Source organism: Battus philenor, unplaced genomic scaffold, assembly GCF_028537555.1.
Source record: "Battus philenor isolate CCGP_79_NKW_IND1 unplaced genomic scaffold, ilBatPhil1.0.hap1 SCAF_2, whole genome shotgun sequence".
Lineage (NCBI taxonomy): Eukaryota > Metazoa > Arthropoda > Insecta > Lepidoptera > Papilionidae > Battus > Battus philenor.
Genome location: NW_027181682.1, coordinates 6,847,473 through 6,991,651, shown reverse-complemented (window position 1 = coordinate 6,991,651; position 144,179 = coordinate 6,847,473). Strand labels below are relative to the sequence as shown.

Sequence of the window (144,179 nt, the reverse complement as noted above, 5' to 3'; positions counted from 1 at the left end):
TATGTCCCCGCGTTTAATATAAAGGCCAAAGATCATAGGCTGATTTACTACTAAAAATAAAAGGTTCTCTTCATTAAGTTACAAATAAATAGCAGTCTATAAATAACATTATACACAATAAATAAATAAGCATTAACATCCTTATTTAAAAACAACTAAAATAGCTGTAATTACGTTGTTAATGCTACTATCTTTATAAAAGTTTAAATTGCAACCAAGTGTTCTATTCACAAGGGTGTGGCCTGACAGAATATTCTCGAAATACAAATTATTTATTTAAATTAATTCAATTATTTACGTCCTAATATTCTCAAAAGAGAAATAACTTAAAAATTCAATTAATTAACGCAGTTGATAAAGGAACTTTGAAAATGTTGTTTTGTAACTCCACTTTTTTCTTTTATAATATATAAAACTTACTTAAATTTTGATTAATTAATAACGTATTAATAAATAATATATAAAGAAGATGATAGATTCACTTGGTGTACCAAAAAAATTGCATAACTTTGACTAAACGAGTAGCATTTATATATTTTATCAAAGTAATATTATTAGAGTAGTATTTGAAAGACTTTTGATTAAAAAATAAAATTTGTTTCAATCAAGCTACGGTTATTTATACAAGCGAGAAAAGAGAGACTCTCTGGCATCGTGAGGCGATTCTTTAGCAAGTTGCCGCGGTAATTGAAAACGATCCAGGTATATTTAAATTTGATATAAATTTTCACTGCAAGATTAACGCGTTACTGTAAGACGTGAAGTTGTTTAAGCTTTAAATTGCTTCTAGCTTTTATAGGATTAACAAAATAATGTTAAAAGGCGCTGTCTACTGTAACTTATCTTAATAGGAACGTATCGGGTAACCACGTATTATTTGCATAAAAATATGTAAGACTATAGTCTGTTCCGCCATCAACCAACAACGACTCGTTTCTTGCTCGGAGCGCATTAGTGTTTACAAAATATTCGACATTTTGTTGCCGCATGCCACGCTTCTGTTAGCAGAATTGTTTAAAGTACAAATCTATAAAACAAAAGTTATAGAAGATTTAAACTAAACTTGTAATATCTGACTAGCATTAAATAGTTGCAGACATTGTAAAGTATCGAGGAAAAAAAGATGTAGCGAATAGTGTAGCCGAAAAATGACTTATTTTTTTAATCATCTTGTACCTTTTATCAAAATTAATTGTATCTTGTTAATTATGATCATTATCTTCATCAACAACAACATCATCATCATAATCTAAACTGTACGATGTCCACTTCTAGACCCCCCCCTCCTCATAAATGTCCAATAGGACCAGAGGCCATCTGTAAACCTTGTGGCTGAGTTTGCCAGTCAATGGTTTCCACTTACACGAATCAGGAATGAGAAGAACTGTGGACGAACGAAAGAGGCCGACTTAGTGTAGCGAATATATAACATGTATCCATTATAGTAACTAGAAATATGGATAAAAAGCCGTTTCACTTAGTAAATAACAAAGACAGTGGTTTGTTACAAAACGATGCCAAGTTCAAGTGTTCAAAGAAGAGAAGTATCCAATTGAAGGATAAACATATTTAGTAAAAATTTAGTTTAAATCAATATCTGACTCAGGATATTATAATCATATGTACAATCACAATACAAACACAAGCAGCGGCTTTCGACGTAAAATCAGTCGCGTTGTTTATTTCACGTCATGTATCGACAGCAAATTAATAAAGCTTCGTGCCATATGTCAATTAACGAATCTACGATATCAAAATCGAGAAGCCTTTCAATGTTAGTGACACGTGACGATACAACGCGACGAATAGCTCTACGGCTGTGTACTTAATTTAGCATTAACACTACAAGCGCTTTATATTTTTAAGAATATGCAGAATGTGCTGAAGGTCACTGCTATAGCATCTTACAGTATTGAGAATGTTTTGACTTGGTTATTTCTTTTGCCGCATATAGTGAAAGAAAGTATATTAAAAGTTAAAACAAAAGTACTTTTTATGTCTGTTGAATTATTGACGTTAGAGTTTTTGATATAGTTAACGCTTAGTACAATAATATAAACCCTTTTATATTCTTGGAAAGAAAAGTTTTGCACCAAAAAACGCCTTTTTGAACAGTAAATGAGGCAATAATTATTGGTAAATATTTTAACAAAGTTTCAGGTGACAGAGCGCAAAGGACATATGGCCGTTTGGATTCTGAAGTATACTCCACGGATCGGCAAGCCAAACGGAGGACGTCTATACAAGAGTTTCTAAATACGTTGGAATTCGCTGGAACAATTGGTCAGGCTGCTCCAAACGGTCGTATTAGACATCTTCAAGCGAAGCCAATGTCACTCAGTGGACATTTTATGGCTGAAGTAATGTAGAGTTGTTCTGTTAGGAACCGCATCGAGAACGTTTTGACATGGCTTCTTTGATTTTTCAGTTAGGTCGCACAAACATTATTCTTTATCGGCGACCTTACAGCCTTTTTAACTTTCACTTAAGCAATTTTAAAGATGTACTCAAATATGATAAGAAATCAAAACTTGTATAACATAACATAAACTTGTATACTGTAGGTTATTATCTATTGATGCTCTATAGTCGCACTTTGATGGTGTACTTGTAAAATGTTTCAGTGCATATTTCTTTTAACCTGTATGTATTAGGATAGAGGATAAGTTAGAGGCGATATTTTCACCACCATGATTTTTATTTTTTTACCATCGAAATTTCGTCCACCAGCCGTATTTTTTCACTCAGGCAACTTTTATGACTGTAAATAGACAGTTTGACAATGAAAGGTTCGGCAGTTGACATAAATGTTTCTTTCGAGGGGGCCCAGAGAACTTATAAAAGTGTACTTTTTTCTTCGACGAGCTTAAAGCAGGTAATGTAGAAGATAGGCGCATTTTATAATGGAATTCTTTTGTTAACGGTTTATGTGTTCTTGTTCTTAGAAAAAATTTAAATATTTTCAAGTCTGCTATTGGCAGTTTTGAGCAATCTTGTTTTTTTTGTGGTGGGTTGTATATTCTCTCTGCCTGTCTTACTGTACATTTTATAGTGGCTTGAATATTTCCGCTGTCTGTGTGTCGCTTGGTATCACTTGCGATTATGCTTGATTTCAGAAATGAATCGGCACTTGAAAGACTTTGACGTAGAGGAGGCTCTTCAAGACATGTTTAGCTTACGCAACGACCCTGATCAATTGGAAGATAATTTAGAATATGACGACGAATGCCCCAATTCTAGTACAATTCGCTCTCAGCAAATTCTGGAAGATTTAGATGAACCTCGCCCCGTAAATTTATTACTAGATAACATAACAATGCCTAGTCCGTCGTCAGTTAAGCGTCCCGACTGTAATACAATTTCAATAAGTAGATCCATTTTTGTTACTTTGATTTAGACGAGATTCGCATTTAAAACAGTTTTTAAATTTAGTTATTAAATTAAAAAAATAATTTATCAGAATTTATAATAGACCTGAATCAATATTTTGTGAGTTTAAGTCCTGTTATTTTCAAAGATTAAAAATATCGAAATTTTAAAGTTGGGCCATAAGCTCTTGACCATTGATAGCTGCAGCGATATTCCTTCAGTTACACGTTATGCCAAATAAATAAATAAAAAGAATTCATGTATTGTTAATTGAAACACAAAATATTACTATAATTTTATTATTGCCTCCAAATAGTATCCTAAAAAAAATAAATAATACCTTGGTGTATGTAAATCAGATATTGCGTAATTAAAATTAGGTCATATCAAGACTTTTTCGTTACGATTATTTAACTATTCTATTATAAGTTAGATGTTGCCATTGTGAAACACAGATCCACTATCGAACATAATATGGAGCCTCTATTCGTCAAGTAGGTGGAATGCAGTTACTAAGATATACATTACAAATTTTTGTTCTGAATATGCCTTGTCCCTGTACCATATGTTTGCTTCGTTAACCATATGTGAACAGTTTTTATAAATAAATTATTAACGGTTATTTAAACCTTTATATTTTCATTTCTAATTTCGTTTTTAAACCAATTTTTTGACTTCGATTCATTATTTCTACATTTATTTCAACATCGAAAACATTCTTTTGGAAGCATTCACGGAAGCCAATTCTAACATAAATCTTCTATGGATTTAGATCCGATATTATTCTAGAAGTTTCGGAAGTAGTCGGAATAGTACTTTCAAAGTCGTTTTTTATTGTAACAGTCGTCTAAGAATACGTTTATTTATGAAGATATATATGTTAAGATAATATATGTTTATGCATGTGTTCAACAGCCATATATAGCGGTTCATAACTTCAATTATTGAATGAATATTTGAAAATCTCATGTCGTATTCATTAAAATGGTAGAATGATAAGATTTTACACAGCAGAAAAGTATTTTTAACGATAATAACATTTTTACGAGATCATAATGCGGTCGTTTATGCTAATACACAGGCATTAAACACATTCGCTTGTAATTAATCACTCGTGCTTAGCTAACGTGATTATCTGCCGTTAGCGTATGTACAATTACTTAAATGAATCTATACGGTATCACTAATCATGCTAATGGAATGTTTATTTCTTTTGCCGCATAAAGTGAAAGAAAATATATTATTAGATAAAACAAAAGTACCCTTTATGTCTATTGAATTATTGACGTTGGATTTTTTGATATAGATTAACGCTTAATACAATAATATAAACCCTTTTATATTCCTGGAAAGAAAAGTTTTGCAACGAAAAACACATTTTTAAACTGTAAACGGAGCAAAAATTATTGGTAGATATTTTAACAAAGATGCAAGTGACAGAACGCAAAGAACATATGGCCGTTGGAATTCTGAAGTGTACACCACGGATCAGCAAGCCAAATGAAGGACATCTATACAGGAGGTGGACAGCTGACTTTGTTAAATACGTTGAAAGTTGCTGGAACAATTAGTAAGGCTGCTCCAATCGTATTACCTTCAAGTCCTCTTGTCCAGCATGTCCATGTCCAGAAGTGGACGGACATCTTACGGCTGAAATGATGTAAAGTTGTGCTGTTATAGACGGGTCAAATCATATGAAAGTAACTTTTTACGAGTGTACGCTGTGCATGTGTGGTATGTGTGCATATGGAAACTTCTAGAACAATAATAAATTGTTTAATTTTGGTTTTATTCCAGTTTACTGTAAAAATAGAACAATAAAAGCGTTTGCGTTAGTCAAACCGACCGTAACGAGCCTGGTTATTACATCGCCCTCGTAAAACATTTCGTGTAAACATTATTACTTCTTTTATTACAAACGTTTAGTGTACATATGGCAGTCAATTAACTAGCTATTCCTCGCCAACTACATTAACTATGACGTCACTTGTAACATTCTGGAATCCACTCTGATGCGATAAAGGTATTTTAATTAACCTGTTATTAATTAAAAATATTATACAATAGTGAAATTAATTACTTTATTAGTCTAGTTTTTTCAGTGCTAGAAAACCGAAGTCTATCCAGATTTATTCGAGGGCTGGGTACATGATGGCATATTTTAGCCATAATATACTTATCATTATTTTATTGACTACTGTTGTTGATATAATTTGAATGACCATGGTAGAGTACTAAAGGAAAAAATACATGTTGAGAGTTACTAATATTGTAATTGTTTTGTGTTGTTAATTAAACAATAGAACATTCCAAAATTGACAATATGTTACGAACACATTTCTTACTAAAATATGTTAAAAATAGAATTCAAATTAATTTAAACAATTCGCTGGCGCAGCGAGATTTAAACATATTAAAATGAAGCAATCAATCCAGGAAGCGCCGCAAATTTGAAATTTTACGTAAATGGCGATTGTGAGCCTCCATTTGCCGCAAAATGATTCTCAACTTCTGAAATTACTTTGATGAACAAGCGTACATTACGTTTTATCTTTAATTCTGACTCCCTTTCTTATCTTTAATGTAAAATACCATCGCTTCGATACGGTTTCTCTAATTTAATCATATTAAGCGCTTTGCTAAAATTTTCTCAAATAATCGAACATTTATAAAATTTGTTGCTTAAGTTCTAATTGCAATTATAATAAGCAGAATTTTTACATCTTTAACTATATTTGAGACATCAAATATTTTACTTGAGAAAAATGTAAGTTAAAATATGAATGTATATATTAGGAATTATACGGTTGATGTTAAAAGATTGCATATTTAAAATTTCTTTTAACATATTTTTGCTTTTCTTGTTAAATGATTATAAGCAAAGTTACCCACTTACTCGCATGTTACTTGTTGCTACTTCCCGCAATTATTTCATTTTTAGTAGTCTTTGGTTTTAATAAATAAAAAAACATCCGGGTCTATAAGTTCAAGTTTATTTAAAGCTAATAAAACAATAAATTCACAAAGTATTGCTTTCATTTTCCGCCAACGAAAGTTAAAGGAAAAACAGAGTTGAAGTACTGTAGTAGTTTGCGAACGTTTTTAAAATCAATTTGCATATGCTATATTGCGACATTTCTTTTAAGCGTTGTTCATGAGACACTTTCTTGTCTTTTTGTGACTAGACCGGTTTTACTACCGTTTTAGGTAAATAGGGATGTAGATTATATTATTAGACCACAACCTTGCGTTAATTTACTTTCAATAAATTTCCTTATAACGTTTACTACTAGTAATGATTAAAATGTCTTTTTGCTAATGCTCTTTTATCGTTTTCTCCTGACTCCTACCTGAGAAGTAAAAATGAAAAAACCTAAGAAAAGTTAAACGACGATTTCACTATAACAGAAGACACAAAATGTAAAATCAATGATTTGATCCCGTTGTTGAACCCGTTTCTGCTTTGAATATTTGAATGTAGTATAAAGGGTTACATTATATATTAGTATAAAGCTTGGCATATCTTCGTCCACATTTTTATACTCCAAGTACTTGTTTTTTTTTTAAAGTTAAGCATGGACAAGTTATTAGAATGGTAATCCCACCTTTAAAGAGGCTACGTAACCTTGGTATAGAGCATAGATCTTAGATACATAAAAAAAGTAATCTTAAAAAACAATAGCCTTGTTTTATAAGAAATTCCAGTAATTGTGATTTTTAGACTTTAATTACATTTGTTAAAAAACTAACAATAAATTCTTAAAAATATTCAACTTATATAACTAGGACTTCCGAGAAAACGTAGAAAAGGTCTCGGTGTTTATTGAGTCGTATTTTATTGAAGAAAAATATTGTTACATTGTTACGTAAACAATAAGCTAATGAAACAAAATTTAAAATCTTTTTAATTAATCTCAGGGTATTAATGAAACGAGTTACCTTCCGCATCAGAGTGATTAAATTTATTTCAACAAGTCATAAACAGTTGATCGCGAGTTTTAATTTGTCATAAACCCAGTTTGAAAAATCTTTAGTTGTCTATTAAACTTGCATAATAAAAACTACTTCTGAAGTTTTACAACATGAGGTCTCTTGATTTATTGCAATACATAAAAATTAATTCTTCTAATATAATGGTGGCTAACGTATTAAATGAGAGCAATCCGTTCTAACTGGGCACTGGAAGTCGAATCACATTATTTTTATTTTCCATTCAAAAATAATGAAATATCCGAACATCTCGTATAATTGTTTGCTACTAAATAATGTTAAATAAAGTAAATGGCTCAACCATTTCACAGTGTTTGTTGATGTCTCTTGTAAGAGTCAAACTAGGTAGAATAATCAGCTAATATATGCCGTATTACATCCATTGATTGTCAGGCTAATAACTAACATCCATTCTCCCGGTTAAGCAATAAGCTATAGTATTTTTTAAGATTTTTTAGTATAATTCCATAGCAACAAGCTTTTATACGCCCGAAATATCCTTTATTATATGAATATTAGTTTAAATTCGTTCATAAATAAACTTATATTGTTTGTTTATTAATGGTATATTTAAAATAAAAATAATTGTAAGATTGGCGTAGCAGAAACTAACTGTTTCATTTTCTTAAAAACCCTATGCATCAATCGAATATGTGATTTCTTTGATATCGGCAAGGGTACTTTATTCTCGATTGCTCTCGTACTTTGAAAGGTCATTAATATCAGTCGCTCGGTCACTGAAAAACGCTCTGAAGTCCATCGGGTCACTTGAAAACTGTAACTTTTCTTTTCTCCTCTACGTTTCGAATGCAATTTGTACTTAACGTCGAGTGTGTACTGTGTTGGGTTAACCGTTACGGACTACACAAATGAGGATGGCCTGTTTCGAGACGAAACACGTGTCGTGGTTACGATGTTGTTATTTATCGTTTGTCGCATATGTAATTTTGGTTCTTTAGTAACTTCGGCGGCTATCCTTATCAATTGCTTCATTATTATATTCTATTTAATATTACAGACTATGCAGCTCCTTATCACTAAGTTTTGCTTTTGGTTTTGGTACTGCATTACGATTTGGAACCCGCTATCATTAGCATCACCAATACTGTCTTTATCTAATAAGACGTATCTATCAAAGGTTAATAGGTAATAGACAAGAGTATAACATTTGAAACTTTGACACAACTTTGCACGGGATTGCCACATTAAAATGCCTATTATATTCTGTCGTAGAATAGTCATGAAATAAAAGTATAATAATATGGAAAATAGTAAATTAATAATAATCTAATTCATATTTTATAGCGATTTGATTTTCAATTTACAAATTCACTGTGACTCACTTCAAAATGTGTATTTCGCATGAATATGCACTGTAAAACGTCAACAGCGTTCATTTTATAAAATTATCAGTAAACATCCAAGCATAACTCTGATTAATGACTTTACAGTAAATTTAAAATGATGAATATATTTACCACACAAACTTTACACGCCATAAATCAAACAGATCGTCCGTCGTAAATTATTTATAAATGACACGCATATCACTGAAAATTAAAAAAAAAGATTATAACTAAGTATAATCAAAATAATAATATTTCATTTTAAAATGTTAAAATTATCTAGTACGTAAAAATATCGTAAGCTCGTTTATATTCAGAAGGTAAATAGATTTTATGATCTAGTGGTTCATTTCATGTTTGTTTTTACAAGTACAACTATATTTAGCAGAATAATCATTTTGTGAGTTGTCCCGCATAAAATTGAAACACAAATTATGAGTGGATAGTTTTATTATGAAATAAATCGAGGATCTGCAAATGGTTTCATCGGCATACAATCTCTAAAATATAAAATATTTTATCTTCCTGATATCATGATAATAACTAAAATTATGTCTATTTACATAATCTGTATAATATAAAAAGTTTGATATTTTTATGAATTAGGTTTCAATTTATAAGTTTAAGCTCAAAAATTAATTTCAGTACAAAGGTACGTAATAAAAGAGATAATAAAAGAGAGTCAAGAGATTTTCATAACAAAAACCCGTGGTAGTGTTAACAGTCAATTTTTAATTTTTACATATATTGATCATGTCGAATTATAACATTATTTTCGAACATTATCGAGCAGTGGTAGAGGACTGAAACATGCGATCATCGATTCCAAGAATACAATCTTAAATTCACACTCTGTACATTACTTATATGGGATTGCTACTATTTACAAACAAGTTTCCAGAAGATAGGTAGCAGCTTCCTCGTTGTACTATAATGACGCGATTATAGTATATTCCCCCATACATATTTTTGGGAGAGGCCTATTCCTAGCATGTTGATTAATTACTTCATCAACTTAAAAACATTGTTATCGCAATTTGTTATTTGTTTTGGATATTATTTTATTATATATTACGTTTTTCTAAATTCCTAAAATTAGATATTTTCTTAAAGAAATTTAATATTTATACTTGATAAGTATAGACTACTTTTTGGTTTATGTGTTATAGAACTGAATCCTCTTCATTGTTATTATTAATTTATTAAGTTTAAAAGTCATTTATTTTTATAAGACATAAGTTATAGCATTCTTAATAGTTATAATTTCATTTAATATTTATGTATATATATATATATATATATATACATAAATATTAAATGAATATATATATATATATATATATATATATATATATATATATATATATATATATATATAGTAGGTTTGAGTTAAATGCTAAGATATAATGCCATGTTACTCTAACAACTCAATAGATCCTTGTCTGTATATTGCTGTTCGCGAATACTTATAAAATGCATTACACTGCTTCGAATATCGTTAGCTAAAGACGATACGATAACAATTCGTGTCGATTAATATTTGCTTAGAGCTCCACACCGCCATTTTCTGGCGTGAAACCTAGCGTACAATGTAAAGGTAAACCTCGAAGTGTTATTTCAGGTGATATTTGAATGACCCTAGTCGCCGTCAACGTGTATGTTAATGCACTCGGAATTGCAGAAAACGGACGGTAGAATGCTCTTTCGAGTTTCCTTTTATAAGTTTATTTGTTTAATGCTGCAAATGTTGGAAATCGTGAAATTTTATATGTTTCGGATTAAGAAGTTGGCACAGTTATGGTTTCTTACTTAATCGCAGGCACTTTTTTGCAAAAGACCTTAGAATTTCATTTAAACCATTTGTTATTAATAATTATTTTTATTTTACAAAGAGAAGTACATTTAGAAAGTAATAAAAGAAGGCGTTAAGTAGATACAAAAGGAAATTTAGTGTAAAATTGTAATAAACAACAACATCCTGTTTCGAAGATTTACTGTATGTTCTATGAAATGCTTAATTGCAAACTTTATAGCAGTCTAGACATGAAATTAATATCGTAAATCAGCTATTATGTCACCGAGCTCATGTGTGCACGTAAATGTTGTCGGTAAACCGGGTCGTAAGTGTAATATCATGCATGCATAGCATGCAGGCCATTGCCGTGCTTTGTTCGTCAAAATTGTACACGGCAAGCTACTTTGTACTGAAATTGCGAATTCAAAACAGTCATAGTAATATTAATAGAACAGTTATGAAGAGTCGCCTTGAAACGAACATTCTTTGCCATTAAAATAATAACGATTTGGAATTTTTTGACATTTAAAGGGGTAAAGAGTTTTAAGGACAGCGCAAGATACGTAACCGTGGCGATCTATGTGAGAGGTTTAAGTCTTGCAGTGGGCCTGATGATGATGATAAAGAATTTTATAATTTCTCTTGTTGCACGCAGAAAAAAAGATGCCAAGGAAGCAGTTATCATAAATAACTCTGGAAACGCAGTTATAATATTTCTTTAATTTAAACAAATTTGCATCAAAGTTCATAAGTCGTATCTTGTCTATGTCTGTGTGTATCTATAATAATATTTATTCTTTCTACTTTAATAATTGTTACTTTTTAATTGTTGCATGAAATTTTTATTAGGAAAATTCACGCACAATTCAATTAGGAGACTTCTTTATTAAACGATACCTTTTTTATTTGATAAAACGTTATGTAACTAAAGCATAGAGTTTTATTAAGAAGTTTAGATTGGTCATTGTGGCGGTCACAGAAATGAGGAGATCTACAGAAGAACGAAAATATCCGAGGTAACTTGAAGAATTGCCGAAGGAACAGTGGGGGGATACATTGTTCGTGCATCCAATGGCCGTGAGGGTCGAAAGGTTCTCGAGCAACGACCACGAGGCGAGATCCGACATAGATAGGCCCCTACTAGGTGAGTCGACAAAATAATTAAGGTTGCGGGAAGTCACTGTATAAGGTCAGTGTAAGACCGGTCATCGTGGCTATTTTTGGGGAAAGACCGATGCCTTGCAGTGGGTATCTATCCGCTGAAAAAAGAAGAAAAAGTTATGATAACCAGTCTTACTAAAATTTTGTATTTACGTTATACATTAAGGATTTATAAATGTAAATATTTTAGCATTTCATTGACATACATTACGAAATGAAAATGATTTCTTGGGATTTTTTATTTAAGTACCGTGGAAGGTAAAACATTTTGGCTTGTTAAATCGGAAATATACAACAGATTTAGTTAATTTTATTATTTTATTCCTTATCACAGTATTTGAAGCTTATGTCAAATTTTTAGCGGCGGAAAGCTACCTAGATAGTTCGATTAAAGGTTATATACTATATTTCAATGAATTATTCAAGAACATGTTTACTTATAATGAAATCATTTTTGTCTTGAATAGTGAAATGTTAAATAATTAGCTTCAACTGTACCAGCTTGGTTATTTGAACGTAAAACAACGATTTCAAATAAATGGGCAGCGAAAATAATGACAGGCGTAGGCATCGTTCAGTGCGATGCTATCGGAAACGTTACAAATATGTTAAAGCAACACACCTGCCAATGCGGGTTGCAATTCAAAGCGAATATTTGCATCGGTAATTTTTTACGCAACGTTTGTTTTCTTATATCTTTGACGTTGTTATTATTTCTTATGTAATAATTTGAAAATATTATCGTTTATATACTACTATTCCGTAAAACATTGATGATGGTCCGCTGTGGCCACCTCTTATATCTAATAAATCAGACCTATAATGTAGTATTATAATATACAGCGCCTAACCTAACAATAAAAGATATTTATTCTGGAACTTAATTGAATTAGAAGTGATTGTGAGTTGGTCTTGACAGGTTTAATCAGATTAGGGTATACCACAATGCTCTTTATAGCAGCGTATAAGTGGATTGATGCAAATAAAACGTTGCGTATCATAATGAGCTTAAGACTAATATAGACTAGGAATGTACTTTGAAAATATACCTGTATTTAAAAACTATTAAATGTACTTATTTGTGTTGCTGTCACCCGTTTGTCTCGCGTGGACGCTCTGCCTTTTATGGTTGTAATTTCACAAAATCTATTCTTGGTAATTTTTAACAATTTAAAAAATTCAAGTCAGGTTGTATTTACAATTTTTATAACAATTTTTTAATGAATGTTTTCTCCTCTTGTGGGGGTAAATTTCGTGATCTCTGTTCGTAGCTGATCTTGGCCTAATATACTATTATTACCAAAATAAATGTCACTACCGACTTTAAGTTTCTGAGCCTTATGGTTCTAGAGCAGGGCTTCTTAAACTATGGGTCGCGACCCCAAATGGGGTCGCGTGACAAAATTCTGGGGTCGAGGGATTTCAATGTCAAATATTTATATATACCATTTTATAACACTATTTCACTAGAATTGGCGAAATGCAGTGGACTTGACGACTTTTTGCACTTGACTTGACTGAATATGTATTTATACATAGTATTATTGATTATAATTTTTCCTCATACTACTGCTAGGGACGGAATGTTGATTCTGGCAAGAAGAACCTGGTAAAAAACTCGTATTTTTAAGAATGTAGTATGTATTGCGAATGTAGTGTGTATGTATACATAAAAGTGGATGAATTTTATGCGCCCCAGTTGATATATTTTTTCTATTACTATAAAAAATCTTCACTTTTCTAACTTCTTTCACTTTTCCTTCTTTAACTTAATTAGAAATAATTTTATTTCATGTTTTTAATACGTGATATAGATGTTTTTGATTAATATTCGGAGGGTAATCACTACCTGACCTATCACCCGTTTTCGGCCTGAACTTGCGTCTAAGAAATAATTCCAAACGCAGTAATACTTTCGATTAATAACACCACGGACGTTCCAACTAACCAATCTCCTATAAGTAAGATCTATTATTATCTATTTCGAAGTCACAAAAAAAGGCTTGCCTTATAAGCTATGCACTGAAATAAAATCTCAAATAACTTAAGTAATATTACACTTTCAGCTTCATATCAATGTAGTTAAGAAAAATAAATTTGTAGCTCCGATTTAACAGTCATCAACATTATCATCGTTTCAACCGTAGAACGTTCACTATTGGGCATAAGGCTCCCGGCGTCTTTAAAAAGATTGTCTGCCCGCTTTTTAGAAGCAAGTACCACGTTGCGCTTGCCGATCCGTGGTCTCTACTCCAGAAACTTAAGGCGCTTGGGGCTATCTGATATCTGATCAGAGCCTTAAGTGGACTGAATCGATCTCGTAATATTTCACGATATTTTTTTATAAATATTTACACAAACGTACGAATATATATTTAAAGCTTAATTGTAATTTACAGAGCCACATTTCAATTAAAATATACATATCCAGTGTACTATAAATAAGGTAATTAATAAAGGATATTTCTCATCGAATTGACTACATTTACTGTAAATTTAAATACCAAGTAAATTATTATCGAATGTACAAATAAATTGTAGTAGATGAACACATCAGAAACGTTTAGAGGGCCAATTTTCATCGGTCTATAAAACATCTATTACATTTCGTAGATATGATCATAAGCATAAAGCATAGAAATGTACGGGCGTGTGTGGTTCCGAATCGCGTAATTCCAAAAGCGGTCCCATTTCATAATGCATTTCAACGTTGTCAATCCATATTTCAAATGGAAATCGTATGTGATATTTATCAATATTAGTTTCTCGCTCGGATAAATTTCGGGTTCACGTACGTAATATGATTAAATCATGAAATGAGTTTTATTGTAAAAAAAAATTCCTCTTAACCCTGCTATTAATTACAATGAAAAAAATGAACTCATTCGCCGTGACTTGTAAAGTGATAACGTTATAAGATTTTTGGTCTTACCTTAACATCAGAATTATTTTAGTTATAACTAAACCTATAAACCTTTCCTGGTAAATAAATAAATAATTGAAATGCGAACAACATACATGAAACTTTACTCATAAACATTTCATTAATATTTGGGGAAATACTGAACAAATGGTGAATGTTTCATTGATGTTCAGATTGGAAGTTTAATACAGCTTTATTTGGTTTCTAAAACTGATAATGACAATTGAGCTATGAATATTTTAAATAAAAATTACATAGTTTTTATTGTTTTTATAACAAAACTAGCCTCTTCGAAAGACTTTGTACGTTGTGTGTAAAAAGTTATTGACCTCTCGCATTCCAAACATAATTCAATACTATCACTTTATTTATATTAATATACTTATGTTTTAATTATAATTTTTTATGATTCATGAAGAGATAAGTGTTCTAATTTACCGGTCTTTCGTTTGTATGGGGAAAGAAAAGCGCGTTTTTTCTTCACAATTTTTCTATTTTTTACTTTCCTCGCGCCTTGAGGAGAATATGAAACAAAAAATTTGGCAGAATTGGATGCCGTTCTCGAGTTTTTTCGCTTAACAATGAATTCGGCGATTTATTTTTATTTATACACGTACATATATATTTTTAATGTTAAAAGTACCAAAAAATATTGTTGTTTTAATCACTACTTGATGAGAAGTTTAAAATACTTATAAGATATAAATATATACAGTAAACATTAAAGACCCGAATATATGACTGACGATTGATTGGTGTTCACCGGCATTAAAACATTTTGCATACCCAATAAGAAAGCGAAACACTGTATTTGAAATATAATAGATTTTTGTAATGACATGCAATTAACAGCGCCGTAATTATATTAGATAGATATACTAGACTAATAAAACTTGTATGTGGTATCTAGTATTTAAAAAAAAAAAAATTAATATCATGATCTGGCTAACATTTGGCGTAACTCATGCGGACTAGGTTGCCAAGTTTTCCGAGATCGATCTTCGTAATAATAGGAAACGCGTCGTCTTATCTGCAGTCGCGCACGTACGTCAAGTTCAATGTATTATAAAACGTGTCTTCCATCTTAAATTTGGAACAACATTGCATTGAAAATATTATTTTGTTAATAAAAAGCAAATGGATTGACCGGTAAAATTTTACTATTTTTCATTGTACAAAAAGACTATTCTCAAAAAAATTGAGATGATGTGATGGCTTTCCCCCGTCATACATTGAAATTATTAATTATAGTGATAAATCAAATAAGAACAAAAATCAAATTTGTTTTTTAATATATTTATTAAATATACTTATTTATATTAATATACTTATTTTAATTTATTTGTTTTTTATTTAATTTTTCTGAGTATTTCCTCTAATTCTAATAATAATTGTTACACGCTTATATGTCCCAATGCTAGGAAATAAGAAAATATGTGAATTTATATTTACTACTATCAATTACATTATCTAACTCTCAGGCAACCGGTTATTTATTTTCAGATTTTTAAAAGATTTCAAATAAACTATAAAAATGTTTTTATTTATTGAGATGGAAATGTCTGGTTTACATTTGCAACATATGCTAATCAGGGCAATTCGATTTGGAAATTTAGCTAGTGTGTTGAATTAGTACGGAACGTTCATTCAACAAGCGAAGTCAGAATAACGACAGACGTGGCTTAATATTAGTTAAACAAACAGACAAATGACTATGATTTAATAGAACAGTTGCATCGTTTGATAATGGATTTATATTTCGTGGAACGATGACTTTTCTCTACTAATATAACAAATCATCCGTTCGTTTATTTTAAAAATCACATCCGGATCTTTTAAATAAGATAATATTAGTTTAACTAATGCATATATTTCTAATATTTTGTTGGCATTAGTTGAGGTTATGTTATAAATTTTAAAATATTAATAATGCTAGCCAAAGAACAGACCGGAACTAGTAGTCACCACGAGCTATTATAAATAATATACAAACGGACAAGAAAAACAAACTACATATAATATGTGTAATAACAAGACAAATTTATCAACATCATCATCATGTCAGTCGATGGACACCCACTGGAAGGTATGGGTCTCCCCGGAAGATCGCCATCATAACTGGTCTTGCACAGCCCGCATCCAGCTATTCCTAACCTTAATTACGTCGCTAATAAATTCAGGCGTTACTTTGCGGAGGTCCATCCTAAGTAAGAAAAGGACTAAAATATAGATGCAATAAAGTGCAACGCCCGCCAACCTGCGGTGCATTTTATTGTATGACTATTGCTACATAGCGGAATTAGCTATATATTAGTCCTTTTCTTACTTAATTACGTCGCTGGTTCACATAATGGGGACCCACCCACGCCACGTTAACCAGCTCGTGGTTGCCGCTCTAGAACCGTTCGGCCCCAACGTTTTTCGGTCGTACCAGCGATGTACCCGCTTACACACAATTCTTATAAGCAAATCTTCAAGATATGTCGGTGACTTTAGTTCTTCTAAAGATTTCCTTATTTTAAACCAATTTTAAAAATAAAATAAACAGTGATAGAAACCCTTTAAGCGCACTATTCTATCACGAATGTCATGATACTGCGGTTATTTTAAAAGTGGCATAAGTTATTTTTAGCCCCTTTTAATGAAAACAACATATCGTCATGTAAATGGTTAAAGCTCGTTTTGTTTACAGCGGTGCCTTGATCTGTAACGCGCGCTGTTGATCGGGAACGCCGCGTTAATTAACCTTGTCATTTACCATGCCTGTTGCGGTGCGAGCAAGGTCTCTTACCTCCTGAACAGAACAATTCATGAAACGATACTGAATGTAATCCGTTTCAAAATCCACCATTAATATAAACCACTGCTACGACTGTAAATTTTATTTTTAAGTAAAATATTGTAATTTATAATAGATATACTGTATATCTCTATCTGAATAATTAAGTATAGCTTTATTTATAATAGTGAAAAAGTTTACGAAAATAATTTTGGCATGTAAATAAATTATTTATTCGTGTCTAGTTTCATTATAATACAAAGTTGCTTTTCTGTTTCATTCAGTCATAAATGTTTAGATATAAGCCAGCGTTTAAGGCCAGGGCTGTGTATGCCTACAGCAAGTAAAACTTATTTAATTTTGTACTTTGTGAAATGTAACTAAAGTAAACTTAAATTATGTAATGGTTTTGTATTATAATTATATTGTTTGGTTCAGAGTGCGAGAAGCTTCGACCAAAAAGTAATCGCGGGGCGCTGAAAAAGGTTCTCACCACCACCAGCACTCAGCCGAGACCAAATGACTAAGTTATATCAGTCGAGTTGGCATCACCGCATTATATAAGTATTTCTATGGTTCTAATTTAGATGCTCATTGCAGCATATATCCTGTTACGAAAATAATTTGTTTTTTATGGATATATAGTGATAAAATAAAACATTTACTCAGTTTCCGCTATCTTTATCGATAATCTATTTACACTAAACCACCGCAGATGAGTTTAAGCAAAAATTAATTAACGCAAACTCATCCTGCGCTTGCAGACCGGATGTTATCAATTTCCAACAGTTCTCAGGTGCTCCGAGAAGACGTGAGCGGATTTAGAATGATTGATAGTCCCTCTCGGGATATCAAATGTGTACATAGTCTATTTACACTCAAAGTAATTTTAACTTAGTAGAAGAATTTCAATAAGGTTCATATTTTAGCATAATTTTCCTCAAAAACGTAAATTTTTACTTAACCGTTAACATTAAACTTTTAATTATTAAAGTATTTAATGAAGACGAAAAATATTTCAGCTTTATGTTAATTAAGGAAATGTCATTCAATCATTTTATAATTTAATAATTTTTATCAATATTATAGAATGTACGTTTCGTGTACACCCTTCATTATTTAATATACATGAAAAATCTATTATTTTCAATATAAACGATAAATCTTATTTTAAGTTTCATTAGTAAAAATATTATTTATGTTTTAGCTGTGACCACCGCCGTTTAGCTTATCCCATTACAGATTGATAAAACAAACAAAAGAAACGTATTAATGAATCGTCCTCTTACAGCGTGACACTGTGTCCGATGTGACGTAAGAGCCGCACCCCTGACTAATCACCTCACGTCGTATGTACCTCGCCCTTCCTTTATACTGATACGGAACTTTGTTAATAATCTCTGTGTGTAAGGGATAGTAACACAAAATAACCAAGCCACTTTGATTTTATTGCTAAAAGTTAATAAAAAAATTAATCATTTCGTGCATAAATTTGAAACTGATCAGTTAATCTGGTTGAATGGTTATATATTTCTCATATATTTTCAATATTCGGTAACGATTTACTAATCTTGCACGCCCACAGCAATGCATGGGCCGCCTTACATAGATACGAGAATCTAGTATGGGGAGATGTACGAGTACCATAATGGGCATCCTTAGCGGGCGTTAGGCGATCGGAGTGTTTTGTACTCGGGGGTCTCTGTTGCCCACATTCTTGAAATTTGTTTGTGAGCACTGGCAATCCTATATAATTAACGCACAAAAAGTGATTTATTTAAGATTCAATCCTGGGAATCAAACCCGCGACCTACGAGGACAGGTCTGAGTCCACTACCACTTCTCAATAATGACTCCCAAAATAACATTTGTCTTGTGTTTCTAAATAACGATTGTAAATATTTATCACAATCTCACTGACCACAGACACAAATTGTAACAAATTAATTTTTATTATATAAATTTCCATCAAGAGTTATAAACCAAAAAAATCGTATAATACATATTACAGGATTTATTGGTTATAAATGTGAAAACGTTAAAAGGGTGAATGTACAGCTCATTTGTTAGCAAAAGCTTCAAAGCTTTAACTATTATTATTATTTCCAACCACTATGAATAAAGTGATCACTATGAAATATGTTACATTAATTTAATATTTCGATTTGAATTCGAAGTACCAATAACTTCTGGTAGTATAAAGTCTGCAGGTACATACCGTAAACAATGATTAACTTTAATATATCCGACATTTGAAAACCCCTTTTCTAATTGTTATCGTTTCGTTTTTTATTATTTCCGCAAACCCTCATTTTTACAGGATGTACCATAAATTAATTAAAAACAAATGAGTTATACATTCACCCCTTTAAACCCAAAAATTAATCATCATACGTATAAATATTAACATTAGTTTTATTGCCTTGCAATGTTGCGAAAGTAATATGGTTTAAGCTACTAATGTGTTCATTATACGTTCATTAGTTTTATTATTGTTGCTTGTAGTTTGTGTGACGTCTAATGCAATAAGCATGAATCCTGTAGGAGAATCCGGGTTTTATGTTTGCGCACGACTAAAATTAATGAGTTGCGTAATTGAAAATGTAGTATTTTGAATCCAAGAGATTTAAATTCATATTATTAGCTGATACACCGTATGGTCTTTTTTTTCGTACCACTGTATCATATAATCAGGCTAGTGTCTGCCTTTGTTTATCAAGACTTTTAGCGCTATTAGATCACTATCATAGCTACGTTTTTTTATAATGATATTTCTTGCTTAATACAGTCTAATCATCTTTGCTTATTGCTTTTACTCCTATACTTATTATCATCATCATTTCAACGTTAGGACGTCCACTGCCATACATAGGCAGAAGCCTAGGAGAGCCTAGGAGAACCTAAGGATTTACATTATGAATCAGTAAGAAGCGGCCTCCATACAGCATCTATCGATGGCCTTTACTAAGTCGTCTACTAATCTGGTGGATGAAGGTCTTACACTGCGCATGCCGATCTACGGTCTCCATTCCAGAAACTGAAAATTATCTGTTCTGCGCTCTGTGTGGCCTATCTTTTAACTTCCCTATACGCTGAGCTATATTGGTTACATTCATTAGTCTGTGGATTGATACTGAAATGGTACATTTTATTAATTTAGTTATTGTACTCGTTATAGGCTCGTTTATCTAAACATAATAAATATTACTCTATAGTTTAAAGCACCAGTTTTTTTATAAAGGTGTGAAAGTTTATTATAATCACGTGCTAATTTTATTCTTTTTTAGCTAATGGGAATACTTAACCTTATTCGCTTCGAGACAACTGATAGATTTGATTTCGTATGAAATATTTCAAACTCACAAATTAGAAAGATACAAAACGGTTGTGGTAACTGTCAGATGAGTTTACAACGATATAAACAATATGTAGTTTGTTTTGTTGTCTTTAATGATTTCTATTACTTCAACCTCAACTACAAATTCACTGTAAACGTTTGCCAAGTGCAAGTAAAACCACAGAAATGCCGCGTAGTTTAGCATGTGACACAGGCGGGCTGAATGCCATGAGCCGGTAAAATACTCCTTTGTGGACTCGAGTGCGCCCGAGCGTGAGATTTTAAACAAAGACTCACGCTGCTTGCTGCTCTAATGGAAGATATTATGCATTTTTAACAGACCTCTAAAACTAAAAAAAATGTCTTTATTAAATACCTTTACATTAAATTCGACACCATACTGGATTTTTGTATATGATTGGTTATAGGACAAAAGCTTTAAAGGGTTAAATGTATATAATCCAAAAATTCAGGGTTTCATAGATATATAATAAATTATTCAATAATAATAAAATAAGAAAGAGCGTTTCCAAAATTAGGATTACTATATATTAAAATTAAATATTGTTTACTGTTTGTCCCTGCAATCTTTGTACGGCCAGTAGTTAATAACCTAACAAGAAAAAAAAATTTCAAGGCGATCACTTCATGCAGGATGATTAGAAATAGGTGTAAGAAAAAAAAAATTTATAGGGCTGAACTATACATTATAAATACAGTGTAAAATTATAAAATAAATTCCGGGTATTATGTTTAATTTTCAAAACATGATACTGTTCAGTACAAGCCTTTTCTTTTTTTTAAGTATAATTACTTTTTAAAAAAAACTTTTTGAGATTTGAAACTTTAGCCAAGTTCATAACGGATGCCTATTTTTAATCACGTGAAAAACCGATTTTTTAGGCTATTTTCTTTTTATAAATAACATTATTTTCTTTAACGAGTTTTAATAAATAGAGTGTATTTTAGTTATAAATCATAAATAGGAATTGTCAATCAATACCATTTTAATTATTTACGTTAGACGCGTTTGCGAATACTGAAAATTTAACAATTCTATAATTATTACAATTGTTCTTTCGAATATTTATAATAACCAGCAAGCGACGTCCAGCGACGGCAATCCATTTTTTTTTATAAATACGCATTGATTTCCTATTGTCCGTTAAACAATGGGAATTAAATTTTAACATTTGTTAAGAGTATTTTAGTTTTGCATATTAATGCGAATTATACAAACTTCAATGATTATCAAAATAATACATTTTTTTCCATTTGTAAAGATTTAAAAGAAAAAAAATTATTGTTGAAATAGTCTTTGTAAAAAAATTTCTTCACCAGATGTTTTTGTCGTTTTATACAATTAAGATTTTTAATATAAAAGCCACATTGATATGATGTTTGATATTTTTTCGCCAAGAATTTTAATATCAGAAGCTGTATCGATTCCGATGCTATGTAATTGAAAAATATGATGCGATCTTGAGGGCAACAGTGCATACATTTTTTCTTTTATTTTGATATTCTAAATGACAAGATAAGTATGAAAATAAATAAATTTAATTACGACTACAAACTAATACAATTTTCAGCATGTCACTAACAATTCATAAATAGATACATTTGATGGAATACAAAGCTTAGAGATTAATACATGCAGGTCTAAAACCAAAACATGCACAAAAAATTTATATATGCTCAAAAAATATCTAATATCTCTTAAATTTCGTCATCCGAATGAGAAATTATATCAGGCACGCCTTTGCTGAGCTTATCTCATAACCACTATTGACAATAGTTCAACTAGTTTTATTAAGTATGAAAATGAAGTATTTTATAAAAAAAGATTGGTTATAAGTGTAAAAACTTTTAAATTGGCTATACTCTTTGTATAGCCAATTTATAAGCAAAAAGCTTAAAAATTTTAAAAGTGATCACCCTGAAAATATTACAATAATTTATTTCTTCTATTGTAATGCGATAATCCAATAACTTCTGACAGAACTCGGCAGGGACAGATAGTAAATAATAATTAATTTTAATATGTAGTAATCAGACTTTTGTAAATTATTTTTCAAAATTCGAATTACTGTTAACTAAAACAATTTAAAAATTCATTAATTGAGAGATAACGAGCCTTACCTCCTTGACTACCTTAATAAAACTTTTACAGCTATAACCAATCATCTCGTATAGTTCTATTTTACAAACTTCATTATTATTTACGTGAGACTAGCAAAAATGTTTGCAATGTATTGGTCAAATTCTCAAAAGGCCTGGATATGAATTAAATGTTGAATTATTTGTGTAGGTCCAAATAAATATTTGTATTTATTTACAAACATCCATAAACGATTCTTCTGGAGGAAAGTGAGTGCATTAATATTTTCAAAACCAGCTTTCAGAATCTAGTCCATGCTTTAATAAATAATAAAAATGTTTACTAACTTGGTTTGAGAGAAAAAAAAAAATTTCTTCGAAAACAGCACGAAGCAATGCTTACCTGTTACCATAGAAAAACATATCAGATAATTCAGAATAAATAATTAGAAAACAAAGACAAAACTTCGGATAACTATTTTATATTTTATATAATAAAGTATGCAATGTCTTTACAATCAATGGAAATTAACACCTATGAATTTTCGATCCGATAACCCCAATAACGCTATAAAGCCAGAAAGGTATACATTGCTGAACATCAATCGGATATATAAGCTATTAACACTTATCGAATACATAAACTTTCAATTACTTAAGTAAACGTTATAAAAGACAACAAAAGATAATAAGTCTGAAGGATTTCCAATATACTTTTTTATTAACTAAAATGTATAAAAATATAGGTGTAGAGGGTAAATGCAGAGCATTAAAATAACAATGGGAAATACGGGGGAGTTCAACATTAAGAGACTGAAAGTTTCGTAGTTACTTTGTAAATGAGCTTGGATCTGACCTTTAATTATTGAAACCGCGGTACTACGCGTTGGGAAAGCGAGGTCCTTACCTTGCTTTCCCAACGCGTAGTACCGCGCGTAATAGAGGGCAGAGGAAAAAGAGCATGGTTGCGGTTACCGTGACGTAACGACGCGGTATAGCGGTTCCGGTTGCATCATATCTTCTCGCCTTCGGAAAGAATGATGCTTCGCGAATCAGTGGCAAATAGAGTATAAAGGCAATTGCGTATACAGCCTAATAATTCAAATAAAAAAAAATCAAATTTAATAGAAATAGATAAGTAATTTAATAATAAAGATTAAATGGCATCTATTTTGTAATCGATAATCACGTTTTTAAATATTGATAACTATCTATTTAAATAAAAGGAGGTTTACATGGAAAGAAAACTAACATTGAAAATAGTAATGAGATAACTTTTCGTTTTCCATAAAAACCATAAGCTGAATTAAAAACAACCTGTCCATAAGTGTCTTTAGGAAGTCTGCCAGAGTAGCAAGTATTAAATAAAAGTGTTCAAAAAGTTTGCCAATCTGTAATTAAATATATTATGTTAATGATTTAACTAATGTAAAAAATAGAATATAATTAACAAAGGCAAAGTCATCTGTCGCTTACTAAATGGCTGTTATCAATAGTCGATAGTTCTCAGGTGTTGGGCCAGGCGTGAGAGGATTTAGAGTGATTAATTGCACCCTCACGACCTAAATAAATTAAACGATTCACATACGCTCTAGTGGATTTTCGCTTGTATTACTGTAAGGTTAAAGCTGAAACTTTGAAATGCATTGTGCAGACTACTACGCCAGTTAGCAAATAAATATTATATTTAATTTTATCGACGAGAAACTATTCATATAACCAGTAGCACCATTATCTAAAACCAACGACAATGCGTTTTATTGAAATACAGATATCTTGAGCCCATGATCAAATATAAAATACTTTCGTATTAAAGACGGCTCTATGTATTTTTAGAACACTTCTATACATGTTTTGTTCAACAAATAAACAGCCTTAGTAATGTAACAATCTTTAAGCCATGTATAGATATTTTATATAAGTGTGTATATTTTCAATTATACAATTATTAAAAGGCCGCTTTTTATTGTGTCATATCCGCGTCGACGTCCTATGTCGTAATTTTGATATTGTAGATGTAATATGTTTGTATGATGAAAATGTTACTAGATCACTAGGAAGTAAAAAAAAAATACCGCTAACACACTTGTAACAAGATTAACATAGATATAATAATATAAAAAATTACATGGTCAACAGTACGTACAATTGCAATTCTCAAGGTAAAAATCGCAAACGCGATAATAAATTTTTAATCCTGGATACAGCTGTATTGTTTTATGTAAGCTGTATTCTATGCCAAAAGAACCGCCGTGCTATTTCGCCTCTATTTCATAAACACTTGAATTAATAATGACAAAAATTTGTGAATCTGTAAAAAATTGATTACATTGCAAACATCTTTGAAGATTCTTTTATTATCTATATAATCGATAGGAATTATCGATAGAAATGTATATAATCGATAGAAGGATTATTTATATAATCGATAGGAATAAATGAAAAAAAAAAACTACTAAACCGTTTAGAGTTTTTCGAATACAAAAGTATGACTTAAGTTAAATCATTAATGGTTTTTATAAAAACATTGTGAGAAGTAGTGCATACACTCCTCTTCCCCCTACACTACAACCACTCCCTATACTTTTCAGTTCCCCATCGGTAATATTAGTTGGGCTACGTATGTTGTTCTAAAAATGTTTTTCAAAACAACTCTGGTGTTACCGTCTTCATGGTTTTGAGAACCATTGCTGCATGCCTGTCTGACCAAAGAACGAGATGGTCCTGTTTTTCCCTACGCTTCTCCCTCTATAAAATTTTCAATTCTATTCTAAAGAAAACACACACAACCAATAATTCCAAGTTTCGTCACCTGTGACAATGTCAAATAGCGTTGGAACGTAAATATTAACGTTTCCGACAATTTGTTAAAATAAAAGACAGAACGGTGAATTACGAATGCGAAAAGATCAGTAAACAGATTTCTTATTCTATTTTTCTATTTTCAGTTTTAATTTTTTAAATTATTTTTAAACTGGCCAGTTCCGAAAATTTTCAGTGTCATAAATATATTGGTAACGCAACAGTATAATAAACCAATTGAGCGTGTGAACCGACACGCTTCTAGTTAATTGGTTTCCATCGTACTTTACTAGTATGTTAAATGGTCAATAAATTTAATCACAAAAAGATAAAATTAAATAAATAATTAAAAAGTAAGAAATGCGTGAAATGAATATTAACAAGTATTTTCATGAATTAGACGTAACAGAATAAAATTATTAACCAATAATCATTGTTATTTATTTTATATCCGTTTCTGCTTTTATAGCAATCATTAATTAAATAATCCATACTATACTTATTACTTTGTATATTCACATTTCATGCCGTCTTAAATATATATAAAGATGTTTTCGCTTCTTCGCTCCCTATTTCGCTTTCAACATCTGTATTTATATTCACATATTTGATATATTTTCTGAATTCGGCGTCATCTGTTCTGTAAAAATCTACACAAAGAAAATTTATCTATGCGGACGCAGTGCAGATGTTAGACGAATAAACAGTGCGGTTTCTTATAAAAAACAACCATTTTTAATTGGTAAAAGCTTTTGAGCAAAAGCATTATGTGCTGTTACTGAGGAAATTAATAATAATGTCGATTGTCTTTTTGGTAAGTGTTCATCTCTAATTTTAACTTATCGCTACAGTAATGAAATACACCTTCCCTCGTAGCAAGTCTGAAGAGTTCATATTCCTTTAAACATTATATTATTGCATCTATAAACATAGAACAGGCTAGTTATGGAACCTTACTTTCTGCTTTGATGTCGAGTAAATTTTGTAAGCTGTTTTAATTTTGGAACCAATAATACTGCTTCATTATAATCTTTGCTTGTTAGCCAGGGTTTTAGTGGTAAAGGATTTACCGATGTAGGCTTGCAATTACATTCCTGTTACATTGACTCTTCGTTTATTGTGAATTCTTAACCCTTTGCTGTACCAAACATCTATAAACTATATTTTAAACCGTATAAACAAATGTAGTTTCAAAACAATCGTTATCGTTAATATTAATATTACGTAAAAAGTAATTACACTGCACGGCGATAATATTTCCAAAAATGAAAGTCGGATATTTTTGAATATGTATGTATACAAAACAATAATAAAGAAAAACAAAGACATCTGCTATCCGTAGATATTTGGTACGAGACATAAACTGAGAATATATGCGTGAAGTCACCCCACCGAATATTTGTTAAATTTACTGTTAAAATTTATTACATACTCCAGAGCCCGTCTTTGCCATTAGGGCTAATTTTCATGGCTATTACTTTGTCACTGCGACCCGAATCCACATGCATGAATGCTTAGCTACGTAATTGTATGAGACATTCGCTTGCATCTTGACTTGATCTAAGAAAACAAATACCTAAAAACTTCTTTTGTTACACCATAATCTTTTCCTCTAAAAAGGTATATTAAGATTTTTTTAATCACATTACGCTTATTATTTAGGTCAATATATATGTGATTTAAAGAATATTCAATAGCGATGATGTTTACACGGTTTAACACGAATAATTCATTTCTCCACCGCATTTTCCTGTTGAATACATTCCCTTTTTTCAATTCTATTTCCCTTCATTCAATTCTATGCTTCTATCTATGTTTTCCATGTATGTCATTTTAAGTTACAAAATCTATAAGTGTATTTTATGTAGGAATGTTATTTATCTATTACAGACTTTCAGCCGAAGGAAATACAAAAAAAATAACAAAAAATGTTTTGCTTAACTATTTAATGACCAAAAATACTAAAAATATAAAATTGTTTTGAAATTAGTTTTTTTTTGCGCCATGTCAAAGGTTTGGAAAATATATTGATTATTGCTGTGTCAAAATGAATTTATGAACATGAGGTGTGATGTAAGAAATTTTGTTACTAGGTGTTCATTAATTAGTATAATCGTTCTAATTTAACTGGCGTTAGATTTCGTGGCAAAATCATCCTATGGATACCAGAACATACACAATAGGTGTGATAACTCGAGAATTGTACTTTTGCGTCTTCGTACATAAATTCTTGTTTAGGTATTATCACAAATGATTCGTAAAACTTAGCAACGAATAGATTAGAAGAGTTTATATAAAATATAAAATTAAAATCAAAATAATCTATTTTTCGCACACTTTTTATAAATGTATCGGTATATAAACGCATTGTTTAAAGTATTCACAATTACCAAAGCATTCGCCTGTTCTTTTCACTTGCATACAAAATGACATTTGTAAAAAACGCTATATTTACTCGTTCAGTTAATAGAGTATTGTAAAAACACATACAAATTACTGGAATAGTTGGGTGTACGATGACATACAATTAGCCTATAAAATCAAATGTGGTGTAGTGTGGCATGTAATAAAATGTACAAAACTGCGGTATTACGAGCGAGCTGTCATCTGTTATTTGGAAAATCGTACTTGTCATGAATTTAATTTACATAACTATAAAATCGGTATTTTTTGATTAATAATTATCATAAAAGTAAGTATTTCTTAAGAACTGGAAAAACAAAACTAGAACGAAATCACTTTATTAATATTTCAAACTCCCCACCTCGAAAGATTTTTACAAAAATATGTTTGTGAAGAGTAAGAAAATTATTGGCTTGTGTTATGTTTGAGCTTACGTTAAGATGTATATACGTGCAAATTGTTTTTTTGTATAAGTTTCAATGTATAAAAATTAGACTAAATTCTCATTTCTAATATATTTTCTGTTCCATTATAGTTAATTTTAAGGAAATTATTTAAATTTTTCTTCTTACAATAATTTTTGCTGCAACTTGTAATATAAATTATCTTGCTTACAAGTACTTGTTCCTTATATAATACCTTTAGACATAAATTATAATATTGAAAAAAAAAAATTGGTTACCAATCCTATAAGGAAGGATGCCTAGTCAAGTAAATGTCTGTATTAAGTAAGTAATTTGTGGTGAATTTGAAAGTTGCAATTTCGCATCTAACACGGTTTAAATACGCGTAACGAGTTGCCTTGTGTAGCACAGTGAAACACGAAGTTTAAAATGGGAGCAAGTACCGGAAATGACCCGCAGATTCACTCTTTGTTCACCGCAGCTCAGATTGCATAAAGATCTTACGAAAACCGCTTCGTTAAAGTGTATTCAATTAAAACTATTCAACAGACATGGAATTAAATAATCTGTTATTTTTATTTAAATAAATATACTAACATTATTACGTAAAATCTTTGAATTATACTGGTTTCAGTCATTTTACACTGATCAGAAATGGCAGTATTAAAAGTGATGTCATCGTTAAATTCGTGTGAGATTTAAATCGAAGTCCTTGGAAACATCTGGTGCGATGACAGCACGTTGTCCATGAATTATTTGGTAGCATTATGTCTTATTAGTTGTCACCTTCAAAACTATTTACGCCCTAAGAAAGAAATGACTTCATGAACTGCTCAGAAAGTCTGGTCTTGTCTTCTTTATATTAATTTCTTCTTAATTTCAGTGCTGTGGTGGCTTCTTGAGGACTTAGATATTTATTTAAGTTGCAGATTTATGTCGGCGCATACTCTGTGAACTATTTATTATAGTAATTGATAGTAGATAACATAAAAGATAATACATAGTTACTAAGGCAGCTAAATTAACGCTTAAGAGAAAATGAGAAAGAAAGCAATGACGGTCTTAGTTTTCTTGCGAGTTCAAAATACATACATTCAAGTTAAATTAAATTATTTTAAACATTATAAAATTTCTGCCTATATATGGTAATGGAAAGCATTGTAAATTCATTACAGCCCGTATCCTTTTACTTTACTTTTCATGTAGATGCCTATGATGATATAATAAAAAGACTTAATTAAAATTAACATTTAGTTTTCATTATCATTCCGATTTAATATAGTTATACTAACGATACAGATCTATATTCTGAATACTAGGTCGTTAGTATATAATATACTAACGACCTAGTATTATAATCCACATTTTATATTTTTACTCAATTTATGTCATCCACTGTAAACAACGGCTTTCATGAAGCTCGACCATATGTGACGTAGATAGATTAAGGCCTGGTATCTGTTGTATAATGCCTTTGTGGTTGGTTAAACGCGTCTAAACGTGAAACTATGTTTAATCAATCGTTACGAGTCCGTTTTTTATTAATAGTTTACCTAAATTTATTTACTATGTTTTTAATGTTATTCTTACATGTTGTAGTTATTTATAAGATATAAAAGTTGGAAACTTTTACTTTTCGCCGCCATTTGCGAAATTGGCATCAATTACTGATGTGTCTAAAGTGGTTATGACCATTAACACCCGTTGGTTCGACAGAAGATTTTTTTATACCTTATCTGTAATATTATCGCACTAATTTCTTTATTAGTTTAAAAAATAAAACATTAGTTTTAGTTCTGTCTAAAAAATGCTTTTTTGCATTAAATGTTTAGATATAATTTAAATGTCGTATAAGAAATATGATGTCCAGTACAAAGTAAATGCAAACGAAAAGGGCACAAACAAAATATTAAATATAAAAAATATATAAACATACATCTAAATATTAGTGACGTACGTCACATTTACCGATGGCTGGAACATTGTCTATCCGACGATTCGGGCGATTAAATTATCTGCGTGTCGGATCAGGTACATAAAACACGAACACGTACAGGATTCGAGTGAAATGTATATACGAACATCATAAATTTGTAAGCACTAACATCACCTGATATACGCGTCATAGTAAATAACATTTTCTCTTTAACAATGCTATTTCAGGAACTTCACGTAATGTTAGAGACATGAGTACTTTTTTAAAAAATTTCCATGTTAATCAAGTTTTATGATCTTATCATTATTGTAAACACTTGCATATTTTATGCGGAAAGTAATAATAATAGAATAAAGAAATAAGACCGCCCTTGAATGGATTGTTTCTATTTTTTCGTTTTTTTCTTCTATTTATTGTCTATGATATACAAAAAGTGTAAATTAAATAAATGTTATAATAAAATAAATGTTTTGTGTAACAGTAAAATTGTGTTCATGTTAAATTTTCTGGCAAAAAATCGTGCCCAGTTAAGTTTGCTCATTCTTCATATTTATTTTATTTTGTATAAAATCAGTACATAATTGTGCCCGCAAAGCTCTTCTTTAAAATTGCAACTCTGTTAATAGTTTGCTATCGATAAATTTGTTCAAAAAAGTTACTGATAGTAGCCGAGTATTACATAATATATTCTGTCAATAGTTACGGCGGACATGCAAAGATGTTATTATGTAAAACTTTAATCTGTGTCTATGATCATCATCATTATTTCAGTCATAAGACGACTGCTGCTGAACATAGGCCTCCCCCAGAGGTTTCCAGAAGCACTAATTAAAAGCTGCCTCCATACAGCATCTCCCGATGACTTAATCAACATCGTCTGTCCACCTTGTGGAGGAACGTCTTACGCTGCGCTTCAGGGTCCGTGCTCAAGTTACAGTAACTATATGTTTAGCGCGCTAAGTGGCCTACCCCGTTCTATTCATAAATCTGTAGCTATAATAAGACAATATTTTACATTTATTGTTACCAAATGGGCAAAGAAATGACGATAGTTTTAAACCTGCAGGTATATTATACATTATTGAGATAACAATAACTTTTGCGGAAAAAACGAATGTTAAATTGCTACTACCTATTTTTAACTCATATTATTGCCGTCCTTATCAACTTTCTTAATTACAATTTCCTCTCTTTAACCGAAAATTTTACTAAAGAACATAACTATTAATGGTTTACTAAATCGAGATGGGCATTTATCACTTATTGAATTGTTAATAAAAATAAAAAAGTATTAACTAAAAAATAGAAAGCAGAAAGTACTTTTAGTGCTAGTCATGATCTGAGTCCGGTATAGAAGCAAAAGAAGGTTCTTAGCGCTTCAGTTGAAGAATCTATTTATCTAATTTGTATTTCATCATGATTTAATCATAGTATTCGTATCCATTTACTCAACAAATAACAGTTTGATAGAAATTTATCGACGTCTGTTATAGACGAAGCAAATGGTTTAAGCTTCTACCTTTGCTGTGAACAATCTCATAATGATGATATGTTAAAATTAAAAGTTAGTGGTTAGAATGAAAAATATATGAATAAAAATCAAATAAGGTGTGAAATATAAATAAAATTAACAAGAACTCCGTACGTTAACAAAAAATAAGAAAAAAATATTTATTCGAACAACGAAGACAAAGTTGATAAGAGTCACCTGCCTACTGAAATTTGCATTTAAAGTATTCAAAGTTAAATAGATATCATAGAAGACTTTCTCAGATGAATGTAAATATTGATAAGTTTTAGTAACTCTGTCTCATACGTTATAGTTTTGAACAGCTTAAGGACGTTAAACCAAATATATAAATTGCCACCTTATACTTGATTGTTTTTGAATATAAACGAAAGCACTTGACATAGTGCCTCGGAGTGGTAAGTTGAAGGTTGTAGTGGGCAGATCACAGAGCGCATAGAACTGACGGCTGCTGGAATCTTAAGGTTCTGGAATGGCAGACTGACAAGCGCAGTGGAGGACTACCGCCTATTATGTGGAGAGATGTCCTTGTTATGATAGTATAAAGATGCAGGATGCAGGCCACTTCTAATCGTCCTTATGGAAATCTATGGAGGAGGGTTTAGTAGTGGACATCTTACGGCTAAAATGGTTATGGTATATTCAATGTTTGTATTATTTATTTACATTAAATACAAGTATTTAAGTAAAACAAGGTATGCACCAATATGTTCAGAATATCTAAATAATCACTTATGTAAAACATGTATATCTGATCCCTTATCAGCCTTAGATCATAGTCATAAGACTAAGCAAAAACATGGCTTTATATTTTGTATAAATTTTCTGATATTTACCGACCCATTATTGCAATAACAAATTTCTAAGTGCATTAATAGGCATGCGTGCACGCCATTAATGCAATCAAGTGTAACAAACAAAATTGATAAAGCGCTTGTACATAACATTAACGTGTTTCGTGCGATGCTTCGATATTCTTTATACAAAACAACAACACGCATGAGATTTAAAATAATTTGTTCGCATGAATTATAGGGATTGTAATGATTATAAAAACAGCGTTAACTTTTTAGAATTTCATGGGATTAGTATGCGAATGCCTCATTAATCAAGTTATGGAGAGGGACCGGGTATGGAACTCGAAAACAACGAACTGGTTTGCGTAGCTGGTTTATTCAGATCTTCTTGCAATGCATTCACCTTTATTAACTAGACTCTTCTCCTTACGTAACCATAATTTAAATGATCCTACCCTTGCTGCTTCCGAAGCCCTTCCAGAAATGAGCTGATGTTCGCTCTGAACAAACCTATTGAAGGTTATGGAAAGATTTCTATGTTAAACCTCTTGCTTCTATCTCCATTGCATACAAATTTGTTACGAAATTATTGTTAATTGTTTAATTGACTATTTTATTTATTTATTTATTTATTTAACAGTTTATTGTACACAATAAAAACACTAAAGTAACAATACAAATATAACTGACACAACAGGCACTACTTATTTCTAACCAGAAATTTCTTCCAGTAGGCCTACGGAAGGAGATTCATAAAATGTAAGGCAGACACAACGTGCACAATAATTAAATTGAAATATTTACAATAGATACGACTTTTGACCATAATTACATACTTAACATGAACATAAATGTATACTTACATATTATATACTTACGTAAATAAGCATAATAAATAATATATATACATAATATAAGCATAAATACATATATAACATATATAACTAAAAATATTATATATACTAGACAACTAGCGATAAATAGTGCTCTTTGACTCGCTTTTTAAATACAGGTAATGATGGACAATCACGTACTTCGTAGGGGAGAGCGTTCCATAATCTTGCAGCATGGACAGTGAAGGAATAGGAAAAGAAATCAGAGTGATGGGTGGGGATGGCCAGTGACGTCCTTACGTTCGTACGACAAGGTTTGTCCTGGGCCCGGGAGAAGTGGAAGAGGTTACGGAGATAAGAAGGAGCAGAGGGATTGTATAGGATGTTATAGAGAGTAGAAAGAACATGAGCGTTCCTGCGGTGACGAATTGGAAGCCACTTGAGTTGCGATCGGAACTGGGAAATATGATCGTACTTACGTAAACCGAAAATAAATCTAATACATACATTTTGGAGACGCTCTAGTTTGTTTAGAAGCATCTCAGTGGCATCCAGGTAGCACGCGTCAGCGTAGTCAAGAATGGGGAAAAGGAGAGTCTGTACGAGGGAGATCTTGGTTTTCAGAGGTAAAAAGTTCTGGAGGCATTTGAGCGAGTGAAGTGAAAAATGTAATTTTTTGCTGACCTCATTGACGTGCGGGAGCCAAGACAAATTGGAATCGATGATTACCCCTAGATTCTTTGCAGATTTGCTAAAAGGTATAATAACGCCATCGTAAAGCAATGGACGGATAGCAGTGACAGCGCCAAGACGCTTATACATATATGCGCTCCCAATAAGCAAAGCCTGTGACTTTTTCGGGTTTACTACTAGTCCGAATGACTTAGCCCAAGTAGAGATCCGCTCCAGATCGGCATTGATAAGAGCAATAGCATCATCAAGATCAGAGATTTTGAAATGCCGATAGATCTGCAAGTCGTCTGCATAAATATGGAAGTTAGACAAAATTACAGTGGTGACTGTGTTTATAAAAACGGAAAACAGGAGTGGTGACAGTACACCACCCTGCGGCACACCCGCACCGAGATCGCACCAGTCTGAGGAGACATCATCAGAGTGGATCCGCTGAGAACGACCACGAAGGTAAGACTCAAACCACGCCAAAGCAAGAGGAGAGACGTTAAGAGAGCGAAGAATAGCGAGAAGGACATCAAAGTCTACAGAATTGAAAGCGCTGCTAAAGTCGAGTAGTGTTAATATCGTCAGAGACTTGTCCTCCATTGCAAGACGTATATCATCTGTGACCTTTAGCAGCGCTGTCACAGTACTGTGACCTGACCGGAAACCTGACTGGAAGGGAGAAAGTAGACTATTTGATGTAAGATAAGAAGACAGCTGATTGTGGACAATGTGTTCGAGGACTTTGGAAAGGTACGGCAATAAAGATATGGGACGAAAATTGGAAAAGGACGTAGGATTGGAGACTTTTGGAAGAGGAATAATATTTGCACGCTTCCAGGCTGATGGAAAACAACTATTTACTAAGGAGTAATTAAAGATGTGACAGAGAATGGGTAAGAGTTGTGGAAGTAGGAGAGAGATCATGCGGGAGGATATATCATCATTGCCCACGGCTGTAGAAGTGATAGCGAGAATATGCTTCTTAACGTCCTCCTCCGCAACAGTAGTTAAATGAAAAGAAGAGCAAAGAGGGCGTGGCTGGTCATTGAGATGCCCCAATGTGCGAGCTTTAACACTGGCATCTAAGGTCACAGGCACCGAGGAAAAGTGGACATTTAGTGCATTCAAATCCACAGAGCCACTAAAGGAATTTGAAGTCTTACCGATGCCTAGTGACCTCAGAAATGACCAAGTTTTTGCTGGGCTATATTACTATATTAAACCAATTTCGTATGATCCTGTAAAAACTAATAACTCTGTAATATCTTACAATAATTTAATGTTTCTACTGGAATGCGACATCTCAATAACTTCTGGTAGTTTTACAAAGTCTGCATAAACGCATAAACAATAATTTTTTTAACATGTAGTGAATCTAATTTTGATAACGCTCTTGCTTACTTATGTTAGTTATTATTTCTGGAAACATTTATTTTGTGATAGGTTGAAACGTTGATCCACAAGGCATTATGTATTGAGCTATACATTCCCTTACACCTGTAACCAGTTATCCCGTATACTTTGCGAAGAGTGGTTAAGATCAAACCGTAGTAAAGCCGAGCGAAACGTAAAAATGTGCATGATAGAAACTAAGAAATTCAATTCCTTCAGCTTTCAAGATAAGTTCGTACCACATCTAACGTTTCAGCCCAGCGACTAAGGTTTTAAATAATTATAATATATAATTTCTGTAATAGAGTCTCTTTTTTTTTCCTTTCGATTTTTGTTTTCGATATTACAGAAGAAAGTATTAGGTAAAATAAATGTTCTCATTGGTTAAATTTATAAATATGTAGATTATCCAAAAAGGTAAAAGTTTATCCTGTAAAAACTTGATTTCTATATTTCTATAAGCATTCATTGTTATTTTCTAGAATGAAGAGCTCAGAAAAGAAATACTATGTTATTTTAGCTTACATATTATAAGCTATTTAAAAATTGAAAATAATCATGATAATTTTTAGTTTCATTGAAACTTAAATATCATGGAGTTAACAATATGAGCTATAAAAAGGTACAGTATAACCTTTTCCTTTTGTGTTGTTTCAATATTACGTAAAATGTCGTGATAATAACACATGTCGCGTGTATTTCGACAGTTTTGCCCGAGAGCGGAACTCACGAACCGTCTTCACAAGTGTGAGTAAATGTGTAAATATGCCCCAAACTTTTTGCATAACTTAAACAAAGTTTTTCAATGAAATCGTAAACTTTATTTACAAAACGGAACGTTATTAGCATGACATTGGCAATTTTGTTTGTTTTTTCCACTGTTATTAGGGGTAATGTTAGGTTTTACTAATGTATGTCGCTTTTCTTGTCATGTCAAAATGGCCGACAAGATCTGAGCAATATGTAAGATACAAGGATTTGTTATTCTTTGTTATAACAGTAACTTTTACAGAGAAAAGTTATTCATGGTGCGAATAAATTAACTGATTGGATTAGACGCTTTTTACATGAAAAGAATCAATCTATGCGGAAATTGTAAAAAAAAACGAAACCCATTGACTAAACTCAATTGGACGATATTTCTAATATGGTTTATTCATCCGTTATCAAAACTTTCACGAGTAACTTACGATTCAGGTATATTTACAAACACCGATTACCATAAACTCGGTGCGTGCACTGTAACCACGTACATTTCGTGTTTAATATCACTACCTACTCTACCCTCGGGCCTATGAACGTAGAATTATGTAATACGTAATTTGTATCTACATTACTCCAGTTTCCTGAACTGTCGCGGTACATAAAACATAATGCTATGTATTTTTACTTATTTTATTTATATCTTAGTGATTTTCTAGATAATTAGGGTATGAACATAAAATGGAACCAATACTATGATTACACAGAATTACAAATTGCGGTTTATTGAATTACGCCATATCTTACAAACAATTGGATGAGTTTAGATTAAGATATGAAAACGTAAATGTTACGTTTGTTAGTCAAGCATTATTTGCAGTACGGCGTCAGTTAAAGTCCATTTAAGAGACAAAAAGACATGAAAGTGTACTTCCTCTCCCGAGCACATTTGTTACATTTGCTGTGAACATTCACACCCGCCTTTAAAACTCGGCCGGCTCGTCTCTTCAAATAATCTTAATTAAAATCTCCTCACGCTCGTGCTTCGTCGGGGCTCTGCAAATATGAACGCAAAGACAACTTATGGCACGTGACTATTTTATAAAAAAAATTCAGTCAGGGACGCAGGCCGACGATTCTATTATCGTCTGCTAAACAAGATTTTAAGTAGTTATATTAACAACAGTAAAGATTTTGTAAAAATGTAAATTATAGAGACATTAATATGGTACAATGACGAATGTGTATTTTTATATAGCTTATTTAATTCATTAAAACTGACTTTACTTAAAGGTCTTGATTAGTCCAACTTCGTAGAGACGTAGTTAAATAGTTGATATTGGTATATTGCTACGACCAAAATTGATTAATAAATATCTTGCCAAAGTACTGACAGCAATATTTACTGGTGATTGTATTTTTCCGTATTAAAGAAAGCAAAGGTGAACAGAGGACCCACGTAAGGTCGCCGTAGATGGTGCTATTGGAAATCTATGGGTGGAGGGAGCTATTGCCAAGTGTGAACATTCTACTTACATCTAACTAAGATTATGATAATAAATAATAGGTATACATGTGCCGATTAAAAGGGTGCTGTAGGCAATAAGTATTATTTGCTTATCGAACTGTGTCGTTATCTGTGTCAGGATTTCATGCCAAAATCCAATGTATAGCAGAACTTTATGTATTTACTACTTTGATATTAATTTGATTATGACAGATGAATGATTGAACGTCTGTCTTGTTACTATACAATATATTTCAGTGATATGGCGTTGTAAAATAACTTGATTGTTATATAAATAATTGTTGTTACGCTGTTAGTCGGATATAAGAAGAATTCTCCGAAACGATGTTGTATTGGACGTTTAGCAATCATCAAAATTGCTTGTGAAATGAAAGTTTTCGACAAACGTGGATTAAATCAGAAATCATCAAAAAAAGATCTTGTTTTTCATTTATTGAATATTCTTTCTTGTACAATATATACATAGTTTCATAACAGTAAGGAAAAAGTAGTATGAATATTCTTATCTCATGAGGCAATTTATAAAAGATCATTCTGTTCTCTTTTCTCAAAACTAAAACACCACTACGTATAAATGTTTTTACCAATATCATTCCTATTGTCAAAACTTTTACGTTCAGATAATGATAAATATGAAAAGAAAAGCAAAGAACAAAATAATGCGATAACGATATCTCTTTTAAGAATTTTCAGTCTGTAGAAAATACTATATCTTAATAACATTCACTAGTTATATTAAGAAAAAGTTTGTTGTAGCCTGTGATTATATTTGATCAAAACGTTAATTTTCACCTCGATCAATAAGTCCTCCTCTTGTACCATATGAATTGTTTATTTTTTCTCTCTATTTATTGTCAATGGTGTACAAAAAAGTGTTAAAAAACAAATAAAATATATAATTTATAAATTCTTAATAACAGTAACCAAAATGTTAGTAAAAAAAATAAAATTTGAATAATTTACGTTTATAATTAAGGAAATAAGTCGTATGGATCTCAATTTAGAAATTATACGGTAATAAATAACACCTCTGTTGACCCACTGATAGCGGTAAATGAGTTGTTAGGTATAGTTATTATTTTAAATAATATAGTTAATACTATCCGTTAGTTAACAGTTAGCAATTATAAGATTTAAGTTACGATTAAAAATATTTTTATTTAAATATATTGCAAGTGACTTCGACATTTGAAGTAAATTAGAAACCACATCTATTATCGTAAGGAATATAACTACATAGAGTGAACAAGAAAATGACCATTGCAACAATTGTGACACATATTTTTTGTAATATTAAATACGTCAATACGCAAGTTAATTGTAGATCGCGTGTCCACAATCAGAGCGCATGTTTCATTCTCACAATGGCTTGTTAGATTACGATAATTTTACGCGTACATACTACGTAAAATTGTTTAAGTAGCGTATATTTCTTAGAAATGATTCGGTGGGGTCTTTTATTTGGCATGATTTTTTATTAAATTTTATTAATATATGATATAGAACATGGTTCTCTCCCTCGCTCCCCCGTCATGTGTGGGCAGGGACGTTACAACTCGGTTAAAGTATTTTTCACTTTATTCTTTTATTTCACTCTCTCCTTTCAGCCATCACAATCTCTTATATTACAATTTTCTTCTGTCCTTTATAATCTTAATTTTTCTTCACATAACACATAAACCTATTACACCTATAATCTTACATAATTATAACAATGTGATGCTACCTAGGCTACTGATGTTCTATGTAACCTTAGTGTACTATACCTTTAGATAAGCAGTGCGTTGCATTATTATAGCAATTTTAAAAAGATCCATTACAGCGAAACACAATAATTCCTGTGTACTAACTACTTGCTGAAAATGGCGATGTGGACTGAGTGCTTGCAAAGGAATTTTGACTTCATTGAAACATACCATGTACCGTAGCTAGCATTCATTAAGTTCTCAAACATAAGAGCAGGTTGCGTAAATGTTGCATCACGTAAATTGACGGTTTTGATACTCGAAGTTTGTTAAATGATCTCAACTAATTTATCTTAAGTTTAGAGTAACAAAGTCTTGATTAATAAACTTGAGCGACGTAAACGATACAAAGTATCCTGAACTACAATGGACTCAAACTTAAGAATATCGGACTCTGCGATCAAATCATTTAAAATTTTAATTAAACTTTTAATTTTGTATTAAAATGTGTAGACTGTGTAATCAAAAGTTTGTAACGAAAATAGCAAAGCATATTTATAGTATTAGTATACATTTTGATTTATTTAAATCATTGCTAGCAACAAGCATTAGTCGAAGGCCTTCATCTTAAGGAGGAGTATTCGAAGAGATAATTCGCAGTTTTCCGATCTTTGTAGCATAAGAACATAAAATACATCGAGACACTTTGATCTAAACGCATAAATAATAATCTATTCTCTACCATCTCGAACGCCTACTTCAGAATCAAGTATTTTCAAAAATTTCGGACATTTCACGAACTCTTTATAAACAATTGTATATATTTATCAGAGAAACTGTTGAATATCCAATCCTCGCGAGCATAGTGAAGTAGAAACTATTTAATGCACATGCTGGTCATCGAATATCATTTTCATTTACGCACCTCACCGAAGTTCAGATGCGTATTTTTTTAGACTATTTTGCTCAAAAACGAATATCCAGTCTATGAAGTTTTTTTTTGTTTTAAAAATTTGGGGAAATGATAACAGTGAATTAAATATTGTCACTTAATAAAACACTACCTTATTTCGTCTTTTTAACCCATAGGCGCCTATGGCAAGGCCTCTGTATAACATAATCGTGACACTTGGTAGGCGGGATGGCGATCTCAGAGAGTGATGGCACGAAGCTGCTGCCATGTTGTGGAAACTTGTTTGTGAGCTGTGGCGATCACATATAATTAATACACTAAGTTTAAATTTTTATTCACTGACTGTATTTCGGTAATCGAAGCGACCGACGATCTATAGTCTTAGGGCTCTCCAGCTGGGCTACTACTGCCCTACTTCATTTTGTTCTGTTTCTATATCAATACCTTTTAAGTTTTTTTTTTAATATAGGATAAACCTTTTGGCTGTCAACAACAATTATAATTATTAACATGGCCGAACAGAACAGGTGCGTTACGCAGAACAGATGGTCGCTGGGTTCTAAGGTCTTAGAGTTGAGACTATGGCGGTCCCACAAGCGCAGCGTAAGACATCCACCAATAAGGTGGATAGACGACCTTGTTAAGGTTTATACTGGAGTGCGAGCCGTTTTGAACTGGTCTTATTGAACATCTATCTATGGAGAGCATAGTCCATCTGTGGACATCCTACTGTTAAAATAATGATGATGACGATCAAAGCAGTTTAGGCTGTTAAACTTTACTCTTGATGTAGTACTTCGATGTTTATCAAAATCTTTGATTTTTTTTTTAAATAAAATAAAGATATCATTCATACTTTTTTTAATATGTACGCAAAAACAATTGCTGACTTTGACCTAGAACTGTACCGAAGCTTATAACCAAATAAAGTTATAATATAAAGAAATAAATTTCTTTCTTTTTAGACAGATTAGTTACGTCTTAGAAGAAACCTTATTCTTACGTTTTACGTCTTACGTTTAGGGTAAGATTACGGAGTGAAATAGAAAACACGTAAAATGTTATCCAGTATGGTGAAATCACCATTAATAGAACGTTATTTTTTATTTACTTTTAAGATTATAAGTGCAAATTAATTTATCATATGTAAATAGTTTAGGGTTTATATTTATACAAATTTTGAGAAATATTCTTATTATTACGTTATAGTTTTCAGTACGGAACCCCAAAACACTTAACAGGATCAACCTTGGCGTAACCGATGACGCAATAGCCGCACCCACTGTGCCCCCCGCGCCCCTCGCGCCTCTCACTCCTTTCTCTCCACGAACAACTTCGCCTAAAATAAAACCGATTTGATTTAAACGATACGGAATCCATTTTTAGCTCGCCAATTGTTTGCATGTTTTTCCTTATCACTTCATATTCTATTACTATTATTACTTTCTAGTTTTTATTATTCATTACGTGAAAGAACATATGATGTACACACATGTAATATAAAGTTAAAAATAAGACTTTCTGCTAAAGATGTTACACCTTTATCTCTATGTAAAACTTATTACGGATAAAATAAATTCCACAAGCAACAATAATAACACAGAAAACACTGACAAAGAGCAATGGCTACGTAAGTATGTCTTATGTTTGAAATTTTTGGTGCAATAAAAAGTTGCGAAATACAATTTTAAATTAAAGTATCTGCAAGTACCTATTGATTAAAAAGGTTTAGGTTTATTAAAGAGATATGTAAGTAGTTCCATTATTATGTGCTGTTTTAGATTTAAGCTCCCACTTTACGAAATATCTTGTATCTATACTTTGAGTTACAGATACTGTATTGATGGTTTTGAAACAGACGAAAACAGAACAATTAAAAAAAAGATTTAAAAAAATTGGTCGTGTCATACATAGCTTTGCAAGCAGTATTCACTTACTACGAATTTGAATTTTACGAATAGTATGCAACGCATACGGGTGTAAATCAACTTTGACATAAAATGGGCCAAATAAAAGTTCAACCTCACGGAGCCGACCGATGGAATTCTACCGAACCCCTAAATTGGTAAAAATACGAATAGAACACGGGAGTGAAGAATAAAATTGCGCATTCACTTATTTCTAATATATTTTTACAATATTAATACCTATCACATGACAAGATGATCAATTTATTGCCTGCTTATAAGAATACACAAGTATTAAAAAAATATATATTATAAAATACAATCGTTGCTTCATTGTTATGAAAGTAATCTGTAATTCAGCGGATTAAGCTTAAAATCGTTTCGTTATTTTATTTCGTCGCTGTAAACTAAAGAGTAACCATGGTTATTATGTACAGTATGTGAAAAAAATTGTTAAAGATCCAGTCACCAAAAGATATTTGTGTCTGATAACGTAATACCTTACTCCGGACATCTAATGTCTGGAACGATCGCTTGGAACAAATATCAAAACTATTAATTTTCTCTCTCAAAAAAAGTATATTTAACGGTATGCATAAGTGAAACATAATATTTATATATCAAGCTTGAGTAGATAAGTGTTTAATAATCTTTTATAAATAAGAAATCGTTCGTGTGAAAAATTTACTACGTGGAAACTCATTTGTCTTCATTTGAAGAATCAATCCCTTTTGAGTGTTAGATTACGTCTATCCCATTTGCTACAAACTCGATAAAACGCCTTATCATTCTGTCGTATCTTGGTAATAAAAACGAAAATAAGCCCGTAGCGCCCTGTTTAATCACAAGTCTTGCGCGCTTTATACAGCTACGGATACGTAGCGATTTCGTAGCGCTATACACTTAACGTTACGATGCTTAATTGATGTCTATTAATTTTGCGTCTCTACCTTACCTTCCTTTTAAAAAAGAGCCCGCCTGTAGCAGAAAAAGAAGAAAAAGAAAAAGTTCTGTATTAAATCCTTTTCATTAATTCCAGTCTGTACTAGAGTTCGTTCTGTAGGTTACTTATTCATTTCGGTACTAAATAGACAAAAAGTTTGAGAAGAGATTTTTTGAGTATTGATGACTATCGGATTTAATTAACAAGATTACTAAGCGCTTGTTACTATTTTCTGTATGATAATAGGATCACCGCTGTAGTGGTCTAAAATGTTTTTTTTTTACGTATGAGGATCATTTTAGCCGTAGATCCTCCAGTGCTTTACACATCCCTAATTAGTTTTCTAGAAAACCAATTGGAAGTGACCTACATAGAACATGATTTAGGAAGACCTTAACAGGGCTGTCTTTTCCTTTTGTTGGTGAATGTCCTAAAGGCGGTCAGAACCTGTCCTGCAGCACCAAGAGATATTGAACAAGAAGACTTTTCGTTGTTTCTTATATATTATTTTTAAATATTAAATGTAATTAAATAATAACCAACAAGTTAATTTTATATTAATGTCTTTTTTCTCACTAACCTATACATTAAAAGGAAAATGCAATCAAGATACGGTCATAAAGCTTGATGTTCGTTACATTATTCTTCTAATGGAGCTTTCTCTTCTTCTAGTTTTTCTATTTTTAGGGCTATCTTGATCTTTGATACTGCAAAATATAACTCTTGGATAACAACTTCAGGTTTTACAAACTGTTCTTTTGGATTTTTAAGTTATTAAATACAGATGGCAATTGTCGTTACGCATTACATGTACAAACTACAATACTCCACCAGAATATACGAATTTTAATTAATTACACTTCGTAATTATATATTCTATCCATCCAGGATATCCACATAACACAAAAGCATTTAAAATAGATAGCATATTTCAACGAGTTTAGTATATAAATTTTTAAACATGGTATACAAAATTTTAAATAACATTGACAGTAGAATTAAATACCTTGATGCTGTAAATTTTGACATGGAATCTATCTCAAAACCAGTACACGAGTTACACACTCTTAATTTTTGTACTGTCTGGTCACTATAGTACCAAACAGTACAAAAATAACTAATAAGTTATAAGAAAATTATAGTGAATAAAAAATACTATTGGCACGATTGCAGTAGTTGACTGAATGTGAGCATTGAATTATATTTTGTTGGTTTGTGTAGAGCACATCTGCAGAAATAGGTATTACTTCGGCGCTATAACAGTTTATATTGAAACGCACTGTTTCTGATACTGTTTGTATTTAATTTGTGTGACTTTATTAAAGCATCCTAGAGTAATTGTAGCCCAGCGGCGGAGGAGACCGAGACTTGCAAACATAGATACCGGCTTCGATTTCCGGTATACATTTTTATGTAATTCACACATCGTGCAGTAATTTTGGGTTTCCACTGCTTACAAACAAGTTTCCAGAGGATGGACAATAGCGTCCACTGCTTACCATGATACCACACTGCGATCGCCAACTCGCCTGCCAAGTCTAGCGATTGTGGTATATCCCCTATAGATACCTTTAGCGTATGCCTTACAGTGGGCGTCTAACGAAACGAAGAAGTCTACGAGTGGGCGCTGAAACGAAAGTAACTTTAATAGGTTTATCATTTTTGGAATTTTAAGACAGCGTTGTGAAAATGTTGTGTAATTGCGGACTTAGTCCATTGTAATTGTCTACTAGATAACCTAACATGATGCAAAGCTGTTAATTAGGCAGGTATTTAAATGTAATAGATAAATTGCATAATTATTTAAAAAATTATGCTATGTACACATATAAATACCATAATTACATAATTATTATCTAATTACTCATAAACATAAACTTGTTTAGAAGGATATAATATATATATATAAATTACAAATAAAAAATTACTTATACTATATAATACTCAATTAGAGCGAAGTTACAACTATAATATGTGACAGTTTGCTGAATCTTTATTCTGAGAGGAAGATTCTATTACTTTTACTTTCATGCTATCTGATTCGTTTCATTCTGATTATAATTCATTCATAATGTTGCATTTAATATTCTCAAATATTTTGACGGTTGATTTATTTTAATTATAAATAAGTGTAGTAAATGTGACATTAATAATAATTCAATACGCTCGTTCGTGGGCTCAAAACTCAGCTAGGGTTAATTTTGTACAAACACTATGCCGTTGCGACAGTCAATATTGTCTCGATGGCAGCTGACGCGTCACCGCTACACTGGTCGGCGTATCGACATGCTTGTAATTAGAGAACATTTAAAGCCACATCAAATCCATTCCAAGTTAATGAAACACTGCTATGTAATATAATAACCGACATAAAGGTGTATCTATTTGCTTTAATATGAGACCTGACTCGAATGTGCTTAATTGGGCCGACGGGAACATACTCAACACGATCACGATTATTTAGTAAGAATTATAATGTCATACGAAGTTTAAAGGTTAAAATAACGTAACAGTATTTATTTAAAACCTTTGTTTTAAAAGCGATTCGTTTAAAAATGTTTTTTGATAAAAAACGTCTAAAAATAGCAGGTTGACCTTACTATGAATTAAAATAATTATGTCCACTTAAATAGTTACACGCGAAATAACCATTTCGCGACGTCTGCCATCGCAGTACTACTCAAACAAATTTACATTTAAAACACCTCTCCAACTACCACTTGTTAATACTTCTTACTTTATTGCTCAATTTTTTTAGTAAAATTCCATACAAGTAATTGTGTACTCTCATTCTTTTAAGAACATATTAAAGTCATCGGAGATTCAAATCACAAACTTTTAATATTCAAGTAATATATAATCATTCGTCTCAATATTATGAATGAAAAATTTTCTAGTAAAATAAAATCTTCGGTGGTATAACATAGTAAATATGTGATAAATTAATATAGTTGTTAATTATTTTAAATTTTGAATGAATAAAATCTGACCTATCAAAATTTGTACTATATGCATCTATGTTGCCTTAATTAGTTTTTCTTCGACACTTAGAATAAAAACACAATATCATTACTTTACAAAGATAATCTGTTACTTCTATCCTTCCTCAGATAACATAAAAAGCTCTTACAAGCTATTTTACAAAGCGGGCCTTCAAAATTGAGATTTTGAAGATGTCTGCTTTAGCTATACTTTCACTTTATTATTTTTATTTACCGGTTATGGTCATAATCAATTAACGATTTTAATTACACGCCACTATAATAAAGTATATTACTTTAGTTTTCAACAATATCGTAACCCAAAAAATAGGTACGTGCTGTAAAATGGGTAAGTACTTGCCTAAATACTTGTCGTAGTCTGAACGCATAACACATCGCGTACCGCTATATTTATTTACGATTTATCTACAGGAACTGATTATGTGTGTAAAAAAATGTTACACACATAATCAGTTCCTTTCTGTAATATCACCTTTACTTAGATTTAGTATCGATCTGGATCCGGGATATTTTTTCTCATTTTAATTACTTTATAAAGTTAAGATTTTGGCAGAAAATCTATTAAGGGTCCATAAATATATCATAGTATCATCGTTTACGCCGTAGGACACGCACTGCTAAAAATAAGACAAAAATAAAGACCTCTCCCTATGCGACCACAATGGCCTTAATAAGATTGTGTGTCAACTTTATACCTATACGGATGTTCTACGCTTTGTTTGCTGGTCTGTGGTCTCCTCTCCTGAGTTGTAAGGCCTCAGCGACCATCTGTTCTACGATATATGTGACCCGGCCACTGCCTATCTCACTTGCCAATCTGATCTCCTCATAACTGATTTGATCTCGTAATTAAATCCAGAGCATAATCCTCTTCATAGCTCGTAGAACGACTGTAAGTTTTTCATTTAATAGCCTCAGTTAGAAATGAATGACCACTGAAGTGTCTTGCCAATAAGTAGTAATATTTTTGTAGTAATCATTTCCTATTATAAATTCAAGGGTTTATGGCAGAGTACAAAAACAATAAAGAAATAAACTAACAAATGGTATTCTATTTTGGATGAAGTAAATAAACCGCACCCCTTCACAATTGGATTTAGAATAGGAAGTTCATTTGATTTAGTTTAGCGGCCTTAACACGCAACTCGTATAAAAAATTACTGCCATTGTGAAAATGACGTAGTAATAATGTTTAATAGTAAGACTAACCAATTATTTTATAGTGAGAATAACCATTCCAAGTTAGAAAAGTAATAACGTATTTATATAAATAAAGTACGAGTATGTTACTTATGAGTGCGATGCAAACCAGTTTGATGTTTTTATTTAAGTATTATTATATACCTCATTATACCTCATTTATTGTAAGTATATATGATTTATACATATGAATGTATGTTTTGTTGTGTTTTCATACTATGGTTGTCTTTAAGAGATTGCCTCGTGTGATAAGACCGCCCATCGTACTAAATACAAAATCTTTTAATAATTTCTAGTTTTAATAATTTATAGTTTTCTAAAATCAAAACACGTACTTAAAACTATTCTGTTTATCAGTTGCAGAGAAATTATGTAGACCTACAATAATATTCACGCTAATTTATTTAGTAAGAATGGATACAATGATACTAGAAATAAATAATAAAGTTTTCGCGCATGTATTTTCGTATACTATTTTCGAGAGGTTACCACTATCTAAAAGCTTTATAAAAACTATTTTTTTTCGCTTTCAGCGAAGACAAAAATGCATAATGTATTTTAAAGAAAACCTTATTTTTAACTTATTTTTACAATTAAATTATGAAATAAAAGTTGAATTATTTATAAAAGTTGCCTTGACTTGACGAATAGCTCGACTGATGACGGCTTGTCAATGTAGACCATTAGTTTTGTCATTCACACTTAATGAACACATACATTAATCAAGACAAAAGTGTTAAATCGCAAGTAGGGTTCTCGTCTTTAAAAATATAACAATTTAGGCATTATTATAATGAATAAACTGATATTACTCTATAAAATAATTATTTATACAGCAAAAAATAGTCTAAGGGTAAGTTCTATGAAACAAAGATCAAAGGTTAAAGTTATTTGGCTATTGTGGTTAACCATTTTCTAGTAGAAGTTTGAACTTGATCGGAACTGTAAATTGTAATAATAGTATTTTAAGAAATAAAATTTTACTGACATAAAAACTTAATGTATTATATTTGTCCTCTCTGTCTCTTAATATTACAGTAGTCCACTTTCACCATAATAAAATATAAAATAGTACAAAAAGTATTTTCACAACCGTTATAAGATTCTAGCTTAAATATTTCTTCACTTAACGCGGAGTAGAATTTATATCTAATGACACAAATAGAGGTTAATTGAAATAATGAAACAAATATTTATTCTATTGCAAAGGTTTTGCTGAGCACTTTCGAAAAGTCAACCTATTGATATAACGTACATTCAGTAACATACATAGGCTACAGCCAGTTTCAAAAGTTGATTTTATAGAGAGGAACCTATTCCAAAACTCTGTAGTTACTCTTTTGATTCCGAGTTATAGAAGAAATTGTATGATTTCGGTAGTATGGTTTAGAAACAATTAAATATAATTCGCTTAAGTCGCAACCCTAATATGAAGAGTGACGTTACGGAGCTTCCGTGCTTCCACCCGTCGCCCACCTGCGTCAATTCCCCATTCTGCCCGTACGCAAATATTCCACAAATAACAACACCGATCTAAATACGTACGATGACGAAATATCCGTATATGCTTATAAAACGAAACATTTACTTAACTAGCAACCGTTGCTTACAATTATTTATTAGCTTCAAAAAAATTCTTTACTATTTATAAATAAATTAAGAAGGTAAGGTCAATAAATAATATTTCAATAGCATAAAATCATGGTCAGGTAAGAAGAAAAATCTGGTCGATATATGTGAACATCAATGTATTCTAAGAAGGCCTCTTTAATTCTGCCTCGCGGGTTGCCAGCTCCGAGAACCCGGCGCCTTATTCTACACGATGAATCCGACATCCGCACGCTGAATCCATGGAATGCTGACAAGTTACGTCTCTATATACTCGTATTATTCATAATTCTAACTTCTTAGGAAGTCAATTAAAAAAATTTAAATACACAGGGCACATGCATCGCTAATATAAAAAATAAGAATTGCAGCACAAAATATAAAGCGTCTAAACGTGCACGCTTTTACCGAATTTTCGTTGTCGCAACTCCAAATAGCTTCCGTTTAGATAGAGGTAGCAAACACACGCTCTTTATTCGAATGGTACACATCAAGTTTACGAGAAATATCTCACATTTATTTTAAAGTAGCAAGTATTATTTACAAATAAACTAAAAGCAATGAAAAAGCTAATTGGTTTCCTAGTTTAAGCACAAAATGTAAATTACAACAAGAATTTTTATTTTGAAAATTTTTTACAATCTTTTTTCCCACTTGACTTAAACTGCTGAATAGAAAGCATCAGTATGAACGCTCTTAAAGCGTACTTAAATTAAGTCGATACTTCTATAGGAATCGAGAGGGCAACACTAATTGGTAACTGTATCTTTAACCAAGCGCAGCTATGGAAGACAAAGAAAATACAAAAATATTTTCAAAATACCTAAAAAGGTTTATTGTATTTATATTTTCTTTTATATCTTTCTGGTAATTGAATGTTAGGCTCTCCAAGTCTTTGGAAAAAGTAATTATTTTTACTAATGAACTTTCGATTGTTATTAGCTGAATTCAAATAACATATCATTAAAAGGACTTGTCAATCTCCTAATTTATAATTCAAGAAGCGAAATTCTAATTTATTTTAAATTTCTGTAATATTTTGTATTGACTGAGTAACTTCACTTTTGTTTAGTGATTTTCAACAAACTTGGCTCGCATATATGCGGGATAAATACAAATATGTGCATAATACCGGAATTTTTGATGTCACGTTACACATTTACATTCAATCATACGAGATGAGAGCAAACAAGAATATACAATTTTACTTAAAGATAAGAACATTAAATTCACTGGGTTTTTAGAGCGTTTTAAATAAAGCGATCGATTTCACAAAAAAATTTATACTAAAATGGAATTTTGTGTCTTTAATTTTATTTGCGGAAGATAGTTTAGATCGCTTGCTTTAAAAAAAAATTCTGTACAACACCGCCTTTATTATAGTCGCTGTTCGATGGTCTAGAATTTTTACTATTATTCAACGGTTGAAAAAGGTTGTGTGACCATTTGTGCATACTACTAATTCTATATAGACACAAGTTTTTTTTATTTTATTGTAGAGCATTTTTAACAACCACTTCAAACAGCGGTGAAAATATATTTTCTATAAGTGATCTATGAAAAAACGATTAAGACATAAAATCAGAGTATAAAAGTAAAATAGTTAATTAGAAAACGAAATAGGTATATAAAAGCAAACTGTATTATGTATCATAATATTTTTATAGTAAATAACAATGTTTGCTCATAAAGAATAATAACAGTATTTCACTCCATATAATTACACAACGGCATTGTAACGTAGCATTTCCTGTTGTTGATTAAAGTCTAGAACCCCGCCTACGCTGGGAGTGAAATAATACATTTGTTTCCGTAACCACAAGATTAAACTTGCTATTTTTCATTCTCTGCTTTTTGCATTTCATCTCGCTAGTTTTCAATAAGTTTAATTTGAAAATGGAATAACGGATCGAATATAACTATTGTTTATAGTTATGTCTATGCAAAGTTACCTATTAAGTTATCTATTCCGTACGATCAAAGTTTTTGTTTATAGCTCTAATCGTGATAAAATATTGAAGGATTAATGGTTCTTAAATTATAGTCCCTTTAATACGTACACTATGTATAAATCTAGTTAAAGATAAGATATTGATTGAGAAATAGAAAAATATTTTTAATGTAATTTTAAAAATATATTACAAATAAATTAAACTATGTTGTAAAATCTTAAAGAAAAATACATATCAAAACATGTTAAAATTACATTGGAACATACATAAGATAAAGAATTCCAGTAAGAAGATGTGTTTCGTGATACCTCTCTGAAATCCAATATAAATCCTTTTCCCTCTAAGATCGTTGCACAAAATAGACGTACTCCTGCCGCAAGATTCTACATATCGTTTACAAGATAAGCCGTAGGAATTGTAAATTGGATGCATTTTGTTATAAACATTATTTTCAAAATTAACAGAAGAATTTATATTGTTATGTCAAAATCAAACATCTTCACGAATCTATAGAATTTTGGTTCATATTTCTCTAGAACTGTTTGATAAAGGTGTAAGTAGCTTAAGGGTATCTTCCAAAATTTTTAATTACGTTACGATATCTGTACGTTAATAGCTGAGTAATAAAAAGTGTGGATTATTTCCATTTGTATAAAACACGGAAAGTTTCACTAAGTTCAATCCTAGTTCGATTGGAACCTTCAAGTCGCTCCTTAAGCCAGTGTTGTTAAGATTTTGCTACAATATTGCAGAAATATTTTCTCTTATCTATGCTAGCACTGAAAGTAACAAAAAATTAATGCAGAAAAGCTTTTACTGGACACTTGAGTCATCTCAAAAACGCTCATAAAAGTAGTTTGATGAAATGGAATAGCTACATTAAATTTTGCGCTTTTGAATACTTTCTTCAACAGGCATTAAAAAGACGATACTAAAACACACGTTTTTTTAATTAAAATTATGATGATCTAACAGCGAAATAAAATTAAACTATTTCCCTCTACGTTGCATTAGAACATAAGCCAAAACTTACATTTATTCCACAACTACTGTCGTCAAGGCAATATTAACCAGCAAACTATCATAATAAAGCTGTAGACCATTTGGCTTTTATGTTACCCAAAACAAGATAAGTGCCGAACTAAGTCTCCAACATTTGGTCCCAGCTGACCGATAATGCACGGTTACTCGCGTGGTGATGGTGCTAACAATTTTCAATTTTACCATAATATCTTATTGTATACATTATACGAGTATACTCTTTTATTTTTGTATTTATTATATTAGATATTGTATTTTAATATCTTTAGCAAAGATGATAAAGTTTTAAGTATTATGCATACTTAAAACTTTATCAGTTCAAAAAGTTTCTACACAAATTATTTTTTACCAGGTAGAAAAATAAACTTGAGTACATAGACTTGAGGATTTATTATTTTACATTATTATAGTTATTGATGAGAATAGGCCATCGTTTGCATTGTCATACCAGTCCTTCAAAAAAGATCGAGTTCATCCTTCGGTTTGTTGTATACTGTTCTTTTTGACCAATGAAAATCAACATTAAGATATGGTAAGGAACATAACGTAAATGGTAATCATGGCCACAATCAGCCATTTTTGTTTCTTGTCATGTCTTGCACCTGTATATATTTATGTAGCGATTATGAATAAACTGTCTTCCTGTCTTCTTCTTTTCTTAATTTACGTAAAAATGTAAAAATCATTGCAAATACTATTTACACCGCGCCATTAAAGTACAACGGTGCATTGTATAGGATGAGCCCTGGATATTTTAATCGTTAATGTTTCCTATCTTTCGTTAAGACAAAACTGTGTTTTTTTTTTCTATATGTTCGGAATCATAGGTGCTAAATCTGGAAACTTTTAAACATGGCTTTACTTAATAAATATAAAAATGTTTCTTTGTTTGCAAATAGGGTGCGTGATTAGCACTTTTCTCTTAACTTTAAGAGGACGGCCGTTCTCATTGCGGTCTCCAAAATATTGTAATGTCCTGTTTTGTTTCAAAATATCATGAGAGTTAATAATTGTTAAACAACTGAAACATTTGTAATTTATTATTTTGGATATATGTTGGATAAAGGCAGTCATTACATTTATCTATTAAAATTCATAGCACAATGCACTATTTACTAGCAACGCAATATACAACACTATTAATTAATCATATTGTATATGACCTCACATCCGTTAATCTATAATAGAGGCATGCGATTCCCACACTCGTCTGACCTTAAAAGCGCTTACGTCACAAACAAGGATGCCACAAAGGCTATCTTTTGATCTTGGCACAGGCTATGCTAAAGTGTACATGAGGCAAAACCCCAAACCACGCCACAACGTGTGAAACGTTTCTTATTTTAAGACACCAATCGGCATACTTTACATATAAATTGTAGTAAAGTATTCACAAGTTAAAATAATAGTCTATGCTATAAATAAAACAAAGATAGTTATAATAATATGTCTGAGATGGTTGAAAAAGAAAATAAAATAGAAAAGTTAAAGTGACCTATGTATTTTCACGATTAAAAGATTTAAAAATCAAAATATATTGGTATCAGCTTTCAGGTAATTTTAATAAATAATATGGATAAATTAAATATTTTTCTTTTTAGCCGAAAAACCAAACATCAAAATTTAGGGCATCTCTGCAGATCGCAACGTTGACAAGTCTTAATAAGCCCGAATAACACGACTTCCCGCGACCTTATCTATGTTGGCGGTCTCCCTAATGAGGAGATAATCCACGCCGCGTTTACCGGCTTGTGGTCGGCCATAGGTTGCACCAGCGATGAGCACAGCACACTGCCACCTCAAATGAGCAAATTTTTCGAACTACATCGGTGAGCTTGGTTCGTCTGTGAAACTCCTGATTTAGTTAAATTTCAATTCCATATCCCTATTTTTATATTCAAAGTGTTACATATATACTTTAGAGAAACTTAGTTAATATAATTATTATGGATTTGGCCCGCCTTTGGTTTAGACCTTCGTTTTTTCCACGTGTTTGTGTGTGAACTTTGGCCAGCCAGTCTTTCCTTCCTATGTCGATTTTGTTTTCAGCCAACCGCCTATTTGGTCTGCTTATATTTTCCATACCCTTTCGTCCCTTCGCTTACGATTTTGGTGCTCGTTTAATGTAACGGTTTTTTTCGTGACGTCATGTGTTCAACTCACTAACACTTTAGTTAAGACATTTGTACTTACGTCAGCTGTTTAATATATTCCAATAAATAAATTACCATAATTAAAACTCGTTCCTTTCTTATTTTTATATACACATGAGAAAGAATCGTATGTTGCTTTAAGTTAATTTTTTAAACGTATACACGAACTTGACTGATAGTTTTCTAATTAGGATTCTTAATAGCAATTTTTAAAAAGTGCTAAAGTTACTTTAAAGTTAATTTTAATGAAAAAATTTCACTGAACGATACAGTAAAAAAATTGTAGTTATCAATAGTTATTAACGCTTGTATTTTCATTAACAGAAAGCGAACAAGCTAAAAAGATTTGGCTTTGAGCCAAGAAATTACTTTAGAATGATATCTATTGTGTAGTGCGGAAACCTCATGAGTTCAAATAAATAGAGGCTGTTATTGTATCAGTCAAGTTTTTTTATTTGCTCAAGTAAGCTTGTGCAAACATATCTATGTCATTATAAGTTATACGTGAAATTGTGAAATGTTATTTAATGTTTCCAGATTCTTCTTTAATTTTGTCTATTATTGTAAGTAGTTAAATTTATATAACGATAGGCATTAACACAATATGTAACGTTATTAAAAATATTGCTTTGAAGTCTATGTTATTTATGTTATTTACTCGTTAGCCTGAATAAACCATAATAGAATTTTAATATGAAAGACAAAACATAAGACAAAATATTAAGTATAAATAGTTTTAATAATCATCTTAAAAATTTTCAATTACGAAATACTGAACAGTGAATTGTTAATAGTATTTTTTTTTGGGTTTTGAATTTAATAATACATTTAATAATGACTTTGGGTAGGTTACATGGAGCGCATAGCAGACGATCGTTGGAGTCTCAAGAATTTGGTGTTGAGGCCGCGGACTGGCAAGTGCAGCGCTGGACTCATAAGGTGGATAGACAACCTTGTTAAGGCCGTCGGAAAATTGGAAATATTTAGAAAAGACCTACATATGTTCAGCAGTGGACTACCTATAGCTGTAAACGATAATGAAATTTTTGACTTTTCTAAAGCCTACTGACATAGTTTAAAACTTACACTATGTACGTTAGTTAAATAATCGTACCATAGAAGTACTTTTAAATCACTGATAGACATAAGTAATAAAATAATCACAGAATAAAATTTGTATAGTTTAAAAAACTAAAGCGTTTTACGCTAAATTTATTTAAGCAATTACTAGCCATGCCGAAATATCGTTAGATACGCATATTTTACTTTCGTGTTACGTGACATGCACAAGTAAACAACTTCAGGAAATTTTGAGTCTACCAAAACTCTGTATACATTCTAGCTTTATTTTAAAATTAATCACTTTTACATTATTCGAGTAATTTTTGATGTTTTAGGATTTTTAATTTTTATCGTTAAGTGCCTGAATGTAAGTTGACTTCTATATAAATATACAGTATATCATTAGTAGATAATAACTAAGATCACTAATACATAAGCAAGAGAAGAAATTAAATAATTGGGATGTAATGTGATAATAGTTGCAATATGTAAAGGTTGAACGGTTTAAGTTAAATTTTCAGCTGATGAGCGGCGTTCACTCAAAAAATCACCACGATATCCGGTCTACCGCATCCCGAATTCAGCGACTTCCGGCGACCTGTCGATGGCGATGTCGTCGTTTCATCTAATGTGGGGGTCTATCCACGCAGCGTCTACCGATTTGTCGTCGTTCAGAACCTTTCAGCCCCAACAGCCATCAGTTGCGTGAGCGCTGTGCCCTGGCCACTTCTTCGAGCAATTCTTCGTGTTACGTCGGTCACCTTGATTCTTCTGCGGAGCTACTTATGTTCGATAACTTTACATTAATAAAATTTAATAAAAAAAACATGTATTTATTTTAATTTTGTGATCGCATTGACTACTTCCTGAGACCGCTTCCATCACTGTACCGCTTAAAGAAAGTATCGAGCATAACATTACATTTGGTAGGTTTATTTGAAAGCTAATGTTTATTAAGTTTTGCATTGTAAATTTATTGATTTGTTGGAATTTCTGATAAAAATTGTTCATACAAGTTGATTAGTTACAGGTGTAAAAACTTTATATGGGTAAATGTCTCATTTGATTTAAATAAATATGTAGTACACCCTATCCAATGATCAAAGGTTTTGAGAATAATATGAAAGGTAATGATAATTTAATTAAAAAAGCGTGGTAAAAATTTGGATTACGATATAATAATATTCATTATTGATTACTATCTGTCTATCTGTCTGTACTGTGGACTTTGTACTGAGAGAAATTATAGACCTCTCTTATTCTAATAGAAAAAATAAGTAAATGTAAAATATGTCAGAGCGATCACTTTACACAGGGTGACTTGAAACATGCGCAAATACTTTAGAGCTCATCGCTAACAGTTGAGCTTTTTACCTTTAAAGCCTTTACACCTATAACGTATCATCCTGTATAGATATTGAGGGTGAAATATTACATATATAAATGGTCGCCTTACCGCTTCATTAACAATATTACCACTTATATGACCAAATAAAACAAGTACAAACACATTTTTGTTGAGCAAAACAATCCTTATAGCAATAATTCATGAGACAACTTGGCTACGATATACTACGATATTCATTTCCTCTTGGCATAGGCAAGGAGGTCGTAGAGAGAAATGCCAAACCGCACCCGGCAAGCCTGTTTCTTGCTCAGAAAGACTAATTGGCATAACGTTAAGTAAATTCCACTTATGCACTCAGAGAATTAAATGCTTTTGGTAACAAAACTCGTTAGGAATTGAGATAGGAATTAATCTATACCATCAGAGTTTTAAAACATTAATTAAAAATTTATTTTGTTGATCTTCCTTATTCAATATCATCTATTTAATATTAATTGGCTATGTATATCTAGTCTACGTAAGCATTTTAAAAAGGATTAAAGCACATCAACATTCATTGCTCATTTGAATATTTTTAGTCACATTTGCCTTTTCAATTCGAGTGGCTCTATATTTGGCAAAGCTGGGACCGCCCCTTCGTAACGAAATCATTATTTACTCTTGAAGAAATCCTTTGGATAGCCAACCGATGTTTGTATAATAAAAATAAAGATCGAAAGAAATAAAAACAAAACCTTTTTGTTACTTGGTATCTCAGAACGAAATTTCAGTACGTTGCTATTTTTATAGTAAATGAAAACAACAAAGGTCGACACTAGCGGATAAGTGTAATTCTTTTCAATTCTTAAATTTTAGAAAAAATAATGAATAAAAATTGCATTCTCAACGTTCCATAACAATATTGAGATAAAAAACAATTGCATGTAAATATTTACGCAATGAGCTTGCAAACATAAATAAGAATATCATATCATTTACGGATATCATAAAAATGGCAGTGAATTGCTTAAATGCCAACCAAAACTTTAAATATTTTTTCAATGATGGAAGACATATTTACAATTTTGGAATAATTCACTTACATTCTAAGTATAAATAATAATTGTGTCTGTCTAAAAATATTGGATAATATCATAGTAAGATTCACACTTCCTTGAGGCCGGCCTTTCTTTTCAAATGTTATGTTTGCCTTCTGATGCCAACATTGTAAAGAACAAAGAGTGCCTTCATAGTTGTTTAAAAAAACAATACTGTGATAAAAAGTAGTTCGAGGGAGAGTAACAAACAGGATAGATATTATATTATTTTATTATGGTAATATATATATTATTATGATATTTTGTAACTGTCTACATCACAACTAATTCTCTTTTATGCAATCAACGGTAACGAAGAATTGTAAATGGAATCTTACTACTCATAATTTAAATAAAAATACTGAAGGCGACTTTGTAATTAAGAACAAAGTCGCGCTAATGTTCAATCGTCAATAACGATTAACGCTTTTACTCAAATTAAGATGAGTGGGCCGAACGAAATACTTGGACTGCGGCCAACTGACTCGTCTGGAATGTTTTCAATACTATGCAAAACCTTTAAGTCGCAAAATTAATAGTCACTTGTCATAAATCTCTAATTTAGAAATTAAATTTTTCTGGTTCATTTTTAACGTCAATTTTTAAACATTTTTTATGATTATTAGCTACCGTAAGTTGTTAGTGTTTGGACGGAAACTAACTCGGCTGGACAGCGTTTGGGAAACAGTGAATCATCTTCTCATCAAATACTCTGTCATTACTTACGGCAGTTAAACGTGATCTCTCTCTTAGAGCCTCCTTGGTAAGCTCACCCAGCTTGAAAATGGTTATGCTATAGGGTTAAGCACTTTGGTTCATCTACAATTTAACTAAATAGACCAGCGGATTACCAAGTTTAAGTGGCAGTTGGTTGGCCACATAGCGCGCAGAGCAGATGGACATTTGGGCTTTAAGGTTCTGGAGTGGTGACCATGGACCAGCAAGCTAATAGTAGGACGACCACCAACAGTGCCTTGTTAAAGTCGTCCGAAGACACTCGGTACAGGCTGCTTCTAAACGGTCCTGTTGTAAATCTTTAAGGTAGGCCTAAGTTCAATAAAGGAAGTCCTAAGGCCGAAATGATAACGATGAATAATATATAAATATTAAGTTACCATTGTCCAACCTACGCTAGACATTATTTTAAAAATTATGTAATTTAAAAAAAATAGCTACATCTTAGTAAATATTAATATTATATGTTATATATCTTATAACATGTTTTATTAGGAGTTTTATATTACACATAGTTCTTACTTAATAGAAAATTAAACTTTTGCAATATTTGAGTTAAATTCGAACTTGTTTTCTTTTTTGGAGAATCTTCAAAAGCTATTATGGTTAACCGCAAACCTCAGCCGGCCGCCTGCTATCAACGATTGTTATTATTTCGTATCACGAAAAATGCTTCGCAGCTAAAGTACTGAACAACTGGGAGGTTAGAGATTATTGATAGTAATGATTGAAATTACACACAGAAACTTTAAGTAATGGATCGTAGGTAGCGCGGTCGATTCCCTGGAAACAGTCTTAAACAAAATTTACACCTTGCGCATTAATAATATAAGATTGCCACTGCTTACAAATAACTTTCCAGATAAGAGCAGCAACGTCCTCTACGTATTATATTACCACACTGCGATCACCAATTTGTTGGCTAAGCGAGGTGATTATGGTATATCCCCCATAGATATCTTTGGAGAAGACTTTATACTGACGACAATGAACTATAACTATATATTTGAGAAAACAAGTACATGGTGTACGTTCCTCTCTCAATCTGATAATGAAAATAATATGTAGTGGCCCGAGACGAGGCACTCGAGAGGGCCCCGAGCTTAGTTACTTGTAACGAGGTCTGGATGACAATAGATAAATGCCAATAAAGCAGCAGTGATTATCCATCAAAAAAAATCAACGCTTGTCTGCGCTCAAGTTCTGCCGCTATACTAAGCATGAAGGATTTATTAAAAATGAAAAGAAACTTCACTCAACTTTTAATTTTTATAACCTACCAATTCTATGCGTTATTTATTTCATACTCGTATAAAGATTTCGGAGTACTCATTTGAAGTCCGAATTATTTCCTTCATTTTCATATTTAAATTATGTAGAAATGATCTGTTTATATTGATTAAAAGCTGTAAGGGTTTCTTTATTTAAAAATATACACTACCTCTGAATAAATGAATTCAAAAACATCAAAACACGAAATTTTAATTAGCAACACGGATTCACGCTGGTACTTCAGCTTGCCCTCGAATTAATCAGACATTTCTTAAATGAAAATTTTATGAAAACACGACGTGAGAATATTTTCGTATGTTCAACACAATTTTTTTTCCATTTAGATGCCCTACTGAATTTCATAAGCCGGTTTAGAAGCTCTCAACCGACGGTCAAATTAACTTAAGATTGCTCTACACCGTTAATTAAAATACGAGCTTACCCCGACTTATAAAACTTAATTATAGGCTTCATGAAAAATAACAGACTGCGTAATCGATGTAAGATTTATATTGAATGAAAAAAAAAACAGAAATATATAATCAGTTAACTTATTTTGCATTAAATATATTTTGTGTTTAAAAAAAATTGTATTATTCATAACATTAAAGTATTTACATTAAAAAACCATAAATTTATTGTAAAGGACTTAAAGAATCTATTCTCATAAAACTTTTACATAGTTACTTAAAATGAGACATTATCAGATACTCTATAAGCTAAAACATGGACAAATGTTTTTTAAATTTGTTTTTAAATATTACAGTACCGTTACATATATTTAAATCATTTGGGTAAGTTTTTGTACAACCGTACTCTGTCAAACAATACAGTTTTCTTTCCGTAGTTTGTTCCGGCATTAATTAATCGTAGTTTGTGTCTGTTTCTTAAATTATAACTATGCTGTTTTTGTAAAATTTATAGAATAATGAAAAGATTTCAAATCCTTTTTTGTTGTAATTCGTGTATTATATGTGTAAAGTTGCTTAAAGTTCAGTATTTGAGTTTTTTAATATAATGCTGTGGTTGGAGTATACATTGGTTCTTATATAATGCTTTAATTATTTTACTTTGAGTTCTATGCAGGGAGTTCAAATTAATAACAATATGTGATCCTCGTATCGCAACAAGGTATTGCAGACGCGATTTAATTAATGTATTGTATTGTATATAACGGGCCGGACTGTGTGGAATAGTTTGATCACTTCCGTAAAGCCCCTAATTGTTCTATAAAAAATCAAAACGAATCGTTAATGATATGTTATAACAGAATAATTAATATTAATTTTATTCTACAAAGAAGCCTTAGGAAAATACTGCACTGTGTGTTTTATAAGTCATTTTCCGTGGGTAGTTCTGAAAGCACATACAAATGTTTCTTTGAACGTATGTGTAACTATCGAGTGTCGGAAGTGTATTTCGCAGCGGCTTGCGTTATTATTTATATTACTATGTAAAACAGAATATGGATCTACCTGAACAACGATTATACAGAAGTAATTAAAGTAATTCCAAACCGTTTTACGTTTAACTATCAGAAATCTAAACATGAAAGATTTAAAGAGGAGTTATTATTAACTCTATTCTAATTAATTGTACCAACATAAAGAAAATAACATTTTAATATCGTTGTATTAGATGGAAAATTGAATAAGCAACGTAGTAGCAAGGCAATTGAGCAATCAGTCGGTGCAATGAAATCAGAACTATCAATAAAATAAATCATTCGAAGTAATCGTTTTTCGGGTAGCAGGTGATTCCCCGGTTGTTAATGGCCGTAATTGCTCGTCACTGCTTTAATTGTTATTTACAAATGATCAATTTTATGTTGTTTGATCTAAGAGAGCATAAAGGTTTCATATATGCAGTATTAGTTTATCCAGATCAATTTTATGGGTGTATCTAACGAATTATTTGCACTAGAATATAAACATTTTAATATTTCTCTATGTCGTGTGTGAGATCACTACATATTGCCATGAAACTAAAGACCTTTCCACTGCTCCCGTACGTAAAACGTATGTAGGAAGAAATATAAAGTTTATGGTTCAAAAAACCATGAGTAACTTGCTTTAAAAATTCAAATAATATTTGTATATGTTCTTTTGAAATAATAATATTCAAAATTCTGTAAGCTAGAATTGTATTCAATGACAAAACTTGTGTTCGACAATTTGATAACATTTGATATTTAAAAAAAAAATTGGTGTATGATATCTCTGAGCACTTATTTTCTTAAGAAAAGTAAGAAGTTTAAGTAAAAATGAAAGATAATATTCCTATCTAATATAAAAAAGAATCTTTCTATTCCTTCATAAGAAACGTACGATTTGCAGATCCAACAACCTATTAATTAATCGTAAATTTAAAAAATGGGCGTGTCTTTATGCCTTAGTTCTGTTTTTAAAATGTTATTGATATATGTAAACTTTTTTTTATTTAACTTAGCGCCAATTAAGGAAGTGTTAAGCTAACGATGCAGTCTCTTATCACATTCGAACTTACGTGGGGGAACAAAGTTTCTGTGACGTAAGTGCAACGTTATGCAGTATACCGTCTCCCCATACTGCAGACCATTTTGCCTTTTCTTGAGTTTAAATATGATAAATGGCTGACTTCGTCGCCAACTTTTTTCATGCCATATAACCGCAGCTTTAAAATTTTAAACGCTTTTAGCATAATCTACATTTATAATGTTCATGGATCAACCATTATTTAACAATACTTACTGTATGAATAAAAGTTTTTTTTTTTTTAAATTGCCTATTTTATATATTTGTACATTGTAGTACTCATCAGATATATTTTTTTACACTTGTGCAAATGTTCTTACTAATCCTTATGTTATGAAATATCACAAAAACATTTTTTATCTTGTTATGGACCTCCTTAAATAAAGTTTTTATCACCTCAATCATAGCGTGGACCACTCATGCACCTCTTCAGTTTAAAGAAATTAAAAAGTCACAGAGAGCCAGGTCTGGGAAATACGATAGCTGCGGCATTACTTCTTCTGTTGTTCTGTTCTACCCTGTGACAAGAGCTCATAATGCATATACGTTATCCGTGGAATTTTAAAATATCCAATACTTTTTGAACTGGTATGGCTATTACAGTGTAAATCATATTTCAATTAAGAATTATTTCGATAATTAACTTATCCAGTGATAAAGATATTTAGATGTAATATTAGATCTCAATGTATGTAAGTAAACTGTTATGAACAGGCCGTATTACATACGATCTTGATTATATATATAATATATGTTATATACACATATATATATATATATATATATATATTTATGTCAAAGTAATATATATGTATTTTATTTCAACATACATATTAATACTTTAATAAATAATCGAAAGACTTCATACATACTTATATATTTCAAATAAAGTAAGCATGCAGTTGAAAATTCCTGTAGGTAATAAAATTGCTGAACAAAGTCGTACAGGAACAAATATTAGTCGTGTGACACATGTAAACACTATAATAGAATTAAAATAATTAACCTTTGCGAAGGCCATAGCGACGTCTCCGCAGCTGGATTGTCGCCAATGTAATAATAGAAAACTATATTAATAGTTGTCTAAATGTAGTAGAGACAGGAAATTGAATCATTTTTATATAACTAAATCATTCAAAGGGAATATGCAAAAAAAAAAAACTTATCAAAAGCTTTTCTCGCTGTGCTCGACTATTACTTCGAATTTTAAATCATGTTTTATTATATGAGAGAAAGATATTTTGAATAATCTAGAAAAAGAGGAATGACTTCATTACAATACATATAAGCAGATTGACCTAAGTGGTTTATTATCTAGTTTTAATAATATTACATACATTCAGAATAGGGATAAAATTTATGTATGTGATTCACTCTTATATTGCTGCATCTATAAATATGTTTCAAATACCGTATTTACCGTATTGCGATAAATTTTTAATCTTAATTTTAAATTTTAATTTTGTTTATGTATTTTATATACACATATATATATATATATATATGTATGTGTATATATATGTATATATATATATACAATAGGTATATATGTGTATATACTTTAATTAACCCAAAAATAACATGAGTGATTTAATAAAATTTTATGTGTTTAACTTTCGTTTTTAATTTAGTTTTGCATTTTATATCACGCATATGAGTAAATTAAAAAATACCATTAAGAAATAATTTATGTATTTAATCTATAAAAACATTGTGTAAAAGCGAACTTACTGCTCTAAAAATATACTCTAACACTATCCAGGGTGGTGCAGAAATCGCAAATAGGCAAGTATGTAAATGTTATGGAATTATATAATACTATATGATGTGTGTATATATGACGGTAAAATTATTCTTTACAAGAAAATAAATTAAGAAAAAAAATTGTTTTGTCTCATGTTTACGTAAATATTTACAAACCTTCAAATCATCATTGCAATGACTTCAAATCTGCCTGAAGAAATATCACCACCAAGCCTTCGTTGAACAAATTTCTCTGGTGAAAATTCGGCACACAACACTTCAGATTTACGCGTTTTTTCTCACTTCTAAAATATTCGTAATGTATCTAATAGAACACTAAGAGGCACTTATTATCAAATGTAACAAACACACGCTATTGTACACTGTTTTAAATGTGGCAATAACCTAACCTTACTTTTAAGTTCAAGAAAAAAAGTTTAAAGCCAACAGATGATCAGCATCTGAAACAAAGAATATGTAAATGTATAAAACTTTTCAAATACAGATGGCAGAGTAACTAAAATGATACAACGCTATTGCGTCTAATACCTACGACTCACTCCTTGAACAGGATAAGTAATTTCATGAAATTACAATAAGACAACAACTTCTTATTTTATTTAGTACTCTTAAATATGAGATGGAATCAGGAATAAGCAGATTCGTAGATAACCGAAAATAACCGACATGACCCAGCGTATTGGTAATTTGAACTAACAATGGGAAAGCCACTTAGCGCGTAGAACAAATATCCACTTGGACATTAACGTCGTGGACGTCCACCCACAAGATGGACAGACGACCTCGTTGAGGCATTGCAGGTCGGAGGCAAGCCACTTCCAACCGGGCCTATTGGAAATCTGTTGGTAAGACCGATGTCCAGTAATGAACGCCATCAATCTGACATAATGATAATTCTTAAATATTTTAAATAACTTAAACCTTACAACGGTTTCTGCAAAATCGTCTTAGTCAATATAAAAGGTGAATTCGCGTGAAGAACTGATTTTTAAACGTAAAAAGTAGCGTTAGTTTGTTAGGAGTCTATAAATTTTGTGTCATCAGTATTTTTGTAAGAAGTATTCGTACTCCTATCTATTGTAAGAAGTATTAATGCTCCAGGAATGTTCTTTCGTTCTGAAGTATATTTCCTTAACACGGACATTAAATATGAAACGTTACTCTTAGGGCAGAAGACTTAAATAAATAAATTTTTAAGTGTAATTTTTCTCAAATTCGTGTTATTTTTGGAGAAGAATAGCTGCGTAATTTATGATTTGACCTCTTGTTAACAGCGAGTTTCACTGCTACAAAGGCACGGACGTGACAAGCCAGTTTTCGTCGTAATATATTCGGACGCACAGTACATCTCTCATCTCGCCTCGACTGTAATATTTGTATCATAATAGCTGCCTTCACGTAACAACGTAATATCACTCGAAGAATTTTGCAAAAATTTTATCATCAATCTTTGCCCCGCAAAAAGTCAGCAAGACATTTGATTTATCTATGTGAATATTAGCTCGCCAGCCACTCCGAATTGGGTCATTCGCGAATTTAGATAAAAACAGTATATGTATCAACGTGTGGCATTTTTAACAACACGCGAAACGGCAAAACAGACTGGTACAACTACACTTATAATATTATATTTTTATTCTAGTTATTAAAATTATTTCCATGGAGGCGAATAAAATCGAAGTACATAACGTAATCGAATAATTTTAGAAATTCTTGAATAATAACATTACAAACACCAGTTTATCGTTTATCGGTTTCGATGGTAGTATTAATTTTTAATTCGTTGTTATAAAATTTTAATTAAATTAAATTTGAAATTTTACATTTTGTAAAATTAACAACGGAAGGTTTTACTTTGTCGATAACGTTGTAGCCATAAATTAAAATTTGATATCTTTAACGTATTTATGAAAAAGACCACGGTTTGACGAATATTTGATTTGATGACGCAAATTGTATCATGTTAACTATATTCAGGAAATGCAATACAAAATACACCATAGACAAAGTTACAAAACAACTTAATTTAAATATGTTAACCGCGGAACAGAAAATCCTCATAAAAGTTTAAAGAGAACGATCATAATAGCTTGCGTTCATGAATTTAACATTGACTCATTTGCTTTTTGAGAAATATGTTTTACTGCAATACCATTCATTACAAATCAAAGTTATAACGAATATAATAGGTGAATATTATTATAAATCCTTTATACATAAATAACACTCTAGAATTTTCTTAAATCTAAAAAAGTTACTTTCAATAAAATTGATATTTTTTGTGTGTTTTTACGCCGTATTTCTTATTGTATTTATCTTATACACTAAAGTAGTAGAATGAGTCAAACTGTTTTTGTTTCTCAATAAAACGATAAAACTAATTTTCTAACTCTAATCTTATTAATTCTTTTGCAATTCATATCTTGTTTTTATCCGATTTTAAGCAACTTTTAACATCTTCTCGTAATAAACCGTTTATTAAAATTTCTAATTATAGTTATTTTTCTTTATTCAAATTTTAAATTTCACGTAAATCTACAATGCAAATGAATATGTTTAAAGGAAATTTGTAAAATTGTTTCAGGAGCTATGTTGTTCAATTTAATTAAATCTTAGTTGTTATGCGCGTCGTTTCGCCACTCGTTCAAGTAACACGACCCCGCCGAAAGTCAGTTGTTCAGGCACAGCAATAACACAAAGCCTAGGGAACAATTATGCGCTAGGGGAAATTGCATCCCTGAGAGGAGCTCACAAATTGCCCAACCGTCAGTAGCACACCAACTGAAATGACAATTTGGCAATTCTATTAGTTTTCACGATCCGTTCCAATCACCACTGAATATAATTGTAAGTTAATTAAAACGAAGTATACTATCGTGCAAATGTACGGAAGCTTTTGAATAATTGTGTTAATTCAGAATTAGAAGATATTGTGTAAACAAAATTAATGGATTCAATAATTAACAGAGAAAGTTATGTTAAAAAGAGATACGTAAGTTTTCATATTCTCTGATTATTAAAAAATATTATTTAAACTGTCACGTTTTTCATTTTCATTCTCCTTTCTTTAACTGTTTAATTTCATTATTAACTTTAATAAATGTTTAAAAGATCGGCCGAATTATGAAACCGACCAGATTATGTTAAAAAAGAAATGCTAATTTAAATACTGCGGAGGAGATATTAATAATAATAACGTGTTAAATTTATTTAAAAGAAATCATATTTATACATTAGGACATTGTTCAAGGAAAACCTCTACTCGAAATCACAAGGTGCGTTTAGTATTAATAACAAGACTACGTGTCAAAAGAAACAGACAGACCTTGAACAATATTCTTATAAGTTATTTGCTTGGACGGACTATATAGAAACTAAAACTAAGAATTTCTCGACTGTGTTATAACAGCGCAGTTTGTTTTGAGATCAATTAATAGATAGGTAGTGTTATTGAAGGTATGGCATAGCGATTATGGTATAATCCCCATAAATATTTTTGTGGGAGACCTACGCCTTGCAGTGGGCGTATATGGACTCAAACAACGACGGCGAAGACGATGATGACGACTGGAGGAACATATACTGGCTAACACCGCCCAAGCTGTTACAAATTGTACTCCCAGACTACTATAGTACTAGAATGTTCGAAATTATGACGCCAAAGCTATTTATACCTAAACAGGATGATTGATTATATATATTATAGGTGCAGAATTGTTAAAGTTTTTATTTATATGTTCCTAGGCGGATAGACAGACTTGTTAAGGTCGTACGAAGACGACGGATGCTGGCCACATCGTATAGGTCCTATTGGATTTTTGAAAAGGTCAATATCCAACAGTGGACGTCCTATGGCTGAAATGACAATAACAATTTATTTCAAAATTAAGATCTCAGGCATCACTCGCTATCTAAAATAAAATACGTGTAAAATCAAAATAAACGTATTCTTTATTCGAATAGGTTGTTACAAGCTCTTTAGAATCGTCAATCAAGATACAATATCGGAATTGTCAGCCCAACTGAAAAAAGCCCTTTAAAAAGGAAATCTATCAGAGATTATAATAGAGTTATTATTTAAGTTATTTTAAATCTCGCAAAACATACAAATGCTTTTATATAATGTTTATCTAGTTTTTGTATCAGTTATAATAGATGTACTAATCTTTATACATTTTATCAAACAAGGAGTAAATTGCTGAAATTCTGCTTTGAAAATAAACTTTTTCTTATGTCATTAAAAAGCTGACATTTGATAGCAAGTCCAAGTCCTATCCACTATGGCGTGATGCAAGATTTTTGCATGGCCGTTGGTCAGACGTTCGTGTCTGTATCTTTCATCTTAATAGTATCATATATCATATTCATCTAGTTTTAACTACGGCACCTTCAAATCCAAAATACAGTAATGCTTACTTAGCTATAGCGGAAAACAGGCGCCGCGATGGTATCTTTCTAGAGCAGTGATTCCCAAAGTGGTCTATATCGACCCCTAGGGTCTATAACAACCTGCAAGGGGTCTACGTCAGCGAAAAAAAATTTGGGGGTCCATGAAATGAAAATGGGGGGTCCACGATAGTTGATCTCAACACATACACTGATAGTACCTATTTACTTACATCATACTATCTTATAATATCAAAACATTTACATTATTTATAAAATTACCTATGAAGTTAAAAATTAATCCATATGGTAACATAGAAGAAACGAATGTCATAATACAAGAGGATCTGACTGAACTAAGTACTAACGAAGAACTTAAGGTTCAGTTTAATAACGGATATCAGCAATTCTGGCTGCAAAACAACATAATCGTTACGTATCCCGTATTATGGAATATAGCGAGGAAATTTTTAATTTCCTTTCCATCGTCATACCTAGTGGAAAGGGGGTTCAGTGCTGTTACCAATCTCCTAACGAAAAAAAGAAACAGACTGGTCATCATTAGCCGAGAAGATTTAAGATTAACCCTTACAAAATTGACGCCACATGTTGATAATTTATCATTAAAGCATCAGGTTTATCCTTCTCACTAAAATATTGCCTTATTGCTTATGTTATTTTATTTATAGTTTATTTTATGTTTATTTAATGTTACGTATATTTTACATAACAGATACAAAACTTTATTTTATGTATAAATTAACATGTGTTTTTAATTTAGGTTTTTAACACTAAACTTCACTACAGTTAGAAATTTAAAGGAAATCAATATCAGGTAAGTAGGGGGTCTACCCAACACGGAAAAACATTCCAAGAGGTCTACGACACAGAAAGTTTGGGGAATCTGATCTAAACCAACCCAAATTAAACATAATCAGTTCAAATATCTATTTAAAAACTACGTGCAATTAGATTATATTAGCAATTAACAAGATTTTAGACTATACTGTCTTAATGTCCTTAAAAGAGAACCTCATAATCAATTAGTCAAAAATGACAAAGAATTATTGAATACGTGCTATGCGACAACCTTTTTTTGATTCACATAACAATGATAATGAAATAAGATGTCACAACAACAACAAAACAATATTAAATGAAAACCAAATCAATTATGAATATAATCTTAGAGTTTTATTGAAACTTGTGTTGAAGCAACCTGTAATTGCGTTTTCTTTAAAAGAGTAAAATATAATAGAAAAAGTATAACGACTTTTGCTCCCTCGGGGAACTCGTTTTCGAAGTAAAGCACTATTAATAACGCTGCAAATAGTAGTGAAAATTAATTTATAATGGAAAATGAAATTTAATTTTCTGTAAAAACACTAGCCGTGACTTTACAGAAAATACTAGGAAGCAACTGTTTTTGAAAAAACTGATGAAATGAGCAGAAATTTCTACTAATCTTAAATTATTTTAATGTTTTCTTGTTTGAAAATTTTTAACAGCAATGTTTTTCACAGTTTTAATTTTTTTAAAGTTTTGAACATAAATTAAAATTGTTGATTATCAAATAAAGATTTTTTTATTTCATTTTACAATGAAATAAAGTTATCCCTTTATTCCGAAATGAACTAAAGTATATTATATCTTTTCAGAAAATGAATTGTTTGCGTAAATAAAACGATAGTCACAAGAACACTAATTAAATATTTTTTTAAATTTTTATCGAGGTTTTCACTACTACAAAGTCTGATAATAAAACTATAATTAAAGAAATAATAGTAATCTGATAAATTGATACTTAAATGTAATATTTAAACGGCCATATTATTTTTTGAGTCTCGCAGAAACTAGAATTAATTTAAATATTTACGTGAAATGCAGACTAAACAGCATGTGTAGACTGTCTGGAAACGTACGATTAGTATGTGACTTATTTAAATGAATAACATTGTCCCTAATATTTCTAAATAATTTTGTAACTAAAAGATGCGCGCGGTCGTCGTTTGGCATATCGCCAGTACTATTGGTCTTTTCTCCCTCGTGACAACTCCTATGAGATAAAACGCAATATATTCGTCTGCTGAAAACCTAAAAAATTATAACCTTTTCTTCAACAAATTCCTTTCTTTTTCGAGCTTGTCTTCGACTTAATTAACATTGAAATCGATATTTTTGAGTTGATAATCAAATCCGTCTCGCAAGAATAATTTTAAATTGAAAAGAAATTAATTATCGTAAGTAAAGTAAGCAAAATCATGCCTCTTACCAGTTCGTAACGAACACTTCGATAAGCCACACTTTGTTGCTTCAGCTTCAGGGTCACTGCCTCATAAAGACGCACGAGCGATTGATAAGACTGTACCGGGAGCGAAGGTATTGCAATCCGCGGTCGCGCACGGGATGAATGAAAAGTGCATGTGTGCAAGCGGTCTAGGGCGCTAGCTCCGTTGCAGGGTAAGGGGGAGGAGTGCACCAGATCGCGGACTCACTGCCGTAGAGCGAGCAGCGGGCAAGGCGCAGAGCGACCTGCGTCGGCCGCCTTCTGCGAGCGACTGGCGCCCGGGCCGCGGCGCTCGCCACGCGGCTCCACGCACCGCCTGCACCGGCACCGGCTCACCGCCGCACCGCAACGCTGCACGCAACGCCCGCCCACCTGCCAGCACGCTGCAGGATACGCACCACACAAATATCGATGTTTTTTTTTCTCAGGAAACGGCCGACGCGCGAAGGGCGTGTGCACGCACCGCGCGGGGCGCTGATCCTGCGCGCTGCGACACGCATCGCTCTCGGCGTTTTCTTGCGTGCTCCCGCAATCGGCCATCCGCAGAGTCACGCTCGAGAGGGCGCGCGCCGGTCACTTCGCTTTACGCCCGGATTTGTCGTTGATTGACGTGTTCTTCGTAACTCCTAAAACATAATCTTCATTTTCGTACCATATTCCATAAAATGTACTTCAGACAACTGTGCGTACTTTTACATATACTTATTTACTTTAAATTCGCTATTTGTGAATTAAAATCATTCAATTTGAATTTTTTCCGGCTGTTGATAATAGCACGATCTAAAATCACAAAAAACGGTTATTCATATCACATACTTCTCGAAAATGTTATTGCTTAAGATTTAGCAAAATACAATAAAAATGTAACTAATTTTTTAAAAAAAATAATATGTAATAACAAACGATTTAGTAATAACATTTTTGGGCAAAAAAAAATTTCATTTAAGTTTGTATTGTACGTAGAACAGCTCAATTTTTTAACATTTTTGAAAATAAACTAAGAATTTTTTAACATCAAGCGACGAGACGAGGAAGTCCTGTTGGAATTTACGGTCAATTCGTTATTTAGAAAATGTTGCGAATTCGAAATACAAAATTTAAAGCACTTCTTTTATGTCATAAAGCACTAATATCAAAGCGGATGCGTTGTTTATTTGTCAGAACCACTTTCTAAATTCTTCTATAAAAGAGAATAATATAAACCGGCTCTCCTAAAACTGCAACATGCGGAATTTATATTTCGCATTCAATCTTTTATAAAATAAATAAACATCATCTGAAAAATCAATTTAATAAAAAGGAATTGAAACAAAATAAACTAAGAGAATATGTTGGACGCGGTCGATGTTCCACAATTTACAACAATATCCATGGAGTATCTAGTCATATATTTTATATCGTAATTAATACACGAGTTTTCATGAGTGCGACGAAAAATGCGAAGGGTGTGAAATCCACCACACCTCACCTCCACCTTCGATGTGCGGCTAAGCCCTAATTGAGTTATAGGGCCCCACTAAGCACTTTTTTGCCAATTACGTCTATCGGAGAGTACGAAGAATCTTTTAACGTTGTTAGCGATGTGATTTAATTTGGTATATAAATTAATTTCTGAACTAAATGGTGACCAGTATCGAATAGATAGTCTTATGGAGAATTTTTTTTTTCTAAAGCTATATGATTGTTCTGTCTTCAGCCCATTTGGCGTAGACCGCACTCTTTGGTGGGTGTGGAATTTCATCAAATCCATTCTTTGTATTTTTTAACATGCAAAAAAAATTATTCGTCCGGGTTTTATATTCGTACGAGCTATAGTTTGAAAATACTCATATTTTTTATGAACTTCCATTCAACCCCCTTTACGGGTGGTATTTTACAAAATTCTCAGCTATCGTTTACTTGGTAAAAGAAATATTTCTACGAAGTTTCAAGTAATATTACTTCAAATTAAATTATATAACTTACCAATCGCTTTTTTTAAGTTAAGCTGACCGAATAATTAATTCAATAAAATAAAATATGTCGAAAGAAATCTTTTATTTTTTTTCTAATTGCAGTGCACATATAGTTTTAAGTCTATACTTTAAATAATAAAAATAATATTTATTTGACATTTATTATTTGCATACATATCTAGAACGGTAAAAAATACCTGATGACTTAATTTGGTGATTATTCTTAACACAATATGCCTAAATAAATTGGAATGTTTTCTAGATATACAAATTCATGGATGGCTTAATAAAAATACGATGTTATCATAATATTAAATTAGAAGAGTGTTAGACACTAAAGTTTGTTGTGAACAAATGCCTCGAACCGACAATAAACAATATTTTATATTCAATAGTGATGTAAGAATTTGTACATCATAAATACTATATACGTTATAATGTTTGAATATTTTCTGGCTGCGTTTAAAAGGTTTTAATCATGAAAATCATCAAAGTTGCTTTATATTTACGTTTCAAAGTAGTAACATTGAATTTACTAGATATTAACTAAGAAGTATAAAAATTATTATTGAATGAATAAGTAAAAAAAATGATAATCATTATTTCAACGTAACAAGGAACTCGCAAGATTTATTCGCCCTCGGTACTAATCTACGGAATATATTCCGGGGTTGAGGCAAGCGGAGCACCACGCTCGTTAGCACATACTACAATAGATAGTGCCTCTATTCCCAAAAGGATATTGACTATAATTGTCAGTAAACGGAAATAATGTATAACATCTAAAATTTCTTTTAAAAGCTCTTCATTTTTTATTAACCTAACATTTACTATTTATTATATCAATGAATGAGTAATAAAACTATGTTTAATTTTATTAAATTTGTTTGTTGTTGTAATGATTTTGACGTAAATCGACTGTTAGTTGTCAGAGGCGTTTAAATATCCATATATAAAAAAATTGAATTCTGATTTAATTGCGCTCTATTTAGTTGAGCGACTGGGGTGACTTATTTTCCATATGATCGATTCTACATCCAAACCGCAGTGGATTTCGCTTTGATGCGATATGATGCGGCGCTAGGTTAATTTGTGACGGCTACGGTTACGTTTCTCTTCAGTGTTCCAATCCGTGACTTCCTTTGGTATCAAGTCAGGATACCTTAGTAACGTTTTTGCAATCCAATTTCATTCGTACCGCTTGATCTGGTATTCCATCGTGATTTGGTACTTTGGAGGTTTTTGAACGTTGAACGTTGGATACTAGTAAACGAAATTAAAGGTTCGTCGCAGACCATTGCATAGCAAATTACGCATCCATATAACGCTATTGACTTTACATGGGATCTAAAGATCAAACAAAGAAAAAAAAAGCTGGAGTCTCTGAGTCAATTTACATGAATACAATATGGGACGAAGTTGCGCAACGTTATGTTTTTATGTCTCAAAATAAGCAGATGCAGTGTTGCGTAGAATATTTTCGTACTAAATTAAAAGAAAAAAATGCAAAAAGATTAAGCTTGTACGTTAGTCCGTAATTTATAATTAATTCTGCCAGTTTTGAAAAAATAACATTGATTTATAAATCAAACCATTTACTTATAAAATTTTTAATTTAAATTGTGTCAAAGGTCAAATATTTAAATAGTCCAATTCCAGAATATAATTTTATTTAAATAAATTTAAAGTACTTTTAAATTTTTAAGTATTATTTTACTTAAAACAATGTTTTTTCAAAGAGCGCTGCACGGAAATATAAAATTTGTTAATTAATTAATAGGCGCAATTTAAAACAAAAATTATTAAAGCTTTTATTCAAACATAAAACTAAATGTGTAACCGAACAACAGTAACTTTAATCACAGAATCAGAACTTACAGCACAAAGTTTAAAGGAAATAGTTGTGGTATCTTAGTTTCTACAACGTGAATGTAATTTACCGTGTTACTATTCCAAAACACGTTAGGATCATGAATTTCATAAATAAAAAATAAACAATAAATTTCATAATTGTAGTTTTGTATAAACTTTAATTTCACAAATTTATGGACAATTACCAACATTGGCTGCTACTGTTTCACATTTGGAACGAAATTGAAGAGGCACAGGGGGGCCTTGATATCGGTTTGTTAGTTCTACAATTCTTTCTGCCTCTCTAATACCACTTAAACGGGCAGCAGCAATAGTAGCGAAATGTCCCGGAACTGTAGCTTCCCCGGCAAAGAGAAGTATGGGTGGTATCGGCTCACTAGGCCCTGGCAAAGGACATGCTAAAGTTCTTTGCGCATTGCCGTCGGTACATTCATTTTCATAAGAGTAAGCTCCACAAAAAAAGGGGTCGGATACCCATCTTGATCTCAATACTGTAACAGGATAAGGTAGGCATTGATTTCCTGTAGAGCATCTTAATACATCTGTAACATCTTCTGCAACATCTTTGTCGGACAAACATTCCATCATCATAGCGTCATCGCCAGTTACCCAAACGCATAAGACGTGATTGCTGTTAGGCACTATTTCTATAGCCGAAATTCCTTTCGTCCAATTAGATCTGCAACATAGGCTATTATTTTGAAAGCAAAAGTTTAAATCTCCCGTGTGCCAGAACCAAAATGGGCGGCAATATTCTAAAAATATTTTATTACAATATCCAAAACCAAGACACCGCATTGCATCTACTTTACAGGAAGGTAAGGTAGGGCAAAATAATCTGCCCGAATTTACATATAGCACACCAAGAGATACTGTTGTTATGACATAATCGGCGGGAAATTCTTCACCGTCACACGCACACACAATAGCGCGGTGTCCGGCTTTTTGTGATGTTCCCCAATAAATGCTACTGACTGGCTTACAATAACGTATTACACCTTCAGGTATTTGTCGTAGTATTGGGGCTAAAGTGCCTATTAATCCTAATGGTACTCTTACTTGTCCGCCTGGTATATTCATAAAACAACCTGAATGGTCTGCATGTAGTAAAGCTGTATCGTCCGAACATCTAGCACTTGTTGTATGCGCAAGTCCAAACATTATTCTGGCAGCGTCATGTTGCTGCTCAGGTGGGTACTCGTGCAATTCCTGCTGGATTCTAAGACTCATAAAGTTTATTAAAGACCCGTGTTGTTTATTTCCTCCAAGACAGTATAACTGCGCGGCTTCTTCTTCTATTTGACGAAATTTATAATACGCACTTATTATAGGTGTAAATGCCATTTTTCCTGTAGTGACTCTATTAAACAAACCCCTTGTATGTACAGATCCTGGCACTCCAGGTCGCGGTGGATTCTCAGTAGCACCTAATGAATGAACTAAATGAGTAAAGAAGTTATCAGGTCTCCAATGCGCTCCAAGTTCTGCCACAATGTCACCAAGCCAGCAGGAGTAGATTCGACCTCCTGGTCTAAAAAAAAATAACGGATTTGTAGATAAAAACCAATCATTATTATTTTAAAATATCCTGTTCTTTTCGTTATCTTAAAACCTTTCGTTCGCCTCAAGCACAACGATGTTATCGATGCCTCGTTCTCCTAGTCTGGCAGCTGCAGAAAGTCCTGCCATCCCAGCGCCAATGATGACCACTCGGGGTTGCTGATAGCATTGATCGGGATCACATGGTTCTTCTCCACATATCCCGCGGTCGTCTATTATTGGTCCACACTCAAACATTTTGGTACTATTTATCGATATCCTGAAAATTACCTTATGTTTTGAACAGCTTACTTCTCATCCTAGTTAAAACTGAGATATAAAAAAATGATGTATTGTGTACAAAAGAAAGATTTTCATTACCGTAGAATACAAAATTAACATAAACATGTTCTCGTGGAGTCAATATAAGTATAAATTATAAATAAATAATTTTTGTAGAATACCAAACCCTGTTTCCAATTAGATGTAATGATCAACGTATTCTAAATTAAGACCTCCAGTTAATGATGTCAAATTACTACTTAAAATTATAACATATTACACAATTAATAAATTAATTTACTGTCAAAAATTGAATGTTAAACGTAGTCCACAATATTACTTTTGTTACTTGTTCTTAATCTCCATCACTCTCACGAACAGTGACCTCAAGCTATTTATGAATACACCAGAATAATTATCCATCATCGTCATATAAGCCGTAAGACAAACTGGGGGGCAGAACCCTTCCCTCCAGAAAATCGGTTAGAAAGTGGCCTGCGTTCAGCATCTTCTGACCACATTAACAAGGTTGTCTATCTACTTTGTAGGTGAACTTCCTATGCTGTGCTTGACTGTCTCCACTCTCTAATCTTAAGGCCATTCAACTGCCACTTTAACTTGCTAATCTGCTGGGCTATGTTACTTTCATTCGCCAACGGACCTCCTTATTCCTAATACGAAACGTGTTAAAAAATTCCGGGCATTGCTAATGAATGCACAGCTTGCTAATGAGGCCCGAAGTAAGAGACTACGTTTCTGAGCTATCGTATCATAACTGATAGAGATTTACATATATTTCTAAACCAAATTCGTCCATTGACGGATTTGTTTCGTATGTATCAAGAGTGACTGTCATAACGAACCATCGTTTATGTATCTTTTTCAATTGATTTGTTAGTTTTATACGGTTTATATTTAAACGTAACATTTGAAAAGAGTTTAAAATCACACTAGTATAATTTATACAACTTCAAAAAATTTCATTTGACATTGACACGCAATAAATTTGTTCAGATAGTATATATCACAACAATTCAGTTCTTAGTTATACATTTAAGAATAACCTCCTTCCGTGAAATTAATAGTCAATTATTAGTCAAATCAAATAAGTCTTTTAATCTTTAAAACGACGTAACGGGGAAAAAAAAACAAATATTTAATAAGTTAAAATATACTTTAATACCATCTTAATTTTATAAGTATGTACAAGGTAATATATTTATTTTTAAATTTAAAGTCACAACTACATTTTAGATCCTGATAAGCAATCGAACACAATGACAGTCTTCGTTTTGTCATAAGGTTATTAAGTAATTAACAAGTCATATGTTATCGTTTAGTTACAAATCAAAGCACTGTGTCCAGAAGCGATCAAGGGCGTGATAGAAATGTCGACTGACTCCGGATAACGAATGATTTTCATCGGTATAACTCTGAAAAAGAGAACAATTTAATGTATAAATAAGTCATCAATAGATACTAACAAGTATTTAAATGATAGAAGTTTCAAGGTTCTAGAGTGGAAACCTCGAATCAGCAAGCGATGCGTAAGACGTCCACCCTCAAGGTGGACAGACCACTTTGTTAAAATCGTCGGAAGACGCTTTTAAAAGATTTTATAGGTAATCTTTTTGAGAAGCCTAAATTCAGTAGTGGACGTCTTACGGCTCAAATGGTGATGATAATTAAAGTGATGACAAGTTTATCTTATAACTCATACATATGTTTTAATTAAAACTGATCGTTTTTAAGACATGGTTTTTAAGATAATCTGATACACAAATTCGATGAAATGCATATGAAATAGTTTATAACTCACCAATTGCTCAAAAGCGATATCGGCATGTTGCAACTGCTTGGCGAGTTGCATGCTATGCTGGTAATGAACGTTGTCGTCTCCGCTACCATGTACTAGAAGATAACGTCGCCCGCGAAGATTCTGTGCCGCCACTAACAGGTCTGACTGCTTATAACCGAGTGGATTGGCTTGCGGGGTATCCATATATCTTTCTGTGTATATTGAATCTGTAATAAAAATAATGATATATAATGCTCGCTTGATGTAGATAATTACAATTTCTATTTGAAACCTCGTTAGTGAAAGAACATATAAGTTAAACGTAGAAAAGTACAATGGGTATCTTGTCACTAGTGTTATGATTATCAAGCAAACAGTATAGAAACAGAAAAAAACAATGAGAAGGTAGTCAACGTGTACGAAATAAATTAGAATGTTATTATATACATAACGTTCATTTACTTATTTACGCAAATATATAATTATTTATATAAAATTAATACGATTTTATTAAAATAATCAATTTAAATGAAGTTTTCAATGTTATAAAAAGTAACTTGCCTGAGGAAGAAAGGAAGGCAAAACTTAATGAATAAACGATTAATAAATTGTCGAGAAAGTACTGCTTAAAAAATATTTTTAAAAAATTTTGCGTTTCGGGCAGTTACATCATGCAGGTAACTACAATTGAACAGCCTGCATGAAAAAGGATTTTTTGATGAATAAAACGACTTGCAATGTGTGTTTGAAATTAAAATCTAGATTGAAAATAGTAAAAAGAAAAAGTGAAAGAATTGAAAAAAAAAATCAGGAATGTAAATTTTGAGAGGCCTTTAATTCTTAAGTGGACGTTTCGAACTTAAAGTGGGAAGGAAAAGTCAGGATTCAGCTGGAAGAGTGATAGATGATGGAAGGTTAGCTAAAGGAGTGACGAAGCTACAAAATACATTTACTTTAGCAAAATTAAAATAAAAATCAAATTTTCAATTTATTAAAGCTAACACTAATTATTTGTATGCAATAGAAACAAAATATGACAATAGATTTCAGCGACTCTGGGATATTTATTTATCTGTTTAATTGTTGTATATCACATTGTACTTTTTCAAATGTTTTAGGCTAGTTAACAAATAATGTTTTCAAATAATAATGTATAAAAAATCTATATCGCGTTAGTAGCATCACGGGGAAAAACTAATAACTGTTAACACTTCGAAAAAATATAGCAAAATAATTAACTTTTAATTTCGTAAAAATATCAATAATTTGATGCCCTTTTCAAATGGAAATTTAAACAATATTTAATGACATATTTTGTAAGCTTGGAGACTGGAAGTCTGGCCAAGTTGCGAGTGTCAGTGGTGTCGCCAATTCGTTGTCTATTTTCATTGCAAGACAGGCTCGGTGAGGACGACGTGCCGAGAAAATTAATAATATTGCAATTTTCATCTTTCAGTCATTTGCGAACACGACCTCGTATTTCAAAATCTTTGACGAATAACGCTACATTCTCACGTCTATATTCGCAAATGATTTTATTAGACCTGGACTAATTTTGTTTAATCTGTATTAAATATATAATATACTAATGTCATAAATTAAGATAATTTTATTACATTGAAGAGACTTTGCTTTAACATGAGCCTATTACAAGATAGAACACGGTTTTTTTAATATATAAACACATTGTTTCTGATTCGATATTGGTTCTGAGAAAAAGAGCACATGAATTTAAAAGAAATTGTGCGTGTAAAAATTTAATTATAACTGGGTACATAAATAAACGCAATTTATTATTAAATAACCTAACCTCATAAAAACCTGCATACGTTCTTAAATACTTTAGTTGAGAAAATACTAATAAACAACACAAGTACCTTTATGGTTTATAAAACACATTGCGTTTATTTTCGTGAGTACATTTATACGTATGAGATTTATTCTATGTGTAATTAAAGTGTGCTCAATTTTAGGTGCATATATATCTTGTCGGCTCATGTAACATCGCGCTTTTTACGCGTATCTCGTACTATTTTCATTTCAGGTTGATGTATGATCTTCGGCATAAAATTCACTATTACATTACACACAGTTACAATTGAAATTATTTACACTTAATTTAACAAATATTTACAACTAATAAGAGTTCTATAAGTTATATAAGTACTGTTACCCACCGTAATATAACCATGAAGTGACTGGCGCCACTGCCGCTCCACAAGCAAGTAATTTAATCTTGTCCCGTATTAGCATCATGGTGGTAGCATAACCACCATAGCTCCATCCCCATACACCGATGCGTTCAGGATCGATAAACGGATATAGAGTTATCAGCCGTCTGAAATGAATTATGTATAAGGATTCCACGAAAAAGTAATAAAGCTGCGGCTAAAAATTGACAAAAACAAAATTGAGTCGACTCTATCGTGGAATAGTAACGTGACAATAAAAGCAAGAACAGAAAGTGCGCCGTTTCAGAACGAAAAAGTGGAAATAATACCTATGATATACCTATTCAGTCAATGGTATAGACTGGTGGATCTAGACTTAGTGACTGGTTATCTCTTTATTTTTAATTGTTTTCCGAGGGTGGGTAAAAAGTAAAAATAAATCTACTAAATAGAAAGAAATTCTAAATTTGACAAAAAATTCGCATTGTCTCTAGATGGTTTTTAAATATAAATTTTAATGATAATTAATTTTAGGTTTTTTACTATTAGCTAGATGAGATTAACAGAAGCTGTCAGTTCTATAATTTGTATAATAAACTAGCTGATCCCCCAAACGTTGTTTTGCAAAAAAAATGCAAGTTTTTAATTAACAAATAAAAAATAAGGGTTAATCGTAGAGGGGTGAAAATTTAGGGTTGTATGCATTTTTGTATGCTGTATCATAATAAAAGAAAAAAAAAGAAAAAAATTGTCTAAAAATAAAAAAAATTTAGGGGTGGACCACCCTTACCACTTAGGGGTATGGAAAATAGATAGTAACCGATTCTCAAACTTACTGAATACGCATATAAAATTTGGTAAAAATCGGACAAGCCGTTTCGGAGGAGTTCAAGTTCGAACACCGTGACACGAGAATTTTATGTATTAGATTATAATGATCAGTATGCATTGAATGGATTATTTTTTCCTTTACCTTTTAATACAAAAGAAATGGAGATGAAAGATTATTTTATTTTCCATTCAATCATGACTCAAAACAATATACATTTATGGAAAATTTACGTATAGCGGGCAAAATTTTCTTTGCGCGGTTAGAAGCTCTGCAACTTCCCGCAATTAGCAGTAATTATGTCAAAGTTGACACAACACTCGTGGGAAGAAGTTTGCTATGCTACTCTCCTTCCATATTTAAAATGTAAAAGGACGCCATTACATAAACCTATAATAATGTTGTGTTAAGACAAATAGATATAAAAACGTATAGAGGTTAATTAAAAATATTGAAATAGTGTATATATTGCTGTAGTAAACTATTTTAATATATTAAAAGGCACATACTCTAGTGCGGCCAGGGTATCGGTTATCTCGACAGTGCCGAGGGCATTATTGACGGCGTGCATGGCCTCCACTCCCATCACACCCGAGCCTCTTACGTCAATAGACGCGACTATAAAACTTCTATTGGTCGCTAGATACGACGTGTAGTATTCTGAAAAAATGGTAAAATTATGAATGTATCAAAAAAAATTAAAGTAATAAATCACACAACAAGTCCCCGAAAAAAGTTATTTTAGACAAAATACTAAAATTTAGAGTAAGAATGTTTGTTTCAAATTAAATAAGACAAATGAACAAAAAGGATGGAAACATCTTTGTGCAATCATATTTTACTTCTCAAAACTTAATTAATCGTTCAATCACTTCTTCAATTAGCTTTTATGGACTAGGCGCCTTCTATAACATCTAATATTCAGCCATAATTTTCCACAGTATAATTAGTTCTTATTTTCTAAAATTAAAAAAACACCTTAAGAAAATACAGTTTAATCGTCATAACACCCGTTTAGTGTCCTTTCTGAGAATACTGAGGTAGAACTGCTGTACCTGTTGCTGACTAGAAAATATGCTTTGGAAATTAATTCAGACACATGAAACTTTATATAAATGCAGGTGGAGGGGTTCTTTAAAAATTTAGTGAAATAAACTGTAAAACTTTTTTTTGTTACCAAACATTTTGGGTATCGAATGTAATTTTGTTAGCAATAATTAAAAAAAAATTTAAATACATAAATAGAGTTTTCATAAAACACTACCTAGATTAAAATTGTCTTTCACTCTATTCGTTCCGGGCCCTGCATAGACTCTTAATACCATAGGATATTTTCTTCCCTCTATCATTTTAGGTGGTAGCATTAGTTTAATGTGAGCCACGATGTCTTTGTCGAGTGTAATGGAGCTAAATAGTATCATAGGCTTCTTATACCGCCTCAACTTATCGCTTAATTCGTTGTTGTATACAATAACCTTTAAACCATTAGTCTGTAAGAAAACAATTAAATATTACTGGTAAAAATTGATCTTTTTCAATTAGGTATAAAAATTAAAATATACGAAATAAAAATCACTTTACCCGTCCATTTAATAAATATGTGACTGGAGGCGAGTTTGAAGAACTACAAGACATTATGGCAAAACTTGCAGAAGGCGAAAACATTGCAGATACACTACGGCAAGATGAATCTCGGCATGATATACACGTATTAGCACCTTTAGTCGCCGCCCATAATTGCCTCTCCCAAGGACTATCCCAAGGCGATACAATATAATACACAATGTCCATTTCTTCATCCCACCCGACGACAGCCGTAACCGTAGAATTTCCGGGAGTTAAATCCACAGTCGTCAACGAATTAAAATCCAAAATCGCCGCGTGCATATACCTTTGATGATTGTAAAGCAAAGGCTGTACTTCCAGCATTCTTGTCCCTGTACTATCGAAAAATGGATCTCTAATGTCAATCCAACCATTTCTCTCAGTTTCCTGCTTCACCATATTACATTTGTAGTTAGTTAGGTCACAGTTCACCAACATGCTAACATTCTGTCTTCTATTCAACCAAAGGACAATAAGATTTTGATTGGTCGCCCAATTTACTCGTCCCAATATGTGATCTAGTCCAACAACATCGACTGGAGCCGGTATTACCCACGGTCCGTGTTCCAAATTATTTAAATTAAATACCCGGAGACCAACCAGTGGATTAGTGCGGCCTACCTGACGAAAAAACAAAAGCCATATAACATCAAAAGTGTGAGCGACAAATAACCAACATCGTTCAATTCTTTACCAACTTAAAACTCTGCCATTGGCATTGAAAAATTGCAAAGGCGCTAGATCTGTTGAAAGGTAATGTTATATATTTAAATTACATTGTTGGACGAGGCCAGGACGAACTTATTCGACTAAACCAAATTTGTATACTATTTTTAATTTTGCGGTATTTGAAACTGGTAAGTTTGTTATTATTGCAATTACAAAAATTAATTTCTGTTTTTGAAATTGATGTATTTTTTGGACAAAATTGTTCGACAGTATAATGTTATATACTAAATAAAGTTTTCTACATATCAACGTCAATCATCATTAGTTTTTGTTACGCAACAAGGCTATTAAATCAATGCACTCTCATTATTAAGCTTATAATAAAAAGTAACCAAATCAAAATAACGAAATTATTGTAATGATATATATATTATAACTCCAAGGTTCACGTAGTTGTATTAGTATATTAAAACTATGTAGTTCCAGGATTTAAATATTTAGTTTGTACCAACCTTCGAATATTTAAATTGCACCAATTGCGGGTATTGATTGTCAAAGTCACTCGGACTGCCGTAATACGGGTAGATGGCTGACTCCACATTCCGGTCGTCAAAGGAAGCTACGGCGAGGTAAGTGCCGTCTGGTGAAAACCACAACGCTTCCGCCGCATTGAACACCTCCTCTGAAATTTTAATTCGCCTTTAAATAAGAAACTACACGTTACTTTACAAGCTTGCACCACCTGTTGCAACTCGTACATAGATTAATATAATACAAAGGTGGCAACTTAAAATTCGTAGATATAATATTGATAACAGTAAAACAGGAATCAAATAGCATTGGTTATATTTAAGTCCAAAAAACCTGAAGTAAGCATTTTAGACGATTAATGTAGAAAATAATTTAACCTAACGAGCAAAATTTCTGATAATAAGTACTGGCTATTATAAGTGTTCGTGATTGTAATATAGCTTATTTTGCACAAAAAATAATAATTTTTGTTATAGAAGTCAAAATTTTATGTTAAATATATACTCGAAGTCTATCCTGTCAGTTATTATTTATACAGTGTTATTAACTTTAGGTGGAAAAGCTTTAAAGCTTTTATATATATTTCCAATCACGCTGTATGCATAAGGAAGATTTCAGATTTCAAAGATTAAATTAACATGTTACGATTGGTAACGATCAATCTGCATCGATTTCCAATAACATTTTCATTTTCCTGAATTTATATTAGCTTCGACGGCTGACTTATCTAGTGATGAAATATTGTATGAATTAATTTAAACCAAAGTTTTAGCATCCGGGCCTCTAACCGCAGCACTCTTGTGTTGAAGTTACTCGTAATCTACTCGTAGCTAGACTTTAATTACAGCTGCGACCAGAAACAGCGTCGCATTCCGGACTTTCATAGGCAACATGAATATGTAAACAGAAATTGTAAGAACTATTATTGTACTTTAGTAGATATTTATTTATTCAATCAATAAAATTACTACATAGGATAATTTACAGAAACTGCATGTGTACGTCACGAGTAGAATGCCAGAAGAGCCCAATTGCATAGAAAAAAGAATCAAACCGAACACCACTATTTACTAGCTTTATCTTAAGGCTACGGGAGTTGTTAACACGCGCTGATCTAAGAAAAGCCCACAACAAACCACTAGTGTTTTTGTGGTCACTTTTACAATATCCTTTACACCGTATTAGAGCAATACATTTCCGAGATTTTCACTTGTTGATTATATCACTTGAAAGCGGTCACAATGAGATACAATTTTATTACAAATTAATTTTATTTAATGAACTTCTTAAGAGATAATTTTTGGTGATATGATAATATAGAGACATATGTGTGGTTATTGCAACCTCACCATAATAGTATTTTAAAGGTTTAATTCTGTAACTTTGAGTCAAAATCTATAGATCACATAATATTTACTAATCAAAAACATTAAATTAATAATACCTACCACAAATTAGTAACCAACGCACTAATTTAAAAAAACAAAGTAGTAAAAATATGTTAGTAAGCCTGCAAAGATATTGTCCTATCGTAGTTTAATATAAAATTAAATAAATAAGTCGTATATCAGCGTAATCACTTTATTTATTGATTTAATTAAATAAATTAATATACAACGATTATTTATAAAAAAAAATCTGTACAATGCAAAACTTTTGTTTTAATAACATTATTATTATATATTATAATTGTACGCTTTATGGTACTCAATTTTTTAGCCTTTTTTATCTTCAATCTACGGCAATTGTTTTACAGCGATGGACAGTTGTTTTAAATGAATCTGTGTTTGTGTGAAAAAACATAAGTGTATTTTTACAATTTTCTTCGCAATTTTTCTGTGCCTTATACCTTAAGAAAAAAAAAACTGAATTCTGCAAACCGTTATTGAGTTTTGCGCTTAAAAACACGTTAGGCTATTCATTTCCATTTATAAAATACTCATAAGATGATATAGAATTTGATATTATATTTTTTATTCAATTTAAGACAAAATCATAATTTCGGTAAGATGAAAGTTTTTCCGCGTGATATTGTGGTAAGTTTATACATAAAACAGAGTTAAAAATAACGTGCAATTCTTAAAAGGAGCCGCAAAGACTTTTTAATCCCTTTACTTCGTAGTACGTCCTCAAGACGCTTTAAACGGCACATTTAAAGCCGGAACGAAAGAAAATGTAACATACTGTCATAGTGACACAGATATTTTCAAGCCATGTTTACGTTTTTAAAATGTTAATCGTACATAACGCAGATAACAAACGTAAACAGCTTATTTTTGAAAATAACGAGTTATAATATAAATCCTTTTTTTATAAAATTCAGAATATTACACTACTAATATTTGTATTTACACTAATCACACAAAATTAATATATAATATATGTATAAATCATGATTTTAGTCAACTCTTCCATTTTTGCATAAACAGTATTTTATTGAAATTATAATTTAATTTTATCAACTACCAAATTTACACATTAAAATTTACATTTTACTTTACCTTCAAACGTTTTTGTTTATCATATATATTACGATATCTTTTCTTTTACACAGGATCTTATGTTTCGTTAGCTTATTAACTCTTAACAGGAACAAAATGTGCAACAGTTTCTTTTTAATAAATAAAAAACCGCTTCTCTCTCCTTTGATGTAAAGAGATGATGCAACCTTTGTTGTTAAAAATCATAAGCCTATACTTTAATAATCAGTTCCGTGTCAAATATCTTTTTTCATTTTACTGTAGTGTTAGCATCAGATCGATCAGAAATCCGTAATGATAATCAGGTTTAAATGGCTTTTTAGAATTTTTATTATTATTAATTTTTTTTTATATTAATCGCCTGGTTAGATTTATTATTGATTATTTTAAATAAAATAAAAATATAATATGCTAAAAATAAAGATAAAGGTAGCAAACGGAACACTTACCCTCATATATCCAGTCTGTTGCACCGTAGTACAATTCTCCAGGGATTCCGTCATTCGTTAGTCGGGTAACTTTATCAGGTTGGGCAACATTAGGGACATAATAAACATTATTGTTCTCAACGTAGGCCAATGCGCCTTTCGTTCCCCAAACTACCACTTGCGTTGGTCCTTGGCCTATTTTAGATATGGACCTTAAACATAAGAACTTATTTACTCATCTTTTAATACCGGAGGCAAAGTTTAAGAAAAGGTCAATTTTCACATTTAAAAAGCATTTTAACAAAAACTTGTTTCTTAGATTGGTAGTAAATCTCTCTTGCAAGTAATATTTTAGATAGGTTCAACGAAGATACAAATATAATATATATTATAATATTATTTTATGTCATATTATAATATTATTAACACAAATCTCACATATTCATCAATGTTGACTAAAATAAGTTTATTGCTAATAATTTGAAAAAAAATCTAGGCACTTTCAAGTACTAAGCCCAATTAGACTCGCTTCAATCATTTGCTCCAATCGTCCTTAATCTGGGACTGGTCAAGGTAAATGTAACCATGTGAAGACATACTTTGAAACTTAATTGTCAAAGGAACATGGATAGGTCAACGGACAATAATAATATACCGAAATCTTACACCTAAATGTTGTTCATAGCATTACCATTAACTCAAGTTAAAAATTATTTCTTTACTGCATCACATTATCGTAATATTAACATAAAAAGCATAAAAATAAATAAATTATATTTGTTACTCCCTAAAGAGCATCCAACATATCACAGCCTTTTCACGTGAATAAAAAAAATAGTCACTTCACTTAGTGACGTCCATTGATCATTTAGACAGTAAATCAGAGAAGCGGCCGTAACTTTTGATAGGCAAACTTCATCTGGTGAATGTAAACATGGCTTTCTAATTTAATTCGCAACAATGACGAGTCACTACTTTCTTAGCGCAAACTGACTACAGTTCCTAAGTGACAAGACGTTAAAATAAATGAAAAAAGAATTTACAAAAAGTGATTATTTCACATATGTGGATTAAAACACGTGTTTGATAGCATATGTGTTTTAATATGTATATATTTAACCACGGCAATGAAATTGTAAAACAAATGTAAAATATAATTTTTAGCCGAAACAGTATTAATAAAATTGTTTAATTTGAACCGTAGCCGTTACTAAGTACACGTTGAAATGGTTGGATATATTAAAACATAACATGAATGATTACACTTTTCTTACATTCGACGCATATAATCGTTTAACATGCAGCGAAATTAAAAAGCCTTCGCGTTGATTGCTATTAAAGCTAGTGTTAACGTATCGTATGGTAGTTTAAAAAATATTCCCGAAACTAGAAATAAATTCTCGTTAAGAAATATTTCAATTAAGACTTTATAGGTTGACCGCGCATTTTATTTAGTTTTATGTTTAATAAACATTCAAAAGATAGAGAGAAAAATCAAGATATTTATGATGATTAAAGGTGTAAATTCTTTAAAGGAGTGAATTTATAATCATCAGTCAGCAAGAGCTTTTAAGCTTTAACTCATATGTTACATTAATGTATATTTTCTTATACATTGTATTGCAATGCAGCAATATTTTTAGTCTAATCTTCAGAGACAAATAAGAAACAATAATTAATTTTAATATATAGTTATCCGAATTTTGAAAACGCTTTATAAGTATTACATTATTTATTTCTGTAAGCATCGATTTTTGGAAAAAGTGTACCATACATTGATAGACAGTAAATAAGCTATATAGTAATCCATTTAAAACTTATACACCTATAGCTAATCACTCTGTCGATATCGTTTTTGTGTAATACATTACATCAAATTCAAAGATATATAGATAATATAATTTTACGCGATTTTTAAAAGTTGAATCGAAAGTTTTAAAGCGTTTCTTTTATGAAAATTTGATGACACAGAACCCTTAAACCTTAATGCAGTAAAGGTTCAAGTCTCACATAGCTTATATGATATTAAAGAATAGTAATATGAATAAAATGATTACCTATAATTAAACTCACTTTAGTTCAATGTCGTAAACAGAGTAGTCAGCTAAAGTCGAATACCGATACACCTGAAATATTAACGATTACAAATTTTGTATAATTTTTCGATCATCTACACTTGGACCTTCATAAAAACGTGACCAATTTAACATGGCCGCAATTCAAATATTAGCATTTGCGATAGTACTTAGTTATTTGTTTATTATTATTTACCTTGACACTTAAGTATAAATGTCACAGCGAGTATTTGTGAATATAATCATGTTAAGGGATAATAAAATTATCGAAAAGATCTCCCACTCCAAAATACATATTCTGTGAATACGATACAGCGTTCTACTTAGGTGGCGTATTATTGAAGACTTTAATGACAAAATATTTTATTAAATTATGTTGGATAATACATACTGCAGTTTATTAGTAAATTAAAGTGTTCGTTATTTTATAAATATATAAATATAACTAGATAGTAGATGTGATTGTTGAAGATATATATATTCAAGTTAAAGAAAGTAGTTTTATTATTTCTTGGTTTGTAAACTGGATAACTGATAAACCATATATGTGACATACTATAAATATCTAGTAATATCTTAGTCAAGTTAAATATAACAATTCAGTTATAACTGTAACCGAAATTGATTTATATCTCATTATTACATACCTTTGTCACGTTGGCCGCTAGTAAAAAATATTTAAGGTCGTTAGAGTACGATGCAACTGCATAATGGTGCAAATTGAACTGCGAACAAAAGATATTTAATTTGAATTCAAACGAATGCCTGCGGTGGAGGCCATTGTGAAAAGGCCTAACGTACAAACTAAAGCTTTAGGTTGTTCATTAATAGGTGCAGATAACCATCATGAATACTTCTGGCCACAAGATGAACTATGATGTAATAATTACTATAATTCTTAGATTCGTTGTATTAAAAAGAATAATATCTTAACATAAAAAGTAGATTTTAACTTTACATAAAAATACGCGATTTTAATTAAAGCTTTTCAGTAGCTGTAATCCGACATTAATTGTTAAACAACTACAATGAGCTATTAATCATTTGGCACGTTAGTATTGCGATCGTGGAACTGTAATCCGCGACCCAGTTTTACCCAGACATATCTTTAAATCATTAGCCAAGGTGGAACTATGAAATCGCACTAAACACGAAGCCCGAGATAATCGTAAACTAATCTTATGCGGTTTCATATTATATTCTCATTTACTCTTATAACCCCTAATAAATAATTAATTTCAACCGACATAGTTTTATTAAAACACAATAACGCGTTCACACTTGCGTTTTGTTAAATTGAACATTTGCTTATGTCGATTACACAAACAACAAATATCCAACTAAAATAACTTTTTTAATATCAACGTTGATTAAAAGTATTCTTTTTGAAATACCGCTAACTGCATTTTGAATTTTATAAAGCGACTTCAGCGCTTATTGGAAAAATCCACAGACACCTCGATTTTACGCCGCGCGCAGCTCTCAGAGTGCGCGTGCTCGAAGTACACGGCTGCACCGTGTTGCGGCGACACGGCAGTCGTTCTTCGAGCAACGCGAGAAGCGCTGCTCAAAGAACGATTCAGTAATACCTATTGAGTCTTTCTCTTTGTTGAGAGGGGAAAAACCAGAAAATTGGTGATTTGATTATTTTAGTGACAAAGCAAATCAAAAACATTTTACTTGCTTAGACCGTTGTTTCGTTCTAAATTTAAATATATTGGTAAAAATTCATCAAACATTTATTTTAAAAAGGTAAGTAAACAGTAATATTAATAATTAAGTAATAAGAAAAAATCGAACTAATATTAAAAAGCGTTTTCAAGCAATGTAAAATGACTTACCCAGTCCGTGTCGTTTAATATCGTCGTAAAAGTATCGGTTTTAGCATTATATTTTCTAAAATCTGTGTGATGTTCCCTTACTACATATTCTGTATCTGAAATTCAATTTGAATGATTATATTATTCATCATATATATCAATACCATCATCATCATTCCAGCCATAGGATGACGATTACCCTACCCGATTGACTTTCATTATGAAACAGAAGCCGACTTCTATTCACTTTATAGATGGATGTCCTAAGCTTCAAGTACTGGTGTGGATCCTTTAGGCCCTATGGCCGGACATTTGTTATGCGTGCTATTTATATATAAGTTAGAAGGATTTCATGAAGAAGATTAAAACGAAAGACAACAATTCCTATTCTCTTCTTTTATACTTTGTTATATCAAAAATATTTTTCAACGCTGTATCAATCAAGTATTTAAACAAAAGTGAAATTCCAAAACAAAAAATAGGTGAAACAAACAAACGCTCGTGATTCATACATACTCAGATCATTTTATATGGCATTATAACGGATCAAGGAATATATTAAACGTCACATAAAACTGCACGCAAACCTTTACCGTCTCGAACCGTTACATATGAAACCCACACGCGACTTTTTTTTAATCTCTGCATATATTCATTTTGCCGTAAAAATTCTGTACAGCTTGATTTATATCGACAAAAAAATAATATAAAGAAGCTGTGAATGCCGTCAGGTTATATTATATAGAAGTATGAAGTGAAACAAAAGACAATGTGTGGTGAATAAATTCCAAAATATTATCTTTGATATTACAATAATTTTATCATGAAATAAAAATAATATTTAGTTAATTTTTTTTTTCATATGTAAGATGTACATAAAACCGATCTTTAGAAGAGAAAGAATTTCGTCCGAACTTCACGGATTGCTAGGACAAAATTATACACAGAAATATTTGAATACTTAGAAAACCGTACAAAGCATAACAATATTTAACCTTCAGAAACACCACACCCGAATAATCTGCCTCCGGCCTTGCTGGACGAGGAAAAAGCTGAATGCCTAATCGACAGCATGGAGGAACAATGCTCTCCTGCCCTCCTACCCGCGGACCCGAGTCACCTTATAAAGGTGGACCATAAAGTCTAAAAGGGCCCGCGTACGCAAGCCCTCCCCAACGGTTGCTCCCAAGTAACCGACCGCCCAACCCCAACAAGTGGCCTCCCAAGGCCCTCCCGAAAACGAAACTAACCTCACCCGCCCGTCTTTCTCCATGACAAACAAAGCGTGAATAGCTATTCACTCGTAGCTTCTTGCCAACGAGATGGACAACGCGAAAGCTAAAAATACCTCAAGACCATAGAGCTTTCCTCCGAGGGAAAGAATATCTGTGCCCTCAAAGAGGTCTGCTCCCTTTCAGGGCTCTTGTTCGAGGTCCCTCACCGCAGACGCATCGCCAGCCAGTGCCACAGATGCCAACTATACGGCCACGCAGCCCGCAACTGCTTCTCCTGCCCCTGGTGCGACAAATACCTAGGGGATCACGGGACTGCAGACTCCCCGTCTTACGGTTACAGGGACACCACCCGCGTGTGTCATGTACTACTCACTTACACCTGACACGGTGGCCGCGTCCGCCAAATCCGCGTTCAAGCGAGGGCAATGCAGAAAGGCCTGTGTTTCTCTCGACCGCCGAGTAGTCCTCGTTTCGTGCTATGTAGCACACTACACCCCACTCACTACACTATACACCTACACGGGTATAGTACTCCGCGTATGGACGTTTTACGTCTTACGTCGTAACTGAGATACGATCCCCAGCGTAAAAATTTTTAGTCCGAGGACCCCTGTTTCCACGGGCTCAATCGATTCGATGAAGCTGCACAAAGCCTAAACCGGCTAGCAAGATAACTTCTAGTACATCTAATGCAAATTCAAATGAAAAGGGCTCCCAGGAGCCCTTACTCGATGCTATAAATACGGTCACGTGCAATGAAATTGAGGAAGTCATCCACAATTTACACCTACGTAACGCGCCGAGCTCCGATGGCTTAACAAATAAGGTGGCCAAACTCCTCCCGACTGACATCATTCAGGTTCTAGTCCTTGTTTATGACGTGGCCATGACCTACGGATTCTTACCCAAACAGCGGAAGAGTGCAGTAGTCATAAGATTCTTGAAGCCCTCCAAAACCAAAACCAAAACCAATCCCAAATCTTATCAACTCATTAGTCTCCTAAAAACTTCTGGGAAAATCTACGAAAGATTAATTCTTGCTCGAATTAGGAGATTCATGGAGGCAAAAGAATTTCTTTTCCTGAACAGGTGGATTTTCGCGCCAAGCACGCGTGCATTCATTAAGTGCACAATATCACGGAAGGGACCCAACTCAGGAGCCATGTTTCTCGACGTGGCTAAGGCATTCGTCAATGTCTGGCATAATTGACTCATGTACAAACTTTACGATGTCGTTATACCGGATCGTATGCATAATACGAGACTTTCTGGGCAATCGGACGTTTCAGTATCACGACGAAGTAGCCTGCTCCCTACCACGTCCGGTTCAGGTGGGCGTGCCCCAAAAATAAGTCCACGGGCCGGTGTTATACACGCTTTACACTATGACATTCTACGTATCAAGAGTGTCGAACTCGCCTTTTTAATATTATATTAAAAGCCTCCAGACCGTAGCCACCGTCCTGGCACGATAGTTCTGGAAATGGAGGATTTCAATAGTCCCAGATTAATTTCTCCAAAAGCACTTTTTTCGAACCGCAACCACTTTCTTCTTCCAGCTTCAATCAAATTCATGGGCAGTTCAATGCCATGGGTGACTCAAACCTATCCAATATCAATGCTTTGCTAAGTGTTGTCCTAGATGACAAACTCAATTTCAAAGGGCAAGTCGAAAGTGTGCGAGAAAAGGCAACATTTGTGCTCAGCCGCCTCTATCCTTTACGAAACAGCAGGTGTAAAATATCACTGCCGAATAAAATGTTACTGTATAAAGTTATATTCAGACCCATCCGAAGCCCGTGCTTCGCACATGCTAATCCTCGCGTCATTCTCCGACTCCAGATCATACAGAACAGGTTTATGAATAGGGCGACGTGTGCATCGTGGTAAGTAGGCAACGAAGACCTGCATGTAGACATGGAACTGCCAATAGTCACCCAGTTTCTTAAACAGACATCAACTCATTACTTGGACTCTGCCACTCAACACACAAATTTATTGATTGTAGATGCCGCCACCTACAATACGATCACACCAAGTGAATTCAAACGCCGCACCGAGACGCGTACTCGAGTTTCCAGATGACGAGACAACTATAAGACAAGCCACGTACACTGCATATCGTCATCGTCGCCAATCGATAACAAATCGGTCTCATCGGAAACGAGGTCGGATCGTAAATCACAGGGGACGTCAAACTCCGACCATGCTACATAGAAGCGTTGTTGGAGTTTCTACCGCCACTTCCTCTCTCAGCGCTAACGCTTTTCGACGTGGTAGTAATAATATGCTATGCCAGGCAACCGGCCAAGCCGAAGTTTTGGCGCCCCTGGGTCGAAATACTAAACGGGTATTATCGACGAGTGACAACTCAAGTCGAGGTCCCCTCGTGGGGGCATTTGCTTGATCACTCCATGGAACGTTCATCGAAGCGATCGAAGAGCTCGGCGGCCTTCCAATCTGGTAAAATAATAATAAATAGCGGCCCGAGCTGAGGTTTCCTGGGGTAGCCTAGAGCTTCACTACTTTAAAAGAGGTCTTAGGCTAGGCGCACTCTACGCCCTGCCACCTTATACCCGCGGAATCTGCAAATGCCTTTTGGGCAGCAGTAAGAGTCCTATCAAAAAATCGGAAAAAAGAAAATCAATTAAATCGTTAACTAAAGAAAACAGTTTCTGTAATTAAAAAAAAATGAATTATTATACACTTCATTTGTAAGACGTCCACAGCTGAACTCAGGCCTCCCCATAAATTTTTAATAGGACCATTGACCACCTTTCAGTCCCGTAAGTCATCACTGGTCTGATGAAGAATTATAATCTATCAAGTTTCCAATAAGATATTAATAACTTTAATTTTTAGATAAGATACTTCATTATTACTTACCTGATAACCATTCTATTTCCACTCTCTCTGGATAGAATTCAGCTTGAAGAGGTACAATTTCTTCAAGATTAAACGTTTTCGACTCGATCAGTGGATATAGCGACGATTCTGTATGACCGCCTAATAATACTAACGGCAATAATAATTCAAAAATACGCGCCTGAAAGGAAAAATAAATTGTTAAACTTAATACCAATGAATAATTAATTATGTTACTTATATTAGTCGAGTTACTAGCGTGATATTAGTTTATGTCCTGGAATGAATTATATTTGATTATGCATACACAAAATAACAGTGCACTGGATGCAGCCTATATGTCGTGTTTCATGGTTGAAATACTTATTATATTTATACATTCCAAGACTAAAAGTAAATGAATATAAACTAAAGTAATGGAACCACAAAATAGCAAAGGTATAATCTCCATATAAACTTTTTTATTCATAAAAACAAAAAAAAAGTAAAACTTTGAATCCACGATGTTTTAGCTTCGTCACGGGTTTCCACAGCATACTTCCTGTGCCGTTGTTGTAATCTAATATAAAGAGGATATTACTGTAGATGAACTCGAACTCGACCTACTTTCGTTTCGTAACTGATTTAAAAAACAACTAAATAAAAAGAGATATTTTTAATTTATATTATCTCTTTTAAGAATTTTAAACGTTCCTAGAAATTAACCCCTTTTAATAAATATGTCTTTAGTTTTACTTGCAAATTTGTTTGTATAAAGTATTATAAGACAGCAGTAATAAAGCTAATTAAAAAATATACCGCTATTACAGTTAACAGTAATTAAAATACCTGCCTATGAATGACTATTTGTTCCTCATTATTTTAAAATTAACATCTGTGTGTACACTTCAATGCAAGCAATTTTTACTGTTAACACCTACCAATATTAATTATCTTCAAACGGAAATTATATAATACTCTTTCGATATTTGTACGAAGTATACAATTTTTAGTGTTGAATTGTCTATTTTTAAAACATGTGATTACTTGTTTGAGACCATTAAAAGGTAAAGTTTATTGTGGGCGATGCCCTCAATAAGCTATTATTTTTTAATAGATTTGCAACGAATAGTTTATTTATGTGCTAATTATCACAAAATCATATAATATTTAAACGTAATTTATCATTAAATGGCATTATTATTTATAAAGATAAAGATTAAATCCATTTATTCAAAATTGGAACTTTTAATAAGACTTAGTAATGGTATTTTTTTAAATCTTTTAATCTTTGATTTTACTTGGCTTCGCAAGGTATTATGATTGTGGAGAAGAACCAGGAATAAACACCGCGACACATTTTTTCTGTCAAGTATATCCTAAATGAAAACATAATATTCAAGTGTCAATTGCCAACGATTCTCTTTAATTTAGATATTCGTATATTGAATAATATGCCTTTTCAGTCAATTTATTTTTAATGTGTTTCGAATTTAATAAATTGTACTTTAATAGTGTTTTGCGGATTTTTTTTTTTATAAAAGTTGAGATTTTTAAGTAACGTATACTATACATATTCAAATTAAAACCTAATTAGTTTTGAAGGCAAAAACCCTAAGTACGACTATTCGTTGACGTAACAGAAAACAATAAGCCTTTGTGTGAAATTTTAATTACTTTACATCCATACGTTAAACACAATAATTGTTGACATAGCGACCGGTATTTTAACTCTCTTGAGTTTCTTTAATGAACCAATATTGAGTACAACTTTACCGCAGTGGTATGCTAGCAGTTTCTAAGTGTCCAGTTGTCATTGGTTCGATGCACACGTATTATATGATAGCACTTTTGTTACTTTTAAACATTTTCTAAATAAATTTACAATTTTTATTACAACACATTTAATAACGCTTCTTTCATATTTTGTGTGTGGACTTCCCGCATATGTAACTAACTGGATGTCCCCTGCCAGCTATCTGTGTCTGCAATTTTTAATGCCTTAACAATATTTTGGCCAAGTTTTTTGCGTATAAGGCTACAGTTTGAAATTATGCATTTTTAAAGAACACCCCCTCAAACACCTTGCCGATAGATTATAGTTATATCTGTTCTTAACTGAACTTTGTGTGGCAAAAAGAATATTCCTACCAAAGTTCCAGTCTATGCCTGTTTCAGAGGTATTGTGATGAGTCAATACATGGGTGAACATCGTTTTATATACACATATATGTACAAATATATAATGATCACTATGTAATCTTCCTCTTTACAGACCTACCATCGCGATGCCCTTGTGGTATTGTTACTGGAAATAATAATAAAAAAAATCTCGGAAGAAATATATTAAGGTACACAGCAAATATCATTTTGCAATAAAAATGTTAATGAAAAAGAATGTTTCTAAAAAATATTTAAAACTGTCAGCATTGCTTATCTTTTTATGACAGCTTAACGTGATTATTTGAAAAATTTTCTTTGATAAGCAAACAAACGTTAAAAACTTAAATTTTTAGCGTTAGTGAATTCATAGATTCTATTAATAATGTGTTAGTTGAAAACATTTTTCCATTAAGGTGTTTATTGATACATGTTACCAACAATATACTACCAGGAGATCGCAGATGAATTTACTATATTAATTTAAACTAAACATTCAAGTTATTACTAAACATTGTACCGAATGATAGATAATATAAATAAATAGATCGGGATAAATGAAAAATTAATATGAGTAATCAGTACGCTATTACAGAAATTAAACAAAGCCAACCAAGGTTGTGTGCGCGGGAATTACATTGTTTTTTTCCTCTCAATGTTATACTTGAAATAAAACTAAAAAACACATTTACTTATCTTTCTTCGTTTCCCAATATTTGAATAATGACACAAACGTGCAGGATATAAAGTTTACCTTTTTAGTGGAATGATAAAAAAAATGGAACCATTGTAATGCGAACAATAATGAAATGAAACCTTGTTCACATCCGTGGTAACATATATAGATAATTATTTTGATATAAAACTAAGGAGCAACTCTACTTATCAATCTCAAATTATATCAATTCATCATCATTTCAGCCTTATGGCGTCCACTGCTGTACACAAATCTCCCTCGTATTTATAAAGAAGCCTATAATTGAAGAACGGTGTGACAGTTTCTAATATAATTTAGAATTTACCTATTACCTATGTATGCATAACTTATGTACATGAAAACCAGAATAACTATCACTACATTTCTATAGAATCATATGGAGTAACTAAAGATAATTTAAATTTGTAATTATTACCAAGATGAAGAATGTATTATTTCTACCATATCTTATTAAAAGGTTAAATTGGTTAACACAAGATATCTTTTGCGATAATATTAATTGGAGTACCTCCAGTGTCCACAACATAAGTTATTTTATTCTGTGAATACGATCTGTACAAAGCATAAATTTATTAATAATTGGTGTTTCTTTGTTTTTAGGAAGTTAATAGAAAGTAAAAACATATTAACAATTAAAAATTTGAAATATGATTGTGCATAGGCACTACTTTAAAGTTATAGAACAGGTTCAGAAGGTCTTTAAAATAAAGGAGAAATGCTGGATTATAAGATATCAATTTATAACTGGTGATCGAGAAACACTTAAATAAACAATCAAACCAAACTTTGAAAATATTTACCCAGTTCAATGTACACTATTAAATGAATTACAAAAAAGTTATATTTTATTACCAATGCGATTATATTTGTTATGCTGACCTATTTATTACTTTATATAAAAAAAAACTCGAATACATCAATATTACAATCTAGTTATCTTTACTACTCTGGTGTCAAAGTTTAATTGAACAGTTGAATAACTTAAACATATTATGATTTCCATTCACATTTTGGCACTAAATAAAGAAGTTTGTATCAACACTTACCATATTACGAAAATGAAACGATTTGCAGGACGAGGGCAAGCTCTCCTCAACGAGAGTTAAATGATTCAATCAGATGGCATCGGCATCACACCGTTCGCGCGTCGAAATATCTTTGCGGACCGACGCACAGGCAAACCGTGAGGCGCGCGGACTATAACTGACACAAGCGGTCTGAGTAAAAAATGCGTACGCGCCGATACGCAGTCACTCGCGAATACAATACAGTATTGAGATATTTCTTAAACAGGTTTTTGGTATCCTGATGGTTAAATTATAAAACAAGGTCAAAAGTTAACATTTTTTATGTATAGCATACACCATAATCTCAGTAAAATGTTTACATTTTCTTATTGAACGATACATACATACCCCAAAATCGATATTAAGTTTAAGTATGTAAAGCGTGCTTGTTTCAATTTATGTAATGAAGATAAAAAACAAGAAAGTGTATGAAGTAATTTCATATCTTATTTGCTATATTATTATTTATATTATGTAAGCCACGAGGTAGTAAAACGAGAACTCACCATTATAGCCAGTTGTGATAAACAATATATTATTTGTACGATAATTAATTACAGTAAATGATTCACCTGTTTCTATATTTTATAATAACTCTTATAAATTTCATCTCCATTCTTGTACTAAATAATCGCAACTAAAGAATTTTGGTCCTATGAGGTTAATACTTCGAGGATTTAAAAATCTTTTAAGTTTTGCTACATTTATCTTTTTACATAAGGTATAAATATCTCTCAAAAGATAACTTGGGGGATTGAAGTCACGGCTTCCAAGCAGCAATCGGTAATTGTAAACATAATCTCCTAAAATATGCTGTGGGTGATTTACTTCTTACAGCCACATAGTCGCATGAATTAGAATTAGAAATCATTTATTTGGTTTGAAACTTTAAAATTTTACATTTAAAATATTGTTAGAAGTGTTAGTTGTGATTATTATTAGCAATTTTCTTCTATGATTTGGACGTCCACTTATATGTAGACTTCCTTCGCCTTATTCCATAAATACCTTCTTCGATGTTACGGCCCATCTATCTGTCATAGCAAACGCGCACAATATAATCGTTTATCTCAACTAACCCGTTGATTGATTCTAAGTATCTTTACGTTAAGGCCTTGTTGAGGACATCGGAAGACGGTGGATGCTAGCCGCTTCCAACCAGTCCTAAAATCTCTGGGGAGACCATCTCACGGCTAAAATTATAACGATAGTATTCCATTGATGGTGGTTCCAGTGATGCCACAAATTTTATTTACATCAAACATTTTATTTATATATTGTCTAAATAAAACTATATTTCCTCTCTCAGCGAATTGTTCAACTTCTGTAAACGTTTTGTAGTTTTCGAGTTCATATTGTTACGGATGCTGTGGTTTTGATTGTAGATTTATCTCATTGCTGTTGAATCACAAGAATAACCGTTTAAAAATTACTAATTAGAATATGTTTTATTTCTTAATATTATGAATTATATTCTTAAGATTTGATGTAAGAGACAACGAAAACTATTAATCATACCTATCTCAGACACAATTTTTATAATAATTCTTTAGTCATAGATAACAATGTAAATAAGTAATTTAAAATAAAACGATATATTGTCTGTAAGGAGTAATATAAAATGTCGAAATCGCACCCGATAATACCTAAAGAACGCTTGCAGCACATTCTTAAAGATATCGACTCCAATAAGCGCTACATTCAATATAGTACAACAGTACCTTTGTTATAAGCCAAAATAAATATAAATAAAATAAGACGCAAATGTATGGGAACAAAATTGAAAATGCAAGTCTCTTTGTTTTTACATATTTGTTTCTAATAGTGCGTTACTGAAATGCCTAAAATTTATTTTAACATATGTCTGCACTATTTGTCTGTCAAGTACATATTATAATTAATACTAAGAATATTCTCAAGAACATTGAGTGTTAACGATTTGCTCACAAATCTATTTTTTCTACTTATATAACATAAAAGATATACATTTATTGTTAATATGTAAGATATTAACATAAAATATGTTCGTATTGACTAGGCCGTTGCAATTAACACATTTAAAACTTTCTGATTTAACGATTAAAGTAAATAGAGAACATGCCTAGATGGTTTCTTTAGATAGCATACTTGTGCCCAATTAGCTTCTTTTAACAGTATTTACAAAAAGGGTTATTAAATCGCCCGGTAAAAATATAAAAATCTGAATCTATTTCCTGTAATACATAGATTTTTAGAAAACCAGAATACGCGTAGTATCTAGATAAAAATGTATCAGTTTTGCGACTTTTTTTAAAAAAATGCTAACGTAACCTTTAAAAAAATTGATCCTTGCTTGACAACTTTAATTTTCATTAGTTTCTTGGAAACATAAATGAGATAAATTATAAGTGTCTAATAAATGCTCCATTTAAAATAAAAACTTGTAATTTTAAAAAGGCTAGTTTCATTTCTAAACGACCTTGATTTTGTCTTCAAGCTATTCTTGCTTTAGAACTTGTAAGGTTGTTCACACTGCGACGAACTATGAAGTAAATATTGTAGTGACGTAATTCGTGACGAGACTCGGAGCGCCATTTTGCTGTTATGTGAGCACGTGTTATACAATGCCTTTCCAATATATTCGATTAGTGATGATAAATAAATAGCCTACGAAGATGGATGGCATACTGGTAAGCACCAGTATTCCATCGATTGAGTCTTAATTATTATTTTATGGTTCAAAAATATCGTAAAGAGACCACAACCAAAACTTTAATTCCAGTAATATCTAAATTACCTTATCATGAAATATGTGAAATTAACAATCACACACCGTTTAAATTTATTATTCTTAAATATGTATAAATATGAAAATAAAAATTTGTTGAAATATATTAAGAGAGACCAAAATTAAACAATAAAAAGTTTATTGAGATGATGGTATAATCAATATGTCAAATGTAAAGCATAAACAGATGTAGTTCCATTTTTAAACGGAGTAATTTTACAATAATTCACGTTTAATGGGAGAAAATAAAAGATATTTACTATTATATAATAGCGTACATATTCAATGCATACCACAACGTTTCGTCTACAACTTCTATCGTCTATCTATTTATATATAGGCAATTTTAATTTATGTACATGTCATTGCGATATCTCTGAAATCATGAGGCTTAGAGATTTCAAATTTCGTACAAATATTGTCGAAGGAAGATCATATTGAACTGATCTTCCTTCGGCAATGTTTTATGAAATTCCACCCGCACGGGGGGGGGGGGTAAGAGGTAGTTTAATAAAAAAAATGAGACAGAATATTTTTTATCAAGAACATATTTCATTAATCAATGCAGTAGTACACACTGATAGAATCAATTATTAAAAATAAATATGCTTTTATTTACATCCAATGATCAATTTTATTTACAAAACAACGTAGCGATTTACAGTTTAGTAAGCTTCACATCTTGAAAGGATTTTGGTCCAAAATCGCAGGACTACAGAATAATTTTGTATTTTTAATTATTGCCTATGTAGAATGTAGCACGGCATTTTAGCAAACAGAAAAAAGCACATATCATTTGGCAAATAGCTCGTCTTCTCATTCCTAGAATAAAATATGTGTTACTTCCATAATTTTTGTTACTCGGTACATTTTAACATAACTTCTATACGATAACGATCGCTTGATGGACAGATTTATCAAAATTAGTACAACCTCAAGAAAAAAACTGCCTCAAGTAGAATATTATGAAAAATAATAAAATACATTTCTTTTATTAAAAACAGTTGCACTCGCAATCTTTTTTTCTTAATTTTGTAAACATAATTATGACAATGCATCTTAAATTTTAAAAGTGAAAAAAACATACAACGGCTACTCCATTATAAAACTCGTGTTTGCTATAGAGCTCTTATTATGCAATCGACATCATTCATTTCCCTTTCACTTTTGTCGGGCGCCGGCTCTACTTCTTAGGTCCTGTTCACAAATTAACAGACACGTTGGAAAAAAGTACAATTTTGAATTCTTTGAATACATATCCATATTTTTACCGGTCAATTACACCTCCTTAACTTTTTGGTATATTATATATAACCTTGAAATATAAACAGGACTCCTCTTCCTTCATTATTATATTCATTTCAGCTGTAGTAGGCATCCTACAGCTCGACATAAGCTTTGCCATAGATTTCCAAAAAACCAGCTGGTAGTAGCCAGCATCAAGCGTTTTTCACCTTGTAGTGAGATCTTACGCTGAGCTTGACGATCCGTGTTCTCTCCGTTTTCACTTCAGAATCTTAAGGCCCCAATGGCCATATGTTCTGCGCGCCTTGGCGCGATGTGGCTTGCCTTTTCAACTTGAAAATCCACTGGGCGATATCGGTTACTTTCATTCGTATACAGATCTCCTCGTTATAAATAATAATAACGTAAATAAAAAAAATAATACAGAGACATCTTGTTAAAAAATATTGCAGTGATCAAGCTTCCCAACAAAATTCAGAAATTATCTTTTACCGGAGATTGAGAAATAAAATATAGCAATATGTATATAATTTGCATTAGATTTTGGAGCCATACAAAAGTTTTAGCCTAAGCGATAATAGACCCTATAAGAAAGTATGATTTATATAAAATAAGCCGTTTAGCAATCGTATTTTTTTAGAAAAATCGTAAACCAAAAATCTCATTTGTAAGAAGAGCCGGCTGGAACAAAACTTATTTCACTGAAAAGAAAAACTGCCTATAAAACGAGTTCTTGCCAAAACCAAGGTTTTTTTTTTTTATAATGTTAAACTAAATTACAAAATAGAAAATATTTTGTTTGTAAGGTTCAACCTATCATTGTAAACAACTTAATTATTAATAAACTATGCTGAGACAAATCTCTGTGTATAAAGTAATGCTTATATTTAAAATGATGCAACTGATAATAGCCAGTTTTTACAACTGTTGCTTGAAGCATTTCGTCTTACTTTGAAACAACAATAGATTGACAACTTTATTTCTTTCTCCTCTAGAAACGGTATAATATGTGTTCTTTTCGACCAACACGTCGTGAAAGTTGCGTTATATACCTCTTGCATTGACATTTGCTTTTAGTATCATACCTCCAAAAATATTTTGCTCGATCTTTTAACTTAAGGCCATTAAGTAGCGCCCTTTTCCTCGTTTACTAAGAAAACTTTTTAAGTAGCTTACGCGCTTCTAACTTTAATACTGTATAAGTTTTGTCTCTTAAGACCTATTAATGCAAGGTTAAAAAGATATTTATTTACAGAAAAGAAAACTATATTCTTTGAAATCAAATGTTGAAAACTTTTGATTAGGAAGGATTTTTGTATTCCATGTTGAAAACAGATTTATTCATTTTGTTTTAATGAAAGATACTTTACTCAAACTTTAAAATTTTATTCAATAAGAGCAAGCAAATTATTTTATTAGATAAACTGAAAAGTAATGTTTTATTACTCTACTTACGATGATACCTTAATCGATTGTAAAATAGCACTGTACAAATATTAAATTTCAATAATATAAATTTAATTTCAACTTTATACATAATGCCGAACAAAATATTCTTATAGGGCTTCGCAGATGGGTTGACGATCGCAGTGTGCTACTATGGTACACAGAGGATGCTGCTGCCTACCCTCTGGAAAATTGGTTGTGAGCAGTGAAGATCCAATATAGTTAATGCACAAATTGAGAATTATTTTTTTTAAGAAGTTATCAGTTCTTTTAAAGGTTTGGCGGTACTTCAGCTCTGAAAAGCTGCTTATCTTTACGCTGTCTAAATTCGATCCTGCATGGAGTATTGCAGTCACCTCTTGGACGGTGCAGCCAAATATCATCTGGCAGCTTTGGACTCAGTTGACGGAAGAGCCCGTAGGTTAATTAATAACGAAAAGCTCTCAAATACCAGACTACACATTCTTGAGCATGGTCGTCGAGTTGCCAGTTTATCAGTTTTTTATAGGATGCACTTTGGAGATTGTTCGAAGGCTCTTTTCGATCTGATTGAACCATCTCCAGATGTTGGAGATTTGTCTTTTCATACTTAATCCGTAATGTTTATTCTATTCTCAACCTTCAAAATAACAGCGCTTATCTAATTAAAAATAAAACAAGCAGAGTAAAACAAACAAATTTATAAAATATTTTATTTTAATTAATTATACTAATTGAATATACAGTTGTTAAAGTCAGTTTTAAAGTTACAAATACTTTCGAGACATGTAATAACGAGTGTATTATTATTAACACATTTTAGGAATTAAACCTTTCTGCCTATCAGTTTACCCTAAAAAAAACATAAATTATTACATTTAGACTTTCTTATAATACAACTATTTAATTCAAGGAGTGATGTTAACAAAGATATTTTAATTTAGTTTATTTCGGCGGGCATTCGGATACATTTCTCCCAATAACGATTCATTGCACCGTATCTGTGCATATTAACTCCTGCCAGACTATGAGCCTCATCTGGATACGACTGTAAAAAATAAAAACTTGTTAGGTTTGTTATACTTAGAAACAATGACAACTTGATTTCTATTTTTATCGAAACTCTCTATTTTCACACATTTTTTCTCAGATATACCACAAATAACAAAAACGTTTATATGTTTCTTTCTATAAATTAAAAAAATATATTTTAGTGGTAATAATTTAAAGTTATATCAGAAAAATCATAATTGAGTGATTATATCATTTACATACGCTCGATTTCATGAGTATTTAATTCCTGACCCGGACGGCTTCGGAGCGAGATATTAAAATGAATATGTAACACAGTTTCGTTTTATGGATGTGAAACTAGAGTACAAAGATATTTTGCTTAATCGCCTGAGCGCTATCCGGCGATGAAGCGACTGGTTTATAATTTTCGCGTGCATAGTCTATTTCACGCAGCATTCTTTTGTTTTTTAATGTCGCTAATAGTATATGTGAGTGTTTTACGAATAGTATTCGACACAAAAATGTCTTAACATTTTTTTTTCGTCAAAATAAAATAAATAAGTCTTATCGTGTACGATTTCGTTTATGAAAGAACTCCTGTCAATTGTATTTTTTACCGATTCGTTTTATACTTTTATATATGTACACTGACACAAAGGAACATTTAATTTGAAAAAAGTTTAAAAAGAAAAAGAGCTTATACCATTTTTTTATGTCTGTCGATATATGTCGACACTCTATCAATTTTATATATTAAATATAAATAATAAAATATTAACAATAAAATGGAAAAAGTAAAATTTAATTGTGTACATTGTGGTTTTATATGTTCAAATAATTTAGGTTAATTAAACAAAGAATGTGGACGACCATATTGCACTTTAACCCAGAAACTATGATTTATCACACTGATATACAGACACTATATAGCATAGTTTTACTGGAGTCAAGAGACAAGTCGAGATCAAGTCGAGTGCCAATTTGAAAACCAACTTGAGAACCTAGAACAAATAGGTGAAGGAGGGTGAAAAGATGCTGTGTATTATATTCCCATATATTCATCTGTCACCAATCTTTTATTTTTTATTCTACCCTTTTTATTATTAAACAGGGTATAATTAATAAATGTATATAAATACACTCTGCTATAAGTCATTAAAACGAATTATAACTAATTAATATTAAACAATCTTACATTATTATAGTATTGTCTCTGAATTCATGTTGATAAAAATAAAATGACGAACGAAAAACTTTGCACCTAGAAACAGGGCAATTGAAGTTTCAAGGACATAGCTTCTGCATAATTATCCCTCATATACTTATTTTTTCAACGAGAACCACAAGAAATAAGCATATAAAAAAGATATTAACGACTAACCATTTGCTCGAACGGAATGTTAAGCTCCTGCAGCGCCCGCATTAGTTTGGCCGCGTTCTGATAGTGAACATTATCATCGGCATTGCCGTGCATGATGTAGAAATCGTGACCTCGGAGTTTTTCAACAAGGAGAGTTACATCGCCTGCTTCGTATCCAGCGAGGTTGTCTTCTGGAGTCGGCAAACCCATGTAGCGTTCGGTGTACATAGTATCTATAAAAAGGAACTTGTAAATAGAAACAGCCTTAAACACTTGGTAATAAAAGGTACATCCTCGCAATGCCTATAACATGTCAAACAGCATTGCTGTAAACCGGTTCATGGTTACCGTACAGTGGTCCGATATCATGAACCAACGAATATTATTGTTTTATGAAGACTTTTACATTAGAAAACACTTTGCACCGCACAGTATTATGTACTGTAAATCACTTAGGATCAAATATCAACCAGCTGTTCAGGTATATATAAATGAAAAAAGTTTTAAAGGGGTCAATGTATAGCTCATTTACTGTCAGTCACGTTGTGCACCTTGTTAAAATACGTGTATTTCAATACGCTTGAAAACTCTATTAATTTAATTTTATACTTCTAATGGCAATACTAAAGTTTCATAAAATTACGTGAATTCATTACAAACTCAATGTCGCACAAATTCGATTTCGTCACAGTGGTTTACGACGGATGGCGTTTGTTGATTAAATCGGCAATGCATCTCTTGACTATATATAATTAGCTACATATAGTTATGTGCTTGTTGTGATATACCTAGTTACGTAGCAATCGCAATCTGTTGTTAAAAAAAGCCTCGTTTGTTTCACGAGAATATGGAATATTCTGGAAAATATATGTATTCAAAGGATGGTTGATTACGGGTATGAAATCTTTCTTGGTAGATAGTATAATAATAATTGATTTTGATGCTAATTTTGGACACTACGCGAATTATTATTTTTGCAAACAATGATCTTTGGACAAGGTGTAGTATACATTAATTCACAGCAAAAAAGGCATACATATGTTCACACCTTTAAAGCTTTTACGTTTACACCTATAACTAATCACTTTGTACACGTCATCGGGAGAATTTATATCTTCGCAGTTTAAATGTGACGTACTTAATTCGTTACGGTCGAATACATTCCATTCTTTGTTCGATACTTACAAATCAATCACAAATGTACTTTATGGATATAAGATTTATTTAAGCATAATAATAATAAATAAATAAGGGTTGTATTGTTGGGTAGGTCCCCTACTCGGCCGGCTGATAACATAGTCAGGGTTACAAGAAATCACTGGATATGGGCAGCGTAAGACTGGTCATCGAAGCTTTTTTGGGAGAGGCCTTGTGACTTGCAGAGGTTTATATAGACGCTGATGTAACCATGTAAAACAAAATACGTAAGTCGACATAAGTAATCTTGTTTCCCTAACTTGTACAGTGGTTCTGTTAATTAATGTGTATCCGTCTGAGCTCGGGAATTTATACTTGCATTTAAGTTGTTAATAACATCATAACGTAAGAGATATATAATTATAAAAAAATAACTCACTATAATAGAGCCATGATGTGACAGGAGCGCCAGAAACTCCACATTGAAAGAGGTGATCATCATCACGCAGCAGCGTTAGAAGCGTCGCGTATCCGCCGTAACTGTGGCCCCATATGGCCACTCGCTCGCGGTCGATGAACCCAAATCGGTCGAGTACTTGCCTGTAATGATACGTCGACTCAACTGTCTGTACTGCAAATTTGAGACGCTAGATGTTCTTTTTACTTATTTCGGAATGTTCTAGAATATCTTTAGCTAATACTATATATATCTTCATTTACTTATTTACGTCCAAGATATAGTATAAACTCGTGATCAACAAACTTGAAGATTACTTTTTTACTGCTACTTTACTATTAGTACTTAATTATAAATAGACAAAAAGGCACAAAACAGGAAACATCTAATATTAAATAAAAAAGGTTTTCTATTTCATAAACATATAAATTACGAAACAAAATTATATTCCCGTGCACACACACGATAAACCACATTATTATTTAATATGACCTAAAAACTAAATTCGATGTTTAAAATTATAATCAGTGAAATTATTAAAGTAAATAAATATTAACAACAGCAATACACACTGCATTAAGGCTAATGCACATTAGGATGTAACAAACTATTTATTTTCTTATATTATTTTGTTAGAGAGTATTGTTATCACAGATTCTAATAATAAATTTTAAAATCAAAGTTTGTTTTAAATGTGTATTATGTATATGAATGAATTTACTTAGTGGTTCTTGATACTAGCTATCGATACCAAAATGTTTTGGCAGCACACTCTACAAAAAACATATTAATAAGGTGTAAATTTTTTTAACATCTTAATTTTTAATATCTAATCAACTTTTCTTACATTTTGATCTACAATCTGAACATTGACGCTGTAGAGTTTATTAAAAAACCTATAAAATATTAATTACTACCATCTGTTATTAATTTACATATGTATTATTAAAAAAAATATTTGATTAATAATGAGGTTGATTAAATTCGCGTAAAAATTATCTAAAAACTATGGCCGCACCAATTTATTGCACATTAGGTTTATCACTACAATCACGTAAGTAACATGGTATAGAGAGTTGAATTTAAAGTTATTCGATGTGCTTATGAAAATATATGAAAATTAAAAAATTAGCTCGGGGAATTGTCAACTATTTTTACTTCTATCAATTTATATAACTATAAAAAAGATACTCGGTCGATTAACGCAATGTCGACAGGTTTGGAAGATTGAGAGTAGCTCTTTTTTCTTGCCTACTACTTCCCCGTGTAGGAACCAATCCCTAGTACCGCATGCTAATTATATTGGCATTTAATACACTTAAGCGTTCTTTTAGTAGTCATCCTCGAATTGAAGTAAAAGTTCGCAAGGCGGCAAGGTTACATCACGCCGCCCAGAGATCGAAAGATATAAACTGTAAACGTCGAGTCATGTACTCGTAAGCAAGTAGTTTGTACATGTTGAAAAGGGTTCTTCCCAACATCATGTTACTACTAACATGAACATGACGTTGTAAATGCTGCTCATTAATAACGTTATTTATGACAGGAATGACGTTGCAATTCGTAGCGCCAGATTTCAAGACCTATCGATTTTCTTTTTCTTTTACACTTAAGAAAGCATAAAGAGAATATGTAAACAAATACTACGTTTATTATCCTTATACGATTTCCATATAATATTTACGTGTTCTAAAATTTAAGGAAATAACGAAATAATACGCTTTGAGTCAAAGTGCATATATTAATACTTTTTGGCTATACTAATTAAAATTAATCCTATTTGTTAACATAAATATTTATAATATAGCAATAAATTTTCAAACCTGGTACTCACTATTAGGGTTTTATAAAATTTTAGTGTCTCATATTTTTTGCCGGAATCATAAAATTCAAGTGTGAACAAAGATTAATTGAGAATAAAGTAATAGTAGATGTACAACTAGAGATACATTTTAAAATTTCTGAAATAAAATTTACCCTCATCGTCGTCATTTTAGCCAATAGACGTCACTGCAAGGCATAGTCCTACCCCATAGATATCTATTGGTGAATATACTATAATCGCCATGTTTGGCAGACGGTTTGGCGATAACAGTGTTGTATTACCGTACACAGAGTACGCTGTTGCCCACCTTCTGGAAACTTGTATGTAAGCATTGTCAATTCTATACAATTAATACACAAAGTGTAAATTATATATAAGACTGTATCGCGGGAATCGAACTCGCGACCCACTATCGCAAGTCTCAGTCTTCTACCGCTGGGCTACCATTGCTCATAAAAAATATATTAAACAATATGTACTATACCTTAGTATCACGAAGTGATCTTCAATTTCTACAGTTCCTAGAGCGTTATTTAAGGAATAAAGTATGTCTTGCCCGTTGAGGCCGGCACCGCGTCCGTCGGCCAACATGTATATTGTGTTGCGGCTCGTTGTTAAATAACTGTGGTAACCTGCAACATAATCACCATTTCAGCTATAGGACATCGACGGCTGGACATATGCCTCCTCCATAGATTTACTACAGGGCAGCGTGGAAGCGGCCTGCAACTTGCGTCAGTCCACTTTGTGTGCAGACGTCATACGCTGCCTTTGCCGGTCTGTGCTCCCTAAAAATCCCGTGACAATATATTCTGCGCTCTAAATAATCTTTCCACTGTTACTTCAACATGTATACTTTGTAAAAATAAAATAACACTTACATAAAATCACAAAATTTTCTATAATAATATTATAAAAAGATATTTTAAAGTAGTCATTACTTTTTTTGTTTTGGTATAGCTAAAATTACTCATTTGTAAAACTAAAATAATTTAAAAAATTGACTATCTCAATGAGCACTTTTTAACTACATCTGATTTTATCGCCGTAAGAATAATAAACTTGTTCTAAACAAGATAAGAAGCATGGATAAGGAAAAACAGTACGTAATTGTCAAATGCTTAAATTTTTAAAGAAAAATGTAAATTCACAGAATAAGTATAGAAATTACTTTAGATAGAACATAAAAGAAGGATTAATTTATAATATATGAAAGAATAAATGAGATGAAGTAGAACAACAAGAAACTATATGAAAAATTGGAGTACTATATCCCAAAAAATTAACCATTACCTAAGTATAAGCCATTCAATATGGTACAAGTTTGAAACATAACTTCGCGGCATGCCATAGATTCACAGTCCAAGTCCATTGCATTGTAGGAAAAGGTGCAGGATATGATACTCGAGGATTTCGACCTGCGTGGCAAGTTTAAGAAGGCCTCCTAGCAATATTTTGACGGTCAACTTTACTTACCAGACTTCTTTCCCAACCTAATCAATTTTAAACGATCCAACCAGTGTTACTTTAAAGGTCTAAAAATGAATTAATGTTCGCTCTTTACAGGTCTAAATTCAGCAAGTTATGAAGAGATTTCTTTGTATACCTCTCGTTCTTACCTCTACCGTACAAATAATCGCTAATTTATCGCTAGTTATTTTGTTAACTATATACTATATTACGCTTTTCAATTTTTTTGAAAATATTATTCCGATTTAAAAGACTGCCATAAACATATAATTTACGTTTATTAAAGAAATCATGAATAAATTTGAATAATGTGGTTTAAACCTGAGAGAATCGGAGAGGAAGAGAGATAAGGTTTGTAATAATAATCTTTAATTTAGCATCTAATAAAATATCAAAAATTAAAAAATGGTTATTATAGACGGAGTGGAACGTTGTATAATGCCCTGTCCAATTTACATATACCAGGACTCTACTCGTGCGGTAGCCACGTCGAGATACCAGATGCAACAGTTACTAAATACGCTTTACAGACTAGAACATAATGAACACTTGTTTAATTGTTCGGGGAGAGAAGAAGGTGCCGAGATTGAAATTAACGAAAGGACCTCATGCTCAAGTAAAATCTACAATCAGTGAAGAGATTTGTAGGTGGACGTCCAACGGTGCGCTATGGCCTGCCTGTCGCCGATAACCTAGTGATTATGAAACAAGAATAAACTAATGTAACATGACTTAACACTTACCAACTGTGAAACTTTCAAATACCGTGTTTGTATTAGGACCTGAATACACATAGTACACCATTGGATATTTTGTGGTGGTGTCGTTAAGATCCAGACCAGGAGGTAACCAAAGCCGAACTGGCGCTGGGTGCCCATTTTGCAAGGGCACGTTGAAAATCATACTTTGTGGTTTGGTTTTGTTTACTAAGCGTTCACGTACAATGGCATTGTCCTCCCAGGTTAGTAGAACTCGGTTGTTCTATAAAAAAAGATTTATTTTTTCTTTTTATTGCCGTGTTACGATATCAAAATAACAGAAATTAATTTTCAGCTAGAGTTATATCTATCACTTATTATCACAAATTAAACACTTTTCGAAGTGGTAAAAGAGATAACTTGCGAAATTCTAATAATTGAATAAGCCTTGCAATCCTTTTGAATAGAAATGCTAATAACTCTTATAGAGTGATAGTAGTAGATAGCAGTAGTAATACCTGGGAGCTTGTTGAAATAATTGAAGCAACTTAACTCTAGAATACCATCGAAACAAAAACGTTTCAAAGCCGTTAACTGGCAAAATTGCAAATATTCATGCAAACAGCGTTTTGCATTAAAAAAAACAAGTTACCATATGCAACTTAAAGAAGTATCGTACGAATAAGGTACTCTCACAAATTTAACAAAGCAGTGGTAGTCCAGTTAAGGAGCAGGACACGTGTTAATATGATACGGATGGAACACCGGAATGAAAAAATAACGTATAAAATACATAAGATCTCCATTGCTCCTTATTGGCTGATCGTTTTAAAAATGTAGTCAATCTAGTCTGGATGTAATTCAAAAATTTGCCTTTAAACTGTCACTGTAAAGGTAGAAAAGATTTTATTGGCCAGAAGGCCAGGAAGAATCATAACATAAATATACTATTGTTAAAAACCATGAGAAAACCACCACATCTGTTCAATGTGGCAACAAGATGAAATTTTTTTACACTGAGCATAAAGGTCTACCTAAAAAATTCTCACCAGCGGATCAACGATGTACGTGACAGAGGGCTCGTTGGCAGAGGAGCAAGTGATAGACATATATGAAGCAGAGCGACTGGCTGTAGCGGTGGCCCACGTGCAACGGCTTCCGCCTGGTAGTGTAATGTCGCAGCTGAGACAGGTGGCCCGAGCGCCTGCTACATGCACTTGTGACTGCCACGGCGTTCCGGGTACGGTACGCGTGTAATAACTGCAAAAAATCGATGCAATTGTTGTGACGTAACTTCTCACTTCTCGCTTTCCTTGGGCCTATCGCGTTTTAGGGAAAAAATCCCGATACGGTGCATAGAGGCTCTAGCATAGCAGGCTCAAGGATTGCCTCCTTGCAAAGCATTGACGACCATAATTCCTACCCTACCCAACCAAAATTTAATTTTCATACGAATGTTCTGGAAATCTGTTACAGATATAAGCTGCTGTTCGCTGTTAACAAGACTCAATGTTTTAGCAGATTATTAGAATATTTTACTTTATACCTGTCCTATGTATTTTAATCGATATCTCTGACGCTTCAAACATAAATCATTCGAAGTTGTCTGCTCATTAGTATTGTATAATTAATTTATAATGAGATTATTAAATCGAAATCGCATTTAAAAAACTGGAAAATCGAATAAGTAATATAAAAACTAACACTTCTTATTAATAACCGTATATTTGTTCGTAAATATATTCAATCTAAAGTATGGCTCAACTTATCACATTTGTAGTTAAGCACTATTGGCGTTATGAGGTGCACCCAAAAAGTGGACAGACGTCCTTGTTAAGGTCCTTGAAAGACTCTAGATGCAAACCACTTCTAACTGGTCTTATTGGAAGTCTATGAAGAAGACCCATGTTTAGCTTTAGTAGCCTAGTGGTTAAGAAATTTGACTTCATAGGTCTCGGGTTATTGTGGGTGGGTTGTCGCACAATTAATTTTAAATTACTCAAAAATGTTGTAAAAATCTTTGTGCAGTAACCGGAAAATATTAGGAAAAAAAATAAAAAGATTTTAATGCCTAAATGTATCAAACTGCACCGAAATGTAGAGATAAATTAATTCTCTACATATCCGCTCTGAGAGGTTTATGTTCTTAGAAAGGGAATATTACTTACTAAGGAACATGTCAGTACCACGATAACATATTTTTTTATCATTATCGTTTAGGAGTGTAATTACTTATTACCATTTTAATAACATTTAAATAATAATTTGTAAATAATTTCATATATACAAATTAAAAAAAAATTACAAATTGTTGGCTACTTTGTCAGAACATAGGTTAAATTTTAGTTTTTTGTATGAAGGTCGACGGACCAGATGAGACTTTACTCTTGGTCTTTACGGTTTTAGGATTTTATTGTAGTCCGACCGGAACCGCTGTTCTGCTCTTTGGATAATTAATTGTACCTAATAAGGATTATAGAGATAAAACTTCTTTGTAAAAGATTTTTTAAAATATAAGAGCTGGCAACTTTTTTATATTAAAAATCCTTTGCATTAATTTATACAAATAATTTCTAAATCGGTATCATCCGACAACATAACACGAAAACTATATCTAAAAATGAGCAATATACTGACTGACAAAAAGCTACTTACTACGAAAGATTATTTTCATCCATGCCTACGAAATTATTAACGGTGAAGTCTCCTGGAGTGATTGAATTAGATATAATCTGTCCTGGAGTGCGAATGCTCACGTAAAGGTGTTGCCATATGTTTCCGTCGGCCTGCTCTAAGGACCAACGAGTTGAAACGTAGAAATTTCCATTTCTACTAAATCGAGGTAGGGCAATGGGAACCCATCCGTTGGGTTGCTGTCGATGCTCTTCCTGTAGAGAAACAAAAATTCTTGGTTATTTCTTAGAAGCAAACATTTTTAAGCGTGAAGTATCATTTTAGTCAGTGGCGTAGCTAGGGGGTGGCGAGCGGGGCGGCCGCACCAGGCACCACAAGCAGGGGGGGCACCAAAGTTGAAAATATTTTTTTTGAATTTTTTTTTGAATGATGAGTAATGAAATTTTATAAGAAAAATAAAAACCATAATTTAAAGTAAATAACATAAAAAGAATATCGAATTTTACTATTTTTGTGCTAAAAAGTTGTTAAATAATATGAACATTAAAAAAAGTAAACGGTTACAAATTATAATATACACAGTGTTTAATAAGCCTTTCATTCGCAAAACACATAAAGTGTTTTTTAAAAGGGCCCTAAATCACAAAAACACATATCTGTGTTTCGAAGTAGTCGACACTATTGATTTTGAAAATGTGATTAATGACTTTGCAGGCCAAAAAGCGAGGAATTTTCGTTTTTAAATTTTCTCAATAAATTTTATTAATATCTAATGTTATTTTAAATATATTTATTATTATTTTGAACCAAAAAAATATATGTTAATTACATTCTGTTCTGGATTTTGAAATTATTTAGACTCTTTGGGGGGCACCAAACCCCAATCTGCCCCAGGCCCCAAATACCGTAGCTACGCCACTGATTTTAGTCATTAAACAGCATCGTCATCATGACAGTCGATAAACGCCAGCTGGAGGGCATAACCTCTTCTAAAGATCGCCGTGATGAACGGTCTTCCTCTACCCGCATCCAGCGACTTTCCGCAACTTGGACTTTGTCAGTCATGAATTTTTGTCTTTATTCACTGAAAGTCGTAATAACTTACTTCACAAACACCGCTGATAACGTTGCAAATTCTGAGCACAGTATAATTTTGACGCCTATTTAGCCAATGAGCTGCTACTTCAGTAGCCGATGGCCACACCACGCCTCCCAAGATGTGATCGTTCGTGACCACGGACGGCGCCTCCAGCGTCTCCCATCGAACTTGGTTCGTTAATACTAGATCCGTCAAGTTAACCAAGCGTAGGTTCACTGTTGGGTTAGTGCGACCAACCTGAAATATATCAATCATTAAATCATAAAACAAAAATAATTCTACTGAAAACAACTTTATGATACTATGCAAAATTTTTCGCTACCACAAAAAGGAAAACTGCAATGAAATCATTTTTCAGTTCGATTTAAATATTTAACGCTGTTGCCATCGGTTTCCATGTATGCAATAATTCATAGACGTCAATCGGTAGCAGCTGTGATATTCTATCGTTTTAAATATTTTTGTATTTGAACATCTATTGAATTCAAAATATGAAAAAATGTACACATAACACGACATTGATTTAAGTTATATAGTTTTATGTATTTTAAATGGATTAAGATGTTTTTTAATGTCATTTTGAACTCACTTTAGGGTATTTAAGATCAACCAGTTCGGGGTAAAGGTCATCCGGATCACTTTTATCTACATAGTAATAATATGAGTAGGTTTCGACTAGAGTATCATTGTAACTGGCGAAAGCTAAGTAAGAGCCGTCAGTGGAAAACCAGGTCGCTTGCCCGGTGTACATGACGTCCTCTGTAAAAATAATGTCAATTTTTTACACATGAATAATATACAAATATACATTTCTATAAGTTTACAATTGTAAGGTTTAATTAATAGGTTAATAATATCTAGACAAATGAATAAGACGTTCAGTTTGAAATTTAATTGAAATTCACCATCCTCTTATCTGTTATAACTAACATTTAAAAAAACCTTTACATCCTAATTATAAATATTGAGCGTTTTTATAACATATATCAAATGATATATTACCTTCATATACCCAATCCGCGTGACCATTGTAAATAACTCCTGGAACACCGTCAGTGGTAATCTGAATAGCTTGATTTGAATCTTCAGGTAAATAATAAACATTGTTGTCTAACACATACGCCAAGGAGTGTCCGCCACCAAAAATACATAGTTGTAAACGCTGGTGATTTGCGATGTATGTGACATTACTGGCAAACGAACGATATATTTCATTAAAAAAATCTTCTCAAATAAAAACGTCATAATGAAGATTTTAAAATAATGTTTTGGATTTTATTATTACCCGAAAAAGCTTACATAACTGTGTAACTGTAACCAACAATAACATAATTAACGCAAACATTTTAAATTGATGATTTTATATTTTGTTTCAAACGTGTTAAGAAAAATTTGGGATGCTAATATGTAATCTAAAAATAAATGTTGAAGACAACAAAAGCAAGAACTAAAACTGCATTTTCGTGATCTTAATTCTTAGATAAGTTTAATTGTTAAACTAACGTCGGCAAAAAGAGAAGGCAATAAACTTGGCCATAAAAGTCTATCAGTATCCATTTATCGTCTATTGTTAAGGTCACTCAACCTAACTTTACCAGCGAGACAATTTCCAAAATACTAAACATATTCATTAAAACGAGGACATAATTCATACGAATTCTCCGAAAAATCAAAGTACATTGCAAAACCATTTCCATTCAATTTCTTGAGAATTCTTTGTAATTTTCGTTAGTTAGTTCTCTATCAGTTAGTAAGCGGAATGAAAAAAAAAACTATTGAAAATTGTAAAGCAAAAGATCAAACAAAAACTGATTGTCGTCATAAATATTGCGACCAAAATCTGCATGACTAAACGATTTCTATTTAATTTATTTTTACTTACCCAGTCGCAATTTCATAGAGCGCAAACCTTGCAGTAGTAGAATATCGGTACACCTAAAGAGCAATAAAAAGAGGTTTAAACAAGCAATTTACACAAGTTTTCCAAAACACTACATAATTTACAATTGATAGATTATGATAAGATCGCTGATAATAATATCACCGAATGGTTTATTGCTTTGTGATAAAATTAAATAACTACAAATTAAATAGATTACATGATAGTAAATTATTCTTACAAATATCCCAACTTAAAGGAACGTAAAATATGGAACCTATCACTACGATATAATGATTAAGGTTTTTTTTTAAATAAAATTGACACTTATTCTTAAATTTAAATGTAACAAGTCGCCGTCGTTGTTTCAGTCCATATACAGCACGTTAGGGCCTCTCCCAATAAATATCTATGCGGGAATATATCATAATTGTTAAACTTGGTAAGCGGGTTGGCGAACAGTGTGGTATTATGGCATGCATAGGACGCTGCTAACCATCGTCTGGAAACTTGTTCATGATCAGTGGCAATCCTATATGATTAATTCACAAAGTGTGAATTATATAAGATCGCATTCCGTGAATCGAACTCACTACCTACGATCACAAGCCACAGTCCTCTACCGCTGGGCTACGAAGTAAAACTAAATATTAACCTAAATTATAATTTAAAAAAAACCATTGAAATGTATCTATATCAATCCATAAAAACTAAATAATACACCTACAAAGAGGTCGATTAATCAATTTGAAATATAACCTGGCGACTATTACACAGACATACAAATATTTGGTACTAAATACATTTTTAGCTTATAAATAAATAGTAATTCTATTTAGGATCATATGATCGCAAAAGTCAAGTAGTCGCCTTTTAAGCTTCCACAGGAACAAATTTTTGTATAATCATTAAGTATATTTGTATATACATATCTTACATATTAAACTAGTTACAAAATTATTTTAACAAGCTAAGTACTCACTGACTGAACTTCACTGGGGGCCAGGATATACTGTCTATCAGCCGATAAAATGGGGTTACTTGTGTTTAGAAAAGCCTGTGAAAAACCAATCTTTTCTTAATATAATGTTATTTATAGTATTACTCTAGTAACCAAATTTAACTTACATAAACTAACAAAATTTTAGAAAATGCGTGTAATTATTGTTATAAATTATTTTCCATTATACAAACCATTAATTCGCCTGACACCAAGACACTGCTATTCAGCGTGGGTACATCGAACACATAAATACCAGATTCTCCAGATATGGTGTACGTGAATTCCGTATCTAGAATAAGTATAATCTTTAATATTTCAACATATATAAATTTATTTTAAGGCACCAAACTATTTGCTTCACATTGACACGAGATAAAAATTCTCACCTTAATTTAATTCTTTTGGCTTACATGAACGTTAATTCTTTAAATAACATAGTTTACCTGATATCCATGTTCCATTGAAAGCTCTTTGGGCAAATTGGCCCCTTACGAATTCTTCTAAAGTAAAGGGGGTCTGTGCGGCCGCAGTTGCCACCAGCACCACCCAAACAAACCACTGAGCCGAAGCCTAAAATCGTTTAACAATTACTTAGGATTATGCATGTACTAAGAAAATCACCTATTCCATTAATTTCTCCAATTCCTTAAAAACTTACCATCAGAGTGCCTTTTACCGAAAACACAGCGGTTGACGGTTTTAATCCGCCAACGCGACTGTTCTCAAATTCCCTATCGCAAAGGTACGTCTCTTATCCCCACGATAAGAGATATCTATTGATAACAATAATTGTTAAATTTTACGATTGTTTTAATAGGTCGATATCTGTATAATTCTTATAATAGTAAAACCACACGGTACCTTAAATAATGTACGTCTTATACTCATAATCATTATTTCAGCCGCAGGAAGTCCACGGCTGGACATGGTGCTCCGTCATAGAATTCTATTAGGAGCGGTTGGAAGAGGCCTGCATCCGACGCGATAAAAAATATTATACAGTGTTATTGGTTAAAGGCGTAAATGGATGAAAGTATAGCTAATTAATCAGCAGAAATCTTTAAAGATTTTATTTTTCTATTGGAATTTGACCGCCCAATAACTTCTGGCCGTACAAAGTCTGCAGGGACAATTAGCAAACCATAATTAATTTTATTATATAGTAATCCAAATTTTTAAAAAGCTTTTACATTTATACATATTTATTTATTATTTTTTAAATCACTGGTTTTTGGATATGGTGTAGCATAAATTAATTGATAGCAAATGATCTATGAATCTACTCTTTTAAAGCTTTTGCACCTACAACCAATCACCATGTATACTGTATAAAAAATAATATTTTCAATTTAAACAAAAAATAATAAAAGTTAATCAAATTAGTAACGCATTACACAACCTTACCTTGTAGTTCGCCAGATGAGGATAGGCCACAAAGATTATTCAAATCGTTGTAAATGTTCGCCTTGCATCTTTCAAAGGTACCCTATGTGAAAAGTACATTGACGTACTGAGATGACCGAGTGTATTAATTTTTGGTCAATAACTTCTATTTGGCCATTGACCTTAATCAGGTTCTTGTGTCAGAGAACTTTTTTTCCGAGAGTTGACTTTAAGGAACTTTGACCACCTACTTAAAAGAACAGTAAGCTGGTAGGTTACTCACGGACGGTTCGTGGAGAGACCACAAAAAGAAATACGAGCTGGTACTCTCGCTGGGTTTAAGAGTAACCGAAAGGGCATCCTTATGGCCCGAACGATTCCTTTTTTCGAAATATATATATTTTGTCATTGTCCATAATTAATGATCATTTGTCGTTAAGCAGGCGGTAATATGAGCTTGGTACATTCAAGCAAGTTTTTATTATTCTGATATGTATAATAAACTGAAGTAGATGTGTTTTTATGTTGCTAAACATAAGCTGGTGTCAAACTAAAAGTTTACACTATTTATGAATAATAGAAAAAAAATCAAACAAAGGAAAATGTAGGAAATCCTTTATTTTACATCAAGTTAATGGAGCTACAACAATCAATACAGTGTCTCCGAACTTTTAAAAAAGTTGAGACTATATTCCGGTTACATAATTATTAAGTATTTTCAACATTCATCATTCCAATTCAAAGTCTTCACATTTTTCTCACGACGACATTTTCGCAGCGTCAACAGTTTCATTAAAGCTGTTTAAATGTATGTTCACTTTCCACGTAGACTTCCGAGGTTCACATCGCTGTAAGTGCTGAGTAAGTTTGAATAGCGGCGTGCTAGCCGATTTCCTCAATAGCTAGTGACCAATCCGATTCCTTGTGCAAGTAACGGGCAACGTCCAATGCTTGTCAATGAAGTCAAACACTAACGAATGTTGATTTCAATGCATTGCTTTTCCCCAGTAGAGTTCCGACATCAGCTCACGTCGAATCGATCGGCTTGCCCCCCGCGCGACAGGATTGACGATCAAAATCATTGGATTTCCTCCAATCGTGCTGTTCTATAACATTTTGTGTAAAATTTAATCCAACTATTCAATTTCTCGTTATAATTATCCTTTCAGAGCCTTTAACATTTCTTTACCTAAAGTTACCTACGTAAAATATAAAAAAGAAAAACAAAACATTCTTCTATTAAGAAATCAAAAATAAAATTGTTGCTTAATTATGCTGCAAATTCGGAAAGAAATAATGACGCAAATTAAGTGTGTGGGTATGTTATCACTGTGTGTTTTTGTTTAAGTCATGAGTTATATGGTTTATTTAATGACATGTATGTGTGTGGGACGGACCATGCTAATGTCTGCGGCGGGTGCGCCGAAATTCCATCAACCGCCTCTCATACTCAGCCATATGCTGACGCCGTTGCTCTTCTTTAATGGCTATCTGTAAAATAACAAATATTTTATTGACAATAAAAAGATTATCTAATTAAAAAAAATTCCACAGAATGTGGGAGTGGAAGTCAAACCTGTGGAACAACTGTTTTAACTAAGGACAAGGAAATTTGGTGGAAGCTTTTAAACCAGAGGTTCCAAGATTTTCCCATACAAACAAATTTTAAAATCTAGCTAGTTCTGGTGGATCCTCTTTTATCTTTCTACCATATTCCCAAAACGCAATTAAACATGTTGATATTCGTTCTAACTATGAATTAATAGATTTCGAAAAAAAGGGAGGATTGATTGATTAATTATTCAGTTGATTGTGGTGTTAACAGTTTTATTTCAACTTTAATTTTGACATCTATTTACACCACAAGGAGCCAATAAACATGTACTGAATATGGAATACACAAGTTTTAGCAAGTAAGTCACTGAGTTTCTTAAAATATTACTTGCTTACATTGACAGATAACGTCAACATTATAGTTCTTCACTATGGAAAACAGATAACCATCACTTTCTTTGTCCTCATTAAGTGTCCTAAAGACCCCTGGGAATACACCAGGAACTGCCCTCAAAAAGTGAAGAAAAATTATATATATAATGTGAAAAAAAATCTTTACCGTTTCAGCTGACAGAGGCAACCAATAAATGCAAGGTGTTGTTTTGGTCTTCCGAAATAAATCATCTAAAAGTTTTGCCGGTGCTTCCTCTTTCTTCTTAAACTTTTTAGCTGCAAAATATTATTAAAGCAAAAGCATTTAATATAGAAATTTTGAGAAAATATTAATTAAAATAATTCATATAATAATAACACATTGTGTAACTTTAAACACAAAAAGAATAATAAAATTTCTTATTACCTGGTTCAGGACTCCTTTCAGGTGTATGATGTCTACGTTTTTCCATTGAATGGTCATCTCTTCTTAGTTTTTCTTTATCCTTGTCTGGTTTTATGTTTTTATCATTTTTGCCAACATCCCACTCCCTCATTGTCTTGCGCTCCCATGGCTTATCCTAAAACATTTGTTATTAAGTATTTTACTGTTTGTCTTAAAATTTTGTATTAAATTATAACTTAAAATTAAATTTTAATTTCTTAAACCTCTCGGTAATTTCTTAATTTTGGAGCAATTTGATATTGATACTTATATAGATGCTATTTAACCACTTCAGTAGAAGCGTCACCTATAGTTGACATCCACAGGTGAATGCACACAGCCAGCTCTTAGCGACACTAATTCCCTGTCTTGCTCTTTAACACAATTATGATGAGTGTTTAATATACAATTTTTTTTGTGTTACAAGTGGAAATTATAATGTTATTAAGACAGTGTTTGTTTTTTTTTTCCATGTTTCAATACATTGAGTTTTATTTTAATAAATAATGGATTGGAGGGTGGCAGTATCTTTTCACACATCTGGTGTTGATAATGAATGGTGGCAATTCAATGATGTTCTAGTGGAGACAGATTTCTTTATTAAAAAATTATATGTTTGTGTTGAAACCTCAAAGGAAAATTTAAATTCAACAACATACCAATTCTCCTCTTTCTCTTTTCACATCCTGTTCTCTGAGCCAATCCTCTACTGTGCCTGGTATGGTAGAATTTTGTGTACCTTCAGTTTCTTCCTTTGATTTTATTTCATCAAATTCTTCTTGTGTTGAAAAATCAACATGCAAAGTTTTGGGGTTTGAGACTGGCCATGTGACACCATGCAAAGCATGCCTTGTTTCCACTGCCTGACTATAAAAAAATAGTAATCAATTATAGGATGAATAACAAAAAAAAAATTAAGAAAATGATACTAGATGTCAATACTTACTCTTCATTTTCATATATTACAAAACATTTGGATTTGATTCTATCTATCCAAAACCCATTTTCAACAATTCTACCAGTTCTTTGCAATAGGTTTTTCAACTGGGGCAAAGTGAATGGCCTCACAAGATTTGTTATAAATAAAATATTTGATTGCTTGTGCCTTGGTGGGCTAGGTGGTCTTATAACAGCAAGATTTTCAGAATCTCGTACAATAGATATTTTTCTATTAGCTACAAGATTAGTTGTTTCTTTGAGTTGTACATTCTCCTCACTTTTATCTACTTGTTCTCTTTTGTGCTCAACCATATCTGTGTTGTCAATTACTATTTTAGGTAAAATAGGTCTTCCAATTTTTTCTGTGACCTCTACCCTTTTATATTGTTTTTTCTCTTCAATAACCTCTTCAAATTCTACCGGTTTAACATCAGGTATAATTTCTTTCAGCACATCGGTTGAGATTGTTATTGACTTTTGAGATGTCAATTTATTTGGACGTGAACCCCACCTACGTTTCCGGTTAACAACAATATTTGGATGTCCATTTTGAACAGTTCCTTCATTGCTTGACTTTGTAGGTTCAGGCTGTTCAGGTATTTTTTTCTGATCAGTAGTTGAACTTTCACAATATGATTCTTTAGGAGATTCCTCTACTGTATTTTCTAAATTTGCTACAACATCATTTTCATTAATAGATAATTTTGTCTCATTTTGTAGAGGCTCTGTATTTTCAACCTCATTTTCTGTTGTTGCATCTTCATTACTTACCTTATCCTGCGGGATTGTAGTTGAAGTCGACTCTTTATCTTCTATATTGTCATGATTTGGAGACTCTGCATTGCCTTGGTCAGATATATCGCCTTTACTTTCCTCAGCATGTATTTCCAATATTTCAGATTTATCTAATGAGGGGCTTCTTTTCCTCTCTAAATTAACTATGTCTAATGTTTCTGCAGTATCTTGCTTGTCTTGAACCATTTCCTTCGAAACATCCTCATCAGAATGTATACTTGGTGTGGTAAGTTCTTTCATTTCTGATGTAGACGCTAGCTCAGTAGAAGTTACTTCATTTTCATCAATATCCATAAATTCTTTAGCACTGTTAGTTGATTCAGGTTGTACATTATCTGTTACAGATATGTCTGTAGATTGAATGATTTCTTCCTTGATTTCATTTTCTTCATTGTTTACTTCAGTTTTTTCACTATCTGATTCATTTCTTGTATCATTCAGTTCAGTTTCAATATGTGTAGTATTTTCATTGTTTTCATCCTGTGATTCAGTAATTACCAAGTTACTTTCTGTTTTTTTATCTTCCGTTTCAGCATTTTCAACATCAGTTTCTTCAGTTTCTACATTTTCATTATGTAATTCTTGTTCAGGATTTTGGACAGCTTGTTTTTGAGTTTCTGCAACAATCTCCTTCTCGAGTACAGTGCTTTCTATTTGTATTTCAGGTTCCTGATCATTAGACTGTATATCATTGTTCTTCTCTGAGATTTCACTTAACTCACCCATTGTTCGTTTTGTACGATGTTTTCCTTTTTTTTTCTCATCTTGTCCCTCAACGCTTGCAGAGTCGCTTAAACTGGCAGCACGTGAATGTTTCCTTTTACTTCGTGGAGATCTTTCAGCTCTCTCAGGAGTTGACGGGGGCCTTGTTAAGCAAATTTTCAGTTTCTGTATTTCGCCTCCATCACCAGATCCTTTAGCGGTTTTCACTTGCCATACTTGATCTTGTGGCTCTTCTGGACATACCTCTGTTTTCGACGATTGTTCCGCGTTTAATTCAGTATCATTTAACTTCTCTGATACCAGGCCTGATACAGCCTCCTCATTCGATTCATTTCCAGAAGATATGGACTGTTTTCTGCGTTTGCTTCTTGTACGCTTAATTTTTTCTGGCTTCCTTTCCGGTGAAGCTTTGGATTTCGTAGTCGCACTTCTTTCTCTTTTACGACGCATATTCACGTTAATTAAGAATATTTTCAATGTTTGAACTTATGTCACCGTTATGTTATTACACGTTTACAACAAAACCTATTAGATACAATGGTAAGATTTAAAACCTCAAATTATTACTCCAACCTACACTGTGCCAAAATATAGCACAAGCTTGAATTCGGCCATTTTAAATACCACAGAATGCAAAATACGATCTTTGCTGCCTAGGTTAAATAAACCATTTACTTACTAATAAATTAATTCCTTTTTTATTATTCGTTGGTTAAAATAAATACAAAACATTACTATTATTTATCTAGTTAAGTCAACGATCTTGTTTTTTTATCAAGTTAAACTTTACACAAAATAATTGTGCCTAAAGTACTAAACTATTATTTCTTACGAAATTGAAATTATTTTTAATGAATTTCTTAGAATTTGTTCATAAATATTAATTACTACTTACAAAAGAATCATCTTACGTAAAATTCTAGTATTACAGATACTCTAACTTTTTTTTAGTTGATGAAAGATTCGAGGCAATAAGTAAGTATTTACATACATAACAGTACGTTTGTCTATAGTTTCTATGATCATAGGTTTCTTTTCAATTTCAAAATGACGTTCGCTTGCTTTTTGCTTTGCTTCTGTCAAAGTTAAAAAATGAATTCTGTTTAGAGTTGTTCTAGATTTTTAAGAATGTTTTACTTTAAATAGTGATCGCAGAATGTTAAAGGTTTATTATTCTTTAATCATTTTATAGGTGTATATTGTGTAAAGGCAAACATACTAATAGAATATTCATTGCTTTTGTTTCAGATACTATGGACCTTTTATGTCACATTTGCGGATCGGCACTTTATTTATGCGTATCTAAATATGTGTTAGAATTTGCAGAATGATATTGTGTTGTATTTAGCGGTTTGAACTTACGTGGAAAATGGGAAACCAAAACAGTTGCTGTTGTTACCGCAGCCCGTCTCCTATCAGAAAAGATATTGTAAAACTAGAAGAGTATCCACCAGAAGGAGACTTAAGTTCGAATAACATACAACATATTAGTGAAAGAGAACCCGATGATGGCGACATTGATCCTTCTCAAGATCCAATAGCAGGTACAATCTTTATGGAAAGGTCTAAAGCATCTATCGAAAATGGGATGACTAGAAAGCGGAGTCAGCATCAAATAGCTGATAATAAGTTGAAGAAAAGCAGTTCCTGTTCTACAATTTACTTAGATGATAGCACAGTGTCACAGCCTAATTTAAAAAATACTGTTAAATGTGTTGCCCTTGCTATCTATTATCATATAAAGAATAGAACTTCAGAACGTAGGCTAGATATTTTTGACGAGAAATTACATCCATTAAGCAAGGAAGGTGTTGGTGATGATTATGATAAGTATAATCCAGAACATAAACAAATTTATAAATTTGTCCGAACCTTATTTAATGCTGCACAGTTAACTGCGGAATGTGCTATTATTACTTTGGTATACTTGGAAAGACTCCTTATATGTGCAGATTTGGATATAGCTCCATCTAATTGGAAGAGAATAGTTTTGGGTGCAATTCTATTAGCTAGTAAAGTTTGGGATGACCAAGCTGTCTGGAACGTGGACTACTGCCAAATTTTAAAAGACATTACAGTTGAAGATATGAATGAACTAGAACGACAGTTTTTGGAGATGTTGCAATTCAACATCAATGTGCCCTCTAGTGTTTACGCCAAGTATTATTTTGATCTACGCACACTAGCTGAAGCTAATGACTTGGCTTTTCCCAGTGAGCCACTTAGCAAAGAGAGAGCACAAAAATTGGAAGCAATGTCTCGTGTAATGGAAGACAAAATATCAGCTGAGATAGTGAAAAATGGTATAAAAAAATGGTCCAGTTTGGATAATGTCAATTCAGGTGCAGGTGTAAGGCGTAGTGTGGCCATATTGTCTTAATTTTTTTAGTCAAAAGCCAAAATTTTCTATCAAATTTTTAAAATTTACCAATGTCTTTAGAAACTTTTGCAACATTTTTTTTTTGCATAATTGGCACATTGCTTTAGTATTTGTGCATAAAATAATGCTAAATAGTAGTAAAAATTACAGATTTGCAAAAGAATATTTTTAATATTTTTTAATTGCCATTATCCTTATATAATATTGTAATTAATAGATAATTTATTACTAAAATGCACAAATGCTAAACTTCAACACTAAAACTGTCATTTTATTTGTGGTGAAATATGTTAAAACGATAGGAATAAAAGAAAGACTTGTAATGTGGTCCAATATTTTTTTATAATACTGATATTTGCAATTTTTTAACTTATTTTTAATAACATGTTTCTTTTACCTATATCGGCTCATTTTTTATCATATTTAACACAGTAGAAGTATTAACTTTGCTTTTAAAGATAAATGGCTTAGTGTTACATTAGACAACTAAGAATGTGCATTTGCATTTTGACTGAAAATGATTGTGATTGTGGTATGAATGTGAATGTTATTAGTCACCATTTTTTTATATTATTTTATTGCATTTAGCTTTCTCATATAGTGTATATGAAATTATGCCAAATTAATTTGTAAATTAAAATCATGTAACTTGATAGTGAAACATGTTTCAATTGTACATTGACATATATATTTTCTCAATACAATTTAAACATTTATGTTACTTAAAATAGGAATTGATTAAGTAATTCATAAATATCTACATATGATTATGTTATACAACCAATATATGTATCAATAATATAAATTAAGCAAAAATAAACATTTTATATGAGACTTTCAGACAATTTTGTGAGTTTTTAACCTTTGAAGTTGCTTCTATTCATTTTGAACCTAAAATACTGAATAATCTATATTTCCGAAAAAAATGCTATTAAAGTTATCACCATAATTTTAATTTTTAGTTTAATAATTACTTACATGCTCTATTGCATATTCATACATTTTTACTCTTTTTTAAATGTTTAAAATTAACAGCCTGTTTGCAGGCATGTGAAATAAAAATTGTTAATATGATGGCAAAAGGTAAAGATCTAATTCTTTTCCTAGATGCGAAATTATTTGTTTCACATTCTCTGTTTCAAGAAGAAATCATGTTTGAAGTCTATTGAATATTCCTATCGATGGAAAGAACACTAAATTACAAAAAATGGTTGTGGCAATTAATAATTGCATTCCTATATCCTCAATACCTCTGCTGAAATCTTATATCTTGTTTTTTCTTTAATATCTTAATTCAATGAATAAATTATTTATGCCTAAAAATTGTCTCAGTATTTGTTCTGTGTTCACCAATACTATAAATTAGTAATCACTAAATTTGCAAACTGATAAACTCATAGAAATATATGAATCTATTTAAACTTTTGTAATAGACATCTTACTAGAATATACTTTATGATTTTTCAAGTGTTTCTTCCTTTTTATAATTTCTGGAGGAAATCTGCCCTTTACATTAAAAATCTATGACTAATGTCATTTAATAAGCAAAATGAAAATACCTTTTTGTAGATATTAGTTGATAAATACCATAGTAGTTATATGGTTATTTCAGTTTTTTATTTCATCAATTGCATATATATTTTACAGTTAATCTTTTTCACAGTCCTGACATTGATAGCAATTGTTTGACTCAGTGAAGAAATCTTGTTTGACATGATAAGGTGTAAAAGTAAACAATAGCAGGCATTGCATATTTTCGAATGTCAGAATCCTGGTAATTTTAATAACATAAACCTTTAATTAATATTGTAATAAATCAATGTTTCAATATTTCATTATTACTACTGGACTTCTTTTTACTTACAAAATTTGTGTGTTTGTATTATTAGCTAGTCTTTTCTTGTCTCTATAGACTGGTTTCCTTCCGCAACCAAGCCGGACTGCACTCATTTTGCGTTGGGTCTATGTTTACTCAAGCCAACCCGATTCCTCGAGAAATCCCAGCTGACTCCTTAGGTCGCCGGCGATCTCGGAGAGACACCTCTGTTATGCGATATGGGCAATCTTGTAGAATGCTATCCCTGTACACTGAAGTAGTATGTGGGCAGCAGTCTCAATCTTTTCCACACACGCTCTGCACCAATAACTGTGTGTAGCAAAGTTGTTATAAAGACCACGACCAGTTAAGATCTCTGCCACCAGGTGCAGTCTGATTCGCGAGTCGCGACAGCCAGAACAGGGTGCTGGAGAGTCGGCAGCTTGGTAGGTACTACCATTTTTGCAAATAGACACACCATATGATCCATCCATAACTCACTGTGTTGACTTCTAGTATTGTTCAATACAAGAGATCTGGTCTTACCATTTGGTAAAAGTATGAGAGGCTCTGGAGCTGCCTACAATAAATGATCAAGCTGGAACAGCATTGTTGCCTCTGGAGCCATTATGACCTTTTATCTACTATAGTGTTATAAGGTTGTCACTACTTATTTTCAGTAGAGAGTTTGTGACATTTTTATATTATCCCAAAGTTAACAGTGTGACTCTTAAGGATTAGTTACACCACCCTACCACCTAAAAATTATTAGATACATTGCTGTACCAAACCTAAATGAAAAAATGTTAGGTAGGAAATGTAAGTTAAAAGGAAAAAAATTGCACTTCAGATTTATTAACAAACTTTCTAAATTACTACTGCTAACAAAGGTTGCACATATATATTTTCATTCATGCTAGAGGTTTTAGGTCTTTTAAATATGCACTGTAATTTTCAAACATATTTACAACATCACTCTTCTGTGTCATTGTTTCATCATATTCTGGACCGACTGACCAAAGCGTTTCTAAGTCATACACTCCTCGAACTTTATCTGAGAATATATGAAGAGCAATATTGCCTGAAACAAAATATTTTATCATTTTATTTGAGCAAAAGTTTGACTGCAACAATGAATATTCTGAATCAAATTGATTTTTATAAAAAGGTCAATTTTTGCATAAATATTTTAGGTTTAGGTTGAAAGCAAAAAACATTAAATGTTATAAAGAAGCAAAATAAATGGGTTTAAAATTTATATTCACTAATTTATGCTATCTATTAATTGAACCTACAAGTAAATCCATAATGTTTATTAAATAAATTACAGGATTTAATCAATATTTTGTAAAATATGGAAAGAGAATTTTTTTTTGATAACTGTTAACAATTTATAATTACTTACCTAAGTCTAAAGCCATCCATTCATCAGAATCTTTACCTTCTATTCTAGGTATTTTATCTGACTTATAACACTTTTTCTTATAAACCTTACGCACAAACTCCGCTAGAGCCTTAATGTGTCTTTTACTACGACCACTAACTACACAAATGTATTCTACGTAATTGATTTCTTTTGGTACAGAAGCTACAAAAATATTTTTGGAGTTTTCGCGATGTAATAAATCTACAAGGTCTTTTATTTCAAAAACACCATTTTTACCTCCTGAAAGAAGAACAAATGTATGATCACATATGTACAATGTTAACAATATAAATGGCAAACATTAAAGATTTAGGCATGTACATAGACAATATTGGACATACTACATTTTAAACAACTCTGAATAGAATGGTATTGGTCCGCAAGGCAAAGGTAAGTTTTCTTCTAACGCAATTGAATTATTTGTCAATTCAAATTTTTTACAATATGGCTACAAATATAAAATGGCTCAAAAGTTAACTTAAAGCTATCATTACCATTAGTGTCCACTACAGTTAGCTCTGTACCTGACTTTGTGGTACAAAAATAAAATAATATAAAATTTTATAATACTCACTTTCAAGATTAATGCCATCAAATTCATCACTAAGGATAGGGTATTTTTCCTCTGAATGTATTTCATCCGCAGTGTGTTCTATCACAGGTAAATTTGTTTCAGTTATTATCTCATATTTACCAGACATCACAGAACTGTTTTTAGATACATTTCTGGGACTTTTAGTGATAACAGTACAATGAAATAAACATGGCCTGCCAATGTGAATGTGTTTTGTAATACTACTAGAACTTTTAATGTTAGAAACTAAACGTGTTATTGTATTTTTAAACATTTTTATTTAAAAGATTTTACCATATAAATCAGAACCTAAGGAATTTAAACATTTTTAGGAGTTTTTTTATTAAATCTTTGTTATTGCAAATGACAGCGCTTTTCGTTTTTCTAATAATGATAATGGTCTTTTCGCCACATCTACATTTTACATTTATAAAATATTATATATTTATCATATAGAATCCGTGTTTGTATATTATGTAATAGTAATAGACGTTGAAGAATTAAATATATATTATTAAGTCTTTATCTCTTTAAATAAAGAGATTTTTGGATTGGATAGATTTTCTTGACCGTTATTTTACCGGAAATCCATCTCGGAAATTTAAATAATTTAATATTTGGAACTGTATCTTGTAACAAGTTTCCGTTATTTAAATTAAAAGGTTCGGCATAAGAAGCTATAGGATTTTTTTAACGTCTTTTGCAAACTTGGATACCGATTATCAAAGTTTGAACAAAAAAGAAAATATGGTTATCTCTTTAAATCCTACAATTAAACTATGTCATGTTTGTTATCGCTTTGAGTCAAACAGTTATCTAATCAGAATATATCAATAGGTGCGAGGAAAATATTCATTTTTGTTTTTATTCGTGTGCCTTAAAATCTACTTCATACTTAGTTGAATTAAACTATTAAATTCAGTGACATGTCAGTAAAAAAGTGCAAAGAGTAAAAGTAAAAAAAAATGGTGGTATGTGAATTAGATAGTGAAGTCTCGGGAGAAATATTGGGCAAAAAGTTACCCATATGGCAGACTTTATTATTACATCGTGTACTGCCGTCTTGCGGTGGACTTATTGTGTATCTAACAGTTATTTGTTATGATTTAACTTTGGTTTACGAACATTTCTGTAATGGGGATGATGGGTAAATTATTAGTATTTATAATTCACTTTTTAAGATATATGGCAAATATTAATTAATTTTTTACGGAAACAAGAGTGATTTACGAAAAAAACAATAATGAAGACACGTGAGTTGGAATGATTGTAAATAGTGATTTCGATTCCCGAAAAATGCGCAAAATGTATATTTTTAAATTTTGTCAGTGACGAAATAGGTTTAACCATAAAAACATTCCAAAATATGAGTTGAATATATAGGATATTGTATATCCTATATTTCTTCATATATATTAAAAAATTTTAGCATTTTTTCTTTTTAAATGAAGACGCACAGCACATCTTTTTTTTTCTGTTCTTTGTGGATCAAGAAATAAATCATATTCGTGACTTAAATGACCACTTATACAATAGCAGATTTATGTTATAGGTATTTGCTTTAATCACGTATTTAAAAAAAATGTTAAATAATGATTACTATTATTATATAGCACGTTAACTAGAAATTACATATAACATTAATAATGCATTTCAGACTTGCTGTTTTTTGTATTATACTGATGGTGTTTCCCGCCATAATCTCATTAGCATTTACCTTGGCTGCGCCACCTCCTGGACTTCAAACAGAAACATCCGCATTTACAGTTACTATTGACAGTAAAGATATTAAATGGATATTAATACAAATTCTTAATACGATATTCTTTCCTGTTGCTGCCATCGGAAGGTTAGTGCTAGATCGTAATTTACATTAGTCATCATAATCATTTCACCTGTAAGACTTCCGTAGGCTTTCTGAATAGAGTGGCAATAAGGAATGAAAGCGGCCTGCATCCAGCATCTTCCGAGGACCTTGACAAGGTCGTCTTTACGTTCATCTTATGGGGGATGTCCTACGTTGCGTCTGTCAATCCGTGGTCTTCACTCCAGAACTTTAAGACCCCAGCGGCAATCTGTTCTGAGCGCTACATCGCCTGCCTACTATAACTTGGCAATCTATTGACTTTGTCGGTGATTTTGTGAAAATTAAAGTTTTGAATTTGATAATCTTAAAGTTTCGGAATTTATAAAATATTTATTTTCGTAAACTGCGTAAAACATTTTTTCTTTGGGTAAATATTCACCAGGACATTCTATCTCTGGTAATAATAAATGTTTAGCTGTGTGGTTTTTTTCCGTTCGTGGTTTAATCTTTAGGTAAAGTTCAATATAACTTGCATATAATTTATGTTCTCTACTACACCGTGCCATAAAAATAGTTTATATACTTTTTTTTACCAATATAATGTTTTAAAACAACGACCGTTTATATTAAAAATACGTGGTAATTCTTACCATAAAAAAACATTGAATTATACTATGAAAATGGCGTTTTATTTCAGATATTGCTATCTCATATTCTGGTGGACAGAAGGAGTATTTGCATCTTACGCAGAGGACAAACAGCGTACAGTGGAAGCTTTGGATTCTGCGCGAGCGCCTTCCCCACTTGAACTGTATCTATTTTTACAAGCTTTCATGCACTGCGCACCGCATGCGATCATAAACATTTTGGATCTAATGTCACATTTTTCAGAGCCGACTTTTAATAAAGGTATTTCATGTTTGTAAAAATTATATCGAGTTATTATAATATCCTCACATAAAATCAACTGTCCCCCGCTCACGTGGCCTAAAGTATAAAGAGAAATATCTAATTTTAAACAAGAAACATGTTAGAAATATGTTACATTTATTTACCATTGGAAAGCGAGATACCAATAACTTGTTGCATCTGAAAGTGTGCACACGATAAGACGTTTTCGTAGGGGAGAGCGGGGCTGAAAGTACTGTACAGAGTACAAATCCGTGTATAAAATGTATTTTACCCCGTTCATGAAAATACCATATTATCGTTACATTATTTTATTATATCTGACACCGTTGATGTTTGGGTGTACGACAGGGTGAAATATATATATATATATATATATATATATATATATATATATATATATATATATACACACATATATATATATATATATATATATATATACCACCAATAGATGACAAGAACAGTAAAAGAGTAATTAGTTATTACTCTGTTATGTTTTATCACTTTTTCCTATAGCAGCAAACAAGGTATTCAATTTTTTTTTCTTAGTTTCAGTTCAAGCAGTAAGTGTTATTGCATCGTGTATGCGAATGGCGAGTACTGCTTCCTTGTATAGAAGATTTGAGAGGGAGAAAATTTGTGGGCGACAATATCCATGGAATAGCAAGACCGATAGTGACAAAGTTACAAATGAAGTTCCTGAAATATCCAATCAAGTTGGAAATGAAAAAAATCAACCTTCCGAGCATATTTACGAACCAATCAAGAGACAAATCAGTGTTTCTAACAAGTCTAGCAGCAGTAAAAATGAAACAAATAACGATTTGATTCAATTTTCTCCACGAAATTCGGAAAAGGCGTCTTCATTTTTTGAAGACAGCGCCTTTGATTCAGATTCAAGCTCAGATTATTTGTCTCCGGTGACTTTTCGTAATGATAATAATGAAAGTGATGACGAGTATGTTCGACCAATAACAATAATAGACAGGGTAGCACCTCGGCGTCATACGAAAGAGTATATAATTGAAAAGGTTGATGTCCCACCACCGCCGATGATGCACGCACCAAGACCTGGTTCTCTAGCACAATGGGCAGAAAAAATTGTGGAAAATGCAGAAAATATTCCCACTTGGCTATCAGCTCCGCCAAGACGAAAGCATTGGGAAATCATACATGAAGAACCTGACGTACCTCGTCGTGTGCCTAGATCTTTTATCCGTGGTTTAGAGCCTCAAGATATGACCGCCGGACTCGTTCAATATTTGGGCTGGTATGCCTTTTTTATTTCCCGATTGCTTTCTATCGCTGCTTTCATCAATTTCTTTCCATATGTGGCAATTATATTGCTCTTCTCTCATTATCAACTGACGTTGCTATTTCTGATAGTTCCTCAAGCACCAACCGTTAAACGGGCATTCTATATTTTTCTTGCATTTATTCATCTATTTTGCTTAATGGAATTTAAGATTCGTTTTCGACACGTGAGAGTGTGGCACATGACTTGGATTATTACATGCACTGTTGAAAACATTATTTTCACCGCGTTATGGGCAACAATTGATAACAGTTATGATAGTTGGTGGAGAAATTTCGTCGTGATAGTAACATACGGCAGCATGTTGTTAAGTTATTTATGTTTCTTATTATATTTTGTATTATTAAAACCTAGAGAAACTCTAGTTTATTTTAATAGAGCGAATGAAATTAAAAAATAGCAGAGAATTTTGTTTTATTAACTTTTTCCAGTATGCAATCAATTCAACTCTATTAAAATCTACTTATATAATAGCCATTGATTATTACTACAAATGTACAACTATTATTAACGAAGAGTAGAGTTTTATCCACAGTATGACGCTGTTATATATTATATGCAGCTTTTGGTAGAAGTGATAATTTTTAAAGAGGCCAAACTATGAGTTCATCGTGATTGACCATCTTTAAAACGGTGACCAAACCATATTATAAGTAAATATAAAGAAACTAGAATAATCATCTTAGAAACAATGATAATTAGCTAGATAAGGGGGACACGAACCTACAAAAAATCCTCTCTAAATTTGTATACGGATCTTGAGTTGGATAATAAATACAGATTTATTTATTCTTATGTTCTAAATTCAGAATGTTTTCTATTTCTAGTCTTATTAGGATTTAAACAAAAGTACTACGGTAGGTAGGTAGGTACTATAAAAACTGATAGGAGTAACTATAATCGTAAAAAACAAAGATTCGTATGAAATTCATCTTATCAAATACGTATTTTACTTACATTTCATAGACATTGCATTTATGTTAACATTTGTTGTACTAAATTATACGTTCAGACATCTTTCAAAGGTTAATGTATTTTTTTGCTACTTCAAGACTATAGTTTAAAATAAAAATAGAAAAAGTTAACAACGAATTTAAATGACAATATTGGTGGTCGATCCATGTGATTTATTTTAGCCATTCTTCTATGTACATTGCTGTCTGCGATTCCATAAGAGATGCATGGCGTAACATAACAATGGCAATAAACATAGTGCTTTGTGCTACATACTTCAAAGAAAATGCTTTTCAACGGCTGCGAGTGAACTCATCCGTTTGGTTGTTAACGATACCGTAGAATTTTTAGCCATGTCCGTTAACTTGAACACATTAAAGGCTAAATCTGCTGTTATGCCGTGAAATATATCGCTCAGTAGAAAATGTTTAGTAAAGTAGGCAATGTTATTAATACGGATTTAAAAATCTTTCTCTCACTGAATATTTAAGCGACAATTTAAAATTAAAAATTAAAAACAATGTACCGAACAAAAAATCCCCAAAATTTTTATTGTTTTGTAATCTTTTTATTTATGAGAATGACAGAGTTTAAATTCGAAAACTAAAAACCGTTTAAAAGAACATATCTTATTTAAAATAAGCCCTAAACATTTACTAAATCGGAACTTTATAAACATTTTGAAACAAATATTTTATTTTTAATCTGTATTTTACGATCAACGTTAAATACGAATGAAACCATATAGGGTCTGAAGTTTGATGATAAATATAACATAATCTAAAATATAAATACACATCATTAAGACAGATTGCATTCAAGTTTTAGATTTTGAGAATTTTGTCAATCTTTATATACGATGTAATAAACAGTTTTAGTTGAATTTAATACATGTTCTTAATACAATTTATAACATCTAATGTTGTTTGTGTAGAATTTTAAAATTTCATTTGCTAACTTCTCTGGAGTTTCCAAATTCTGGTACAATATACAAGAATTTTCAAATTGATACGTCTGTAGCGTTATGGTCTTTTCACAAATTATGTTTCCCGTGTTATTGAATAATTTTAAGGTCGATGATTTACAGATACAAGTCAGTCTCTGTGCATAAATAAATAAATACATAATGATAAATGCATAGACGCCGTGGTTACAACTGCTGTCGCGGAATCAGTGAAGTGTGTGTATTCTAATCTGAACGGTTTACTTATTTGTGTAGAAATGAGCATTGTCTCTACACCATTATTTAAGTAAAACAATTTCAACAAATTCATCTTTTAATGTTAAAATTACATAATTTCTTACCTATTAAATATACGTTGTACGTAGTTATAAGGTGATTGGTTTTAGGTATAAAAGCTTTAAAGGAGTAAACGTATAACTCTATTGTCAGGAAAAAGTTTAAAACCTTCTTACACGTATTTCCAACCTGCCTGTATAAAGTGATCGCTCTGATAAGTGTATTATAAATTGTTTTTGCTATTAGAATGCGACTGCCGAATAACTTACCGTTACCGAACCATTGATTGTATGTGAATCATACTGTATAAATAAAAAAAAATATTGTACATAAACTAAGCTTAAAGTTGTTAGTCATAAAAATTGTAAAGACAATACAGACACAAGTATAAGTTAAAGTTCATCGTATACATGCGTTTAACATAATTACGAGGGCCGTTGGTGTAATCATCTGATCTCAGATCGAAACATCGGCATGCGGCACTTTGATGATTATTTTTTGCTAATTTACCATGGGCCGTGTCGATGGAAGTCCGGAGATGAGCGCAGCGCGCCAGTAATTACCTTTTGCTGAACAAGAAACTGCGTTATAAAAAGCTTTCTTTCACTCACTGCCGACCGTCAGTTACATCGATAAATAGTCGATATCTGTGTGTGCTTGTTCAATAAACTGAATTAAATTTCACTTCTCTGATTCGAAAGAGGATTTGTTAACTCGGTCACTTCGAACATTTATCATGATTATGTTTCTTTGGGCGAAATATCTTCAACAAATCTTTTAATTTAATTCGGAGAAAAAGTTTTTAAGTTAAGCGTACTTGTATATAACCGAATTCATCTTTTAATATAGATGTGTTATTAGTACTAAGCATATTTTACTAAGTGTTTTTGTTTTCCATTCAAGCAAAATAAGAATTTGTCTTGACAGAAACAAGAATTTAGTTTGATTACGATGGAATGTTTTTTGTTGTCTATCTTATCCTCAATTTGTTAAAAGCTAGTCGAGTGTGTTATGTAGGTGTATAAAATTAGGCGTCAAGCACAAACACACTAAGTGCATTTATCGATAACAATTTGTAATTTTTTTTAAGTTATGGAGACGCACACTTTTTGAGAAAAAATTTGTAAACCTATACACATTTAACTACGTTTGATTTTTCAACTTTTAATATGAAAACCTGACATGAAAATTGCTAATATGTTTACGATTGACATTGTCTTATTCAATGATATTCCCATATATTTTAAATATGACGTAGTAGACAGTAAAAAACGTAAATGTAGTTTATTTATGAATATTTTTAAACCCATTATATAAGATCATTAAATAAGGAATAATTAATGTTATTGTTTAATTTTAAAATAAAAATTTAAGCCTTTTTTGTCTCTCTTTGTGTAAATTTAATCTAAATGTAATAAGTTACATATCTAATAAAAATTCAATCTCTACTACCAAATCACAACACGGTCTCTGATTTTAAATGTAAACGAAAAACTAAAATTGATAATTTATTCTTTATTTCAAGCATTGCATTGCATTCGAATGCAGAAAATATAGGGTGTTCGTAAATTAGTAGTCGGTGTACTTGAAGCACGCCAGGCCAAGGCCCTCGCATCGGACGCCCGTAATCCGACACCTCTTGTACTCGATCTTCTCTACTAATTTGCGGGCCTCCATATATTAGGGTTGTGAACATTATCTTTTAAATTAATACATCATAAATTTGTACATATTCATGAATTCTTTTGTTACCTCACTAACACTTATCACAATCTTAAGAAATACAATACAAAATGAGGTAGGTAGAAAGGTTGATTAATTACGGTGATTTTTTATATTCTACTTCTTTTTTTTCTAATATTAATAAATTAATTATGTTTTCCACTAATTAATTACTCAAATATAAAAAAAAACACAAAGTTTTTTTTTGTTTTAACCGCATCGTCGCATTTTATCTTTTCTTTGATACAATAATTATGACGACGACATTAACACAGTTTGATAACATATCAATGATATATCAAAATGATGAACTGTCAACAACATGGCAGTGGCCGTACGAGTTCGTTAGCGCGGTTAAAACGCGATATTGCGTGTCGATAGCCCTGATGCCAACCATCTTGTAAGTAAAGAGGCGGAACCATACAACGGACTGTGTTGTGCCAACCCGGCGATAAATCGAATTTCGCCGGGGACAGCGCTGAAGTACCCAGAGATGGACACCAGAGATACCGAGCGAACATTTTGCTTTGAATTCTTGCATTCCGATTAACTGCAACAATATGTCGGAATCTTTAAGCTCCGTTACTATCAACGTAAAGGGTTCCTCGCTTTGAATACTGAATTTTGAATAGCAAATTAAAATTAAAGTTATTCGCGTATTATGTCTTAGGTTCTATTCAGGCTGAACAGGCTCCGCTAGTGCTATCCAATTTCATCTGGAATAATACAAAACGTTATAGAGGGTAGCGCAAGTCGAGTCATTTAACTGCAAATAGCGCGTTGCAGGTTTGATATCCGCTCGGTACAAAAGATTCTCTGATATTCATTTCGCGATTAAGACTACATTTTATTTCATTTATTTATCTCTCTCAATTATTGTTACAACAGGAAGTGGTTGACGTTTATTGAAATTATTAATTAACATTTACATACACTGGTATTGCTAGATTTTTGTTTCCGTCTCAATGTTTATAATCGATACGATATTATTTAGATGTGGTTGTTACGAATATTTCACGGTAATAGATGTAACTTTTCCTTCCTTTATACAGGTCGATTGCCTATAAGTATTATAGCTTTAAAGAGGTAGCAAAAAGCTTTAAAGCTTTTACATCTATTTCAATTCACACTGTATAAAGTGGCCACTTCCAAAAATATCACAGTAATTTATTTTTTTATAAGATGATCTTTACGATATTAATGATTTGAAATGCTTTTTCTTGTTACATTTATATGTATTATTTCTCAAACTGTTGTTTTTTGCATAGGGGTTTTCTACACAATAGTTGACAGCAAATGAGCTACATTGACTCCTTTAATGCTTTTACACGTATAACCAATCACTTTGTTTATTCTTTTTCCAATAAAGTCACTATAAACACGTTAAGTTCCTTATCGAATATAAAGAATAACGTAACCTTGTGGTACATTAACAAAATGTCCTTTAAAATTCGAGTTCCTGTTATTTTTAGCATCTGATAAATGTTTACACAAATAAAGTTCAAGCGTACTAATCAATAAACATCTCCTGGTCACAAAGGGACAATGCCTATACTCGCTGATAAGTGATATCTGGTCGGAGCGTCTTCTATGTGCTCTGAGTGCATACATTTCTCCACAGCGCAACTCCCTGAGTGATAACGTAATGACTTTCTAGATTGACTCACTCTCGTCTCGGACACATGTAAACAACTTTATACGAATATACGTATACGCAAGTAATTCAAGTTCTATGAACTGTAGACAGGGCGATATTAAATTTATGTCACGAGTTATCTGGAATGAATTTTGTAATGGCACGCGTTTTCCGGCGCAGTTTGCGAAGCGGTTGTTGTCGGTGAAATGTTTTCTCCCAATATTTATTTAAAATCTTATATACACGTGAATAAGTATAGTCTCGCACAAAATTACACAGAATCGTGGTGATAATAAACTACTTTAAATTAATTAATTAAATAAATTAGCGTTACGATATTTTTTACAATCTAAGGGCTGTATCGTCGAAAATCTTTAGACTTATTTATCTCATTTATTTAATTTCACCGAAATTATTTTCGTGGTCATCAATGCAATTAATAAAAGGTTGCAATGCAGTAATAAAATAGAATAGATAAAGCTTTTGTATCAGAGTTGGTGGTACCTCCTGATTTAAAATAAAGATTGATATATGTACAACTCAGTGTTTAATTTCATACAATTTAGAAAATCCGTTCAGCCGAATTTACTCTTTTTGCATCTTTATATCAATCAAATATTTACAAAATAAATTTTGTATTATATCATTTTGTAAACTGTAATATCTACAATTTCAGAAAAAGTTAGCCTCTTAGGTTTTCATATAATTTTTGCGGTTAGGATTTCGAAAAAACCGGCGAAAGAAATATTCCTAACAAATTGCAAGTCTCTAAAGTGCTAACTACTACTAAGTAAGAAAATGCTCAAAATTCCGATTTTTGCATTAAGTATGTTTTAACTTTTTGAAGTTTTTGCAGATTTTGTACTGCTAGAAGTCATTGACCTGAAGCTATTTAATAAAAAAAAAGTAAATTAATGTAACATATTTCAGAGTGTTCACGTTATAGAGGGTAATTGGACATAGGTGAAGAGCTTTAAAGCTCTTTGCTCATAATTGAGCTATATTTTCATTCACCAGTTTAAAGTCTATAATCAATCACTCCTTAGATTTATTAGTCCATTTTTCATTTCTTTATTTTAATTTTTGTTGCTATCATTTTAACAACCTCCAAATAATGCCTACACCTTACTGAGAGTCGTAGTGATAACACTAGTTATTTATGCAAATTACTGACCTAAAGTAATGAATATCTCGTTTAGATAAATACTGATATAGCGTTGCATAGAATATTACAAATAGTGATTTTACGAAATTCCACCCTCAAGGAGAGTTGACAGAAAGTTAAATAAATTTAATACATGCACACATCATTGTCCTAAATATCCGGATAATTCAATTACAATATTCATAAGATAAAATCCCTAGCATAGCTTTACTTATCATTTCCTGTGGTCATCTATCTTTAAGAGTTGATAAAGAAATGTCCTTGTTTGGACATCGCATACGTAATTAGAATGTATCTAGTAACTAATTGCTTTGTGTCAAGAAAAATGCGTTTGACAGTGGTATTAATTACACAGTTTACAGTAATTGCTTCCCACTTTAATATTTTAGACGAACCTAACGATGATTTTACTTAAGATAATTTTAAATTCATAAGCATTGTAATATTAAGGAAAAAGATACGTGCTCAGTCAATTACAAATACACGTATATAAATAAATTATTAATTTTATAGTAGAATAGCAATATTTGTGTATATGTTATACTTTTAATTTTATTCTAAACATTAATATTTACGTTATATTTCGAATCTAAAATCTTCAAGAAAAAATTTAGATTTTAAATTAGAGTACGTTAGAAAAAAAAACGTAATGTACATTAAATAATATATCTACATATAAGTAAGCATACCGAGTGATTGGTTGAAGGTGTAAAACCTTCAAGGAGTATAGATCATTTGCTGTCAATTAATGTATTATTTATACATATATTGATAAAAAATCTATTGAATTTGTTGTGGGCTTTTCTAAGACCAGGTCGCTTTAAGAATCTTCGTAGCCATGTATTTAAGTTGGATGTCTTTATAGTGGAACTCGATTTGAATTCAGTGTCCATAGAATTGTTCCTCTCTGGCGTTATTCTCACGAAGTATGTAAATAATAATTACAAATGCTATAATAAATCCAAAGCGGATACTAATATAAATAAATAAATATATTTATTTGTATAACTACACTTTTAGTATCACACTTCACATATTGTCTCCATGAGAATGATTGCCTTTCTCTAGAAAAAGTCACCAAAAGCGCAACTAACAAATATGTACAACAGTTATCTAGGAATGTTACGAATGCTCAAGAAAAATAAATTACCTCTGTATTAGTAATCGGTTCCGCAATTAATTGCCATATAAAGAAGTACACGTGAACTGCATACTTTAAATGATCTCTGATCATCCGTTTTTAGTATTTTAGTGAGTAAAAGTCGTGACAGAAAAATAACTAGATTTTAATATTACACATGTCTTTGAATTGTTTTTCTAAGAGACTACGTGAATAAGTACTCCCTAAATTAAAATAGTTATACAATATGAAGTTGAAATATTTTTGAAACATATACACGTTTATTTCCGTTTAAGATGCGCATCCTTTAGTGGATGCTTCTTATTTGTTCCGTTTTCCATTTATCCTGTTATTATTACGTATCTAACTTCCTGCGGATCTACATCTGCGTGCGACTGTTTAGTTAAACTTTAACACGTATTAATAATTAACGCACTCATATTTATATATAGAGAACATTAAAATTTTAATATATTAGTCATGTAAATTGATAAAATAAAACTCGTTAAATTATCTGACTAACAGAATATAAAGCAACATAATATATAAATTATAAATATATAGGTATAGCATAAATAAATGTCAAGTAGAATCGGGTAAGTAGTGACTTCCTATATTATATCGGTAAAATTTTTAGTTAACATTATTATTTACTTAAAATTTTACTAGTACTACTTATTATTTTATTACTACTAATTATTTTTAATTACACTATTTGATAAAAATATTATTTTCTTTCAACGATAGGTTTTATTTCTTTTCTATAATTTACACAACAGTTACTTATCATAATATTAAAAATTAACATAGTATCGGTTTATAGTCATAATAATAGAAAGAGCATCACATGTTCATGATGGGTGCACGAAATTCGTTTAATGTATAACAACTTAAAAAAAGTGAAAAAAAAATGTTTTTTGATTAACTTTCGTATATTATCCTTTTAACAGCCCAATCACTGACTTCTACTTCACGTTGATTTATAAGACACCCTGTACGTAATTGTTACGTGACTGTACAAGTCAGTTAGTTAAATGTATGCAAAAGGTTCAAACATGCATGACACTTTAATGAGTGACCGTTTTGTCATGTTGTAACAACAACAATGCACCGCCGAGCTAACAAAGCTGTCTATGATTACTAACTTACAAACTGGT

The 144,179-nt window shown here is 31.9% G+C and overlaps 6 protein-coding genes across 6 annotated transcripts; 2 read left to right on the top strand and 4 right to left on the bottom strand.

Annotated features, from left to right (window-relative positions):
* Positions 1-74,651: 74,651 nt before the first annotated feature.
* Positions 74,652-76,277, bottom strand: LOC137921898 (spermine oxidase-like). Its single transcript, XM_068764684.1, has 2 exons — positions 76,093-76,277; positions 74,652-76,011 (listed from the first exon to the last, which is right to left on the bottom strand). Exons 1-2 carry the CDS (start codon positions 76,275-76,277, stop codon positions 74,652-74,654), a joined length of 1,545 nt encoding a protein of 514 aa, XP_068620785.1.
* A 1,197-nt stretch (positions 76,278-77,474) lies between these two features.
* On the bottom strand, positions 77,475-98,849 carry LOC137922024 (venom dipeptidyl peptidase 4). Its single transcript, XM_068764856.1, has 13 exons — positions 98,711-98,849; positions 94,829-94,988; positions 90,729-90,823; positions 89,535-89,612; positions 88,886-88,938; positions 86,834-87,024; positions 83,886-84,055; positions 82,681-83,325; positions 82,364-82,589; positions 81,609-81,759; positions 80,277-80,437; positions 78,121-78,326; positions 77,475-77,734 (listed from the first exon to the last, which is right to left on the bottom strand). Exons 1-13 carry the CDS (start codon positions 98,711-98,713, stop codon positions 77,642-77,644), a joined length of 2,232 nt encoding a protein of 743 aa, XP_068620957.1. The 5' UTR covers positions 98,714-98,849; the 3' UTR covers positions 77,475-77,641.
* A 6,061-nt stretch (positions 98,850-104,910) lies between these two features.
* LOC137921897 (uncharacterized) lies at positions 104,911-125,556 on the bottom strand. The gene is made up of 20 exons (XM_068764683.1): positions 123,445-125,556; positions 123,158-123,365; positions 122,481-122,634; positions 122,241-122,350; positions 121,530-121,618; positions 119,403-119,460; positions 119,188-119,314; positions 118,936-119,033; positions 118,724-118,798; positions 117,745-117,797; positions 116,865-117,052; positions 116,452-116,621; positions 115,869-116,099; positions 114,785-115,017; positions 113,179-113,389; positions 112,175-112,412; positions 110,446-110,593; positions 108,119-108,279; positions 106,564-106,775; positions 104,911-105,216 (listed from the first exon to the last, which is right to left on the bottom strand). Exons 1-20 carry the CDS (start codon positions 125,403-125,405, stop codon positions 105,109-105,111), a joined length of 4,833 nt encoding a protein of 1,610 aa, XP_068620784.1. The 5' UTR covers positions 125,406-125,556; the 3' UTR covers positions 104,911-105,108.
* A 457-nt stretch (positions 125,557-126,013) lies between these two features.
* CycY (cyclin Y) lies at positions 126,014-128,216 on the top strand. The gene is made up of 2 exons (XM_068765169.1): positions 126,014-126,120; positions 126,204-128,216. Exon 2 carries the CDS (start codon positions 126,325-126,327, stop codon positions 127,333-127,335), a length of 1,011 nt encoding a protein of 336 aa, XP_068621270.1. The 5' UTR covers positions 126,014-126,120; positions 126,204-126,324; the 3' UTR covers positions 127,336-128,216.
* Positions 128,217-129,989: 1,773 nt separating this feature from the next.
* LOC137922382 (ribosomal silencing factor RsfS-like protein, 312) lies at positions 129,990-131,498 on the bottom strand. Its single transcript, XM_068765365.1, has 3 exons — positions 131,152-131,498; positions 130,557-130,817; positions 129,990-130,232 (listed from the first exon to the last, which is right to left on the bottom strand). Exons 1-3 carry the CDS (start codon positions 131,423-131,425, stop codon positions 130,063-130,065), a joined length of 705 nt encoding a protein of 234 aa, XP_068621466.1. The 5' UTR covers positions 131,426-131,498; the 3' UTR covers positions 129,990-130,062.
* A 502-nt stretch (positions 131,499-132,000) lies between these two features.
* Positions 132,001-135,585, top strand: LOC137922333 (uncharacterized). Its single transcript, XM_068765315.1, has 4 exons — positions 132,001-132,298; positions 132,809-133,000; positions 133,656-133,867; positions 134,420-135,585. Exons 1-4 carry the CDS (start codon positions 132,117-132,119, stop codon positions 135,583-135,585), a joined length of 1,752 nt encoding a protein of 583 aa, XP_068621416.1. The 5' UTR covers positions 132,001-132,116.
* The last annotated feature ends 8,594 nt before the right edge of the window (positions 135,586-144,179 follow it).

What these genes read in the sequence shown, in the direction of transcription:
- LOC137921898 (XM_068764684.1), bottom strand. Translation starts at nt 76,277, where the DNA reads ATGTTTGAGTGTGGACCAATAATAGACGACCGCGGGATATGTGGAGAA. An exon ending in GTGCTTGAGGCGAACGAAAG is followed by an intron (nt 76,012 to 76,092) that starts GTTTTAAGATAA and finishes ATTTTTTTTTAG; the next exon opens with ACCAGGAGGTCGAATCTACT.
- LOC137922024 (XM_068764856.1), bottom strand. An exon ending in CATATTTATTAAATGGACGG is followed by an intron (nt 82,590 to 82,680) that starts GTAAAGTGATTT and finishes GTTTTCTTACAG; the next exon opens with ACTAATGGTTTAAAGGTTAT. An exon ending in GATACCCTGGCCGCACTAGA is followed by an intron (nt 80,438 to 81,608) that starts GTATGTGCCTTT and finishes AATTCATTTCAG; the next exon opens with ACGGCTGATAACTCTATATC.
- LOC137921897 (XM_068764683.1), bottom strand. Translation starts at nt 125,405, where the DNA reads ATGCGTCGTAAAAGAGAAAGAAGTGCGACTACGAAATCCAAAGCTTCA. An exon ending in CGGTAAAAGGCACTCTGATG is followed by an intron (nt 119,315 to 119,402) that starts GTAAGTTTTTAA and finishes AAACGATTTTAG; the next exon opens with GCTTCGGCTCAGTGGTTTGT. An exon ending in CTCTATGAAATTGCGACTGG is followed by an intron (nt 117,053 to 117,744) that starts GTAAGTAAAAAT and finishes TTCGTTTGCCAG; the next exon opens with TAATGTCACATACATCGCAA.
- CycY (XM_068765169.1), top strand. Translation starts at nt 126,325, where the DNA reads ATGGGAAACCAAAACAGTTGCTGTTGTTACCGCAGCCCGTCTCCTATC.
- LOC137922382 (XM_068765365.1), bottom strand. Translation starts at nt 131,425, where the DNA reads ATGTTTAAAAATACAATAACACGTTTAGTTTCTAACATTAAAAGTTCT. An exon ending in TGATGGCATTAATCTTGAAA is followed by an intron (nt 130,818 to 131,151) that starts GTGAGTATTATA and finishes TTCTTCTTTCAG; the next exon opens with GAGGTAAAAATGGTGTTTTT. An exon ending in ATGGATGGCTTTAGACTTAG is followed by an intron (nt 130,233 to 130,556) that starts GTAAGTAATTAT and finishes ATTTTGTTTCAG; the next exon opens with GCAATATTGCTCTTCATATA.
- LOC137922333 (XM_068765315.1), top strand. Translation starts at nt 132,117, where the DNA reads ATGGTGGTATGTGAATTAGATAGTGAAGTCTCGGGAGAAATATTGGGC. An exon ending in TTCTGTAATGGGGATGATGG is followed by an intron (nt 132,299 to 132,808) that starts GTAAATTATTAG and finishes AATGCATTTCAG; the next exon opens with ACTTGCTGTTTTTTGTATTA. An exon ending in CCTGTTGCTGCCATCGGAAG is followed by an intron (nt 133,001 to 133,655) that starts GTTAGTGCTAGA and finishes GTTTTATTTCAG; the next exon opens with ATATTGCTATCTCATATTCT.